This window comes from Neoarius graeffei, chromosome 10 (assembly GCF_027579695.1).
Source record: "Neoarius graeffei isolate fNeoGra1 chromosome 10, fNeoGra1.pri, whole genome shotgun sequence".
Taxonomy (NCBI): Eukaryota; Metazoa; Chordata; class Actinopteri; order Siluriformes; family Ariidae; genus Neoarius; species Neoarius graeffei.
In genome coordinates, this window is record NC_083578.1 from 8,172,355 (window position 1) to 8,316,533 (window position 144,179).

The 144,179-nt window shown below is 41.7% G+C and overlaps 3 protein-coding genes across 9 annotated transcripts; all 3 read left to right on the forward strand.

The window, feature by feature from the left end:
* The first annotated feature begins 2,654 nt into the window (after positions 1-2,654).
* LOC132892808 (uncharacterized) lies at positions 2,655-22,093 on the forward strand. 4 transcript variants are annotated; one of them, XR_009655482.1, is made up of 10 exons: positions 2,655-2,826; positions 4,665-4,803; positions 9,022-9,106; positions 10,159-10,262; positions 12,130-12,205; positions 12,285-12,554; positions 12,986-13,169; positions 14,865-15,022; positions 16,036-16,338; positions 21,566-22,093. XR_009655482.1 is itself a non-coding variant. In XM_060931200.1 (9 exons), exons 1-9 carry the CDS (start codon positions 2,670-2,672, stop codon positions 16,153-16,155), a joined length of 1,293 nt encoding a protein of 430 aa, XP_060787183.1. In that variant the 5' UTR covers positions 2,655-2,669; the 3' UTR covers positions 16,156-16,804. The 4 variants fall into 4 exon arrangements, 3 of the variants coding, with proteins under 3 accessions (XP_060787183.1, XP_060787184.1, XP_060787185.1); XM_060931200.1 differs by lacking the exon at positions 21,566-22,093 and having other exon boundaries at positions 16,036-16,804; XM_060931201.1 differs by lacking the exon at positions 21,566-22,093 and having other exon boundaries at positions 9,022-9,100; positions 16,036-16,804.
* Positions 22,094-26,907: 4,814 nt separating this feature from the next.
* On the forward strand, positions 26,908-65,719 carry ccn1l2 (cellular communication network factor 1, like 2). 4 transcript variants are annotated; one of them, XM_060931205.1, is made up of 6 exons: positions 26,908-27,138; positions 53,448-53,554; positions 54,661-54,874; positions 57,780-58,115; positions 58,368-58,567; positions 62,917-65,719. In XM_060931205.1, the coding sequence occupies exons 2-6, from the start codon at positions 53,471-53,473 to the stop codon at positions 63,220-63,222; spliced, it is 1,140 nt and encodes a 379-aa protein (XP_060787188.1). In that variant the 5' UTR covers positions 26,908-27,138; positions 53,448-53,470; the 3' UTR covers positions 63,223-65,719. The 4 variants fall into 4 exon arrangements, with proteins under 4 accessions (XP_060787188.1, XP_060787187.1, XP_060787186.1 ...); XM_060931204.1 differs by lacking the exon at positions 26,908-27,138 and adding an exon at positions 53,209-53,284; XM_060931203.1 differs by lacking the exon at positions 26,908-27,138 and having other exon boundaries at positions 53,214-53,554.
* Positions 65,720-90,768: 25,049 nt separating this feature from the next.
* On the forward strand, positions 90,769-100,489 carry si:dkey-90l8.3 (LIM domain transcription factor LMO4-B). The gene is made up of 5 exons (XM_060931208.1): positions 90,769-91,068; positions 93,700-93,919; positions 96,117-96,213; positions 98,545-98,694; positions 99,957-100,489. The coding sequence occupies exons 2-5, from the start codon at positions 93,702-93,704 to the stop codon at positions 99,963-99,965; spliced, it is 474 nt and encodes a 157-aa protein (XP_060787191.1). The 5' UTR covers positions 90,769-91,068; positions 93,700-93,701; the 3' UTR covers positions 99,966-100,489.
* The last annotated feature ends 43,690 nt before the right edge of the window (positions 100,490-144,179 follow it).

Genomic DNA, 144,179 nt, shown 5'->3' on the forward strand with positions numbered 1-144,179 from the left:
ACAACAGCGATGTGGTATAAAATATTTCAGTGCTTTGCCAAAATCCTGTTTTAACAATAAGCTCTTTTTGTGGGGAAAAATATAAACAAATTCACTATATTACAGGCATTTAGCAGATAATCTTATCCAAAGCAATGTATAACATACCCAGAGCAGTAATTCAGGGTTAGGTGCCTTGCTCAAGGGCACTTCAACCATTCCTGCTGGTCCAGGGAATTGAACCAGAAACCTTTTGAGCCCAAAGCTGCTTCTCTAACCATTAGGCAAAAAATACAGTCCTGTGGAAAAGTCTTAGGCACGTGTAAAGAAATGCTGTTGACCAAAAATGGCTTAAAAATTAATGAAATTAAATATTTCAATATTTAAAAAATATTACAAACAGCAGTAAAGAGTAATTTTTTTTGTTGTTTCCGTTTCCGGTTGAGAGTACGTCGTGCGCGTTCTGGCTGCCGCTTCTCACCAGAGCTTTTTTATTTTATTTCTTTTTCTATATTTTTCTGTGTGTTTGTGTAGTTTGATGTTTGTTTGAGTGTTTTGTCCGCCGGTTGTGGTGTAGCTCCGGACCTAGTTTTGGGCGTCGGTTCCCTCCAGGCCTTGGTTCGCTGTGGGTGATGCCTGCGCTCCCAGTTGTGGACTGCAGTGAGCTCGTTGCTCATTTTACATCGTGGTTGTCCAGCGCTCTGCGCTTTAACACTTGGCGTGATGTTCCGAGCGATGTTGCTCGGTGGCGTCGCGGCGGCTGTGCAGGTGGTTTGGGACACACCAGCGCTCTGCGTGGCGGAGCTTCTCTGCTCGCTTTGTGGATCCACGGCGTGGTGTTCGAGTGATGTTGTTGATGGCGTCACGACGGCGGTGCTGGAGATGTGGGACTTGTTTTCGTGCGCCTTTTGGTGGGACTGTGGCTGCTACACCATGGGAATTACATCCTGACCCCTACTTGGTGGACTTTTTACTTTTTATTTATTTATTTATTTATTTTCTCTTTCCTTGTCTATAATTGTAAAGCGTGAGTAAAGCGTGAGTAAAATAATAAGGTAAACTTATTATTATTATTATTATTATTATTATTATGAACGAAACAAAGTCAATATTTGGTGTGAGACAATTCTTTTTTTTTTTTTTAAATAATAGTAGTCTCAGGGGGCGGCATGGTGGTGTAGTGGTTAACACTGCAGCCTCACAGCAAGAAGGTTCCGGGTTCGAGCCCCGTGGCGGGCGAGGGCCTTTCTGTGTGGAGTTTGCATGTTCTCCCCGTGTCCGCGTGGGTTTCCTCCGGGTGCTCCGGTTTCCCCCACAGTCCAAAGACATGCAGGTTAGGGTAACTGGTGACTCTAAATTGACCGTAGGTGTGAGTGTGAATGGGTGTCTATGTGTCAGCCCTGTGATGACCTGGCGACTTGTCCAGGGTGTACCCCGCCTTTTGCCCGTAGTCAGCTGGGATAGGCTCCAGCTTGCCTGCAACCCTGTAGAACAGGATAAAGCGGCTACAGATAATGGATGGATGGATAGTCTCAGGTCCAGCGAGTGCAGTTTTATGCGGAAATGAGCTGTAGGTTTTACTGAGCATCTTACAGAACCAGCCACAGTTCTTCTGGACACTTTGTCACACTTGATTCTTAATTTTGCACCAAAACCCAGTAGCCTTCATTATGTTCCTTCCCCCTTTGTGTTCTGAAAAAGTGATCTCTCGTGTAATATACTGCTTGTTTATTAAAGTTGGTACTAATAAATAGGCTTCCTAAGACTTTTGTACAGTACTATAAACACAAAGGCAGACTAGTCTTCTGAGATTAGTATGATTACCGTAAAACCAGGACTATACAACACAAACATGCATACATTGAATATAAACTGAATTTACTAGCAAGTGTTCTGCGTGTGCGTAGGATGTTCACAAACCTCAACTGGTACTTTAAATTTAGTTTTCCTTTTCAGTCAGCTCTATATATCTCTTTCTGTTGCTATGTGATGATAATGTGTGTTATTTATCTAGCTTGTTAATTTGTATGTGTTGGTATTACAAACTGAGGTTGCTAAGCAACCAAACTTTCCCTGTAACTCAACAGCTAGTTATCCAAACCAGTATCTGCATGTTTTTTGCTGTGTATATCCAATATGTCATGTGTTAAGGTAAGAACAGTTGCGATGCATTCATTTCCATTTATGTAAATTGATCACCATGAAATAAAAGTTTATTTTATTGCACTTATTGTTAGTGCTTTTATAAAACTGAAAAGACTTATTTTTTCTTATAGGCGTTAATATAAAATTATAATCAAAGTATCAAAAGTATGATATATTTGGCGTATCAGCCACGAGAAATGCTGTGTGTTATAAGGAATAAAGCACTCAGTGTCATGCTGTTACAGGAAAATAATCAAGGATGTGGTGGTGCAATGAAGCTGAGTCACTGCTACCTGTCCAAGGTTGATTGTTTTCCAAATACAGCATGTTCTGGGATGTTTTATTTCTCTTATACCACAACAATGTGCTAAACAGTTATTTTTTTATCTCTTTATAGTTACGTTTAATGTTGTGAAACGTCCACAAAGCAGATAAATACTTCCCGTAATCCAACATCAGCACCTATGTTCTAGCAGTAAACCTATGTTGCTGTATTTCAGTGAAGGTCACGTTCACGCCTGTGGTTGTGCTGTAGTTGGGTCAGCATGGTGAGCCTTGTTGGTGCTGAGCAGCTGGATGAGGCTCACTGTTTATGGGCTCTGTGTTCACATCCGTGCTGCTGGGAGGCTGAGCGACGCATCGCTAAAGGCATCTACCGCCGTGCACTCAGAGTCCCAACTAAACACAGCGCTGAAGGTGAAGGTGAAGATGAAGTGCACTCATTCACAGCCTTTAAAATGTTTTTTTTTTTAGTTTTATAAACTCCAGAGTTAAAGTTACAGTTTTTTTAAATTATTTCTAAAATCATAATAATGATACAGTGTCAAAACTAACTTAGAAAACCCTGATTCACATTACTTACATGCAATATATCACATTATTTTATTCATTTCAAGCTTCTGTTATGAATGAATGAATGAATGAATGAATGAATTTATTTATTTCGGTCAACAACAACAGCAGCATATGTACAATACAAGCCAATTTAGTCACCACAAACACAGCAGTTCTGTGGCTGACCGAAAAGGGTTTAGGCTGAAGCAAAGCTTATAAGTGCCTAACCCACAAATCACTGGCCCTACAGGATGGTCCAAAGAGCCATACAAATAAAATACAATAATAAAAAAGAAATAACTGTCATTTAAATAAATATAAATTTATCTCATCTCATCATCTCTAGCCGCTTTATCCTGTTCTACAGGGTCGCAGGCAAGCTGGAGCCTATCCCAGCTGACTACGGGCGAAAGGCGGGGTACACCCTGGACAAGTCGCCAGGTCATCACAGGGCTGACACATAGACACAGACAACCATTCACACTCACATTCACACCTACGCTCAATTTAGAGTCACCAGTTAACCTAACCTGCATGTCTTTGGACTGTGGGGGAAACCGGAGCACCCGGAGGAAACCCACGCGGACACGGGGAGAACCTGCAAACTCCGCACAGAAAGGCCCTCGCTGGCCCCGGGGCTCGAACCCGGACCTTCTTGCTGTGAGGTGACAGTGCTAACCACTACACCACCGTGCCGCCCAGGCAGCAGGTGGCCTTTAAAAATTACAAACTGCTCCTTTAAATTTTGAATTGTAAACCTTTTTGTATGCATCTCTTGGTATTTCCTTTTTAAAGGTGTATACTGTATAGAAGAATGAATGCTATGTCAGTATAAGGTTATGAATCTAAACAAATATTGATGCACTTGGGGGCGTCTATTACATTTATGTCCAATTTAATGCTAAAATATATTCATTCCTTCTATGTAAAACATGTGGATCAGCTGGTTATGGATCTACAGTAGCATGTTTAATTCCCTGTCCTAGTCATTCCTTGTTTGCAGAAAAAAAATTATATATATATATATATACACACAAAATCAAATTACGATGCTTAGGGGTTTTTTTTATGAGCCCTTTCTTTAGCTGCTCAAGGAATAGTTCTGAACTGTTTTACTATGTTTTTTTTTTTGTGTGTGCTCCAGTTTGAGTTACCAATCACAATGAATCTCAATGAGACCTTTGAAATGCTTTGATTTTTACCTCCACCAAGGTTTGTTTATCTGTTTGTCCGCCTATAAGCAGGATTGCGCAAACCCTACCAATACGAATTCCATGAAACTCCATGGTTCTTGAGTTCCATGAAACAAGGAAGAATGTATTGAATTTTGGATTGGATTTGAGTCACGGGACGGATCTACAAATTGATTATCACTTTACTAATGGTGCAAGATACTACATTTGGCCTTAGTGGAAGTCTGCACCCAAAAATGCCATACATCTTAAAATCCAGTAGAGGGTAGGAAAGTTCAGTAGTGACAAAACATAACCAATGTAGAAATACGATGACTCTGTATCATCATCCGCATTCATGGGTACCAGTAATCCACTGGAATACACATAATTCTACTAGTTTTGGAAATATATCCAGACATACTGTATAAAGTGGTTGAGGTTGTAGATTTGATGATTGTCCTTGGCTTTCTGAGTGGCCTTCTAGTTTCTTTATATGAAGCTTTGACATCAGAAATGTTCTTTCATCTGCAGAACGTTTGCCGTCTTTGACAGTGGTGGATGTTTCCGAGTGGGCAGGAATGAGGACTGTGAGTTCAGACAGAACATATCTGAGCAGAATTCCCTTCCAGGCTGTACCTCCATGGAAAGACACCACACTGAGGTTTAAAACGTGAGCGATTCTGATCTTCACTGTTCGCACAATATGTGAGCATGGTGTACTAAAATTTGATTACTGTTTAATGACTGTCTGATTAATGTGATAATTACAACTAGGACTATTCAGGCAGCAATGAATTAACAATAAACCAGACTCTTATTAGATGTTTACTTCAATGCTCGCCATTTCCTCAGGAAAACATCATCATATAAATCCTTTTGTTTCATTTTTTATATTTCTTGTGTCTTGCTGTTACATTTGACAGCAAAGAAAAAAACGTGATTTGGTTCCTCAGTCCGCATTTTCTATCCCCTGGTTTTTGGAGGGCTTGACGTGCTTGTGTTTAAAATCAGTGGTCTATCGGATGTTTTTCTGAAAATGTAAAAAATTTCATCATGGATGATTTCACTCATGATGTGTGAACTACACTCAGGTTGTTTTAAAATTCTTAAAGCGAGACGGCCTTTGGATTTCATAAAATTGGTGAAATTTAGTTCCGTCTGAAACGTGGTCGTTGTGATATACAGGTAGTCGTCGACTTACGATTGCGTTTGGTTACGACTGACCGGTCGTAAACCGATCTGGTCGTAAGTCGGCCTGTGTTAAATGAACGTAAGTATATTGTGATGTGTAATGATATTGTAATCATCTTAAAGTCTTATTTTATCAACATTTTCTTATTTCATTACCTTGGCTCATTATTTGGTTTAAGTCAAACACTGCGTACTACACTGCGTACAGTACAATTCGTTTAATATGCGCAAAACAAAAATTACGAAATACAGGTGTGAAAAATAGAAAACATTTTAGTTTGAAACATACCAAAATACAAATGTAAAACATGGCAAAATACAAAATTTAGTGACCGCTGGCATCACTGGTGCTTGGCTGTGGGTCGTCTACGTCATCGTCAGCTGTTGCAGCGCTCGGGCTGGCGGGAGGATTTGCTCGTTTCATAAACCAGGAGCTGGGGCGGAAACTGTATGACGGAGTGCGTGAGGGAGCACGAGAGAGACTGCGAATGTACCTGGAGCTGGGGCGGAAACTGTCATACGCTCAGCTGGGAAACACTTGCCAGTCATAACCAGACGGTCGTAAAGTCAATCGGTCGCAAGTCGCATGGGTCATAAGTCGACAACTACCTGTATGTTTATTTCTGTAATATCTCACAAAATATCAGGCCATTCTGTGGCTGGGAAGTTATTTAATTTGAGGGGATTAAAGCAAATAATATGCATGAAATTGCTTACTTCACGCAGTCCAGCAGACAGAGGAAGTCCGTGTGCGCATGCGGAGGTACAGGCATGTGAGAAAATTAGGACACCCCATTAAATAATCAGCTTTTTATTTAGAAATGGTACACATACCAATATCCAGGCATGTTTTTATGTATTTTTCAAAAAGAAAGTGATTTGATTGCAATTTAACAACAAAAATGAACATTGTTTGACAAATCCAAAAAAAGAAAAAAAATAAAGTATGTATTTCAATGGAGGAAAAAGTTAGGACACCCTACCCCCTAGTAGCTAGTGTTGCCCCCTTTGGCTGATATAACTTCAACGAGACGCATTTTGTAGCCTTTTACCAGTCTCTGACATCGATCAGGAGAAAGTTTGGCCCACTCCTCAATGCAGAATTCTTTTAGCTGTGAGATGTTTGAGGGGTGTCTTGCATGTACAGCCCGTTTCAAGTCACCCCACAGCATTTCGATGGGATTAAGATCAGGGCTTTGACTTGGCCATTCCAGGACTCTCCACTTCTTCTTTTTTAGCCAGTCCTTGGTGGATTTGCTGGTATGCTTTGGGTCATTGTCTTGTTGCAGTATCCAGTTACGCTTCAGCTTTAATTTTTTGACAGATGGTTTCACATTTTCTTCAAGCACCCTCTGATACACAGTAGAATTCATGGTGGATTCTATGATGGTGAGTTGGCCAGGTCCTGCTGCAGCAAAGCATCCCCAAACCATGACACTGCCCCCTCCATGCTTTACAGTTGGTATGAGGTTCTTTTCTTGGAAGGCTGTATTTGGTTTACGCCAAACATGTCTTCTGTTCTGGTGTCCAAATAATTCAATTTTAGACTCATCTGTCCAAAGAACCTTATTCCAGAAGTCGTGGTCTTTGTCTATGTTCTCTCTGGCAAACTTCAGTCTGGCCTTGATGTTTTTTTTAGAGAGCAAAGGTTTCTTCCTTGCACACCTCCCATGCAAGTCACACTTGTGCAGTCTCTTTCTGATGGTAGAGTCGTGCACTTTCACATTGACAGTTGCCAGAACCTGCTGTAATTCCCTTGATGACACTTTAGGATTTTTCAGGACCTCTTTGACCATCTTGCGTTCTGCTCTTGGGGTAAACTTGCTCGGACGGCCAGATCTTGGCATGGTGGCAGTTGTTTTAAATGTCCTCCACTTGTAAATAATTTTGCGAATGGTGGAATGGCTAATGTTAAATGCTTTTGAAATCTTTTTGAATCCTTTACCAGAGTCGTAAGCGGCCACAATCTTCTTTCTGAGGGCATCAGGAAGCTCTTTAGACCTCACCATGGCGCTCACCTCAACATCCCAACTGTCAGGGCCACACCAAACTAAATTTGAGGTTTAAATAGGGCAAGGCTCCATTCAAATGCTGGGTAACGATGTACTAATCATGTGCACCTGACGTGATGCACCTGTTTGGGATTTTCAACATTTTAAGAGGGATAATATAGGGGGGTGTCCTAATTTATTCCTCACCAGAAATTGCATTATTTTTTAATTAAATTTTACAGAAAGTTTTAAAAAGGCTTTTCTTATTTTTTTATTGTTTAGTTATATTACTTGGATCCCTCATTTTAATTAAAATTTACATTAAATACCCATATGTCCAAATATATTTTAAAATACACAGGATTTCATGAGGTGTCCTAATTTTTTCACATGCCTGTATACTTTCTTCTTCTTTTGGGTTTTACGGCAGCTCTCACTCACTCACTCACTCACTCACTCACTCACTCACTCACTCACTCACTCACTCACTCACTCATCCCTTGACTGTGTCGTCGGGGAGACGTGGCAGCCGCTGAGGTCGATATCCTCTTCCAATTCTTCCAGTCACTTGTGGCTTGGATGTTCTCTAGGAGGCTCCTCTGGGTCCACTCAGTGATATTGTTCATCCAGGCTTTCCTCTGCCTTCCTTTTCGGCGTGTGCCTTCAACCAAACCCTGCAGGATCATTTTGCTGAGGGTGTTGTGGCGTGTTGTGTGGCCGAACCAAGCAAGCTTTCTCTTCTTTACTGTGATGAGGAGAGGTTCGTAGGGTCCTACTAGTCTCCTGACTTCGCTCTTGACAAATTTGTTGGCTTTCCACTCCCTGTAGCTTACCCGTAGGAGTTGGCGAAAGCATTTGGTCTCGAACGCTTGGATTCTTCTTTCACTGTGTTCGCACAGTAACGCATCACTGTTTCACAGTGTTGCATTACTGCCATTTACAGGTTTACCTTTGAGCGTGCACTGACAGTTCCATCATTCTGTCGCTAAACGAACAGCTGATCACACCGAGGTGCTCGCTGAGCGCCCATATTTATTAGTTTGGTCCTGCGTTTCCTTTCCTTCGTATAGAACATAACATATTTTCTTCCTGCTTTCTTTCCGTTACTGTAGTCGGCCTTTCACGTTTCATTCGCACACTCACGTCCTCCATTTTTCCCTCCTGTTTCAAATTTGTATCCCACAATGCCTTGCGTGAACGGGGAAAGCCCACCACGTGATGCATGACGTAGTATCTTGAATTGGGTCATGGTGAAGCAGGAAAAAATAGCAGAGAATTTAGGGTCATGTGGAGATAAATTCATTAATTGTTCTATTTTTAAAAAACTTAATAAAATTGGAAGTCTGTGATTCGAATTCAGTAGCTTTCGGTCACTAAACAAAAAGAATTGGGTGTCGGGGAAAATTCTTTTTATGATCTACACTTGAAAAATCTGAAAGGCAGTCTAGCTTTAATCAGAAGCACAGAAATTTTGACTTAAGCTTGACCCGAATATGAATGCACATACTTTTTGGACTTGGGTCACCAACTCTGTCAGTGTATTTTCATAACACTTTCGGACCAATTTGTATAATTAGCTCAAAAATAAACAGATTTTTTTGAGCTAGTAAGGTAACTTACAAGCCAGAAACATAGACCTTCAAATTATTTTTGATTAAACAGGAAGTCTGTTGCATACATATAAACATTGCTCTTTTTATATGCAGTACAGATCCATCTTTCCCAGCGATCACATCAGCAGCAGCTAAATCCCATACCAGAGAAAGCGGAACCAGAGACAAAGGTGTAAGTGTAGGTCAAAGGCTAAACTCTACAGTATTAAGCCATTGGAGCAGATTTCTTTTACATAAAAATAAGTGCCTTAGACACATATTGCCTTAACCTTCATCCTACCAAGTGGGGTCCATCTGGACCCCGCACCTATATGTTTGTTTGCCATTTTAAAAATATGTGACATACTGCCTCACTGTTTTATGAATTTGTCGGAATTTATGTCTTAATTAAAACACTAAAGCACTGGAAGATCAGCTTTTTGCATTGTGAAGGTATAATTAATGTGTTACTGGGGTCCACCCGGACCCCAGAGTAAAGTTTATCTGTCTTTCATTTTATAATTGAATAGCACACTGAAAGTTAACTTCTTTTATTTCTTTTATGTTCCATAATGAAACTACCAAGGCATTCCTTCTTGGGGTCCGTGTGGACCCCACTGCTGCAATAAGCACAGGCTGCAAAACAAAAGCCCTAAATTATTTTACAATTACTTTTTTGTTTTAAATTCTGTAAGAAAAGACCTAAGTTGTAATCCAGAATGTTTTACAGCTGCATGAGCTGCAAAAATCATGTATATAATGCCAATTTTTTTTGTGGCGCTATAATTTGCTACATGTATGCTAGTTATTGCAATATTATTGCATTTATAATACATCATTGATATTCAGCCATAGTGGATTTTGTTCTTCAATAAAGTTATGTCTGTTTGCTGCATTGAATTGGTTCTTACTGCATTGATTTCACGGTATTCCCTCCTGGGGTCCATACGGACCCCGCCTGGTAGTTTGTGTATGTAAAATTGGCTGGTAGGATGAAGGTTAAGTGTGTTCTTTATGCCTTGGGCCCTTTAGTGTATTGCTGTTATTAATACAAGATGTTCTGAACAAAACTTATCTGGTGATTTTGTCTTTATAAGCTTTAATTTTAAAGAAAAGTATTGGGGTCCAAACGGACCCCACATGGTAAGATTAAGGTGTAAAATAGCATGGTAGGATGAGGGTTAATATCTGCTCTGTGGATCGTTATTCATGAGCATTGAGTGATTAGGTGTGTTTGATTTGTCTTTACAGGATAACAGAGCTCACATCAGCCCTCTAATTGGATCACCATGGGGATCAGGATCTTTAGTGTTGTGGGTCCCGAATCCTCGTTACATCCCTCAGGGTGTTAAAAGGTATCCAAGTACACGTGCAGCACAATCCTGAAAACTATGGGGTGCCAAGTGTCACCGGGCCCATTTCATGGACGAAATGCATTTCGTCCATCACAGAATGCATTTCGTCATCACAAAATGCATTTCGTCCATCACCGGGCCCATTTCGTGGATGAAATGCATTTCTTCCATCACAGAATGCATTTTGTCATCACAGAATGCATTTCGTCATCACAAAATGGATTTCGTCGGACGAAATGCATTTCGTCCATCACGAAATGCATTTCATCCACGAAATGGGCCCGGTGACACTTGGCACCCCATAGAAAACAGTAGCAACCAGAAGGGCACTCGGAGAGCACAGAACTCCACAGACTCTCGATGATATGAAAATCTGCAACCACAATCACTTTATATCAGAGATGTCCACAAGCACTGGCGACCGGCGGTTTTCTCCGCCTACACAGACGGTCTGTACCGGCTACTCGATTCCAGGAAAAACAACCCCTTGCCTTTTAATGTTCAAGTGATTTACTGGTATATAGTCTCCGCTGCCCATAATTTGCTGCAAATTCAATTATTCCACCACAAAATTCTTCAATTCGGGTCTAGCAAGACCTGAAGCGATGCAATATTTGTTGATCGATTCTCGCGCTCTGATTGGCTGAGCTGGACCACATGACCAGGCCGTAGTGTATGTAGTTATGCTACAGAGCCAGACAGCGTACTACAGAGGGTAACTGAGAAAGCCAAGCACACAAGCATCTAGAGGGAAATTTCATACATATTTTGCAATTATTTTACAGGGAAATGGTTAGTAATTTATGCGCTCAGAATGCACTGGAAGACATGTGAACTTCAAAATTTTCTGGGGGGTATGCCCCCAGACCACCCTAGCATTAGCGTGTCTTCCAGTGCACCATGGTGGCTTTGTCACCGCAAATTCCAGAGTCGCCTGCTACTTTTTCTCGCCACATACTTTGGATATTCTGGAGAACCCTGTATATGTTGGGATATATTTCCAAAACTATTAGAATTACGTGCCTACATGTGTATTCCAGAGGATTACTGGTACCCATGAAGGTGGATTATAACATGGAGTAATCATGTTTCTACACTGGCTATGTTTCTGTCACTATTGAACTTTACTCCCATCGACTGGATTTTAAGATGTATTAGTTGTATTGTTGGGCATAGAAACTAAATTTGTGGGTCTGCCCCGTGACTTGGATACATGCCAAAATTTACTTGTTTCTTCTTTGGCCCATAGTACACCCTTCCACCAAGTTTCATGGAAATCAGGTCAATAGGTTTTGAACAATCCTGTTTGCAGACAAACAAACAACACCAAAAACATAACCTCCTTGGCGGAGGTAATAATAATTATAATAATAATAATGGCGGCACGGTGGTGTAGTGGTTAGCGTTGTCACCTCACAGCAAGAAGGTCCGGGTTCGAGCCCCGTGGCCGGCGATGGCCTTTCTGTGCGGAGTTTGCATGTTCTCCCCGTGTCTGCGTGGGTTTCCTCTGGGTGCTCCGGTTTCCCCCACAGTCCAAAGACATGCAGGTTAGGTTAACTGGTGACTCTAAATTGAGCGTAGGTGTGAATGTGAGTGTGAATGGTTGTCTGTGTCTATGTGTCAGCCCTGTGATGACCTGGCGACTTGTCCAGGGTGTACCCCGCCTTTCGCCCATAGTCAGCTGGGATAGGCTCCAGCTTGCCTGCGACCCTGTAGAACAGGATAAAGCGGCTACAGATAATGAGATGAGATGAGATTTTACGACAGTGCAAAATGAAGCCTAAATACATTAATTTGAAGCGTGTACACAATTAAATGTTACAGTAAATATTTAATTTATAAAGAGCTTGTGTTCTTTTACCGTCAGCTCAAAATCTCCACAGTGCGCTGTAAAGGAGTTAATCTACCTCCCAGCTGCTCAGACACAGAACACGCCTAAAGCGGTGAGTACGCGTCAACTCTTAAAGACGTCATCATGTCGTCACAGCATCCCACCTGACACGTGCGGTTCTTCTCAATCAGAACCGTAAAAGAACGACGAAGAAGGTGCGGTTCCAGCTCACCTGTTCACCCTTGACCTTTCACCCCAGCCAGCAGGAGTCAGTCCCTGCAGGTCAGCTGGAGGTGGGCACAGGAGACACATCAGCAGTTGTGGAAGAACCTGAACTCCCTAGAGACCTGAGTACAATCCTGGTGAAGAACAAACCCGTTGTTTTTCACAGCGTCCGAGAGAGGAGGGTGAGGAGAGCGAGACAGGACTCACCAACTTCACTTTACAAACTGGACAGCAAGGTGAGGGACATCACAGAGAGGACAGCAAGGAGGGTCCTGACGCTGTCTCAGGCTCAGAGACACTGATTTAGAGTGAAATATTGTGTTGAGTTACAACAAATTGTCAGATAAATACACTGGACTTAATACAGCGTTTTCCACAACGTTAAATGTAACTCTAAATGGATAAAAAGTATGATGTCATTCTTTAATAAATGAAAAATTGTAATCGTCTGCAAATTGCTGTGGTATTACAGCAAGAAAACGCTTCAGGATGTGCTGTAACTGGAAAATAATCAACGACAGGTTGCTAACTTCAGGTTGACTCGGCTTGATCACACCACCCTGTTGTTGATTATTTTCCTATAACAGCACGAGCTGGAGTGTTTTATTCTTTGAATGTAGCTCACAGTGGATCATTTCTGATTTGTGTTGATACTGGATTTGTGCAGACAGGTGAGGAGGACATTGACTGGGACAGTCTGAGGGGACAGTCGTACCTCTGGAAGAGACATAACGTCCCTCCTGAGCTCCTGAGTCCACCAGGGGGCACCAGAGGAACTCAGGAGATTGTCAACTCGTATCCTGTTTCTAAAGCGAGCTCAGAACGAACGCTTCACAGCCCACAGTGTGCAGGTGAGTGAAACTTACCACTGAGGACGGGAACAGAAACAGGAATTTATTAAGCAAAATTCTTCTGATTAATTCTCTGATTTTATTTCAATTAAATTGTTATCAACACAAATTACATACAATTTTATGACTGTGTTAATGTTTACGACATGACTGCGGTGATGAGTTATTTTATTAGTAGTGCTCATTATTAATTAAAGGAGGCGTGGCCTGTGTGTCTGCCTGTCCTAGTGAAGGAGGCGTGGCCCGCGCGTCTGCCTGTCCTAGTAAAGGAGGCGTGGCCTGTGTGTGTGTCTGTCCTAGTGAAGGAGGCGTGGCCTGTGTGTGTGTGTGTCTGTCCTAGTGAAGGAGGTGTGGTCTGTGTGTGTGTGTCTGTCCTAGTGAAGGAGGCGTGGCCCGTGTGTCTGCCTGTCCTAGTAAAGGAGGCGTGGTCTGTGTGTGTGTGTCTGTCCTAGTGAAGGAGGCGTGGCCCGTGTGTCTGCCTGTCCTAGTAAAGGAGGCGTGGCCTGTGTGTGTGTGTGTCTGTCCTAGTGAAGGAGGCATGGCCTGTGTGTGTGTCTGTCCTAGTGAAGGAGGCGTGGCCTGTGTGTGTGTCTGTCCTAGTGAAGGAGGCGTGGCCCGTGTGTCTGCCTGTCCTAGTAAAGGAGGCGTGGCCTGTGTGTCTGTCTGTCCTAGTGAAGGAGGCGTGGCCCGTGTGTCTGCCTGTCCTAGTAAAGGAGGCGTGGTCTGTGTGTGTGTCTGTCCTAGTGAAGGAGGCGTGGCCCGTGTGTCTGCCTGTCCTAGTAAAGGAGGCGTGGCCTGTGTGTGTGTGTGTGTGTCTGTCCTAGTGAAGGAGGCATGGCCTGTGTGTGTGTCTGTCCTAGTGAAGGAGGCGTGGCCTGTGTGTGTGTCTGTCCTAGTGAAGGAGGCGTGGCCCGTGTGTCTGCCTGTCCTAGTAAAGGAGGCGTGGCCTGTGTGTCTGTCTGTCCTAGTGAAGGAGGCATGGCCCGTGTGTCTGCCTGTCCTAGTAAAGGAGGCGTGGTCTGTGTGTGTGTCTGTCCTAGTGAAGGAGGTGTGGCCTGTGTGTGTGTCTGTCCTAGTGAAGGAGGTGTGGCCTGTGTGTCTGCCAGTCACAGTGAAGGAGGCATGGCCTGTGCGTGTATCTGTCCGAGTGAAGGAGGCGTGACCTCTGTGTCTGTCAGTCACAGTGAAGGAAGTGTGGTCTGTGTGTCTGTCTGTCCTAGTGAAACGTGTGGTCTGTGCGTCTGTCTGTATGAGTGAAGAAGGCGTGGCCTGTGTGTCTGCCTGTCTGAGTAAAGGAGGTGTGGCTTGTGTGTCTGCCTGTCCAAGTGAAGGAGGCGTGGCCTATGTGTCTGCCTGTCTGAGTGAAGGAAGTGTGGTCTGCATGTCTGTCTGTCCTAGTGAAAGAGGCGTGGCCTATGTATCTGTCTGTCTGAGTGAAGGAGGCATGGCCTGTGTGTCCGTCTGTCACAGTGAAGAAGGCGTGGCCTCTGTCTGGCTCAGTAAAGAAGGCGTGGCCAATACATCTGTCAGTCACAATGATGAAGGCGTCACCTGTCACACATCCAACTGTAATCAGGATACACACTGATAATATGTATGTAAAATAGTCTATATTTTGAGAGCCAGTGAAATCTCATGGCTGAAGGTTTCTGTGTGTGTGTGTGTGTGTGTGTGTGTGTGTGTGCGCGCGCCCAGCTCCTGCAGCATGGCCGTATGTGAAGAGGGCGTGGCATTACGGCCGGGACACTCATCCACTGCTCTCTCACAAGAAGCACCATCAAGGAACCAAATCAGAACTGGACATGACCATCCAGAGCACTTCTGCTGTAACTGAACACAATCAGCTACACACAGTAAGAACAGATACTCACACACACTTGCATATGAACATATATACATACACTACCGTTCAAAAGTTTGGGGTCACTTTGAAATGTCCTTATTTTTGAAAGAAAAGCACTGTTCTTTTCAATGAAGATCACTTTAAACTAATCAGAAATCCACTCTATACATTGCTAATGTGGTAAATGACTATTCTAGCTGCAAATGTCTGGTTTTTGGTGCAATATCTCCATAGGTGTATAGAGGCCCATTTCCAGCAACTCTCACTCCAGTGTTCTAATGGTACAATGTGTTTGCTCATTGCCTCAGAAGGCTAATGGATGATTAGAAAACCCTTGTACAATCATGTTAGCACAGCTGAAAACAGTTGAGCTCTTTAGAGAAGCTATAAAACTGACCTTCCTTTGAGCAGATCGAGTTTCTGGAGCATCACATTTGTGGGGTCGATTAAATGCTCAAAATGGCCAGAAAAAAGTCTTGACTATATTTTCTATTCATTTTACAACTTATGGTGGTAAATAAAAGTGTGACTTTTCATGGAAAACACAAAATTGTCTGGGTGACCCCAAACTTTTGAACGGTAGTGTACACACTGACACACATCTGTATTCATAATCCAAACACACACAAAAAAACATTTTCTGAACAGCTTTTAAACATCATGTTACAGGGAAAGCACTATCTCTCTTTTTAGGGTACACACACACATACACACACACTACAATTCCTACTGTAAATGCTCAAAGAGAATACACACGCCTACACACAAGTACAGCATGATCACTTACGCTTGTGCTGTGTAGATCACTGAAGGCCGTGTGTGTGTGAGACACCTGGAGTGTAATCTTCAAAAAAAATCTTTTTATAGTGCACACATGTGTATCGCTGCTTTTTCATGTGAGGAATGTTTCCCTGAGAGTATGCAGAGCAAAGCATCATTTTGTGTAAAGATGCTTCTTCAGCCTTTGTGTGTATGCGTGCGAATGTGTGCATTTCTGTATGATTGGTGTGTGTTTGTGTGCAGATGTTGGACACAGATGAGAGGCGTGAGAGAGTTGGGGGCAGTAAAGGCTCCGTCGCTCCACTGAACTCTGAGTTTTACAACCAGCGCTCCACCCACCAGCTCTACAGTGAGACACATTGAGGGGTCAAAGGGCACGAGGTGGATAAGGGAGAGCAGGGAAACTTGGGAAAGGGGAGACTTGGGACAGTTTGTATTCCCATAAATTAATTTCAACCAATCAGGTTTTAGATTCCATCAGAAGTTAGATGTTTCCCCTGAGAGTAACCGACTCCCTTTGGAGCCGAAGCTGGACGCTGCAGTAAGGTTTGTGCAGTTCGATATTTTACTGTAAAACTTGTATTTTCTACTTTGACTTCACCTCCATTCTATGGTGTAATGTATGCAGGTGAATTGGGGATTTCTTAGGAATTAAAGTCTCTAGCCTCGAGTTAGCAGATATAGAATTATTTATTAAACTTAAATTCTGGGAAAAACATTTAAGGATTTTTTTTTTTCAAAATTCCCAGATGGAGAGAGTTGGGACAGTTCATCATGTTACAGTTTTTTTCTTGTGGTTTACAAATATAACATTGTTTAAAGGTCCCATGGCATGGTGGTTTGTTGATGCTTTAAACGGGCTCGTGGAGGTTTCCGGATGTTATATCCGCAGCCTTTCTCGAAATGAACCCTCGGCACGTAGATATAGCCTCCTGGGAGAAAGCCCCGTTTCAGCGCTTTTCCCAGTGCGTCGTTTTGCTAATGAGAAGCAGGAGGCGGGGAAGGGTAGAGGGTGGGGGCGGGTCTTATAATTAATATTCATGACATGTAAACGTGTTACCTCTGATTGGCTAACAGCACTGTGACGCTACCTCCAGTGGGTCAGAACAAGCGGATGTGGGTGTCTTACTATGGCGAGAGAGAAGGAACAAACCGCGAAGGGAAAAATACCGCGCACTGACGTCATTAAGGTGCGACGCGAGGAAATAAAATAAATTCAACAAATGTTTGGGTTTTTACTGAACAAACAAACAAATAAAATGAACGAGTGACTTAAAAAAAAGAATGTGGGTGTCTTTGTAAAAACTGTTTTGATTGGCTATTATAACAGAGCATGCTGCATGCTTTTTGGTTTTGTAGCGCAGAGTACCTGGCTAACTGCAGGAAGCGGTTAGCTGCACAGCTAATGTAGCCATTGCAAGGCTAACGTGGCACCGATTTTAAAACACGGCAAAACGACTTAACAGTTATACACTTACTTGTTCGGTGTTTGTGGCTGATGCGGCAGGGATGCTTGGTACGGACCCAGGCTTCAGTGACAGTTGATGTGCAAAACCTGCCCTGTACTGTCCCAAGTTGTGGAAACATTCATCAGGAAAATGCTTCCGACAAACATACACCGTCTTAGGTAGACTCGACGGCGTATTATTGGAGTAAATAAAATTAAGCCACTGCGTCTTCAGGGGCTCTCCCGTCGGCAGTAAAAACAGACTCCTTTCTGTGTTGTCACATCCATGTACAGCGCAACTTCCATGTTTGGTGGCAACTTTTGAGCTGGGCGGGCAATCCATACAGTGGGTGGGAATCCGGGGGGTGGGGATCATCTCCCTTGCTGACGTAGGCAAGGGAAGAGTTTATCAACGCGCCATTTTGACGCGCCATTCTCAAATGTTGGGCATAGTTTGGTTTACACATTATGAAATTTCTAGCCACTGGGGTGACTTAAGAAGGTCAGAGGAACTCATTTTAACGTTAAAAAACCTCAGAAAGTGAAAATTTCATGCCATGGGACCTTTAAAATGTTTGTTAAAAATGTGGGCGTGTCCCTGCATGAGGATGAAGCTTATTTCATTACTTCTTGACAATGGAAGTGTTTTGGGTAAACTGACATTTTTCTATCGCTGTACCAGCATTGTGTGTTCATGCAGTTCATATGGGACAAGTTTTGATAATAAATAAACATTAAACATGTAGGATTAATTTTGGTATTTTATTTTATGTCCCATGTCTCCCAACATAATGTCCCATATCTCCCTGCAAAAAAAAATAAAATAAATAATAATAATAATAATTAAAAAATAATAATGACAGGAAAAGTAATGGGCGGCACGGTGGTGTAGTGGTTAGCACTGTCGCCTCACAGCAAGAAGGTCCGGGTTCGAGCCCTGTGGCCGGCGAGGGCCTTTCTGTGCGGAGTTTGCATGTTCTCCCCGTGTCCGCGTGGGTTTCCTCCGGGTGCTCCGGTTTCCCCCACAGTCCAAAGACATGCAGGTTAGGTTAACTGGTGACTCTAAATTGACCGTAGTTGTGAACGTGAGTGTGAATGGTTGTCTGTGTCTATGTGTCAGCCCTGTGATGACCTGGTGACTTGTCCAGGGTGTACCCCGCCTTTCGCCCGTAGTCAGCTGGGATAGGCTCCAGCTTGCCTGCGACCCTGTAGAACAGGATAAAGCGGCTACAGATAATGAGATGAGATGAGGAAAAGTTATCCTGAAGGCCATTATGTGACAAGCTGAGAAACTTGTTGTTGGCTCCTTCGATCTCAAAAGATCATGGTGAGCTGCGCCAGGGGTCATCCATCAGTTGTCGAGTTGCAGTGCCTAGTATGACTATAGGCCCATGCGTGAGCTGCACGGTCTGCTACAGTTGCTGCAGGTGAAGTTGTTTGGTCGGGTGTCTGTTGATGCCGTCTGCATGGACTGTCGTCGGAGCCTCCTCTTCCCCCACCAGATCTCTCTCCTTTCCTCGGCTTCCCCAACGATAGCCTTGGTGGTGGACCACCAGCCGGCGCGGTCTGAGGCCGCCGTCTCCAGGTCTGCGGGGTTGAAGCCTCCTGCCCTCAGGTTGCGCTTGCACACGTCCTTGTAGTGTAGTGCGGGTCGTCATGTGGGTCTGGAGCCTGTGGCCAGCTCACCATACAGCACGTCCTTTGGGATGCAGCCGTCGTCCATGTGGCTGACGTGGCCTAGCCAGTGCAGGAATCTCTGGGTCAGCATGGCAAACATGCTGGGCATCCCTGCCTTGGCCAGGACATCGGTGTTGATGACATGGTCCTGCTGGGTGATGCCCAGAAGTCTTCTGAGACAGCGCATGTGGAAGGCATTCAGTCTGTGTTCTTGGCGGGAGTAGAGGGTCCATGCTTCACTTCCATAGAGGAGAGTGCTCAGCACACAGGCCTGATACACTCTCATTTTGGTGTTGGTCGTGAGCATGGTGTTGTCCCAGACTCTCTTCGCAAGACGGGCCATTGCTGTTACTGCTTTGCCGATCCGCACGCTCAGCTCCGTGTCGAGAGAGAGGTTGCTGGAGATGGTGGAGCCCAGATAGGTGAACCTATCCACCACTTCGAGGGTGTGGTTGCCGATGGTGATGTGGGGAACTCTGCTGACATCCTGGCCCATGATGTTGGTCTTCTTCAGGCTTATAGTGAGCCCGAACTAGTTGCAGGCGTCTGCGAAATGGGTGATGAGTCGCTGTAGTGCTTCCTTGGTGTGGGCGGTGAGGGCAGCATCATCTGCGAAGAGCATCTCTCTGATGAGGACCTTCCGCACTTTCGTCTTTGCTCGGAGGCGTGCCAGGTTGAAGAGGCCCTCATCACTCCTGGTGTGGAGGAAGATGCCATCTTTGGACTGTCGGAAGGCGTGGCGCAACAGCAGGGAGAAGAACACGCTGAAGAGAGTCAGAGCGAGGATGCACCCCTACTTGACACCGCTCTTGATTGGGAAGGGGTCCGGGGATGATCCGTCGTACTGAACAGTGCCACTCATGTTGTCATGGAAGGACATGATCATCCTCAGGAGCTTGGGGGGACATCCAATCCGGTGTAGGAGGGTGAAGAGTCCTTCTCTGCTGACCAAGTCGAACGCCTTGGTCAGGTCGGTGAAGGCGATGAGCAAGGTTCGTCTCTGCTCACAGCACTCCTCCTGTAGCTGTCTCAGGGATAAAACCATGTCGATGGTCAATCTGGCCACACTATGCCTCTGGGTACACCCGCTCGGCGAGGAGCTGCAGTCTGTAACTGCAGAGTGATCCTGAAGGCCAGTATGTGACAAGCTGAGAAACTAATGTTATGCTAAGAGGGTACAGTACATAAATACTTTCTAATACAACATGAATATCACGCTAGCTGCAAAGAATTTCACGCAATCTACACAGCTGACAACTCGTCCCAAGTCTCCCCGCTCTGCCCTACCTGGTGATGTTTTCATTCTGGCCACAGCCTAGCTTCCAAAGTTGAAAAAAGCTAAACTTTTTCAGAAAAGCGGCAAGTGACGTCGAGCACATTTGAACCTCCTGACCAATCAGACAGGAAAGCGATTAAAAACTCACATGGAGGACAAACGGCTGGTGAAATAAATGACGTTTGTTAGTGAGTGAATATGAGGAGATTTAAACATGATGAATTTAATATTACAGTGATACAATTTAATTCAATAGATTTAGAGGAAAATAAGTGAAAATCATTTTTCTCTCCATCTGTCTGTCACTCTCTGTCTCTCTGCCTTTCTCTGTATCTCTGTTTTTCTGTCTGTCTGTCTCCTTATCTGTCTGTCTGTTTCATTCTTTGTGTCTGTCTGTCTCTATCCCCGTCTGTCTGTCTGACCGACCTTGCCTTTCTCGCTGTATCTGTATGTCTGCCTCTCTCTGGCTTTAATCTCTGTCTGTCTGTCTCTCTCTTTGTCTCTCATTATCTATCTGTTTCTTTCTTTGTGTCTGTCTGTCTTTATCCCTGTCTGTCTGTCTGACCTTGCCTTTCTCGCTGTATCTTTATGTCTGTCTGTCTCTCTGGCCTTGCCCTTCTCACTGTATCTGTATGTCTGTCTCTCTCTGACTTTATCTCTGTCTGTCTGTCTCTCTCTCTTTGTCTCTCATTATCTGTCTGTTTCTTTCTTTGTGTCTGTTTGTCTCTGTCCCATCTGTCTGTCTGTCTGTCTGTCTGTCTGTCTGACCTTTCCTTTCTCGCTGTATCTGTATGTCTGTCTCTCTCTCTTTGTCTCTCGTTATCTGTCTGTTTCTTTCTTTGTCTGTTTGTCTCTATCCCATCTGTCTGTATGTATGTATGTATGTATGTATGTATGTATGTATGTATGTCTGTCTCTCTGGCCTTGCCCTTCTTGCTGTATCTGTATGTCTGTCTCTCTCTGACTTTATCTCTGTTTGTCTGTCTCTCTCTCTCTCTTTGTCCCTTGTTATCTATCTGTTTCTTTCTTTGTGTCTGTTTGTCTCTATCCTGTCTGTTTCTCTCCTATCTGTCTGTATGTCTGTCTCCCTTCCCTTATCTGTCTTTCTGTTTCTCTCCCATCTGTCTGTCTATCTCTCTCCCTTCCCTTATCTGTCTGTTTGTTTGTTTGTTTCTTTCTTTCTTTGTATCTGTATGTCTCTCTGTCCACCTTGCGCTCTCTCTCTCTCCCTTTATCTGTCTGTTTCTTTTTTTGTGTCTGTCTGTCTCTATCCCTGTCTGTCTCTCTGTATCTGTATATCTGTCTCTCTCTGTCTGTCTTGCTCTCTCTGCCTTTATCTCTGTCTGTCTGTCTGTCTGTCTGTCTAATCCCAGCCCTGACACCAGCTCAGATCTGAGGATCATCATTGGAGAGATGGAACCATGGAGAGGGAGAAGCTCTATAGAACATCTCTGAACTTCCACACCCTAGCTATCTCACACACACATGCGCACACATTAATCTAGATAGTATATAATCTATATGCTTTTTTTAAAAACACACTTTGTCTGTATATTCTGTATTTGTGTGTTACGAGTCGATGGCAGTGAACTGAATCATTTACTGGGTCATGAACTACTGCACTGCAGAGATGTATCGGGTGTGTTACAACATCTGTAAGAGTAATGAGCAAATCGCAGAACACAGAATAAATGCAATATAATTGTAATGTATGATATTAAGTCATTTGCTAATTTCTCACTCTTTTCTGTACCAGATTAATCAGTGTACAGAGTTACAGTACACGTTGTATTGGCTCAAAAGGATAGCCCCACACCTGGGTCCTGCACTCTTCATGAACTTCAGTGCTTTGACAGCAGTTTTTTATTCTTAAAAATGCATTGCTAAACACGTTTCACAATTTTTCACTTACCTCAAATGTGTGAAGCTGCAAGGCTAATTTTGAAAAGAGATGAATCATGTGTAAAAAAAAAAAAATCAAAGGTGAAAATAAATGGTTCATGAAAAAAAATCTCGTGAAAAATGATTTATGTGGAAGGGGGAAAAAATCGCAGGGGAACTAAGTGAATCATGTGGGGAAAATTCACATGAAGAAATGAATCGTGTAGAAAAATAAATTAAGCTTGAGGAAAAATGAGAGGTAAAGAAAGGATCATGTGGAAAAAAACAGGTGAAAATAAATGAATTGTGAAAAATCACATTAAAATGAATCATGTGAAAAATCTCATCTCATTATCTGTAGCCACTTTATCCTGTTCTACAGGGTTGCAGGCAAGCTGGAGCCTATCCCAGCTGACTACGGGCGAAAGGCGGGGTACACCCTGGACAAGTCGCCAGGTCATCACAGGGCTGACACATAGACACAGACAACCATTCACATTCACACCTACGCTCAATTTAGAGTCACCAGTTAACCTAACCTGCATGTCTTTGGACTGTGGGGGAAACCGGAGCACCCAGAGGAAACCCACGCGGACATGGGGAGAACATGCAAACTCCACACAGAAAGGCACTCGCCGGCCACGGGGCTCGAACCCAGACCTTCTTGCTGTGAGGCGACAGTGCTAACCACTACACCACCGTGCCGCCCCATGTGAAAAATCATATATTAAATTGAATCATGAAGAATCATGTTAAAATGAATCATGTGAGAAATCACATGTTAATGAATCACATGAAGAATCATATGTTAATCATGTGAAGAATCACATGTGAAATGAATCTTGTGAAGAATCAAATGTTAAAATGAATCATGTGAAGAATCACATGTTAAACGAATCATGTGAAGAATCACATCTTCAAATGAATCGAGGGGGAAAGAATCATTGATGAAAAACAAATTGAGATCGATGCAGGGTGGCACGGTGGTGTAGTGGTTAGCGCTGTCGCCTCAGGGCCTCTGCATGCTCTTGCGACAAGGCTTTCGCAGGTAGCTTTTCGCAGACAGTTGTAATTTATCGTTGAGCGGGGAGTAATAGGCGTGCGCAATGTTATTCACTGCCACAACGCAAGGGGGCGCGAAGTCGCGAAACCGCTAGGAGTAGTTGGTGGGTGTGGTTAGTGGAGTGTTTATCCTCTGGTTACTTATAATGACTAGAACTGGAGTCGTATAGATGTACGTACTTCCTCACTTCCTCGATCAACCGCTCTTCGTGCTGCTCCATCTTCGCTCATGTTTTTAAAAATGGCGGTAGTGAAAACAAACCAAATCGGGAAAGTAGGGAAGCGGAAGTGCGTGTACAGCGGATGTAGAGTGGACCAATAAGAGCCCTCTTGTCTGCGATGCTGTCTGCAAGGCTTCTGCGGTGGTCACAATTTTTGGGAGGTGCGCACAGAGCATCTGCGAAGGGGGGGGCTACGCAGACGCCATCTGTGATGCCATCTGCGAGGACTGCGTTGTCAGCATAAATTGGCCTTCACAGCAAGAAGGTCCGGGTTCGAGCCCTGTGGCCGGCGAGGGCCTTTCTGTGCAGAGTTTGTATGTTCTCCATGTGGGTTTCCCCCACAGTCCAAAGACATACAGGTTAGGCTAATTGGTGGCTCTAAATTGACTGTAGGTGTGAATGGTTGTCTATGTGTCAGTCCCGTGATGACCTGGTGACTTGTCCAGGGTGTTACCCCGCCTTTCGCCCATAGTCAACTGGGATAGGCTCCAGCTTGCCTGTGACCCTGTAGAATATTATAAGTTAAACAGATGTTATATTAAACTTTGTCTTTTCAACATTTTGGAAATTGTTTGTGTTCACTGAGATATTGTTTAAAATGTTACTTTCCAAAGGGGGTGGACTCATTTATGCTGAGCACTGTATATTGTTTTGGGCTCTTGGGTAAAACGAGGATCAGAGCTAATCACCACTCTGTACTATAGTTAGCTGGAGTTGTCCCATGGGGCACCACCCAGATTTATCCAGTAAACCCAGGAGAACTTTCCGTGTTGCTTGGTAAATTCTGGAAGAAGCTTCAGTGAGAGATTTAACTCACACCACTGAAAGGACTTTATCATGTACTGAGTGCCTGTCATGGCGGTAACCTAAAGGAGCACTGGTGGACACCGGTTGTAAGAGAAGCCACCACATTGAAGAAGAAAAAGGCCTTCTGAATAATGCTTATGGTTTCTCCTGATTCACTTACCAGCCAGAAGGGCTGTGGCAAAAACAGTTGCAGAAGCAAAAGCTTGGGCATGGAAGAATTTTGGAGAGGTCATGGAAAAAGACTTTCGGCACTATCCCAAAGATGTTATGGCAAACTGTTTGAGGCCTCACAAGAGGGAGGTGAGACCATACACAAACTCTGCTGAGTAAGTTCTCTGGAGTGTTGATCTCTATGGAAGAAGCACGTTCAGGAAATCCTTAAGCTGGTGGACATGTCCTTATTTCAGAAGGCAGTGCTAGAAATCTCTGGTGTTTTGGAGTCCATCTCTTTAGCTTATGGTGGTTAGAAACTTTAATGGTGGCAAAGCTGCAGGGGTGGATGAGATTTGGCTGGAGATGCTGAGGACCCTCGACAAGGTTGGGGTTGTGTGGTTTAACACACCTCTTCAATTTATGGCAAACTGGGATGGTTGTCCATATTTTTAAAAAAGGGGACCAGAGGGTGTGTTCCACTTAAAAGGGAACCACACTCCTGAGCTACCCAGGAAAATTTTATGGCAGGGTCCTGTTTAAGAGACATCACCTGACAGTTAAACTTAGGATTCATGAGGAACAATGGGGGAAACAGTGGGGACATGGAACTTTGTTCTTGAACAGCTTTGTGAGGGGTCATGGTAGTGTGCTAATCCAGTCTACATGTGTTTTGTGGATGTGGAGAAGGCCTGTGATCATGTGTCTCGACACGTGGGAGGTGCTGCAGGAAGACATGGTATCTGGATTCTTTATGAGCACAGTGAGATTGCATCTGCATTATTGGTATTAAGTCAAACTTTTCTAAGGTGGGTGATGGACACCTTCAAGGGTATGTGTTATCTCCATTCCTGTTTGTGATTTTCATGGACAGGATAGCAGGACCCACCCAGGGTTGAAGAGGTGTCCAGTATGGGGGGGGGGGGGGGGGCTAGAGGAAGCATCTTTATTTTTTGCAGATGATGCTCTTGGCACCATCTAATAAGTGGACCTCAAACATGAACTCAACATTTTGCTGCTGAGTTTCAAACAACTCGGATGAAAATCAGCACCTCCAACTCTGAGGCCATGGTTCTCTCCCAGAAAAGAGTGGGATACTCCTTTTAGGTGATGGAAGAGACCTTAACCGTGGTGGAGGAGTTTAAATATCTTGGGATCTTATTCTAAAGTGATGGAAAAAGTAAGTATGAGATTGACAACAGATTAGTTCAGTGACAGCAGTGATACTGATCTATGGTGGTGAAGCAGTGCTCAATTTGTGACAAAGTTCTCTGTTTAGTTTCTCAGTCACTCTCCGTCCCTGTCCTCACCTGTGGTTGCGAGTGGTGGGTGTTGTGTTGTTCATCCTTTGGTTTTGAAGATGACCATGTCTGAGTTAGTCCAGGAACATGACTTGTGCTGGACTTGGATTATAGTGAGGGAGGGCTGCACAAGACACCAGTCTCACTGTCTCGTCCCTGACCTCCTGGTCCAGTGGCGAGGCATGGCCGAGACAACTGGAGGAAGTCTGGGATGCAGCAGGATGACCAAGATGATCTATGTGTCTGGCCATGCTTTGAGAAGTGCATCCTGCAGCTGCATTATTGGATGTCACCATCCTGTCCATTGAACCGTGACTGATGAGGGTTGGGTTTCTTCTGCACAGTCCACCGATGATCCATTCTTCACATGCTTGGGGTGACAAGCCCCAAGAATCACAGAGAGTCGATGACTCGACAGCTACCCTCACCTGATTTACCTGGCCTACCAAAGCCATTGCCCGGGAGGTGACACACTGCTGCATGCAAGCAGTTCTAGGAGCCACAGGTGAGAGCTGAGTGCCAGGCTCGAACCAGTAGTGAATGAGCTGTCCTGACAGGGACACAACAAGCCCCCCACTAAAGGTGCTATCCTGTCTACCTGGCACCCCATACCCCCCTAGTGGTGGGTAGTGACCACAGAAATAAGATTGCAAGTTCAGCCCGTGGTAATAAGGTTCCTCTGAAGGGTTACTGGGTTTGCTCTTTGTTGACTATCTGGGAGAGCCTTGGAGTAGAGCTGTTGTTTGGGCACATTACAAGAATGCCCCCTGGTCACATCCCAGTAGACCTGTATCATGCACATCCCACTGGACGGAAACCCTGTGGCAGACCCAAGACCTGCTGGAGAGATTATATCTCACGGTTAGTCTGGGAATGTCTGGGGATCCCCCAGGAGTAGCTGGAATATGTGGACAGAGATAGAAATGTCTGGGATGACCTTCTCAGTCTGCTACCATTGCAACCCCCAGCCAGGAATAGTGGATAAAAAAATGAATGAATATAGGAATAAATAAAAAATTGTAAAACAATTTGTATTGAATTATTTCTTTAACTCCTGAGTCCTATAGCAACAGTGATACTCATGAACATGAACAGCATGTGGATCTGTGTTTCAGTCAGCATGGCAACACACACACACACACACACATACATACACATGAAGACACAGCTGTGCCGTCGGTCAGTTCTCACACCCTGCTTTTGTCCCAGTGCCAGGGAACCTACAGTGCCACCACACATACACACACACACACACACACACACACACACACACATATTCCAGTCTTGTTTCCATGAGTGCTTAGCTTGAGAGAAATATGCATGTGTGTGAGAGACCGAGCAGTGCTTCCTCTGTGAGGAGAGATTTCCAAAGCCGATGCCCAAACCTACATGCGCCGCTCAAAGCTGCTTGGGGATTTTCACCTCCACCTGCAGAACCCCGTTCTGGCAACAACAACACTAAGGTCTGACGTCATCCGCAGGAAAGACCACAGCACTCTGAGCAACGATCACAACGACCCCGAGGTGAAATTACACACGGCACATTCTTAACAGTGCACGAACACGGACGAAAGCGTCTGCAGAACTGCAGAGAGGAAAAAAAGAAGGTTTCTTACAAGCCCTAATGCACCCACAGGCTATTCAACATAGTGAATAGCGAGCGGAGTCTAGCTCAGGCTTACGGATTATGTAAGTGTTTGGGTATGTAAAGAGCTTTTTGACAGATCCTTCCTTTACACTGCTTATGGTTCTGATCAAAAGAGATCACGCCCCCTTTAATGTTGAAGATAAAGAACAAGGATCTCCAAGCAAACGAGGTGCCCAGGCAACGGATGTCAACCGGATTGTGTGTCTAAAGGTCTTTATACAATTATGTGCAAAATAATAGCAGTCTAACATCACTAATGTGTTTAATTACTGATTTTGGCAGAAAGGATAATACAACATGGGAGAAAATAGGTGTAGCCAAGTAATGGGAAACCAACAGAATCAACAGTCATGACATGCACTCTGCTAATTGGGTGCAATTGACTCATTTAATGAAAGGGGCGTGTTCAAATTAATAGCAGTGTGGAGTTCAATTAGAGAGGTCATTCATTCTGTGAAGAAACAGGTGTCAATTATGGCCCTTATTTAAAGAAGGAGGGCAGCAAATGTTGTACCTGCTGGTTTTAGCCCTTGCTCAGTGAGTAAAATGGGTCGTTCCAGACATTGTACCAAAGGAGAAAGAACTTTGATCAAGAAGTTGATTGGAGAGGGGAAAACATATAAAGAAGTGCAGAAAATAATTGGCTGCTCAGCTAAAATGATCTCAAATGCTTTAAAATGGCAAACAAAACCCAAAACACGTGGTAGGAAAAGAAATATTACCATCCGCGTAGATCACAGAATAACAAGAATGGCAAAGAAGCATCCAATGATCAGCTCCAGGGAAATCAAAGAAGATCGTCAGTTACCTGGGAGCACGGCAACAATCAGAAGATGCCTATGTGAAGCCAAAGTATTTGCAAGAAACCCTCGTAAAGTACCATTGTTGAAAAAAAGACGTGTTGAAAAGGTTACAGTTTGCCAAAGAACACATTGACTGGCCTAAAGAGAAGTGGCACAACATTCTATGGACAGATGAGAGCAAGATTGTCCTTATTGGGTCTAAAGGCCACAGACAGTTTGTGAGACGACCCATAAACAGTGAATTCAAGCCACCGTACACTGTGAAGACTGTAAAACATGGAGGTGCAAGCAGAATGGTTTGGGGATGTTTCTCATACTTTGGAGTCGGGCCCATTTATCGCATACCAGGCACCATGGACCAGTTTGAATATATCAAAATACTGGAAGAGGTCATGTTGCCTTATGCTAAAGAAGAAATGCCCTTGAAATGGGTGTTTCAGCAGGACAACGACCCCAAACACACCAGCAAGCGGGCAACATCCTGGTTCCAGACCAACAAGATTGATATTATGAAGTGGCCAGCCCAATCTCCAGACCTCAATCCGATTGAGAATTTGTAGAGTGGCATCAAAAATGCTGTTTTTAATGCAAAACCCAAGAATGCAGAAGAACTGTGGAATGTAGTCCAGTCAGCTCGGGTTGGAATATCTCTTCACAGGTGTCAGATATTAGTTGACTCCATGCCACACAGATGTAAAGCAGTTATCAGAAATAAAGGTTATACAACTAAATATTAGTTTCGTGATTAACAGAAAAGCTAAATCTGTAAACAAATTTCAGTTTATACTGTAAATATTCGAGTTTGTAAATGAAAATGCAGACACTGCTATTTTTTGAACAACCTATTATTCTTTCTTCATTTTCAGTTTAAAATTGATATTTTGTTCATGTTATCATTTGTAATTGAATATGCAGTGCTCCCAGTGCCTTTGTGTATATGGAAATAAATGCTATTATGAGGATTGAGCTTTTTCTCAATTGTTTTAAACACACTGCTATTATTTTGCACATAAGTGTACATCCAGCTGTTAGGGTTTTGCTGGGATTCAAACCTGGTTCGCTGGTGTGATAATCCAGCAAACCCCCACTAGGCCACCAGGGGGATGACTCAAATGCAGAGGCGTGAGGCGGAGTAGAAAAAGTATCAAAAGGTTTATTTACAATATTTACAAAAAATCCAAAAAGTATAATCCAAAACGCTCAGAAGATCTTAAGGGAAAAAATAAAAAAATTCAAAAGTTCAAAGTCAATACAAAAGCAAAAAAAAAAAACTAGAAAAGAAAAGGCAAAAATACCAAACGCCCAGAAGATTCACAAAGTCAAAAAACAAAGTCCAAAAGAAAGCAAAAAATACAAAGAACACAAGGACATGGACGAGGAAATCGGAACAGAGGTAACTGGAGCTTAAACATAACAGCACAAAGACTGCGTGACAAGAGGACTGAACTCAGGGGGTATAAATACACAAAATAAATTCAAAACAGGTGACACTAATGAAAACAGGCAATCAACACCAACCCAAAACACAGGACACAGTGGCGACCTCTAGAGGCCAAAACAAACATAGACAAAAAACAGGAAATAACAGCGGCCTCTAGAGGCCAAAACAGTCCCAGTCCTAACACCAGCACGATGCAAATAAACAAAATGAAAGTGCAAATTTTTTTTTTTACAAATTTAACACAATGTTAAACAGGGTGTGGTTATGCGAGTAAAATAATTGTGTGACAATGGAGTCGACAAGTGATGATAACCTGGTGCTTATTTGTTTACAAAAAATGGGGGGAAAATTTTGGGTACATCGTTTCCTGAGAAGGAAGTGAGAACGTGAGTGTTTCATGGCTTGATTTAGGAGTTGATGAGAGGCAAACTTGGCTTTGGACACCATTGCTGAGCTCCTGTTTTATTTTTCTCTCTCAGACACTGTCTTTAAAGTTGTTACCTTTATCATTTTTCTTGCCCTTGTGCAACAGTGCAAGGTTTTGAGACACAAACTCATTGAGAATGAGAGACTCCGTCAAACCTGAAGTACTGTGATGACGTTTCTACCAGTGTTGTAGTCGAGTCATTAAACCTCGAGTCCAAGTCCAGTCTTGAGTCCCCAGTGTTCAAGTCCAAGTCATTAAAGAAAATTTTGAGTCAAGTCCGAGAACAAGACTCCATCCGCACCATTTGATGGTGGCTGTCGCTGCCTTTATGTGAAAGCGTCTCTGCTACTGTGTCGGACTAACGTTACTGCTTAACTGCCCCATTTTAGTTAACAGGTTACAGATAAAAAGCTTGTTCATCGCTCAGCAAGCCCTGCCCACTATCAACAGGGCAAATAATGAGAGAGGGTTAACACTAGCTAGTTCATCGCTCAGCAAGCAAGAACAGAGCAATGAACATAGCGTGTCACTTCCTTCTCTGGGTGGTGTCTTACCAAATGGCGATTGAAGTTCAAGGTTGTCCCCGTCATCTCCTCGATAGTTATTCTACATATGGAACACATAGCAGTGCATTTTTCCCACTGCACGAGAAGTCTGTATAAGTAAAGTGGACAATCCTAGGGGCGTCTCTCCAGGCATTTTATGTTAGTTTGTTCCTGAACATGATGTATGAACAGGTGAATGTGCATTCTCTTGCACAAAATTAGTATAAACATGAATGTAGATATAAAAATTTTGTACCAAATTATTATGGTATGTTACAAAAAACAAAGAAAAAATCCGAGTCCTCGTCTCCAATTTACAAGTCCGAATGCAGTTAATGCACGAGTCCAAGTCCGAGTCATCAGTGCTCAAGTCTAAGTCAAGTCACGTGTCCTTAGGGCACGAGTCAGATTCATTAGAGTCCGAATCCTGGACTCAAGTATTACAAGCCTTGTTTCTACAACCTGCATCCTGATTGGTTGAATGCGGAATATTAGAAAAAAAAATTGAACCTGTTATGAAAAAATAAACATTCATTTTTGATGTCAAAGTGTTCATTTACAGCAGGGGTGTCAAACCTGATCCATAAAGGGCCTTGTGGCTGCAGGTTTTCATTCCAGCCATGCAGCAGCACACCTGACTTGGCTCATTCAATCAACTGAACTGTCTTCACACAGTCAAATACTTGCAGCCACACCCACCCTTGATTAAAGGGTGGGTGTGTCAGTTGATTGAATAAGCCAAATCAGGGTGCTGCTGCATGGCTGGAATGAAAACCTGCAGCCACACGGCCCTTTATGGATCAGGTTTGACACCCCTGAACAGGATAGTCGTTCGAAAAATATATTGTTGGATGAAAAAATCTTAACGACAAATCACGCTGTATGTGTAAAGACCTTAAGAATGAACTTCATTCATTCATGCAGACTTAGTAAAAAAAAGAAAAAGAAACTTTTTACCAGTGTCAATATAGTATTATTCTATCCACATTCACTGGATACGAGCAATCGCATGCTCTAATTGGCTACTCTACTACTAGGATATCAGCTCATATACCGTGAGTAGAGAAAAAGAAAATGGCGGAGCGTGTTGCTGAACTAATTGAGGATGAAATAAAAAGTCTTTTCGAAAATAAACTGCAAAAAATACAAAAAACACAACAAGATCTCATCTCATTATCTCTAGCCGCTTTATCCTGTTCTACAGGGTCGCAGGCAAGCTGGAGCCTATCCCAGCTGACTACGGGCGAAAGACCCTGGACAAGTCGCCAGGTCATCACAGGGCTGACACATAGACACAGACAACCATTCACACCTATGGTCAATTTAGAGTCACCAGTTAACCTAACCTGCATGTCTTTGGACTGTGGGGGAAACCGGAGCACCCGGAGGAAACCCACGCGGACACGGGGAGAACATGCAAACTCCGCACAGAAAGGCCCTTGCCGGCCACGGGGCTCGAACCCGGACCTTCTTGCTGTGAGGCGACAGCGCTAACCACTACACCACCGTGCCACCATGGTAAGAATGTATCTTTTTTAATTTTTCAAAAATTATTATTATTGCATTTTTCAAAAATTGCTCCTGTCATTTCACCGGTTTGTTCACATTCGAAGCGGAAATGAGTTTGTCAGACGTTTTGTATAAAGTTTTAATTTATCAAATTTGCAAAAAAAAATGCTCTGTTTCTCAAAATCCAGTGAATGTGGATCAAATAAAAGTTATTCCATTCAATCTTGTTGCACTTGGATTATAGACGACTCAGTGCTACGCGCCTCGTCGGCTATCAGCTTACCGTATGTACGACTCGATTTTGTGGAATAACTGTTAAATAGTAGGCTACTACATGCCTTATATAAGGAATAAAACCCCCTGTGTCATGTTGTTATGGGAAACTAATCAACAGCAGGTTGGTGTGATGAAATCGAGTTGCTGTTACTACCCTGAAGTTGATGATCCTCTGATATCAATACATATCAATACATTAACCATGTTATTATTGAATTATGATTGGTGTGAGGAGTTTAATCTAATCGATGACCCCTGGTTCATCTAATTCCTTCGCATATTATAGATAATAAGGTCAATTCTATACAATTAAAGATTTTTAAATGTTAAAATTGTCCTGTCAGAAATGGTGCACTGTATCCTCGGAGCCCACACTAGTGTGCTTGCTGGAATGTGAGCAAGAATCCCATATGTTTCATTTGGTCTGATGGCGTCAGTGTTTGGTGTTTGGTGTTTGTTCGGACAGGGTTTAAGTTTGACTGCCTCAGCTGTGTGTTCACACACACAGTAAAACGAGACGGCGTTGCTAGCCGAGTGTGCGCGGTTGCTGGGCAGGAATGACATCTTTCCAGCGTCTCAGTGCTCCGACACGGCAGCTGCTGTATGTCATACACAGGGGTGTGTGTGTGTCTGATCTAGAAGCATCCGCCACAATAAAAGTTGTTCTGAGCACCAGGCTTGGGATAAAGCCATCTTTCGATGACCGTTAAAGACTCGGGGAGAAAAAGTGAGCGTCTGTGTGAACAAGTAAATCATTGTGATGAGTGTGTGATTTGAGTAAACAAATGACCTGATGGTTAAATGACTGTTCCTGTGTTTGTGAGACAGTAAAAGAGAGTTAATTATCCCTGATCTCAGAACGGCTGCTGCTTGCCATCCTGCTTGGCATGGTCTATTCTGCGTAACACCATGTTCATTAGCACTACGTGCGTTTGCTGAGCTGTATTTGTTTACCCCATCCTGGAACTTTCTGATTTCATATTTTCCCAACAGTAGGTGTTGTGTTCTGTGCCCAAGACCCTACACACCCTCTGCCACACACAGCAAAGCCACTGTAAAGGAACTCACTTTCACACCACCGCTGCTTGGGTGTTTGCTTTGCACTCCAGGCGCCAGGATCTAAAGAACGGGGCACGTCAGGTTCATCTTCTCAAAGACGTGTGGTTATCGCTCCAAATTTGACACAGTGACTGAGGGACAGCAGATGGTTTTTTCACTATAGTTGGACTCTTTCTTATCTAGGAATACCACTTGGTATATAACGTAGCTTGTATGTTCGTATTTTTCTTACAAAATCGTTCCTTTGAAGCAAGCGTGTGAAAACTCAGGCCTTGAATTTCCAGGAAAGGGGATTGATGTTGGGGGTTAGCTACATTAGCCTGAGCAAAAATAAAGAACGTCAAACATGAAACAGGTTTTTTTCTGATCGTTTCAGTAGAAAGTTTTATTAATTTGCACTAGCAGTGCAAATTGTTACTCTAACTCAGGATCTTTTGACTTTCTTCTTCTTATTCTCCTAACGTTTTTAGAATGCTATTTCTCCCTTGGTTTTCAACCAACCATCACTAAATTTCACATGAAGAATACCTCTGGGCTGAATTACGTTGCTATGACTTTTGGTGCTGATCTGGATCACTGAACCGGAATGATCCATGAAAAATGGGCTTTTTTCCTCACTAAGCATCATTCTCTATCTCTTACAGTTCCGGATCTATAGGGTACGGTGACCAGACGTGCCGATTTTTAAGACCTAGCGCAAATCACCGTGACTTTAGTCACAGTATCAATCTAGTTCTTCTTTGCAACAGCACAGCTGGCACAGTGTTAATCATGTTATAGCTCAATATGGAGAGCAATAAAGAGTTGAACAAGATCCTGCGGAGGATTTCTCTTCACTTTAATCCTGGATGATATTCTTGACGATGAAATGCTGTGCGTTTTTGGACTTATGTCGTACGCGTTCAAGGATCGGTGGTGTATGAAGACGGGATCTTGCTGTCCGTCAGTCTGAGGTAGCGATAGTCCAGCAATGGTGGTAAAACCCTTCTCTGAAAACTCACAAAATCAACAAATCACATATCCTCCACCCTCCACTAAAAAAGCATGCCAACGACTCCAATGAATGTTTTTTGCTAATGAGATGCTACTTGGGGCGGCACAGTGGTGTAGTGGTTAGCGCTGTCGCCTCACAGCAAGAAGGTCCGGGTTCGAGCCCTGTGGCCGGCGAGGGCCTTTCTGTGCGGAGTTTGCATGTTCTCCCCGTGTCCGTGTGGGTTTCCTCCGGGTGCTCCGGTTTCCCCCACAGTCCAAAGACATGCAGGTTAGGTTAACTGGTGACTCTAAATTGAGCGTAGGTGTGAATGTGAGTGTGAATGGTTGTCTGTGTCTATGTGTCAGCCCTGTGATGACCTGGCGACTTGTCCAGGGTGTACCCCGCCTTTCGCCTGTAGTCAGCTGGGATAGGCTCCAGCTTGCCTGCGACCCTGTAGAACAGGATAAAGCGGCTAGAGATAATGAGATGAGATGAGATGCTACTCAAGACATGCCCCTGGGGGCGGAGCACATACATTCTAAACAGGATGGTCTGAAGATTAGTACAGCGTACATGTAATCAGATAATCTTCCTTTCGCTCTTCACATAACATTTCAGAGAAGGTAACGTCTCGCAACTGGTCCTCGTTTCACCCCAGCACATGTGGCATGACCTCTGGACGCTGTAACATTAACACAGTCCTCCATCTGTTCATCACAGGTGTGTGTTGAAGCTGATAAACATCTAGCACTTATCTTACACATGGACATATCCCTTAACGCTTGAACATAAACAACTGAACACTCACTCACAAAGCAAGGAACAACGATGTGATCTTGGAGCACTTCAGAGCAACATCGTGAGGAATTTTGCATGACCTTCGACCTCTGGAGTGGGTGTCAGTGGTGAGGAGGGTCAGGGTTCAGTGAGACACAGCTGATTCCACACACACACACACACACACACACACACACACACACACACACACACGTTGTCCTGTCATACTGGCGTGCATGAGACGCTCGATTGTTTACTGCTGACCTGACATGAGTGTGGACGGCTAATGAAGACACGATTTAGCTGTTTGTAATGGAAAGGCAGAAAAGTGGCTGTATTTCTGGCTGTATTTTTCCTTGAAAATGGCCGTCCATCACACACATCCGCTGTTGTTCACCCGCCATGCTGATGCAAATCCTGGTGAGTCAGTGGAACACCGATTCCGTTACAGCTCAGAGGGAAAAAACAAACTACCCTTCTCTCTCTTTCACACACACACACGCACATCCGAAGTTCTTGTTTGCTCACTTTGTCCATATGTCCATCATCACAGGTGTGCTTGGTTGGATTTAAGCACCCAGGTGTGAACTGGAGTTGATGTGTATCGGCAGGCCATGCTAAAAACACACCATGAACAAGAAACGAATAAAAGCTTTTTGGCACAATAAATCTCACCTGCCATCTCTGATTTACATTGGATCTTTAAGTGCTTGCACACACACACACACACACACACACACACACACACACACACACACACACACACAAGGATGTACACAATGACACTATCTGTATCTACTCAGTGCTCCAAATATCCATAAACAAATGAAGTAGTGTGGCTCTTGCATTTTGTTAACATTGCATTTTGTTAACAACTTGTTAACATTCATACACAACTACTTTTTTTTTAACAATTATCCTTCTATTTATATAAGTGACTTTCTCCAGCTTGCCAGAAGGTGCCTTGCAACATTCAGTATTCATATACACCGATCAGCCATTAAAATGGCCCCTGCCAAGGGGTGGGATATATTAGGCAGCAAGAGAACAATCAGGGGCGGCACGGTGGTGTAGTGGTTAGCGCTGTCGCCTCACAGCAAGAAGGTCCGGGTGCGAGCCCCGTGGCTGGCGAGGGCCTTTCTGTGTGGAGTTTGCATGTTCTCCCCGTGTCCGCGTGGGTTTCCTCCGGGTGCTCCGGTTTCCCCCACAGTCCAAAGACATGCAGGTTAGGTTAACTGGTGACTCTAAATTGAGCGTAGGTGTGAATGTGAGTGTGAATGGTTGTCTGTGTCTATGTGTCGGCCCTGTGATGACCTGGCGACTTGTCCAGGGTGTACCCCGCCTTTCGCCCATAGTCAGCTGGGATAGGCTCCAGCTTGCCTGCGACCCTGTTGGACAGGATAAGCGGCTACAGATAATGGATGGATGGAGAACAATCAGTTCTTGAAGTTGATGTGTTGGAAGCAGGAAAAATGGGCAAGCGTAAGGATCTTAGCAACTTGACAAGGGCCTAATGGTTAGAGAAGCAGTTTTGGGACCAAACGGTCGCTTGTTCAATTCCCTGGACCAGCAGGACTGGCTGAAGTGCCCTTGAGCAAGGCACCTAACCCCCAACTGCTCCAGCAAGAGTGGTGGCATACCTTGTATCTGACTACCCAAAGAAAGCTGATGATGTGATTATCAGTTCAGGTGGTGCCCAACTGAAATGAAATGAAAAAACGCAAATGACAAGGGCCAAATTGTGATGGTGAGATGACTGGGTCTGAGCATCTCCAAAATGGCACATCTTGTAGGGTGTTCCCGGTATGCAGTGGTTAGTACCTACCAAAAGTCGTTCAAGGATCCAAAGGACAACCGGTGAATCGGCAACAGGGTCATAGGTGTCAAAGGGTCACGGGGGATGAAAGATAGTCCATATGGTCTAATCCAGAAGAACAAAAGAGCTGCTGGAGCACAAACTACTGAAAAAGTCAATGCTGGCTAAAACAGAAAGGCGTCAGAATTAACTTCTTCAGCAGTTTGTGCTACAGTAGCTCTTCTGTAGGATTGGATTTAGCCAATATGGGCTAGCCTTCATGCTCCATTTGAATCGATGAGCCTTTGACACCCATAACCCTGTCACCGGTTCACTAGTTGTCCCTCGGATCCTTGGACAACTTTTGGTACGGACTAACCACTGCATACCAGGAACACCCCCGATGTACCAGTTTGGAGATGCTCAGACCCAGTCATCTCTCCATCACAATTTGGCCCTCGTCAAAATCACTCAGATCCTTACACTTGCCCATTTTTCCTGCTTCCAACACATCAACTTCTTCAAGAACTGACTGTTCTTTTGCTGCCTAATATATCCCACCCCTCGATAGGTGCCATGGTAATGAGATAATCAATGTTATTCACTTCTTCACCTGTCAGTGGGTTTAATGTTATGGCTGATTGGTGTAAATATCTGATGCACCCTGTAGTGAATGCACCGGAAACACAGCAGCAGCATTAAAGGAGAACTGAAGTCATTTTTAAACTTGCTTTATTTCTTAATTAACGTGTTATTCAATTACGTTTTCGGTTTTAGTAACCTTATATCGTGACTCGTACTGGCAACTAATTGCAATTAAATATTATACTTATCAGCCTGGCGGCACGGTGGTGTAGTGGTTAGCGCTGTCGCCTCACAGCAAGAAGGTCCTGGGTTCGAGCCCCGGGGCCGGCGAGGGCCTTTCTGTGTGGAGTTTGCATGTTCTCCCCGTGTCCGCGTGGGTTTCCTCCGGGTGCTCCGGTTTCCCCCACAGTCCAAAGACATGCAGGTTAGGTTAACTGGTGACTCTAAATTGACCGTAGGTGTGAATGTGAGTGTGAATGGTTGTCTGTGTCTATGTGTCAGCCCTGTGATGACCTGGCGACTTGTCCAGGGTGTACCCCGCCTTTCGCCCGTAGTCAGCTGGGATAGGCTCCAGCTTGCCTGCGACCCTGTAGAAGGATAAAGCGGCTAGAGATAATGAGATGAGATGAGATTCAATTACGTTTTCGGTTTTAGTAACCTTATATCGTGACTCGTACTGGCAACTAATTGCAATTAAATATTATACTTATCAGCCTGGTGGCACGGTGGTGTAGTGGTTAGCGCTGTCGCCTCACAGCAAGAAGGTCCTGGGTTCGAGCCCCGTGGCCGGCGAGGGCCTTTCTGTGTGGAGTTTGCATGTTCTCCCCGTGTCTGCGTGGGTTTCCTCCGGGTGCTCCGGTTTCCCCCACAGTCCAAAGACATGCAGGTTAGGTTAACTGGTGACTCTAAATTGAGCGTAAGTGTGAATGTGAGTGTGAATGGTTGTCTGTGTCTATGTGTCAGCCCTGTGATGACCTGGCGACTTGTCCAGGGTGTACCCCGCCTTTCACCCATAGTCAACTGGGATAGGCTCCAGCTTGCCTGCGACCCTGTAGAAGGATAAAGCGGCTCGAGATAATGAGATGAGATGAGACTTATCAGCCTATTCGGTTTTTAGCCGTGTTGAATTTAGTTCGTTTGGTCCACGGCAGGCGTCGCTTATCCGTGCGATCTTCACGAGACTCGTGCGAGACTTCGAAACGTGAAGTGTCAGCCAGGTGTCAGTGCCGCCATTTTGAAAACTGTTTTCCAAACGAAGTATTGCACAAAAACGAGTTTAAATGACGATTACTGCCTACTTTTTTCAAACTTTCCTGATCGCTATCAAAACAAACAAAACTTCCGGCTTGATTACATCAGCATTCGAAAGAGGGCGCGCGCGTCTTTTGACGACGTTGGCAGATGTCGGTCACTTTGATTTCCGCTGTACATTTTACTTCCGTCCTACGATGTCTCGCACAGGTCTCAACGAATCTCGTTTACGGCCGTTGCTTTGACATATGGACTGATATATTACAGAGCATATTTCAAACACGCGTAACTTGCTATAGCAGCGACAAAATAGCAATCAAACATGCATTCCGATATTTAATAAAATGAGATAAATAGAATTTTGATAATAAAAAATTTGCCTTCAGTTCTTCTTTAAGAAGAACAAGGAGGAGTTTCTGCACTGAGCCCACTGGATTTGAAGTGTGAAGTCGATGTGGCATAAACCGGAATTTTTTTTGCTGTATTATATACTGTATCGTAAAGAACGTTAAAAAAAATGGATAGAAAGTTCCTCAACTGTAGCTACATCACTAAAGTTCATACATCACACGTTATTATTTTTGTTTGTACCAGCTTGTGATATTTTCTAACAAATTCAGTTGTCTCTATTTTCCAGAATATAAACCATCCACCATCTGGATCAGGCAGCTACTAAGGATGAATGAAGTAAAAACCGCTTTCTTGCATGACCTTTTTTTTTTTCCTTGTGTGTCCTTCAGAATCCTGTTCCTGATGCCTTTCTTATCAGTTCATTTGGAAAGAAAGGAATTTTCTCTTCATTTTGTTGATCATATGTTCATTCCAAGTCACGTATTCGTATTCTGCTACATCCGTAATGTGCAGTTAATTTTTTTCCGTCTTCATAAATCCTCAGCTTCATGATGTATGATGGTTTCCAACCTTGGCACGCTCATGTAGTCGGGACTGAAGTATTAAAATGACCCTGAACATTCCGAGCACTTAAACACACCGCGGAATGGGTGTGTAGCGTTGGATTAGCTCCGCTCGAAATGCCACTTTAATTTGAAAATATGCTAAATGAAACCAGTTTGTGTTGCACAGTCTCAAGAATGATGGATGTGGAATTTACAGAAGAGAACTTTGTATGATTGCAATATAGTGAAAATGAACATACGCTGATCCTAGGGCAGCTTGCACATGAAATGTGTTCGAAAGCATCGTTCTGAACACTGAATCATTCTGAAATAAACTTGTTTCAGACACCAGTTGCAGTTAAAACACAATCCTTGGATTAAAACAGCTGCTTGTGGGTCCTTAAAGGTAAAGAACTGTACAGTTAAAGAGAGTATGCAGCATTTTTTTTTGTCTTAACTGAACATTTTAGAGCCCTGAAAATGGTGAACTATAATTTTTGAATTCAAGTAGCCCTTTAAAAAAAAAATATTATTATTGTTTAAGGTTAAAGCCAGAGGAAAGGAAAACTCCGGTATTGTACCAACCCAAACACGGAAAGAGTGAGACGAATTCCATCAGTTTATTCAAACACGTAGACCCTGAAACGACCGGTTGCAATTTCCAACAATGCTGAAAATGTCCATGAAAGACTTTTCCATAAAGTTAGACTTAAAACATAAACAAAGATCGAACTGGAGACTCCTTCCAAAAAATGTTACATAAAAGTCACGTTTTTCCTTTAATAAATAACGTTTTTTATTATTAGGCTTAGATTATCTAGATGACCTGTAAATGAGCTGTTACTATGGAAACGACACATATCAGGTGTCGAATGAATGCATTCATATCCACCTGTTGTTATGGGAAATTAATCAACACCTTCTGACCAATCAGAATGTTAACATGTGATGGCAGCACAAGCCAGGCTCTATTAGACCTAGCAGCAGCTACGTGTGTGTGTGTGTTTATGTGTTTGTGTGTGTTGGAGAGTGTACAGGAGTGTGTATCACTTGCCCGTTCTGACTTTCCTCTACTGGTGGAAATGTTTGTCTGGAGTGTTAACAATGGCTGGGATCGAGCCAGACCGTCCGAAATGCCAAACTGCCCCATTCCTCTTTCTCACTCCCAGTCTCTCTGTTTCGTTCTCTTACTCTAAAACCTTACTCCATTATACACACTGATATACACACACTTATACACACACTGCCTCTCCTTTCGGTCTTACACACACATCCTGCTTTTGTGGGTCCGGAATCTGTGGAATTTCGACTGCGGGCGCCGCCCATCACAGATCCTGATACAAGGTGCACCTGAAGAAACTGGTGATCTTGTCTGAAAGGGTCGCATGAAGGAATCTTAGCACACACACACACACACACACACACACACACACACACACACACACACACACACCTGTTCGTAGGCACACTGTTCCTCACTCATCACCTCTTTAGATCTGAGTCTTGTATATATGACACGACAGCCGTCACTCATGCACCATAAAACACACACACCTATTAAAAAAAGCACACGTTCTCAGACCACTGTGTTAAACTGGATAAGCATCGAGCACCTGCTGCCTACCTACACCACACACACACCTGTTCACTTTACTGTGGCCTTCACTCTTCACCTTCCTCTCAGACTTACTTAGGTATCCGAGAGTCTGGTGTCGTTCCCTTCACACTGAGCGCAGCACGACAGGCCAGGGCGTGCACTCACAGCACAAATCACTATCAGATTTTTTTCTGGCTACGATCATCGTAAACAAGCAGCCAGATCTGAACTTCCATCAGCATTCCTGCTTTGAGATCTTTATGAAGCACAGACCTGCGTCTAAATCCTCGTCTATGTTACGTATATACAGTACGGGCGTTATTTTAACATTACAGGGTTCTAAACGATTAGGACAGACTTTAGCGTATTGAGCACGCTCAGAGATTTCCGTGAACTGAAATCAAAGTCACATTTCCATCTGCCCAGGCTAGACTGCCTCAGAGCAAGTTTTAGGAACTAAACAAGAGTCTGATGCATCTAATCACAAGACATCAGAGGTATCTGATTACCAGTACGATGCTATATAAATGCGAGAGTAAAACAGCAAGCGTTAGGAATTAAACAAGAGTCTGATGTATCGACAGGCGGATCGGTGCGGCCTCTGCAGTGATGCGGTCGCTTTACCGGTCCGTCGTGGTGAAGAAGGAGCTGAGCCAAAAGGTGAAGCTCTTGATTTATTGGTCGATCTACATTCCGACTCTCACCTATGGTCATGAGCTTTGAGTAATGACCGAAAGAACAAGATCACGGATACAAGCGGCTGAAATGAGTTTCCTTCGCAGGGTGGCTGGGCGCTCCCTTAGAGATAGGGTGAGAAGCATAGTCACTCGGGAGGAGCTCGGAGTAGAGCCGCTGCTCCTCCACATCGAGAGGAATCAGCTGAGGTGGCTCGGGCATCTTTTTCGGATGCCTCCTGGAGGTGTTCCAGGCATGTCCCCCCGGGAGGAGGCCCCGGGGAAGACCCAGGACACACTGGAGGGACTATATCTCTCGGCTGGCCTGGGAACGCCTCGGTGTTCTTCCCGAGGAGCTGGCCGAGGTGTCTGGGGAGAGGGAAGTTTGGGCTTCCATGCTCAGACTGCTGCCTCCGCGACCCGGTCCCGGATAAGCGGAAGAAGACGAGATGAGACTGATGTATCTAATCACAAGACTTTCATATGCATCTGATCACAAATGAGATGAGTCTGATGCTATATATGGTAAATGTGAAAGTACAACACCAAGCTTTCTGATCTAATCAAGAGTCTGATGTATCTAATCACAAGACGTTAGCTGTATCTGATTACAAATGAGATGAGTCTGATGCTATATAAATGCGAGAGTAATTTGGATTTAAACAAGAGTCTGATGTATCTAATCACAAGACTTTCAGAGGTATCTGATTATAAATAAGATGAACGTCTGACGCTATATAAATGCAAGACTGAAACAGCAAACTTTCTGAATTAGACAAGATTCTGGTGTATCTAATCACATCAGAGGTATCTGATTACAAATAAGATGAACATCTGATGCTATACAAATGCAAGGTCAGAAAAGCAAGCTTTCTGATCTAAACAAGAGTCTGATGCATCTAATCACGAGACATTAGATGTATCTGATTCCAAATGAGATGAGTCTGATGCTATATAAATGCAAGAGTAAAACAACAAGCTTTCAGAATGAAATGACAGTCTGATATGTCTAATCACAAACATTCATACAGTATGTCTGATTACAAAAGAGATGAGAGTACCATGCTATGTAAATGCTAGAGCATAACAGCTTCTTTGTTATCAGACACATCAGACTCTTGCTTTGTGAACAGACAAAGACTGCCATCAGACTCTCATCTCTTTCTTTAGGACAAAGCACATCTCTCATCTGTTTGTGATCAGATACATCAGACTCTCATGTTTCTTTGTGGTGAATTGGACTTTCCCCTCTTCATTTGTGATCAGATGCATCAGACTCTCGTGTTTCTTTGTGGTGCATTGGACTCTCCCCTCTTCATTTGTGATCAGATTCATCAGACTCTCATGTTTTTTTGTCATACACTGGACTCTCCCCTTTTCATTTGTGATCAGATACATCAGACTCTCGTGTTTCTTTGTGGTGCATTGGACTTTCTCCTCTTCATTTGTGATCAGATACATCAGACTCTCATGTTTCTTTGTGGTGCATTGGACTTTCCCCTCTTCATTTGTGATCAGATGCATCAGACTCTCGTGTTTCTTTGTGGTGCATTGGACTTTCTCCTCTTCATTTGTGATCAGATACATCAGACTCTCGTGTTTCTTTGTGGTGCATTGGACTTTCTCCTCTTCATTTGTGATCAGATGCATCAGCCTCTCGTGTTTCTTTGTGGTGCATTGGACTTTCCCCTCTTCATTTGTGATCAGATACATCAGACTCTCATGTTTCTTTGTGGTGCACTGGACTTTCCCCTCTTCATTTGTGATCAGATGCATCAGCCTCTCGTGTTTCTTTGTGGTGCATTGGACTTTCTCCTCTTCATTTGTGATCAGATACATCAGACTCTCGTGTTTCTTTGTGGTGCATTGGGCTCTCCCCTCTTCATTTGTGATCAGATGCATCAGACTCTCGTGTTTCTTTGTGGTGCACTGGACTCTCCTCTCATCATCTGTAATCAGATACATCAGACTTTCTTGCTTTGTGACCAGACTCTCAGACTCAGCATCAGACTCTCATCTGTTTCTTTAGGATGAATCACATTGGACTCTCATGTGTTTGTGATCAGATATTGTAAATCAGACTCATGTCATCTTAGAATACATAGGATACATTCTCTCCCCCTCTTTTGTGATCAGATTGATCAGACTGTCATTTATTTTTCTGTGTTTAGACACAACAGACCCATCAGTCTTTCCTTTCCTCATTTGCATTTAGATGCAACAGAATCTCATGTCAGTTGTGATCAGATACAGAATTCTTTGCTTTGTGATCAGACACATCAGACTTATCTTTCTTTGGGATGGGACCTATCAGAATCTTGTCCTTTTTAATTAGACACATTAGACTCTAATTTCTTTCTCTATACTAGATATAGGACTTTCACCTCTTCACTTGAGATCAGATTTATCAGACTCATTTCCTTTTCTGTTATTAGACATCACAAGCTCATTTCATTTGTGATTAGATACATAAGACTTTCTTGCTTTGTGGTCAGATACTTCAGACTCATTTCTTTCTCCAAATCCTTGTTTTTTGTCATTAGATACACCAGACTATTTCTTTGTGAAACGTTAATGTCAGATTCTCTTTAATGTCTTTGTGATTAGACATATCAGACTCTCATTTTTGGTCAGACACATTATACTTTCCTGCTTTATGATCGGATGCATAGGATTTATGATATTTGATTCATTTTATTCGGAGACCAATCAGACATTTGTCTGTGGTTTTTTGTGATCAGACACAACCATCTGACATCGTGTAGAGTTTGGATTCATCAGAACCGAATCCCTTTGTGTGGAGATCAGAGTCTCTTGTCTTTCTTGAAGAGGAGAAACATCCGACTCTCACTTCCTTCTTTGTAATCAGTTAGCCCAGGCTGTTCTGAAATCAGACACATCAGACTCTCACCATTATCTTGCTCATAAAGGTGCTATGTTTCTGATCTTGGCGTTGGACACACGAAGCCTGAGGTCCACGAGGTCCAGCCTGAGCCCCTTGTGCGTAACGCAACAGAAAACACCTTTGAACTCCTTAAGAAATGACAATGGGAATTTTTACACGGGAAGCAGGGTTTCCTGGAATGTTGCCCGCCTCTAGGAACAGTTTAGATGGAGTTCTGCAGCTTGACAGGAAGACCTCCCAGCAGAAGGTGTGTGAGGATAGTGCAGTGTGTGCGTTGAGAATTTGTCAAGAGCCTGTCGAGTTGTTTATGGGGATTTCCTTCTCCATCTGTATCACCGCTTCCTATTACAGAGGAAAGCCATACGGCAGAGCGGGAGTTCCCTCCTCACTTGTTCCACTATAACACAGTAATGTCTGAAGGGCAGGAGTTCCCAGGGCTGCTCATGGAGATCCATGCATTTGGTTTGACCTGCTCTCATAAACAGCGCTTGATTTGAGACGGGGTAGCTACTCATTTTAAATCTATCCTTAAGTCTTCTCTATCTTTTTTGGATTAATGTTAATATTTAATATATAGATATTTAGGCACTTCCTAAAAACGGCGTTCCTGATGAGTTTATGAGCAAAATATTTACAAGGTCACAAAATCAACCTCTCATCCCATCCCTCTCATTATCTCTAGCCGCTTTATCCTGTTCTACAGGGTTGCAGGCAAGCTGGAGCCTATCCCAGCTGACTACGGGCGAAAGGCGGGGTACACCCTGGACAAGTCGCCAGGTCATCACAGGGCTGACACATAGACACAGACAACCATTCACACCTACGGTCAATTTAGAGTCACCGGTTAACCTAACCTGCATGTCTTTGGACTGTGGGGGAAACCGGAGCAGCCGGAGGAAACCACACAGAAAGGCCCTCGCCGGCCACGGGGCTCGAACCCGGACCTTCTTGCTGTGAGGTGACAGCACTAACCACTACACCACCGTGCCGCCCACAAAATCAACCTGAATAGAATAATAATATTAGAGCACCATGAATGAACCACCACATTTATTATGGTGTGACTCTGCTGGGCGCCTGGTGGACAGCAGTGAACCAGCACTTTCCCTTTAGAGCATTACTGTAGAGTTACGATGGAACATTATCGCACATAAGAAGTAATTGATATCGATATGCATCTGCAGTAGTTTTAGATTTTCTAACACTAAGGAAAGATGCTCATGATTGCTATTGAACTGTACAATACCTAATTATGTTTAGACGAGTGTGCAGAGTAAGAAATCATTCAGGTAAAAAAGCAGACAACGGAAAGATACGCTGCCTGCTGTGAAACACCTCCTCCCCCCCAAATTTTCATCAATATTTTCTGTAAAATATGTTCGTAAATCAAGTCAAGCCAAAGTCCCTCTCACACCAGAATCTGGTTTTCTCAGGCAGTCTCCTGTCCCAGTACTAACCAACTCTTTAAGGCGTACGGGTGCAGCACTGATCTCCTTTTTGATAGCCCTTGGCCTCTCGCCTATATAGCTAGGGTTACAGCAGGGGGGTCCTCTGGTAACTGCAAGAGTTTGACTTCCCCACTCGTATCTATATTGCAGCATTCCTTGCCAGACAGTAGTAGGTACCATTTTTATAATGGCCTTTGGTATGACCCAACCATGAGTAGAACTCGCAGTATACCGGTCAAGAGGCGGACACACTAACCACTAGACCAACTCGCGGTGTGTTAGGAAATAATCCCATGTTATTTTTAAAAAAATCTAAATAAAAACAAGCACTGGATAAAAACCCATTTATCTTATGCAAATAAAGATACAAATGTCATTGTCCGGTGGTCAAGTGTTTATGAAATACATTGCCTTGCACTTACGATCAATTCCTTGTGGTGGTACACGGATGTCATTCATACAGTCGCAAAAGCCATTAACAAAAATAGTCTCAATGAGGCTGGAGCTCATACTGGCCACTGTGAGTTTGAAATCTGATCAATCTTATTGGAGGAGTAGCGATTTTTGTGAAATTGCATGTGACCCCTGTGTAGCCTCATCCATAGCAGGTGGCGCCACCTGGTGAACAATTTTTGTTGGAATATGTCTTTAGAGTCTTCTGGGTGAATTTCAGTGAAAACATCCCAGCAGTTTATGAAGAGTAGCATTTAATGTGATGAGTCACACAAAATTTCAGACGCCCCTAAAATCGTAAATATGACAGATGGCGCCACTGTTTTGACAACTTTTATGCACACCCACCTGGGGAACATTGTATGTGAGTTTGATCGAAATCCGATCAATCCTGTAGGAGGAGTAGTGATTTTTGAAAATTGTGGCTGGACAATGGACGGATGACACGTGATTGCATAAGCTCATCTGGCCTGACCTACAGCTGGATAGCTAAAAATCAGTTCGACACTAAAGTAAAACACACCAGCAACTGGTCTTGTAGAAATTTCGCATTTCGCATTTTTATCAGCGAAATGTTCAATAATGCAACATGCTACAGTTTCAACCTTGTGAAATAAAAATGGTATAATTTCCAGTAAAGATTCTGTAATCCCACTTAAACCATTTGAACAAAAAGATATCGGGAGTCTGAATCTCAACTGATACCCAAATACCGTTACGATAAGTAACCTTGTGCAAGAGATTTGTGTCAGTAAACATCATACTATTGTGGCGTAAAATATCACAAATCCAATCTGATATGGATCCAGAGTTTCAGAACAGTATCAGGCTCAGTACCAATACTTCTGGTGTTTCGTCTGATTGAACACGATGAAAAAGGTCCGAAGTCAAAAATCGTGTTTGTTTTAAAACTGTGTTAAGCTACGTTACTAGCTACGTACATCCTGCATTACATTAGTATGATGGCTAGCTAATAATGTAGTTTCATAGAAATAATTTTTTTTCTGTCCAGCTGTATTTTGACCCTTCACCTTGAGATATATAATATTTGCTAATACAGTCTCATCAGATTAGGAAGGGTGTGCTAACCTGTTGGTACTAGCGCCCTCTAGTGGGCTTACCGGTAATCCCATGCTGATGACATCTCAGTTCCTTTCATCTAACAACAAAAATAAATAACACATAACCACAAAAAGTGTACCAGAGTTTCAAAGGAGTATCAGGTACCAATCAAGTACCAATACACATGGTGTTTTGTCCGACTGAACTGGTGTGTTTTCCATCTCGGTGTGGTTCTTTAGTTATGTGTAATCACACTGGGGTCCTAAACTCTAGCACCGCTTTGACTCTGAATCAACTCAACTGCATAAATGAATCAAACATGGTGTGTGTTTTGGGGTTTTTGGTCGATCTGAATTAAACCGAGCCAAAGGACTGAGCCATAGCACTATAGAAGTTTGAGGTGTTCTGCAGATATGTACCAATAAACAAGAAGAAAAAAAATAAATGCTGGATGTGATCAACGCACGATTGTTATTTATTGTTATTGGGTGATTTTTGTGATTTGTACACACACCTCTTGAAGGCTTATTAACCTTTATTAACAGATTTATAAGAACATTTTCAGCTCTACATGCTCCACATATAATTTATATATATATATTTTTTGCTTTTTGGGTCATTTTAGTGCCCTTATTATCATTTTTGTTGAGTGAAATAGGTCCAAAGTCAAAATCTTGTTTGATTGATTTAAAGTTGATTTAAGCTATGCTACTAGCTACAACCCCGATTCCAAAAAAGTTGGGACAAAGTACAAATTTGTAAATAAAAACAAAATGTAATAATTTACGAATCTCAAAAACTGATATTGTATTCACAATAGAACATAGACAACATATCAAATCTCGAAAGTGAGACATTTTGAAATTTCATGCCAAATATTGGCTCATTTGAAATTTCATGACAGCAACACATCTCAAAAAAGTTGGGACAGGGGCAATAAGAGGCTGGAAAAGTTAAAGGTACAAAAAAGGAACAGCTGGAGGACCAAATTGCAACTCATTAGGTCAATTGGCAATAGGTCATTAACATGACTGGGTATAAAAAGAGCATCTTGGAGTGGCAGCGGCTCTCAGAAGTAAAGATGGGAAGAGGATCACCAATCCCCCTAATTCTGCGCCGACAAACAGTGGAGCAATATCAGAAAGGAGTTCGACAGTGTAAAATTGCAAAGAGTTTGAACATATCATCATCTACAGTGCATAATATCATCAAAAGATTCAGAGAATCTGGAAGAATCTCTGTGCGTAAGGGTCAAGGCCGGAAAACCATACTGGGTGCCCGTGATCTTCGGGCCCTTAGACGGCACTGCATCACAAACAGGCATGCTTCTGTATTGGAAATCACAAAATGGGCTCAGGAATATTTCCAGAGAACATTATCTGTGAACACAATTCACCGTGCCATCCGCCGTTGCCAGCTAAAACTCTATAGTTCAAAGAAGAAGCCGTATCTAAACATGATCCAGAAGTGCAGACGTCTTCTCTGGGCCAAGGCTCATTTAAAATGGACTGTGGCAAAGTGGAAAACTGTTCTGTGGTCAGACGAATCAAAATTTGAAGTTCTTTATGGAAATCAGGGACGCCGTGTCATTCGGACTAAAGAGGAGAAGGACGACCCAAGTTGTTATCGGCGCTCAGTTCAGAAGCCTGCATCTCTGATTGTATGGGGTTGCATTAGTGCGTGTGGCATGGGCAGCTTACACATCTGGAAAGACACCATCAATGCTGAAAGGTATATCCAGGTTCTAGAGCAACATATGCTCCCATCCAGACGACGTCTCTTTCAGGGAAGACCTTGCATTTTCCAACATGACAATGCCAAGCCACATACTGCATCAATTACAGCATCATGGCTGTGTAGAAGAAGGGTCCGGGTACTGAACTGGCCAGCCTGCAGTCCAGATCTTTCACCCATAGAAAACATTTGGTGCATCATAAAACGGAAGATACGACAAAAATAGACCTAAGACAGTTGAGCAACTAGAATCCTACATTAGACAAGAATGGGTTAACATTCCTATCCCTAAACTTGAGCAACTTGTCTCCTCAGTCCCCAGACGTTTACAGACTGTTGTAAAGAGAAAAGGGGATGTCTCACAGTCAGTGATGGGAATAACGGCGTTAGAATAAACGGCGTTACTAACGGCGTTACTTTTTTTAGTAACGAGTAATCTAACTAATTACTTTTTACATCGTTATAACGCCGTTCCCGTTACTTACAATAAAATACTATGCGTTACTTTATTAAAGCTGTTCTCATCTGGCACGCTGCTCGTTCAGCCTTTCTTTACTCTGCTTTAGTGTGGGGCGGGGAGACACGAGACAACGGCACAGTAAGCCAATCAGAGTAGATTTGGACAACATATGTAGGTAGGCCACGCCTACTGCACTACTGCGCACGCTTTCAATCGGAAGACCCAGCGATGGCGAGCGGTCAGCCCAGCACTGCGCTTTCACACTGGAAATACAGCCAGTACTTTTCATTACTTGAAATAAAAGGCAAGAGTGTTTACGTGCAATGCACATTATGTCGAGGAACAAAGCGTTTGTCCTCGTCAGTGGCCAGTAATTAGTAACATAATTTTAATAACTGCAAAAATATATTACATTTGATAGATGTCTTATCTCACATTGTCCCACAAAAATATTAATATAGTGTAGATAATGTTACTAACTGGTTCTGTTAAGTGTCCATTTCAGTCAAACACATTTAACATTCACTTTTATTATGATTACACTAATTGAATTTGATTTTTTTTTTTGGGGGGGGGGGGAACAAAATGTAACGGAATAATTACTTTCTCTGGTAATTAGTTACTTTTATGACAAAGTAACTCCGTTACTAACTCAGTTACTTTTTGGGAAAAGTAACTAGTAACTATAACTAATTACTTTTTGAAAGTAACGTGCCCAACACTGCTCACAGTGGGAAACATGGCCTTGTCCCAACTTTTTTGAGATGTGTTGTTGTCATGAAATTTAAAATCACCTAATTTTTCTCTTTAAATGATACATTTTCTCAGTTTAAACATTTGATATGTCATCTATGTTCTATTCTGAATAAAATATGGAATTTTGAAACTTCCACATCATTGCATTCCGTTTTTATTTACAATTTGTACTTTGTCCCAACTTTTTTGGAATTGGGGTTGTACATACAGTACATCCTGTACAATGGCTAGCCAATACTGGACTGCGAGCTGGCCTAGTGGTTAATGTGTCCGCCTCTCTATCGGGAGATTGTGAGTTCTACTTGCGGTTGGGTCATACCAAAGACCATCTGGTGAGGCACCACATTACAGATGTGAGTATGGAGTCATAATCTCATGGTTACCAGAGAACTGGCCCCCCACTGTAACCTCATGACTTGCACTGGACTTGGATTATAGTGAGGGAGGGCTGCTCAGGACACCAGCCTCATTCTCTTGTCCCTGACCTCCTGGTCCAATAGCAAGGCATGGCTCAGATGACTGGGGAAGTCCAGGATGCAGCATGATGACCAGGAGGACCTACTATCTTGCTGTGCTCTGAGAAGCATGTCCCACTGCTGCTTTGCTGGATGTTGCCTTCCTGTCCGTTGAACCGTGACTGATGAGGGTTGGGTTTCTTCTGCACAGTCCACCAAGGATCTAGTCTTCACACACTTGGGATGACAAGCCCCAGGAATCACTGAGAGTCTATGACTTGACGGCTATCCTCACCTGGTTTAGCTGGCCTGCTGAAACTCCATCCATCCATCCATTATATGTAACCGCTTATCCTGCGTAGGGTCACAGGCAAGCTGGAGCCTATCCCAGTTGTCTATGGATGAGAGGCAGGGGATAAGTTTCCAGGTCTGACACACAGAGACAAGTAACCATTCACACTCACATTCACACCTACGGTCACCAATTAACCTAACCTGCATGTCTTTGGACAGGGGAAACCGGAGCACCCGGAGGAAACCCACGCAGATAACATGCAAACTCCACACAGAAAGGCCCTTGTCAGCCACTGGGCTCGAACCCAGGACCTTCTTGCTATGAGGCGACAGTGCTAACCACTACACTACTGAAACTCCACCTATGTAATAGTTGCCTATTACATAGGTGGAGTTTCAGTAGTGTAGGCTGAGGGCTATAGACAGAACCTCCCAGGAGACTGCCTGGGAAGACCAGGTCCTGGCATGGGATGAGACTTTGACTTGACTTTGACTAGCCAGGACTGTAGTTTCATAGAAATGTTTTTTTTTTCCCTGTACAGCCGTATTTTGACCCTTCACCTTGACATTTTAATTTTTCTTTTCCAATTCGACCACTGCTAACACACTCTGGTCATCTTAGGAAGGGTGTGTTAAATAGCTGATTGTTTGGACCAGGTAGGTTAGAGCTGGAAAAATGCCAAAAATACTTCAGAAAGGTTGTCATAGGCACCAGGAACAGCTGTTTTCCCAAATGCGGTTCCTAAAAGAAATAGGAATTCACTCGGTGCTTTCGACGACTCCACTCAGTCTTGAATTCCAAATATATCCACATCATATTCAACATGTAAAGATTTGAATTTTTTTTTTTGGTATATTAATGCAACGAGATCCAGTTGCCAGAGTCTGGCCATCTGTGCAGGACCGTTCCAGATGCTTACGAATATTACAGACGTCCATCATCCATTAGGTCCATTAAATCAGCATTATACCACATGTTACCTCAAGGGCACCAGGACAGACTACCATTTATAGGCCTTATAGGTGAATTATGCTATATTATGAGTCATTATCAACATCTCATCTCATCTCATCTCATCTCTAGCCGCTTTATCCTGTTCTACAGGGTCGCAGGCAAGCTGGAGCCTATCCCAGCTGACTACGGGCGAAAGGCAGGGTACACCCTGGACAAGTCGCCAGGTCATCACAGGGCTGACACATAGACACAGACAACCATTCACACTCACATTCACACCTACGGTCAATTTAGAGTCACCAGTTAACCTAACCTGCATGTCTTTGGACTGTGGGGGAAACCGGAGCACCCGGAGGAAACCCACGTGGACACGGGGAGAACATGCAAACTCCACACAGAAAGGCCCTCGCCGGCCACGGGGCTCGAACCCGGACCTTCTTGCTGTGAGGCGACAGCGCTAACCACTACACCACCGTGCTGCCTCATTATCAACATATTTAATACAATTACTAACCATCAGGAACCAGTGTGAAAGAAGAAACTACTTCTTTCATGGTTATTTTGATCAGTTTGGTAAAAAAGAAAGATGTTTATAATTAGCTGGAAGTTTTGGGTTGATTTGTGTATGAAACCAGTGCTGTGTATTAAGCGAAAGCTTTCTGCACTGTTACCTAACTGAACAATCAGTGTGTGTGTGTGTGAGAGAGAGAGAGACCCTTAGTCACTTAGCTCACTTTTCTGTGTTCTTATGTCAGAGGCCCCCCCCCTCTCTCAAAGGTGACCTGCTCCAGCTGTGATCCTCCATAAAGCTCCACGAGCCACACACTCGCACCGGCTCTCTACAGATTTAACTCCAGATTTCTAACCGGTGACTCAATTCCCTGAGCGAGAGGTGGAACACAGTAAAAAAAAAAAAAAAACACACACACACACACACACAGAGGAGTTTGTGGATATCTGACTGTTGTGGACTGACTCTTTGGAAGCTGTTCCTGGATTAATCCTTTTTAATCACCGGGAATATTAGAGCTTCTTCTTCTTCTTTCCCCTTCCAGGATCTGTCCAGGACGGTGAGAAAATGTTTTCTCCAAGGAGTGTAAGGATGCAAGCAGTTGTGTGCTGCACGCTGCTGTTTATTCTCGGAGCTGTTGGAGAAGTGAGTGTGAGTACACAGAATCCATTGAGACCTTTCTGTAACAGTTGATCTGTATTCATATATACGTATAAAAATAAAACACCCTGTTCTTTTTTTCAGTTGGGCGCCTGATTACTGTAATTGACCGGCGCTTGAGGTTTTTGATTGAAAATTGGAGGCAATTTAGACAATTACTTTGCCAGTAAGGCTTTTCACCAAGGACACAATTATTATAATGACATCTAGGAACATATTATTCGGATTGAACAGATGGCACGCTCTAAACTGATACAAACACAGATACGGATAGAAAGCATGCCAGAACACAAGTAACACAAGTCTGAGGTGCAGGAAGGTCCAACGTTGTCATATAGTGAGTGTATTTAGTGTATGTATTCAGCGGACACTAAGACCATGCATACATAGTAAGTACCTGGTCTGGGGGTGGGTGGGTGGTGGTGGTGGTGGGGGGTGCTTTTAATTAGGCAACTGGTTTGTTTATGCTTTGGTTAACAGAACCAAGTGGAGTTGTGAGAACGTCTCGGAGGTTCTAGAGTCTGGACATGATTACACCTGGGCAGAATGGAAGTGTTCATATTTAATAGGCCCCTCCCACTTTGGGTTCAAATCTGAATATGAGCACTAAACAAATACAGATATTGATCATACTACATCGCTAATATCCTATATCACAATAGGTAATGTCACTGCAGTACGCTGATCATGGGATTCCTTGCATAAGTGTGTGTGTGTGTGTGTGTGTGTGTGAGAGAGAGAGATGTAGTATATTTATCAGTTATACAGTACATTCTAGGACATGCCTTGCTACTTCCATCTTTAGCAATCTATCGCCTGTATGACAGCGCAAGTCCGTCTTGACCTTCATCATAAAAGCACCCTTTCGATATGTCGATTCGAGCACAGGCTTCTCCGTCTCGCACCACTCTCAGACATTACTACAAGTGAAAGCATGTTTAGAGCACGGCTTTGTCACTTCACTTTGTCGCACTGAGAAACAGGAAGGAAGGTGGTCTTCGTTTTTTCATACATCTTCACTCAGAATCAGTCGATGATGATGTCATTGCGAGCCGTTCCCTCACCTGTTCTTCCCTCCCCCTGCTATGCTTCACCAGGTGGTCCGAGGCTGTTCGGGGCCGTGCTCGTGCCCCCCGACGTCCCCTTCCTGCCCGGTGGGAGTGAGCTCGGTGCTGGATGAGTGTGGCTGCTGTAAGGTGTGTGCACAGCAGTTTAACCAGGACTGCGGCCCAGACAAACCCTGCGATCACATTAAAGGCCTGCGCTGCCACCTAGGGGCCGGAGGAGACCCGCAACGTGGCCTGTGCAGGGGTGAGAAGACACAGCCACGCAAACATGTTTCCTTTTTCTTATTCCTTACATTCATTTAGTGCAAAGCACCAAAGTCCTTTAGAGTTATTTATTTATATATTTGTTTTACTTTTAGCACTAGGATTTTTTTTTTTTCCAAACTAAAAATATTTCATTCTCAGAAAAAGAGGTTCCTTGAGAGTTCTTCAGATACTTAAGGATTCTTCTCTTTCTAAATGTTCTACTCAGAAACCTTTCTCATAGCGAAATACTCTGTTGTAAGGTTCTGCATGGAACTTATAATGGTTTTTCCAGAGAAACAAACTGAAGAACGCTTGATGGTGTTATGTGAGACGCTCTAAGTAACATCTGTTCATTGGTCCTATTGGCTCAAGCACGACAAGTTCCAGTTGGTGCTGATGTTACACAGGAACATTTGGTACACTCTTAGAGCAAAATGGTTTCATCATCCTAAAGGGTTCTTCAACAGAACTTTTCTTTCCAAATAGAACCTCTGCGGAGACCTGTAACTATTCACAACTATTCACGTACCAAAGAAAAGTTGAAGTGTTATTATTAAGTGCACCAATGGTGAACTGAAGACGGGCACCAAGTGGAACTACTAGGGCTTGTGGGTGAGGGTTAAATATGCTCATTAAATTGGTATGTGTAATCGAAAAAAAATATTTAAACACCACTTATGCAATATGAAACCAATCAGACATTAATCTGAAATATGGGACCGTCCCAGGAAATGTGAACCATCTCATCACCAAATCAAACGTAAGTTTAAAGCGAGACGGCCTTTCAATTTCATAAAATCGGTGAAATTTAGTTCCGTCTGAAATGTGGTGATTGTGATGTATGTTTATTTCTGTAATATCTCACAAAATATCAGGCCATTCTGTGGCTGGGAAGTTATTTAATTTGAGGGGATTAAAGCAAATAATGTGCATGAAATCGCTCGCTTGGCGCAGTCAAGCAGACAGAGGAAGTCCGTGTGTGTGCGCATGCGCAGGTTTACCTTCTTCTTCTTCTTTTGGGTTTTACGGCAGCTGGCATCCACAGTGTTGCATTACTGCCATCTACAGGTTTACCTTTAAGCGTGCACTGACAGTTCCATCATTCTGTCGCTAAACGAACAGCTGATCACACCGAGGTGCTCACTGAGCGCCGATATTTATTAGTTTGGTCCTGCGTTTCCTTTCCTTCGTATATAACATAACGTCTTTTCTTCTCGCTTTCTTTCCGTTACTGTAGTCGGTCTTTCACGTTTCATTCGCACACTCACGTCCTTCATTTTTCTCTCCTGTTTCAAATTTGTATCCCACAATGCCTTGCGTGAACGGGGAAAGCCCAGCACATGATGCATGACATACACTACGTTCAGACTGCAACCTGAAACAACCCATATCCGATTTGTTGTGAAATCCGATTTTTTTTGTTAGGCCGTTCACATTACCAATTATATGAGACTTGTATGCGATCTCCAATATGAACAGAAAACGACCCAAAAGTGTCCCACATGCGCAAATTGACACATAATAAGCACATCTACGTAATACGTAAACAAACAAAAAAAAAAACAAACGCACTCTTCATGTTTAATGATTTCTTTTTTTTTGTTTGTTTAATTATCTGGTTAGTGTTAAAGTGTGAGGTCTCGTGTGTGTTTTTGTTTCTGAACTGAGATGAAAACGTGTAGCCTGGTAACGAGGGTTGACTCCTAAATGTCTCTCTAATTTCTATATAAGTGCACTACATGTTACTAGGAAGTAATGGATTTTTAAACTCTATATAGTGCACTCGAGCTTCAGTAGGCAGTCATTTGGGATACGGCCGCTGTATTACCAAAGTCTTAATTCAGGCTTAATAATTTGCACATATTTATTTCGTCATATTAATAAACTTTTTCTACATTTTTATAAATATTTATTTAGATTGTTTATAGCCAGCTGAATTCTGCAGCTTCTCTCAGCGCTGGCTCAAGGTGCAGAAACACCAGTGCAGTTTGCGATGGAGATGAGGCGAGACCTGGCGATGTGGTTTTTGTGGCGGCGGCGGAACTCACACAATAATCTGATTAATGTGGGCAGCAGACTAATGAGACCGAAGGTGTCAAATTACTGGAAATTTCCAGAACAATCTTATCTTGTAATACAGGATGGTTTAAGTTATAAATCAGTTATAGAAACTGTTTTATTTAATCAGGCTAACAGATCAACATCCAGGTCCCTACCAAATCCACCATTAGCTTGATCAATTCTATAAAAGTCTATTTAAATTCTGAAAACTGTACAAATGTTGTTGTTTTCCACCAAAGAGGTGGGATTAGCCAACGCAGAATAGTGACGTTTGTCTCTTGTTGATGACGTGTAGGTCGCATGAATGCGACCTGTCCGGTCAGACTGCAGTCGCATGTGAAAATAACGGATATGCATCGGAATTAGGACCACATATCCAAGCGGCCTGGGTCGCATGTGAAAAAAAAATCGGATCTATGTCGTTCAGATTGTCAATAACAAATCGGATACAGGTCGCATATGGGCAAAAAAATCGGATATGGGTCGTTTCAGGGTGCAGTCTGAACGTAGTCATAGTATCTTGTATTGGATCCTGGTGAAGCAGGAAAAAATAGCGGAGAATTTAGGGCCAAGTGGCTTTACATTCATTAATTGTTCTATTTTAAAAAACTAATAAAATTGGAAGTCTGTGATTCGAATTCAGTAGCTTCGGTGACGGTCACTAAACAAAAATAATTGGGTGTCGGAAAAATTCGTTTTATGACCTACACTTGAAAAATCTGAAAGGCAGTCTAGCTTTAAAGAGTGTCTGAATAATGCTTTTGTTTTTCACATTCAGATTGATCAGCCTTGAAGAGCTTATTAACGTCAGATAACTTTCCTCTTCCTGTGTGTTCCCTCAGCTGAAGTTCAGGGTCGGCCGTGTGAGTTTGGCGGTCACGTGTACCAGCACAGTGAGGATTTCCAGCCCAGCTGTGAGCACCAGTGCAGCTGCATGGACGGTGTAGTGGGCTGTATGCCGCTCTGCCCTCACCGCGTACCCCTGCCCACCTGGCACTGCGCTAACCCCCGTTTAGAGATCCCACCGGGCCGCTGCTGCGAGGAGTGGGTGTGTGACGACGACAATCACATCAATGAAGAACCCCGTGACTCGCTGCCTGCACAACCACACATGAACCACATCAACAAACTTCTGTACACCTTCAGCTACAAGTCCAGAGCAGGAGACGCCTTCCAAGGTGAAGGTCCATATATCAATCCATGCTCTGAAGTGTGGCTTAAAACAGGATCTATTTGGAACTGATAAAACACAATAATCCTAACCTTGCATTTGCATCCTGAAACCTGATCGGCTCTTAGACTTTATGATGCAACAACAACAATGATTTCCAGCTCATGTTTTCAAATGAGATGTTCGGCTAATGTTCAGATGTTCTCCAGATCTCAGGCTGTGTAACTCATCATGCTTCCATGCTCTTCTGTTTGTGCAGAGTGGACATCACTGCCCGTGTCCCAGATTCCTTTCCCGTCCTCCGAGTGTGATCCTCAGAGCACAGACTGGTCCGAGTGCTCCGCATCCTGTGGCTTCGGCGTCTCCAGTCGTGTCACCAACATGAACCCGCAGTGTAAACTCATCCGAGAGACGCGTCTCTGTCAGAACCATGAGTGTGACACTGTGCCAGCTGTCAGGGTAAGAAACATGAGGATGTGTCAGGTAGGGCGCATCAGTTGCCGTCACTTTCATAAAATCTGATGCGTTTTTGTTTGGGTGTTCCTTTTCACCAATAAAGACATCCTGTAAAATTTTTTGACCGTATTCAAAAGTCTAATGGTGGCACCATGAGGTTCATTTTTTTTTTTTTTTGCCAAAAAACACTTATTTTATGTTTTCGCGTAAGGTTTGAATCACAATGTTGGACTCCATTTATTGATTTCTTGTGAGCCAGAGATCATGTTAAGAACCTTTGCAAGGGATTGAGAAGCATTAATGTGATTCATAACACATTTGTATTTTTAAAAGTAGTTGAACAATGATTCAATGAACAGCTAAAACTCAAACTGTGCTTGATGATATATTTAGAATATGGACTAAAAATGTGTATCTAAGATATTTGGTATACTCTATAAGGTGCCATAATGTTTCATGAAAAGTGGTCGAAATTTTGTCATAAAAGTCATAAAATAGCAGCTTTTTCCATAACTTTGAGCTCCTGGTGCCACCATTAAACTTTTGAATTTTGTCAAAATATTTCACCCAGTGTGTTTTCTTACCAAAAGGAACATAAAAACAAAAATGCATCATGATCGGAGGAACTTTTCATTTTTAGGGGGCAACTGATGCACCCTAGTGTCAGGGTAAGAAGATGTCAAAGATTAAGGTTAAAGGGTGACTTCGTAGATTGTGTGTGGAAGTTATTTTTACGTTAAGATTACAATAGTCAAAATACACTCACTGGCCACTTTAATAGGAACGTGTTGTTGATTCTTCACGGGACTGGAACCCGATGTGTTCTTCTCTCTCTGTTGCATGCTGAGATGCTTTTCTGCTCACCACAGTTGTAAAGAGTGATTATATGAGCTACTATATCCTTCCTGGCCAAAAAGCTCGAACCACCTTGAATCTGTCTATTTTCCTCTGACCTCTCTTATCAACAAAGCGTTTGTTTTTTTCCGCCCACAGAACTGTCACTCGCTCACTTGATGTTTTTTTGTTTTTTGCACCATTCTGTCTGTGTAAACTCTAGAGACTGTTGTGTGTGAAAACCCCAGGAGGAGATCAGCAGTTTCTGAAATACTCAAACCAAATACTCATCTCATCTCATTATCTCTAGCCGCTTTATCCTGTTCTACAGGGTCGCAGGCGAGCTGGAGCCTATCCCAGCTGACTACGGGCGAAAGGCGGGGTACACCCTGGACAAGTCGCCAGGTCATCACAGGGCTGACACATAGACACAGACAACCATTCACACTCTCGTTCACACCTACGCTCAATTTAGAGTCACCAGTTAACCTAACCTGCATGTCTTTGGACTGTGGGGGAAACCGGAGCACCCGGAGGAAACCCACGCGGACACGGGGAGAACATGCAAACTCCGCACAGAAAGGCCCTCGCTGGCCACGGGGCTCGAACCTGGACCTTCTTGCTGTGAGGCGACAGTGCTAACCACTACACCACCGTGCCGCCTCAAACCAAATACTGATCTGGCTCAAACCAACACCCATACTGCCACAGTGAAAGAAAGTCACACTTCACTGTGAGATCACAATTTTTCCCATCCTGATGTTTGAACATCGTGAACATTAATTTAACTGAAGCTCTTGATTTGTATCTGCATGATTTGATGCATCGTGCTGCTGTCAAGCGCTCGGCTGATTAGAGAACCGCATCAAACAGCAGGTGTTGGTCATGGGTGTTCCTAATAAAGTGGCTGGTGAGTGTATATTATTATTAACCTCCTAGGGCTTAGCGGTCACATACGTGGACAGCACTTTTTAGAAATTCGGAACAAGAATCCACATATGTGGACATACTTTTTCTCTAAAAGTACATCTTATCAAAGATGATGCTTAGTTTTTATTCTAATCAGGTTCTAATAAGCCCAAATAGCAAAGAGAAATAAAAAATGCATGTAAAAAAACAGCTTGGGCCTTAGGAGGTTAAAGCTACTAATTTCAAGCTTAAAACAAGTGTTTCCAGGCAAAATGAACCTCGCCCCGCAGCACTTATTTTATACTTATATGTTGATAATGGTAATATTTCTCAATCATCAGCTGTCAGGATATAGTCCTATGAAAATCCATGACCTTGAGTTTGGCATTTCGAAGTCATTCAAGGTCAAAGGTCATGGTGCCAAATGAAAGCCCATATGGGACTTCTTATATGTCGATAATGGTAAACATCCGGCTATCATGAACCATTTTAAAGTTATAGCCCTTTGAAAACCCATGACCTTCAGTTTGACCTTTCAAGGTCACTCAAGGTCAAAGATCATGGTGCCAAATGAAAGCCTATATGGCACTTCCTATAATATAAACAGCTGAGACCACTACCTGATGTCATCGCATACATCACTACCACAGGAAGGCCATCCAGAATTCTAAAAAAAAAAGGCATTTTTCTCAGCAACTATTTGGTCTCGGAAAATGAAAGTTTGATTTTTGAAATCTACGACTAATTTTACCAAAAATAAGTTTGAAAATCAATCTGCTAGTGCAGGGCTTTTCAAAGTGTGGGGCGCACCTCCCCTGGGGGGCGCCAGAGTTCTTCGGGGGGGCGCAACGTGAGGAAAAATAAACCAGAATAAGTTACTATTGCGGACATTTAGCGAAGTTCAGCTAGCCTTTACCAGAGACAAAATGGATCGATTTTTAGTACCTAAAGCTACAGTGAGTGAGGAGACAGAGTCTGGGCCAAGCCAAAAAAACAGAGCCTCCAGGATGTTGCGTTTTGCAACTTCAACGCAAATTCAACCAATCCCCGCGAATTCAGGGCGGTGTTGCAATTATATCCAATCACCACAACTTTCCCGCAAATTTGACTAATCGTTGGCGTCGTCTTGAGGTGACGTCGACAAACAACCTTCCGCCTTACTTCCGTGTATACGTTCAAGAGAAGCAGCATGCGCCGCGCATGCTGCTTCTCTTGAACGTATACACATGATGTGCGAGTCAGTGTTTATGTCGGCTTAAATTCTGTTACTGAAAGTGTGTTATGTTTACAGTGAAGGACTGTGCGCACTTTATTTTTTTACTTAATACAAGAAATTAATGGATGCCAATATTTTTGCCAAAATGGTATTTTATTTTCCATTGTTTAGGCAGCTTCAGCATCATACTGTGAGATTCTGTTCAAATTGTTTTTTTTCTTCTATGAAGCCTGAGCCGTTTATTTTATTAGTTTATAATTATTGTTTAATTTAGTCTTCAGGAGAGACTGCCTGCACACAGTACTAGTATTAATAGTTTTTTTTTCTTACATGGAAGCTGAGGCATTTATATTATATTTTAAGGTAACTTCATGTTGTGCTGTGAGGTTCTCTGCACTTTAACTTTTGAACCAACAGGTGCATTTGGATAAGTAAAGCCTATTTTTCTGCATTTTTGTAGTCCTGGTAATCTTTTATATTGGTAAAGTTGTTTATAGGACCATTTCTCAGTGTCTTTGTTTTTTTAATCAATAGTTTTTCAGGAATAACTTAATATTTAACATATCACTCAATTTTAATCACAAAAAGAGAAAATCGCAACAATTTCTTGCAACTTTCACTTCCTCCCGCAATGTAATCGCAACAAAAACCTAAAAAACACCGCAACTTTCATCACAATTTTTTGGAAAACCCCTGCAACATCAGACATTTTAGCCTGCAACAATCACAAAAAAGGCCCGCGGAATCCTGGGGGACTGAAAAAAGAAGGAAGTATGACCACGATTATTTAAAGTTTGGATTTTCATGGACTGGATCTGAAGATGCTCCACTGCCACAGTGTGCTGTCTGCCAAGAGGTGCTAGCTAACGATGCTATGAGATGTTTAAAATGTGTAAAACAAGATGTTTTAAAAAGCACAGATGTTTAAAATGTGAAAAATAAAAAAATAAAAATGTGCACAACAACCATTTTTTAAAAATACGAATGGAACATTAAGTATAGCAACAACAAAAATTGTAAGGGGGGCGCTGTTGTTTATTTGCTCTCTGAGGGGGGGCTGACTCTCCCACACTTTGAAACCCCCTGAACTAGAGGATCCCTTTAATCATTTTATTTCTACTAAGAAGCCAATAGAAAAATTTAAAGCTTGTCACTAGTAAAAATGATTAGAAATAGGTGCCTCATCTCATCTCATTATCTGTAGCCGCTTTATCCTGTTCTTGATATTTGGTTTATTATGAAAAGACCTGTCATTTATGACCTCAAACCAGATGAGAAATCTGCAGTGTCTGTGTGGATTTGCTTTGCTTATTTTGAACTCACAGTGGAAGAAAAACTCTGTGCTAAGCAGCTGTCACTAACAAACAGCTGTTTGTTGTTGTCTGGTTTACAGAAAGGGAAGAAATGCAGACGGGTGCTGAGGTCCCGAGAGCCGGAGCACATCTCGTTCGGTGGCTGCACTACGCTGAGGCGGTATCGTCCCAAAACATGTGGCTCGTGCGCTGATGGCAGATGCTGTCGTCCGTCCGAGACTCGCACCGTACGCCTGCACTTCCGCTGTCCCGATGGAGAAAGCATCACACGCAACGTCATGTGGATCCAACGCTGTGGCTGCAGCAAGAGCTACTGCAGCGCCAACGGAGACAACTCGCCTCCTTCTGTTAGCCTGCACAACGACATCCACACTTTCTCACACTGATCATACGCACACACGCGTCACGGTCACAGAACCATCATTAAAAGAGGAGTTTGATGATTAAAAAAAAAAAAACATTTACACAATTTTGACTTAAGACATATCTGGTGTCTGAATTTTGCTAATTTTTTTTGCGCTGGAACTACGACGCTAATTCAGCCAACAAATAACAAAAATTCCTCCTGTAGTTATTTCTGATGTCCTTTAAAGCTAAATAAAATTGAAACAAAACACTGTGGCAGAGTGCGTCCCATCACTCTGAGGCACATCACTATCCGATCCGACAATCCCACTCGGTAATTTTAGAGTCAGATCCGCAGCACAGGCAGGCTTACAGATTTAAATCCAGACGTCAGTATTGTAGTCGAGTCGCTAAACCTCGAGTCCGAGTCCAGTCTCAAGTCCCCAGTGTTCAAGTCCGAGTAATTAAAGAAAATTTCGAGTCGAGTCCGAGAACAAGACTCCATCCACAACATTTGACGGTAGCTGTTGCTGCCTTTATGCAAAAGCATCTCTGCGACTGTGTCGGACTAACGTTCCTGCTCGACTGCACCATTTTAGTTAACAGACTACAGATAAAAAGCTTGTTCATCGCTCAGCAAGCCCCGCCCACTATCAACAGAGCAATGAACATGAGAGAGGGTTAACACTAGCTAGTTCATCGCTCAGCAAGCCCCGCCCACTATCAACAGACCAATGAACATAGCGTGTCACTTCCTTCTCTGGGTGGAGTCTTACCAAATGATGATTTTTAAAGATATTTTTGGGGGGCTTTTTTTCACCTTTATTGGATAGGACAGTGTAGAGACAGGACAGGAAATGAGTGGGAGAGAGAGACGGGGAGGGATCGGGAAATGACCTCGGGTCGGGATTGAACCCGGGTCCCCGGATTTATGGTATGGCGCCTTAGCCACCTGAGCCACGACGCCCCCCCCCCCCAAATGATGATTTTAGTTCGAGGTTGTCCCCGTCGTCTCCTCGATAGTTCTTCTACATATGGAACACATAGCAGTGCATTTTTTTTCCCCACTGCATGAGAAGTCTGTATAAGCAAAGCGGACGATCCTAGAAACGTCACTCCAGGCATTTTAGCGCCGTTAACGTTAGTTTGTTCCTGAACATGACGTATGAACAGGTGAATGTGCATTCTCTTGTATGAAATTAGTATAAAAATTAATGTAGATATAAATATAAATATCTCATGCCAAATTATTATGGCATGTTACAAAAAAATAAATAAAAAATCAGAGTCATCGTCTCCAGTTTACGAGTCCGAATACAGTTAATGCACGAGTCCGAGTCATCAGTGCTCAAGTCCAAGTTGAGTCACAAGTCCTTAAAATTAGGGCACGAGTCGGACTCGAGTACTACAAGCCTGCCAGATGTGCTTTTGCCGTAGATGAACACGGCGTTCAAACTTCTCAGACGCTGCTACAGACATCAGCTTCTTCTTCCATGGAAAGCTGCTCACTGAGCGATAAGCACAGCTCTGTTGATGGGCATGAGCTTATACATCTTTAAATAAATACAAGCACAGCATAACCTCAAAAAGCATAAAGCTGGAAATATACAGTAATTTGTAGCCTGTGTTTGGCAACGTGGTTAACTGAAGCGTAAGTTGATGCGTTCTTTGCTACAAACTAAAAAGAATTGTGGAATTATGGAAAAGATGACTAATCGACTCGCTTTTTTAAACGACGTTCACTAGTAAAAAATTAATGCTACCAGGCACCAAACATGCCTTCAGTAATTGACTACATTTAAAAAAAAAATGTGTAAATGTGTTTTTTTTTTCAACATAATGCTCTCCATATGTTAAGACAAGCACATGATGACATGTCCACCAGGAGAGGACACTCACAAAACTCCACCTTCTCCATAACTCCATCCACACATCAGTGTAGAACTTGCACTTGTTCTTTATGCGGATCTACAAAGCAGTCGTTTGTCCTCCTGCTTCACCTCCGCCAACCAGAGAACGTGTTCGAGATCACTGTCTATCTTTCTGCCGAGTGTGTGAGAGTGTTCGAGTGTGATTTCTACTGAGACACGAACCTGCACAACTCAGCTACTGGACTTCTGGACACCAGGTCCTGCTGGGACCTGAAATGTCGGTTGCTTACCGTATTTTCCGGACTATAAGGAAGGTGTAGCCAGAAATTAATCTGAGTAAGAAATGAGGAAACCAATTCAACCAACGTCAATCAATACCAGGTTAACAATGTAAATTTTTTTGTTCATTCCTTTTTGTGTCAGTAACTGAGATTTTAAAAATAAAACACGACTCGTTCTTGGATTATCGTTTCACAGTCCAGGCAGGAGAAATGACAAACAAATCTTTTTCCTCCTTCGCACTTCTCATCTCATCTCATCTCATTATCTGTAGCCACTTTATCCTGTTCTACAGGATCGCAGGCAAGCTGGAGCCTATCCCAGCTGACTACGGGCGAAAGGCGGGGTACACCCTGGACAAGTCGCCAGGTCATCACAGGGCTGACACATAGACACAGACAACCATTCACACTCACATTCACACCTACGCTCAATTTAGAGTCACCAGTTAACCTAACCTGCATGTCTTTGGACTGTGGGGGAAACCGGAGCACCCGGAGGAAACCCACGCGGACACGGGGAGAACATGCAAACTCCACACAGAAAGGCCCTCGCCAGCCACGGGGCTCGAACCCGGACCTTCTTGCTGTGAGGCGACAGCGCTAACCACTACACCACCGTGCCGCCCCCTTCGCACTTCATTTTTTTTTAAAAATTAGAAATCGACCAAAAAAAAAAAAAATTCAAAGCAACTTGCGTTTCATTGCTTTTTTTTTTTTTGTAAATCAAAAAAACCCCAAAAACTCGTGAACAACCTGCGCTTGTTGCTGATTGGACGAGATTTTGAAACACTAAGCAAACAACCAATTGTGATTTATTTTAAAAAACTTCTCTTCCTGACGCAAATATAGAATGACCAAAAAGAACTCAGACCTCTTAACGATCTACAGAGGAAACTTCTGATTGATTAATCCCGTTTCGCACCATGTGAATAAACCATGTAAAGGAATCGTTTGTTTACCGTTTAATTTTTATTAACATCGCTATAGCGCAATTACTCCGCAGAAATATTACTTGACTTGTATATTATATTATATCATGTTAGCTAGCGACGAATAAACATTTGAAAATGTCATAAGCTATTTCAACGGAGTCCAAATCCAAAATTGTCCCATAGCTACTGCGTAACTACACTCACCGGCCACTTTATTAGGAACACCCCTACATCCACCCACTGTTTTGTTTGATGCGGTTCTCTAATCAGCCGAGCGCTTGACAGCAGCACGGTGCGTAAAATCATGCAGATACAAATCAAGAGCTTCGGTTTACTTAATGTTCACGATGTTCAAACATCAGGATGGGAAAAATTGTGATCTCGCAGTGAAGTGTGACTTTCTTTCTTTCACTGTGGCAGTATGGGTGTTGGTTTGAGCCAGATGAGTATTTTTGGTTTGAATATTTCAGAAACTGCTGATCTCCTCCTGGGGTTTTGACACACAACAGTCTCTAGAGTTTACACAGAAAGAATGGTGCAAAAAACAAAAAACATCGAGTGAGCGAGCGACAGTTCTGTGGGTGGAAAAAAACAAACGCCTTGTTGATAAGAGAGGTCAGAGGAAAATGGACAGATTCAAGTTGTAGTGGTTCGAGCTTTTTGGCCAGGAAGGATATACCATAGTAACTCATATAATCACTCTTTACAAATGTGGTGAGCAGAAAAGCATCTCAGCATGCAACAGAAAGAGAAGAACACATCGGGTTCCAGTCCTGTAGCCAAGAACAGGGATCTTAGAATCAAGAATGAGTTCCTATTAAAGTGGCCAGTGAGTGTATGCTAACAACATTAGCACACTGATTTTTGCATTAGCATAAAGCAGCAGTTACACCAGTCCTTTTGCTCAAAAATCAGCCGATTTGGGCGATTTCAAACTGATGTCATGTGATTTCGCAGGAATGTACAGTGGTAACTGTGGCTAGCTAGCTAAGTTAGTTTTCCACAAATGTGCCACTTTAGAAAAAAAACAAAAGACTTTTTTTTCTCCTGGAAATTCATGATTTGAGTGCTTCTAGTGAATCTGACCGACAGTTCGAGCAGAATTCATAAATTAATCGTAAGTTGGAACACACTGTACATACGTCGCTGTTAACTCAGTTAGCTTTACTTTATTTATTCCTCCTTGCAGACCTCAAGCTTTCAGATACACGTCTATAATTCCTTCGGTAGGAAAGAACGACATGCACTAGGTTCCGAGATTTTCAGAAGTCGGATGTGGACAAGGACATGATTTAGTCTTCCACAAAGCGTTCTATCGAGACAAGGTGGATTCACTTCCTTTATTATTTACAAAGTATCGTCTGTTGTGTTGTGCGTTATTAATAGTCTACAGAAGTTCTGATGCTTCCTTGTGTGTTTTTTAAGTGGTTGTTTGTGGAAAAGACAACAGTGAGACTGTAATAGAGATGATTAGTGTGTAAGAGACTGTATTATTAGGTAATATAAATATATAAATATATATGTATGTAACATCAAGGCTTGCTTCTCCTTCTTGTACAGTATACAGGCTTCACGGTCAGTGGAGTGACCACGATTTTAGAGATTGCTCCATTTTTCGGGGCGTACTTACTTTCAATTCTCTGAGCTGCTCTCTTGTGTAAGTGTGTGTATTGTAAGTTTGTGTGTGTGTGTGTGTCGTTACCATGCTGGCTGATGTTGACCTTCGGTGTTAAAGTCAAATACAGTAAATAAAGTGTTTAAAAGAAGATTTCTTTGAATGTTTCTTTGTTTTATTAGATAGATAGATAGATAGATAGATAGATAGATAGATAGATAGATAGATAGATAGATAGATAGAACCCAGATTCCAAAAAAGTTGGGACAAAGTACAAATTGTAAATAAAAACGGAATGCAATGATGTGGAAGTTTCAAAATTCCATATTTTATTCAGAATAGAACATAGATGACATATCAAATGTTTAAACTGAGAAAATGTATCATTTAAAGAGAAAAATGAGGTGATTTTAAATTTCATGACAACAACACATCTCAAAAAAGTTGGGACAAGGCCATGTTTCCCACTGTGAGACATCCCCTTTTCTCTTTACAACAGTCTGTAAACGTCTGGGGACTGAGGAGACAAATAGCTCAAGTTTAGGGATAGGAATGTTAACCCATTCTTGTCTAATGTAGGATTCTAGTTGCTCAACTGTCTTAGGTCTTTTTTGTCGTATCTTCCGTTTTATGATGCGCCAAATGTTTTCTATGGGTGAAAGATCTGGACTGCAGGCTGGCCAGTTCAGTACCCGGACCCTTCTTCTACGCAGCCATGATGCTGTAATTGATGCAGTATGTGGTTTGGCATTGTCATGTTGGAAAATGCAAGGTCTTCCCTGAAAGAGACGTCGTCTGGATGGGAGCATATGTTGCTCTAGAACCTGGATATACCTTTCAGCATTGATGGTGTCTTTCCAGATGTGTAAGCTGCCCATGCCACACGCACTAATGCAACCCCATACCATCAGAGATGCAGGCTTCTGAACTGAGCGCCGATAACAACTCGGGTCGTCCTTCTCCTCTTTAGTCCGAATGACACGGCGTCCCTGATTTCCATCAAGAACTTAAAATTTTGATTCGTCTGACCACAGAACAGTTTTCCACTTAGCCACAGTCCATTTTAAATGAGCCTTGGCCCAGAGAAGACGTCTGCGCTTCTGGATCATGTTTAGATACGGCTTCTTCTTTGAACTATAGAGCTTTAGCTGGCAACGGCGGATGGCACGGTGAATTGTGTTCAGAGATAATGTTCTCTGGAAATATTCCTGAGCCCATTTTGTGATTTCCAATACAGAAGCATGCCTGTATGTGATGCAGTGCCATCTAAGGGCCCGAAGATCACAGGCACCCAGTATGGTTTTCCGGCCTTGACCCTTACGCGCAGAGATTCTTCCAGATTCTCTGAATCTTTTGATGATATTATGCACTGTAGATGATGATATGTTCAAACTCTTTGCAATTTTACACTGTCGAACTCCTTTCTGATATTGCTCCACTATTTGTCGGCGCAGAATTAGGGGGATTGGTGATCCTCTTCCCATCTTTACTTCTGAGAGCCGCTGCCACTCCAAGATGCTCTTTTTATACCCAGTCATGTTAATGACCTATTGCCAATTGACCTAATGAGTTGCAGTTTGGTCCTCCAGCTGTTCCTTTTTTGTACCTTTAACTTTTCCAGCCTCTTATTGCCCCTGTCCCAACTTTTTTGAGATGTGTTGCTGTCATGAAATTTCAAATGAGCCAATATTTGGCATGAAATTTCAAAATGTCTCACTTTCGACATATGATATGTTGTCTATGTTCTATTGTGAATACAATATCAGTTTTTGAGATTTGTAAATTATTGCATTCTGTTTTTATTTACAATTTGTACTTTGTCCCAACTTTTTTGGAATCGGGGTTGTAGATAGATAGATAGATAGATAGATAGATAGATAGATAGATAGATAGATAGAGTTTACCTACAAAAAATAAATTATCATGTGTAATTCTTGGTGCAAATAATCCTGGAGTTGACTGTACACAGGTAAAGTGAGTTGATGGCAAAAATATTGGCACTATCCAGTACCAGTCAAAAGTTTGGACACATCTTCTAATTCAATGTTTTTTTCTTTATTTTTTATGAATTAAAATTTTACTTCATGTCTTAAAGTAATGCTGGATGTCGTTTCTCTTTATTTAGTCCTGCGGCTCTTGACATAATATAGATTACCACAGTTGCGGTGTGGAATAGCGCTGTTTACTCTATTTTTATTGTTTTCTGTTGGATCTCAAACGCATTAAGAAGGCAAGAAACTAATTATTCCACTAATTAACTATTGACGAGGAACACCTGTTAACTGAAAAGCATTCCAGGTGACTACCTCATGAAGCTGTTAAAATTATACCCTGTATGTATGTCCATATACGGTATGTTCACTTAGATTAAAATAATCTGTAATATTTCTGCTTGCACTTCTGAAACAACTCTGTAACACCTTATGCCTCGCAATTTGTTCCTCCAACGTCTGTATTTTTTCCAACCATATTTTTGTTGATAGAGAGGCAGACAGGTAGGAAGAGAGAGAGAGAGACTCTCATTTGCAGACTCTTCTGTTCTTTTCGCCTCTCTGCACACAATACGACTCTGCAGTGCAAACATCATACCCTCCTCCTAAATTCCAGACAGAGCTTTACCATCTCCCTTCCTTTCCTTCCCTGCCATACCATCCAGCCAAAATTCCCACAATACCCCCCTAATTACCCCCCCACAAACATACAAACTTATATAGTAAATACAATTCTGACCTCTCACAGTACCACAGGAAGTCACAAAGCATTACAGAGGCGCAGTGCACACACTGTTAACTTTACCCTGAATGAATGTAGTTGATCAGTCCATAATGTCTGGAGCATTTGCCTGGACGACGCTATTTTAGCTCACAAAGCTCCATACTCATTTATGCTCCAATCAAGGACATTTTTGAACATATGATAATATACGATCTCAGTCTTACCATGTTCAAGCAACAACATGGGGGAAAAACATGGCTACACCGAGGAACATTCATCTATTGTTAGCAACAAGCTTACTAGCTAACTTTAGTGATATGAGTAATCTTTAACATTCATGGTGATGTAGGGTGACCAGACGTCCCGGTTTTACCGGGACAGTCCCGATTTGGGGTTGTGTGTCCCGAGTCCCAACAAAAGTCTGTCGGGACACGGATATGTCCCGGTTTTCGCCACTCGCGACGTTTGCGACTGAGCAGCGTGGGAATCATTAGCGGAGAAATGTCTGCATTTACTATTTTGATGAATTGACAGGAATCGCAAACTTTCCTGGTTACTGGAGTCTCGTGGGATCATTGAGCAGGATGGTCGCATAGAAGGAGCTCTCCCATAGACCCACCGATTTTACCCTGAAATTCGATATATTATGCGTTTCATCGTTGAGTAGTGACTTATAATGTACTGCTGATCAGTCAAAAGTTGTTATAAGACGGGATTTAATGTACAATGTCGACGAGAACAGCGGCTAAACAAAACCCGGCCATACCAGCGGCTAGTAAGCTAACATCAATGGCTGGAGCTAGCAAGGGGGACGGAGAAAGTGTGCTAGCATCCATGCAGCAGTCACTGGAGAAAGCTATGAAGGAAATGGGAAGAGTTGGGAAACTTTTGACGACACTCCAGACTGAAATATCCGACATAAAAGAAAACAATGTTGTGCTTCGGACGGACATGGACAGTGTTATGCAGCGACTTGAGGAAGCGGAGAGCCGCATTTCCCAACTTGAGGACGAAAACGTTCAGTTACGCCAAGAGGCAAGTACGAGTTCTAAAACCTGCGAGGAGTTACGCTATGCAGTGGAAGATGCAGCAAATCGTGACAGGCGCCAAAATTTAAGGCTCATCGGGCTGAAGGAAAAACTGGAAGGTAACAAGCCGTCAGACTGCGTGAGAACTATCATCTCCGAGGCCCTTGGGATTGAACTGGACAGAGGTCAGCTGCAGCGAGTGCACCGAGTCCCGACTACTATGTCAGAGAACACCGACAATCTCTCACCAAGACCTATCATCATTCGCTTTCTGAGCTACTTGGAGAGGGAGAGAGTGTTGATGGCTGCGAAGAAGAAATATAAAGACAAGGAAGATGTAATATGGAAAGGCTGCAAGTTGTCATTTTTCCCTGACATGACAAAAGAAACGGCAGCAAAGAGGAGAAAGTTTAAGGATGTTAAAAGTCGGCTACACAGACTGGACGTGCGGTTTACACTGGGCTTCCCCGCAGAGATGCGCTTCACCTGGCGAGGAAAAAAAGTGAAGTTCACGGACGACAGAAAGGCGATGGACTTTCTGGACAGTCAGACGGGACAGCAAGATGTGGACGAGGAGGTGTCCAATGGTCGTGAGTCAACAGATGAATAACTAAATTCCGAAAAGAAGAAAGGATTCGTTACGTTTTGCGCTGTGGCCGTTTGCCATTTTGTTCCTTAAGACTTTTAGACGTGAGTATATGAGTGGACAATTGATTTGAAGTGCCTACTACAACATGGCTTGCTGAATATCAGGATAGTATTGTCCGAAAATGTGATATCAGAATAAAAGTTCTACTGACTAGGTCAGCAACAAGGGAATATTTAATATTTCAATGATATTATTATGGGTTTGGAGGGTAATGGGAGGGGAGGGGATTATTGTTGATCATCTTAGCGTACCTCATGGGCCTGTTTTGTGGGGGGTATCACAGGGGTGGTATTGGGTTTACATTTTATGTTTTTTGTTCTGAAAGGTTTTTGACAGAATGTGTGTTTTGTTTTGATCGGCAGCTTGGCAGCACTCCCCTTATTGTTTATATATTTTACGTTCTATGGCACACAGCTTTCATACATCTCAAGTCAATGGTATTAAGCTTAATTGTTAAAAAGAACACTAATGAATAACTGTGTTAGGATAGTATCCTGGAACGTGAATGGTTTACACAACCCCATTAAAAGAAAAAAATGTTTATCATATCTTAAATCACAACAAGTCCAAATAGCCCTTATTCAGGAGACACATATGGTTGAATCAGAGGCTGCAAAACTGAAAAGAGATTGGGTGGGCCAAATATTCCATAGCTCATATAGTAGTAAAAAACATGGAGTTGCCATTTTGGTACATAAAAATCTTAATTGTGTTATTATTAAGCAGCAAAAGGATGATGAGGGGAGGGTCATATACATACAAGCTAAAATCAATGGAGCACAAGTTACTATATGTAATATTTATGCACCAAATGAAGAAAATCCATCTTTCTTTCATAAAATTAATGATTTAGTGGGTAATGATAGTGGGGGTCCTATAATAATAGGTGGGGATTTCAACCAAGTTTTGGATGGAGCTCTGGATAAAACCACCTTTTCTAATATTATTCCAAAAGATAGAATGGCTATTGGTCTTATGATGGAGGATATGGGTCTGACAGATATATGGAGGCTTGTTAATCCGAAGGATAAAGAATATACATTTTACTCCCATAAACATAAATCACAATCCAGGATAGATTATTTTTTAATTAGCAAAGAATTGGTTAATAATGTCACAGACTGCTCCATAGGGCCGATAGCCTTGACTGATCATGCAGCAGTACATTTAGGAGTATTGATTGGATCAGAGGGTAAGAGAGGGAGTAGGTGGAGATTGAATGTTTCTATGTTTCAGGATCCTGTGTTCTGTAGCCAGCTTGAAGAGGATCTTAGCACTTTTTTCTCTGAAAATATAGGCTCAGTAGGTAGAATAGGAACGGTGTGGGAGAGTTCTAAAGCATATATTAGAGGGAGGATCATAGCTCAGTGCAGTGCGAAGAAAAGAGAACAAAGAAACAAACTTAAGGATTTAGAAAATCAACTTAAAGATTTAGAGAAGAAACTGGCGGGGAAACATGATGATGTATTGCTGAAGGAAATCTGTGACTTCAAATTTCAAATAAATGATATATATAATAGAAAGGCAGAATATGCTCTATTCAAACTTAAAACAACATATTATGAGAGTGGGGAAAAAGCCGGCAAGTTGCTGGCTAGACAGTTGCGTCAGAAAGAAGCAAGCTATGCTATACCAGCAATTAAAAACAAGAAAGGGGAATTAATGACTAAAGCAATGGATATTAATAACATTTTTGCAAGTTTCTATAACCAGTTATATACATCAGAGATTAATCCTGAATCGAAGGAATATGATGCCTTTTTCTCTAAGATCAGCCTCCCAAAAATATTAAACAATGACAAGGAGTTACTAGATAGCCCTATTTCAGTGGAGGAAGTTAAAAAGGCAATTAAATCAATGAGTGCTGGAAAGTCACCTGGTTTGGATGGTTTTCCCGCAGAGTACTATAAGAGATTTAGTGACCTTCTTGCACCTATTTTGACAGAGGTTTATGAGGAGTCTTTTTCAGTTGGCAAATTACCAAATACATTCAACGAAGCTTTAATATCCTTAATTGCCAAAAAAGATAAAGATCCTGTTGATCCAGCTAGCTATAGACCGGTTAGTCTCATTAATGTGGACTGTAAAATCTTAACAAAGGTCCTGGCAACCAGATTAGAAAACCTCTTGCCACAGTTAATACATTCTGACCAGGTAGGTTTTGTTAAAGGGAGATCATCCTCTGATAATGTAAGACGTGTATTGCATCTGATGCAGCTTAATCATAAAAACAACAATGCAATAGCGGCCATATCATTAGATGCCCAGAAGGCGTTTGATAGGGTAGAATGGGGCTTTCTACACTACACCCTAAGAAAATTTGGATGTGGGGAAGATTTTATCAAATGGATAAATATTATTTATTCTGATCCAAGAGCTGCAGTAATAACAAATGGAATAATATCATCCTTTTTCCATTTATCAAGGGGTACAAAACAAGGAGATCCCCTCAGTCCGTTGCTCTTTACACTATTTTTGGAACCATTGGCAACAGCAATTAGGGGTGAGAGTGCTATCAAAGGGATCTTGCATGGCGGAGAAGAACATAAAATATTTCTTTATGCAGACGATATTTTGTTACTTTTAGAGGACCCTTTACAGTCGATTCCTAATGTTTTATCTACAATAGAGTCTTTCTCAGCATTATCAGGCTATACAATAAATTGGGAAAAATCTGAGTGCATGCCAATATCTAAAGGATGCAGTCAGAGCATAATGACAACGTTCCAGTTTAAGTGGATCCAAACTGGAATGAAATATTTAGGTATTAAACTGTGCCCTGATCTGGCTAATATAATTGACATGAATATGTCCCCTTTACTTAAGATGATAAAGTTGAATTTGGAAAAGTGGAGGGTAATTAACCTCACGTTATGGGGGAAGATTAATGTAATTAAAATGATAGTCTCCTCACAATTTAACTACATTTCCATGATGATACCAGTACATATTCCAAATGCCACTTTTAAACAGTATAATAAGTTAATTACAGAATTTCTATGGAATGGGAAAAGGCCCAGAATCAAGCTTCAAAAACTATTTGCCTCACGTGATGTTGGTGGGATGGCCCTTCCAAACATGGAATTATATAATATTGCTTTTGAAATGAATAAGCTGGCAAGATATTGGGGTATGGGTGACTCCAAGCCAGGGTGGGCTAAGATTGAAGAGGGGCTTGTGGGCCCATCTAGTGTAATAGAATATTTGTCACAGAAAACTCAGGCAGGAGGGGGTAATTTAATTTTAGATCATTCACGATGGGCGTGGGCAAGAGTGCATAAAATTTTGGGGATTTCACAATATAAACAAAGCTACTCTTCTATATGGAATAATCCATCTATCTGCATAGGTAAAAAGGTATTCTTATGGCCAACTTGGTTGGGGAAGGGTGTACGTATTGTTCAGGATCTATATAGAGATCAGACATTTCTGTCTTTTGAGGATCTCAAACAACAATTCAACTTAAATGATAAAGGGGATTTTTGGAGGTACCTACAACTGAGAAGTTCTGTTGGATCTGTTTTTGGTTTGGAAAGAGAAAAGAAAGAGGATAATGTAGTGCAACAGTTTTTTAATGCTCCACCTATTTTACATGTGCACTCTGCATCTGTTTTCTATAGTAAAATGTCAACAATTCAAATGGGAATGTGTGAAAACTTAAGGATTATGTGGCAGAAAGATCTTGATACAGACATTAATGAGGAGGTGTGGAAAAACATTATTTTAAATGTTGGAAGAGCTACAAGGGATGCTAGAAACAAATTTATTCATTATAAAATTGTGCATAGGTATTATTTTACACCAAGTAAGCTATTTCGAATGGGTTTAATAAAGGACAGTAAGTGTTGGAAGTGCAAGAAAGAGGTGGGTACACTTCTACATGCACTGTGGGATTGCCCCCTAATAATGCCCTTCTGGAAGGCAATATTGAAAAAATTTGAGGACTGGCTTGGTCAACCTTTGCCAGAGTCCGCACAATTCTGCCTGCTAGGAGATAAATCCTTGATGCCAGTGGGTCTACCAAAAGCTGAAGGCAGACTTGTGATGACAGGCTTTCTGGTAGCGGCTAGGATTATTCTACGAAAATGGAAGAGTCCTTATAGACCAGAAATAAAAGAATGGCTTCAACTTATGTCAGAGACAGCTGCTTTTGAAGCCATGATTTCAAGGGTACAGAAGGAACCAAGTAAAGCTAGCCATGTATGGGTGCATTTTGATTATAGTGTTGGAGTGAACTCTTAAAGAACTTGAGGTGTGTTGTATACTTATTGTGAGTATGTAGTATGTATGTGCTTTAATGTGCCTATGAATGGATTATTGGGGAGATATGTCATGTTCTGTGTTGCTGCCGCCGATATGTGTTTTTGTATGTTATGTCTTCTTTCTGTAATTGCTATGTAAAAACAAAATAAAAATTTCAATGACAAAAAAAACTTTCCTGGTTACTGCCCCCTGGCCCTTGTGGCATGGGTGTTTATTTAGCCACATTATTCCAGACCACAGAACGTGTTGCCATGCAACAATAAAATAAACATTAACTGGCGCGAATGTTCTTTGTCTAGCAGCTAGCAGCAGTAATGCCGCAGCAATTATGCCGAAAAGAAAATGTACCTTTTCCAAAGATTTACAGGGCACCTACCCCTTCCTCCGAGAGGTGCAGAACAATGCGCACGAAGCCGACTGCACACACTGTACCGTAAGTGTTCCTTCTCCGTAGCCCACGGTGGTAATGCCGATATACAGGATCACATTAAAACTGGAAAAGATTCACTCTTCTTGCAAATATACGGTACGTAGGCTAATGCATTTTGTTTAGGGTGGGTGGATTGACAGTCGCCTTAGCTTTGTTCCTGTGCTTTGTTCTTGTACTGAGTTGGGTAGCCTATGTTGCAAATGCTGTGCGCTCCTGTGGGGGCTTTCCTCAGGCTGTCGCCCCTCTCCTCCTTTATTACTGTTTTGTTTGAGTATATATTCTCAAATCACTTGTCTCTTTTTTGTTTCTGTTTAACATACCATTCTGACAGTTTGGCCATATTGCTGTGTTGAACAGCTTGTTGCACCTTCCATTAAAGTGTTCACTTTTGTCCACATCTTCTTGCTTTATTCATTCAGTTGTGGGGAATGGTTAGTAAGGTTGATTCTGACCTAGGCTATGTTGAGGTCACATATCTACTTTTTAAGTTCATGCTATAGTGCATACAATTTTAGAGATATAGCCTACATGTGCATATGCATTCTTCTTGGTGTTCTCACAAACAGGTGGAATAAATCAGTTTAAATTTGGCCTATGGACATAGCCTGGCCTATTCTCAGCCATTACAAAATCTGTTGTCTGACCATAATTTAACTGATCTGTATACCACTATGCTACGAGATAACAAAATGCTGGTTTGTTTTATTTCATGTGAGATGTTGATAAATGTGAGCTTCAACAAAATGATAAGAGCACCTCTCCGAGTGTCACGTTTACGTAAAAAAAGGTGTGCGTGCACGAGCATGGTCGCGCGCAAAAGTGTCCTGGTTTCAGACTAGGGAAATCTGGTCACCCTATGGTGATGGTGTGTTTACTTTCTCAAAACTTTATGTTCAATAACTAATGTGTTTGTTGATTAATCTTAAGCAAATACTGTAATTGCAATTATAAGTAAAGAAGTTTATGTTGAACCTGTGAGCGGCCATGTTGTTAACTTGGTGTCGAGGACAGCTTCCTGTCTTATTGATTCGGAATTCCAAGTTCAGGGCATTTTCTTGGGTTTTTTTTAGCCAGAATTCCAAAATACAGTTACAACACAGCACATACATGTCAGCCTATATGGAATGTCCGTATTTTATACGGATTTGATTCAATAAACGTAGTATACGGGCGTATAAATAAAGTTATACGGATTCTTTAAAAAAACTTCAATATTTATTTAGAGCTATAATCAATTCCCACGATGATAAAAGAGCGCATAACATTTACAAACGTACTGTACACCACAGACAGCCAGTAAAGAGTCTTATGAAATCGCGTGTTATCTTGTGGTAGTGAGACTTCGTTCCACTTTTGATCATGCACACACCGCATTGCGAGAATCCCGCCAACCGGGAAGTCATAGACATATAAACATAGACGCCGCCTTCTGCGTAGAATCATACGTCATCCTCGCCGCCATATTGGATGTGGCAAAGTGGAGATTCTTCAACTGTCTCTGGTATAGCGTCTAGACAGTAGCCGAGAATAAAGATGCCTCATTCATGTGCTGCGTTTAACTGTACCAACAGGTTTACCATCCAAACGAGATCACATGGGATTACCTTTCACAGGTGAGACTGGAAAAATACTTTTCATTGTATTTGGTCATTATAACGTAATTTTACGAACAGATTTTCCTGACTTTGTGGCTAATATGAAGTCTCGCGCATAATAGCCGCTCGGTGAAACCTGTCTCCAAATAACGAAGTATTGCCTTCGTAACTACGCTGATAACACTTTGTGTTTTTGTCAAACATTGGAGCTTTGTATTCATTCTGAAGGTTTATTGTTATTAATATTGAATAAAAAGTAACTGGGATATATCATTGTTAATTATCATTCAAATTTTAGGTAAATTATTTTAATTTGCATCTTATACGGATTTTATAAGGGAAATATGGATTTTGGAGGTTGGTTATACAGGTTTGATTGACCAAAGGTTGACATGTATGGCAGCATTACACATCAATTTCATCCACATCATTTGAAACTTTGGGAGGTGGAGCTTAGGAGCACTGCTTTAACTGACGCTTTCTTGTTTCCTTGATGAATCAATTCTTTCAGTGCATTCAGAAAAATCAATCAGTGTTGACTGAAGTAGTTTTCAGGACGTTCGACAGCATTAAATGGATAAAAATGTCACATTTTGGTCATGGTCACATTAATTAATAAACAATTTAATGTAAAAATGTAACGGTTGGCAGATTGGCAAATCACACCATCATGTGGTTGAATATTTTCCCAAAACAACACGACATGGAGTGGAGTCTTTAATTCTTATGAAATTCCTACTTTGGAGCATTAGGTTTTATGTTGAAAGCTGGAAATTGCTTATTACAACATACAGACTGTACATACACTACCGTTCAAAAGTTTGGGGTCACCCAGACAATTTTGTGTTTTCCATGAAAAGTCACACTTTTATTTACCACCATAAGTTGTAAAATGAATAGAAAATATAGTCAAGACATTTTTCTGGCCATTTTGAGCATTTAAATCGACCCCACAAATGTGATGCTCCAGAAACTCAATCTGCTCAAAGGAAGGTCAGTTTTATAGCTTCTCTAAAGAGCTCAACTGTTTTCAGCTGTGCTAACATGATTGTACAAGGGTTTTCTAATCATCCATTAGCCTTCTGAGGCAATGAGCAAACACATTGTACCATTAGAACACTGGAGTGAGAGTTGCTGGAAATGGGCCTCTATACACCTATGGAGATATTGCACCAAAAACCAGACATTTGCAGCTAGAATAGTCATTTACCACATTAGCAATGTATAGAGTGGATTTCTGATTAGTTTAAAGTGATCTTCATTGAAAAGAACAGTGCTTTTCTTTCAAAAATAAGGACATTTCAAAGTGACCCCAAACTTTTGAACGGTAGTGTAAATGTTAATTAAAGATATACTGCCTTTCAGATTTTTCAAGTGTAGGTCATAAAATAATTTTCCCCGACACCCAGTTATTTTTGTTTAGTGGACTGAAAGCTTCTGAATTTGAATCACAGACTTCCAATTTTATTAGATTTTTAAAAATAGAACAGTTAATGAATTTATCTCCACGTGGCCCTAAATTCTCCGCTATTTTTTCCTGCTTCACCATGACCCAATTCAAGATACTACATCATGCATCACGTGGTGGGCTTTCCCCGTTCACGCAAAGCATTGTGGGATACAAATTTGAAACAGGAGAGAAAAATGGAGGACGTGAGTGTGCGAATGAAACGTGAAAGACCGACTACAGTAACGGAAAGAAAGCAAGAAGAAAAGACGTTATGTTGTATACGAAGGAAAGGAAACGCAGGACCAAACAAATAAATATGGGCGCTCAGCGAGCACCTCGGTGTGATCAGCTGTTCGTTTAGCGACAGAATGATGGAACTGTCAATGCACGCTCAAAGGGAAACCTGTAGATGGCAGTAATGCAACACTGTGGATGACAGCTGCCCTAAAACCCAAAAGAAGAAGAAGGTAAACCTGCGCATGTGCATGCGCACATGGACTTCCTCTGTCTGCTTGACTGCATGAAGCGAGCGATTTCATGCACATTATTTGCTTTAATCCCCTCAAATTAAATAACTTCCCAGCCACAGAATGGCCTGATATTTTGTGAGATATTACAGAAATAAACATATATCACAATCACCACATTTCAGAGGGAACTAAATTTCACCGATTTTATGAAATCGAAAGGCCGTCTAGCTTTAATTTTTGAGGTGCTTTCTGTGTAGTTGAATAGGTTTTCTTTTCATCATGAAAATTCAAAATGAATTTTCTTGGTTCTTCGGACTCTCAGAGATGTTGAATAAGAAGTCTGTACACCTGTAAAGCACTCTTCTAGCAGTGATACTCGGTTAAAGCAGGAGCAAATGAATAGCAACCATCTCCTGGGATACCAGGAATAAATAACATCTTCAACTTTCCTCTCTCTGGCGTCATGCGTGATGTAAAACCTAGCTATAGTTCCTGTATTTGCTCCAAGCGAAATGTCAAACGCAGAATCTAAAGGTCCTATATGTTTGCTCAGGCGTAATAACTGGTGCTGGTGAAGTGGACGTAGAACCAACGTCAAAGTTATTGTTAACTTTACATGGTGTCCCTTGACAGCAAGAAGAATTTCACAGACAGAAGGGAAACAGTCGTGTGCAGATGTGTGATGACAAAGAGAGGAGGGTGTGTCTACACTTATGGTCATTCGTTTGGTAGAAAGTGTCATCTGATGTGATGAGTGAGACAAAATCCAGTCCAAACACCAAGCTGAACAGTTGAAGTTAACAGGTTTGTTCGAGGGTCCTTGGTGCCAAAATGCAAGTTCAGATTTGGCCTTGAATTTGAACATGCAGCTTGCAAACAAGAAATGCATTTCCCCCGTGTCTGCTTTTTCCTTTTCGTTGCTCTTGCTTGGGTTGTATGGGGTGTCATGGGAGGGGGAGCACCTCTGGTGGGAAGGCTAGCTGAGCCCCTTTCAGGGCTGCTCATCCACCTTTGGACCCCACTTGACACCCAACACCCAACTCTCACTAATGGCTCCAAGAAGTTGCAGCATGTGTAGCGGCCACGCCCCGGTAAACTGTCTTGGCAGACGAGCTAAACCTGGTTGAGGATAGCTGATAGATCTCAAACCCTTGGTGTCTGTCCTAGTGTGTGAAGACTGGCTCCAGTGGATTGAGTGGCGCAGACCAACAGGAAAGGCCAATGGCCAAGAAGGCAGTCCTTGCAGGCGTCATGGAGCGCTTAGAGCAAGATGAGACATGAAGAAAGTCCACAAGGAAGGTCTCCAGTTGTAACAGTTCTCCATACCACTGGATCAAGATTTCTTCTGCCGAAAGAGTGGGATTGCTCCCATGCAATGGCTCTACCACTTAAAATAACCTCATGTACAGGTGTATGTGCGTCTCAGCATCTCATTTCAGCTCTTGCTTGAGTATGATATGCACTCACCAGGCATTTTAATAGGAGGAGAAGAAGACCACATCAAGCTCCACTTCTGTCAAGCCAAGAACAGGAAAATGGACAGTCAAAAATTTGATAAAGACCAGGTCATGTCTTCTGACATCTCGTCCATGCTGACATGCTTTTCTGTTTACCACAGATGGAAAGACTGGTTATTTAAGTTGCCACAGTCTTTCTATCAGATCAAAACATCTTGCCATCGTCTAAACTCTCTCAACAACAAGGTGTCTCCGACGCTTTTTGTTTTGGTCACAAATACAGTAACAAGCACAAACATAAGGTACACAGTGTTTTGTAAGGTATTTAACATGTAAGTGATTAACTAGCTTTTATATATGAAATCAAACAGAAAGATGAGATGAGAGATGATATTTCTTAAAAAAATAGTATTTTAAAATATTAACAACAACATCCATCCATCCATTATCTGTAGCCGCTTATCCTGTTCTACAGGGTCGCAGGCAAGCTGGAGCCTATCCCAGCTGACTATGGGCGAGAAGCGGGGCACACCCTGGACAAGTCGCCAGGCCATCACAGGGCCATATTAACAACATCCATCCATCCATCCATCCATCCATCCATCCATCCATCCATCCATCCATCATCCTGTTCTACAGGGTCGCAAGCAAGCTGGAGCCTATCCCAGCTGACTATGGGCGAGAGGTGGGGTACACCCTGGACAAGTTGCCAGGTCATCACAGGGCCATGTTAACAACATCCATCCATCCATCCATCCATTATCCTGTTCTACAGGGTCGCAGGCAAGCTGGAGCCTATCCCAACTGACTATGGGTGAGAGGCGGGGTACACCCTGGACACGTCGCCAGGCCATCACAGGACCATATTAACAACATCCATCCATCCATCCATCCATCCATCCATCCATCCATCCATCCATTATCCTGTTCTACAGGGTCGCAGGCAAGCTGGAGCCTATCCCAGCTGACTATGGGCGAGAGGTGGGGTACACCCTGGACAAGTTGCCAGGTCATCACAGGGCCATGTTAACAACATCCATCCATCCATCCATCCATCCATCCATCCATCCATTATCCTGTTCTACAGGGTCGCAGGCAAGCTGGAGCCTATCCCAGTTGACTATGGGTGAGAGGCGGGGTACACCCTGGACACGTCGCCAGGCCATCACAGGACCATATTAACAACATCCATCCATCCATCCATCCATCCATCCATCCATTATCCTGTTCTACAGGGTCGCAGGCAAGCTGGAGCCTATCCCAGTTGACTATGGGTGAGAGGTGGGGTACACCCTGGACACGTCGCCAGGTCATCACAGGGCCATATTAACAACATATACAAGACAATATTAATATTAATACTTTGTTACTAACAGTATAACAATATAACTAGGAGGACTATATTTACAGTATTACATTAACATTAAAGTAACATTCTAAATACCATTCATATCGTAATATTGTAGCTTTAAAGGGACCATATTAAGAGGATAAAACTATTTTAAAAAATTAGCATGACCATTTCAAAAATAAAAATGAGGCTCCAGCTTCCCTGTGACCCTGCAGAACAGGATAAGCAGCTACAGATAATGGATGGATGGATGGATGGATGGATAACTTCAACAACGTGTAAGGAGTTTAGACTCATAAAGCTCTGCTGCTCTCTACTGGTACGCTCTAAAAGTAACACAAGTCCTACAGAAGTGTTTGCGTCTGAATGTGTAACTTTATTTACACACTGGGCAGCGTGTTGAGACAGGCCTTGGCATAAACATGTTTTTTTTCTGAATTAATTTGCACAATCAGTGACCTGACAGAATGTCACATTTAGCCTGACGTTAGAGAGCGAGAGAGTCAGAGATGAGCAGAAAAGGACGTCAAATGTCAGCAAATGATCATAGATTCAATATTCACAATTATTATACACTACCGTTCAAAAGTTTGGGGTCACTTTGAAATGTCCTTATTTTTGAAAGAAAAGCACTGTTCTTTTCAATGAAGATCACTTTAAACTAATCAGAAATCCACTCTATACATTGCTAATGTGGTAAATGACTATTCTAGCTGCAAATGTCTGGTTTTTGGTGCAATATCTCCATAGGTGTATAGAGGCCCATTTCCAGCAACTCTCACTCCAGTGTTCTAATGGTACAATGTGTTTGCTCATTGCCTCAGAAGGCTAATGGATGATTAGAAAACCCTTGTACAATCATGTTAGCACAGCTGAAAACAGTTGAGCTCTTTAGAGAAGCTATAAAACTGACCTTCCTTTGAGCAGATTGAGTTTCTGGAGCATCACATTTGTGGGGTCGATTAAATGCTCAAAATGGCCAGAAAAATGTCTTGACTATATTTTCTATTCATTTTACAACTTATGGTGGTAAATAAAAGTGTGACTTTTCATGGAAAACACAAAATTGTCTGGGTGACCCCAAACTTTTGAACGGTAGTGTATATACAGGACACTTTTTCGATGGAATAAAAACGTGTGTTCTATTCCCTTCTAGCGGGTCTCATTCATTTGGTTTGATAGCATGCAATATTGTTAGCATATCTCTTATCCTACTTGTATTACGTCATTCTACCCAATGGAGAATGAGCGTTGAAGATGGTTTACGACATCGCATGGTTGTCAAGACAAGAATATGGTTTACGATATTGCATGGTTGTCAAGACAACATGTCACATGTCAGAGATGCAAAACTTTCACGCTAGCGAGTGACTGTGACAATTTGTAAACAAACATGGCCGCCAGGTTTGCTTCATTAAATACGGAAGATTTTGAGAGAATTTTGAAAGAGAAAGACGCGTTGAACACCGAATGGAATATGTATGTATAATAATAATAATATTGGCTGGATTTTTTTCATGGTCTATCAGGTATATTCCATTCAGCTACTCGTCTTCGACTTGTTCAATATCATGCTAGCTGAATGGAATATATCTGATATACCACTCAATGCCAGCCAATATTATTTAAATATTAAAGAAACACAGTGTTAAAAACCACTTTGTTTTCTTTCAAAATGAAACCTGAGGATAGCTAGGTATTTTATTTTTGTTCCATGTCTCCCTACTAGGTCCCAAGTCTCCCAACATAATGTCTCATGTCTCCCTGCAAAAAATAATGACAGAAAAAGTGAAGTCTGAAGGCCAGTATATATGACAAGCAGTGTTAGGGTTCACCCAGTCGGAAACGGTCAACTTACTTCTCGAGACCCCCGCCCTCGTGCCACCCAGACGTCTGGGGGGGTTAGTCACAAAGAAAGACAGGAACCCCAATGTAGTTCACATCTTTATTCGCAAGTTCCCCCAATTGGACAAGAATACAGAGGGTTATTATATACAAGTGTTATCTGTGTGTAAATGACATCACTGTTTGATATCTATGTGTGTGTGTGCATGAATGTGTGTATGTGTGTGTCTATGGGGGGGTGTGAGTGAGTGACATCATTTTGATATCTGTGTCTATGTGTGTGTGTGTGAGCAAGTCACATTTTAATTACATCACTGTTCTGATGGAATGTTCAGATGTATGTGTGTGTGTTTGACTTGCGTGCAAGTGAGCAGCTTGATCTTGGGGCAGGTCAAATAATCTCCATCAGTGTGTGTGTAAATCATAACATAATGACATATTTCTGATGATATGACATGATAGCGGGGTGGCACGGTGGTGTAGTGGTTAGCGCTGTCGCCTCACAGCAAGAAGGTCCTGGGTTCGAGCCCCGGGTGCAGCGAGGGCCTTTCTGTGTGGAGTATGCAGGTTCTCCCCATGTCCGCGTGGGTTTCCTCCGGGTGCTCCGGTTTCCCCCACAGTCCAAAGACATGCAGGTTAGGTTAACTGGTGACTCTAAATTGACTGTAGGTGTGAGTGTGAATGGTTGTCTGTGTCTATGTGTCAGCCCTGTGATGACCTGGCGACTTGTCCAGGGTGTACCCCGCCTTTCGCCCGTAGTCAGCTGGGATAGGCTCCAGCTTGCCTGCAACCCTGTAGAAGGATAAAGCGGCTAGAGATAATGAGATGAGATGAGATGACATGATAGCAAGGTACAGACAGATTTTAAAGGTCATTGCTTACGTACACCCCTTCAGGTCAGATATAACATAGGGCAATGGATGGTGATGGAATTTTTAAACAAAGATGTTATAAGAAAGTAAACAAAAAATAAGAACAAACCTAAACAAAGACAGTCATACGAAACATAAACAAAGAAGTGCTACATCAGGACGGTCAAACAGGATTCAGGATTAAACTCATAAAGTCTTAACATTAGAATCATAAAGTCTTAACAATCCTAAATGATATTCTGTAATTATAAAACTAACTTAAAACTATAAAACTAACTTAAATCATTGAATGCATCTTAGATCTAACAATTAAATCTAAATCACTGCCATAGTATATGCAATAGTCCAAAATAATAAAGGATCTTAAAAAGCTCTCCCATATACAGTCTTAACACTTTGTGCAGCAATAAGGCTAATACAAAACTATAAACTATAAAGCTAACATGAATCATGGCTTTAAATTTAACTTTTAATCCCAAATACACGTTGGATATGCAGCTGTGGGTGTGTGTGGCATCATTGCAGACCTTGGCGCCGTTCAGACACATCTCTGATCAAAAAATCATTTCATATCAAAACAAGCAAAATGTTCCCAAACAATGTCCAGCTGAGACATAAGGTCATTTTAACTGAACAGAAATTAATCCTTAATTTTGTCACAAATAAATTACTGCTTTCTTGGTCAAGAATTACAATTATTTATAAACCTACATATAAACCTACATAATAATAAAACCTAACAAGCAGAGACACTAATGTTGTGGCCCGAGGGTGGGTTAAATACTCTCGAATGTGATATGAACAATACTCTCAAGTGCCATGCATTGGGCGTGAGACACACGCATTTCAAGCAGTTCACACGCCACACCTTGTATTTCTCATGCACAGAAATTACTAGGACAATGCCCACCAAGGTGCACCGCTATTTTTTAACTGTGGACGAAGAGCAGGCATCAAGTGGTTTCCCGCAGAGTTCAGAAATAGCTTGCCACACACCAGTCAATAAATTGAGAAATGCAGCTACCCAACAGCCAATCTAAAAATAGCATTGTTGTATCCAGATAAAATTTACGTGATCCCGCCAATAACTTTCCAAAGAAGCCGATGCGGTGAAGTGCAGACCGACACACATTGGATGACGCGGGAGCGCCATATTCGATGAGTAGCCTACAGTACAGTAAGTCATCTCATCAAATGATTTTGTATTTCCTGAACGAAATTAGTACTTGCATCACAAAAATAATGAGAGCTGATGTTGGGAAATATTGTCTCCAGCTAATAATGTTAACTATCAGTTTGCCCAGAGTCTGTGAGCTTGTCTCGCCACTTCAATCTTGAATCCTTGCGAATTTCAGCAACTATTTTTGACACCTGTTTTTAGTCCTAGTGTTGCACATTTGAATGAAAACTCAGTGTGATTTTTTTACCTCTTCCTTTACTGGGTACTTGCCAAACTGCAACATACACAGATATAGTAGTAGATCGTTACGTGCTTCTGTTTACACGGTCTCTCGCTGTCCTCAACCAAGAACAAGGTAAGAAATATTTAGCACCACATGACATACACATTTAATTAATTGACATGATGAAAGCAAAACATTTGAGTAATAGAGGACCTCTGTTCCTTTTTTTTCAAAGGTCACTGGTTTGAGCCAGTTTGGGAGGCTATCCAAGATAGCAGAATTAGTTTTATTGCTCCCTCACTCCAATGCCAATGCAGAGAGGGTTTTCTCCATGGTTGGCTTAAATAACACCAAGACCAGAAACAGCTTGGCCCTTGACGGAACTCTCTCCTCAATCATGGCTGTTAAAATGGCAGGCCTGGAACCACTGTGTTTCAAGTGGGAGCCCCCTACCCCTGTACTGAAGGCCTCAAAATCTGCCACGAACACTTACGACACACAACACCAATCATACCCCCCCCTCCTCCTCCTCCTCCTCCACCCCCCTGTGTGCCGCCACCGACACCCCTCACCAACACCACCCCTGCCCTTCCCGACAAAACCTCACTCTGAACTGACGTCAAAACTTGAGAGCCCTGTTTGAATGTCATGCAACCTGCTAAGAATTTTACACAATCTACAGTACAAAAGCTGAAAACTTGTCCCATTTCTCCCTGATCTCCCCTATGCTTGATCATTTTTCCTGCTTCCAACACATCAACTTCGAGAATCGACTGTTCACTGTAGATGCCATTGTAATGAGATAATCCTGTCAGTGCTTGTATGGTTGATTGGTGTATATGTGTAAATAAATGGATTATTTTTGTCATTAATAACAACAACAATCACAACATTAGTTACTTTTGCACCATCAGAGTTTTTTTGTTTTTATTTATCATCCATTCAATACTGCCACTCTTGCACAGATTTTAGTGAAATTTATCACACTCTTGTTTTTAGCACTATTAATGCACATTCACATCTCATCTCATCTCATTATCTGTAGCCGCTTTATTCTGTTCTACAGGGTCGCAGGCAAGCTGGAGCCTATCCCAGCTGACTACGGGCGAAAGGCGGGGTACACCCTGGACAAGTCGCCAGGTCATCACAGGGCTGACACATAGACACAGACAACCATTCACACTCACATTCACACCTACGGTCAATTTAGAGTCACCAGTTAACCTAACCTGCATGTCTTTGGACTGTGGGGGAAACCGGAGCACCAGGAGGAAACCCACGCGGACACGGGGAGAACATGCAAACTTCACACAGAAAGGCCCTCGCCGGCCACGGGGCTCGAACCCGGACCTTCTTGCTGTGAGGCGACAGCGCTAACCACTACACCATCGTGCCGCCCCGCACATTCACATATACAAAGCATATATATATAATTTACCAGCTGGGAGGTCTGTATGGTGAAATACCATGACCGAGGTCTTGAAAGTACTGAGCGAGGCCCTCTGGGCCGAGGTCAGTATTCAAGGCTGAGGTCACGGTATTTCACCATACGGACCGACCTTAAGCTGGTAAATAATATATTTATTTTTTTCTTTACCAAATTCTAACAGAAAACGAGAGCACCCGAAAGGGAAAACCGAGCCGAGCCGCCATTTTGAATCCTCATTCACGGCTGTAATGCAAATGGCTTCCTCCTCGGTATACAAGTGCACTTCCATGGCAGGAAAAAAAACTACATTTTGCCGCCTATGTAGTCCCCTATTTATACAAATAGGTGTCATTCAGGATTCAGCCATGTTTTGCTCGGCGTTAGCAAGTTAGAGGTTTTTAGCTTTCTCCTGAAATGTTTTTTTATTTCTTCTTCCTCAGGGTAGTAAAACTCGCTTTCGCTGTGAACACTGTTGTTATCGCTATCCATGCTGTAAAATTAATGCTATTCTCCTGAGAAATGCGAAAATAATTGTTGACAAAAATTGCTACAATGTTTGTTGTTGTTGTGAATGAGCGAGTCGCCAGAGGTCCATAACCGGGGTCCGTAACTGGGGTCTGTAACCGGGGTCCGTATCATAGGATATGGACCCGCTCGCCAGCCAATCACATACATGTCAACCTTTGGTCAATCAAACCTGTATAACCAACCTCCAAAATCCGTATTTCCCTTATAAAATCCTTATAAGATGCAAATTAAAATAATTTACCTAAAATTTGAATGATAATTAACAATGATATATCCCAGTTACTTTTTATTCAATATTAATAACAATAAACCTTCAGAATGAATACAAAGCTCCAATGTTTGACAAAAACACAAAGTGTCACTCTAATGTTCTGAATTGTACTCCATGACAGCTTTTTTAGCAGTCTGCACCAATACCTCACGAGGCTGCATGTCACAGCAAGTGTCTGTGTTGATCTTGCCGGAGTGCCCATTCAGAATCTTTTCAGTCGCTAGTGAAAGTCGCTCAGGTGGAAATACACTTTTCAAACAAAATGTTACTTCCCGGTTGGCGGGATTCTCGCAATGCGGTGTGCGCATGATCAAAAGTGGAACGAAGTCTCGCTACCACAAGATAACGCGTGATTTCATAAGACTCTTTACTGGCTGTTTGTGCTTTCTGTGGTGTACAGTAGCTATGTTTGTGAATGTTATGCACTCTTTTATCATCGTGGGAATTGATTACAGCTCTAAATAAATATTGAAGTTTTTTTAAAGAATCCGTATAACTTTATTTGTACGCCCGTATACTATGTTTATTGAATCAAATCCGTATAAAATACGGACATTCCGTATAGGTTGACATGTATGAAATCAGAGTGCAGGATTTGGACCGCGAAAAAAATAGATATATTTTTTATCAGTATATTGGGTAGTCGGCTTGTTCCTGGGATCTTTTTTTTTAAATGCTATTTTTTGTTGTAGGCCTATTGTGTGTCTTTTTCTTTTCTCATGTCTGATTTTGAACTTGCTGCTGCAACAAAACAATTTCCCAGCTTTGGATCAATAAAGTAAATCTATCTATCTATCTATCTATCTATCTATCTATCTATCTATCTATCTATCTATCTATCTAACAACAATAATATGATTTCAGTATAATATTGACAGTAGCCTATTAAGAATATGATTTTTTATTAAAACATTGATTGATAGATAAACAAACAACTATCGGCAGTAAGCAGAACGGACTGAAAACAGAGGAACTGGCAACTTGGGCGCCATTTTGAACACAAACCGTCTTTTTCTTTAGCCACGCCCCCCGGGTCGTTCCGATTGGCCGTTGGGGCTACTACGACGCCAATACGTCACCTGGAAGACTAATAAAAAAGCGCGCGCGCAGGGTTTCACAGTCACAGTGGAACGGAAAGGGATGTGAGTGGGCTGCTTCCGGTCACACAGAAACTCCCCCCGGTAACACCGGAGCTGTTTGTGTCTCGGTATTCATCATGTTTATCAGTCTGGCAGCCGGAGCCGTTATCGGTGTGCGCATGCGCAGTGCAGTTCTGTCTTCAGACGCGCTGTAAATTAAATATTAAATTATAAAGAAACATATTTTATAGTTTTATAGTTGTAGTTTGAAAAGTTGCAGATTTGGACGCAGAAACAGCTGTGGGACCTGAAAACATCTGTCCTGTGTCTCTGGGTGTGTTAACAAATTGAAGGTGAGTGGAATTTGTATTATTATTATTATTATTATTATTATTATTATTTATTTTTTTAAATTATCTTATTTTTTCACTCATGCTTTCAACTGAACCTGACTTTTTTTAAGCTATTTTTAAAAATATTTTTTGTTAGATTTTGTTTTTCTATTTATCTTTACAACTGAGCTAACTAGTAATTACTAGTTTACTAATTAGCTTATTTTAATAACCAACCCACTTTTTCTTGGCTATTTCATATATTTTTATCATCAGAAATGTCATGTATATGAATTCTGTTTGTTGGAGATGCTTCTAAAAACGTCATTAGAGTGTGTGTTAGTTAAAAGAGGGAGAAGAACCTGAACATCATCAAATTTTCTTTCTTTCTTTCTTTCTTTCTTTCTTTCTTTCTTTCTTTCTTTCTTTCTTTCTTTCTTTCTTTCTTTCTTTCTTTCTTTCTTTCTTTCTTTCTTTCTTTCTTTCTTTCTTTCTTTCTTTCTTTCTTTCTTTCTTTCTTTCTTTCTTTCTTTCTTTCTTTCTTTCTTTCTTTCTTTCTTTCTTACCATTCCACAACTGATTCTTGTCGCAGGTTTTTGCATTTAATAATTTTTTTTCTTTTTATCTGTCAGTTTTTAAGTGTCTCACAGTGTGAGTATAATAATGACCTAATGAGCTCCAGTATCTCCAAACTTAACTCCTCTGTATCTCTGTCCCGATGGCTTTTCTCTGATATGACCAGTCTGCACTTGTTTCTTTTCCCTGCTCTGTTCCACGAATCGTGATGACTCCGTGTCTGGATCTTGTCACATCTACAAGTTCTCCTCATCGTCTACCTGCTTGTTAGGAAGCTCAAGAGCTTGGATTAGGAGTAAATCCTATTGCTGAATAGAAACACGCACTCCTTCTGCAGTGTGTTCACTGTTGGAAGTGTTTTGAGGTTTGAGTTGTATTTACACTGAGACCAGGTTACAGAGAAAATCAGCTTCATGTACAGGATCAGCACTGTAATATGTACTTAATAAAAATGAGAAGATATCTGATTTGCAGATCGTCATAATCATGGAAGCTTCAGTGCTGTCATGGGATTGACAGGATTCTCTCTGGTAGTCGCCTGTTCTTGGATGATTATTAGATCCAAGCATTATAAACTTTTTTTTTTTTTTTTTTTAATCATGCAGTTTTTGTAACAAAAAAAATAAAAATGACATGACTTTATTTATTTTTTTTTTGGTCAGTCATTCCCAATCCTCCCATCAAGCCATGTGAGTTATTGTTGGGTGATGAAAAGCATTAGATTTTTGAATTATACTGTGTTTATCACCTTTAATGTAAATATCATGAAGAAAAATCAAGCAAATGACAAGTGATAAATTTAATTATTTGGCTGTTATTTAAATTCCTCGTCCACCTTCTCTAGTCTTAACTTTTATTCATGACATTTACTTAAAACTCATTTCTTTCAAAATGTGTTTTTTTTATTATTCATGATAGTGTGGTGAAGTATAGACAGCTATATTAATTTATACTATATAAATCTTTGTGTATAATGTGTACATCCTTCAGTTAATGAAGGTTGTCTCTGGAACATTGTTTCTATTTAAGTTATTGAGATGTTTTATGGATTAATATATTAATTTATCGTACACTGATGATGGCTGCAGTTTTGGCCACATGAGCTATTTTGTGGTTGGTATACTGCTAAAACTTTTACATGAAGCACAATTCATTTCATTTTCTGGACAATTTATGATTAATGAGCTTCCTGTATCAGGTTACAAGTTGTAAGGGACTCCAGTATATCGAGCACCCATCTATTTCTGCTTTAAATGAACAAAGTCCCTTTTAACTTGTATTGGTGTGTGTGTGTCTTAAGGTTTGTGGTGGTTGCCAGCACAATTTCCATGTCGGTGAAAAGAAATTCTGATTTTATTCCATGTTTCGTGGCACTAATTCAGAGTTCTGAAGTAGTTGAACAGTCAGTCTCAATAAAACCTCCTGTGTGCGTTCGTGTTGAACATTTCTCTCTCGCGCGCACGCACACGGAGTTCTGGACACACGGATGGTTCGTTACAGCATTTTGAGTTGCTTTAGTTTTAAATTCCATGACTTAATCCACACAGGCCTGGTGTTCCAGTGGTGAGAAAAAGTGTTTCATTTTGTACTGTACATCATGTGATGGCACGAGGCTCATACTTGCATGCTCAGTAAATTAAATAAATGTGATTTGTACACAGACACCGCTACAAATTTCACTATACTTCTCTAAGCACTAGGAGTATAAATCTGTCATCAGAGACGTTGTACTTTTCTAAGGTAGAGGAAATATCAGTTGGGGGGGGAGCGACATTTTGTTATAAGGGGGTACAAACTTTTGCACAGGAATATAATTTATATTTAAATACACATACGTGTGTGTATAGTATGAGGGTGAAGATTAAAAAAAAATAATTGAATGATCTTTAATCATTCGGTATACAGGTAAGTGTAAACGAGTGCGGTGTTCAGACTGACCCAAGCGTTCTCGTTTTTGTTAAATTTGGTGTTGATCTTGCTTTTTTTTTTTAAATTTTATTTATTTTTGGCAGTATGCATTTTTGATATGATGGATGAGTCGGACATGCTTGACTCTTCTGCGTTGTTGTTGTGTAGGCATGGTGAACAGCCAGGCGGTGGGCGGAGCTGGGTGTGCGTCACGTGCGTGCGCGGGCTGCGGAGGCCGAATCGCCGACCGCTTCCTGCTCTTCTCCATGGAGCGCTACTGGCACACGCGCTGCCTGAAGTGCTCATGCTGCCAGGCTCAGCTGGGCGACATCGGCACCACGTGCTACAGCAAAGGAGGAATGATTCTGTGCAGGAGCGACTACATCAGGTCAGGATCGCCATGCCAACACAAACAAAAACTAAAGCAAAGCAGCTGAAATGAATACGTTGCTACAGTATTTGGTAAAGAAAAGCAGATCATCATGAAGGGTTTCTGTTCGGAGGCGTAACGTTTTACGGAAGGAGTCTCCAGTCTCTGCTGCTTTCCTCCAGTGGAAAGTCTTCAGGAGTGACGAGTTTGCACTTTGTGGTTTCTTGACAACACAAGCTGGCTTTTGGCCAAAAATACATGGGCAGTGACACAGACAGCCGTGTGTGTATATATAAAATGGGAATTAACTTGTTTCATGGACAGTCCATAACTATAAATGGATAAGTACAATGTGTCGTTCTTTAAATCTAATTGGCCATTTTGCTGTCATATAAGAGGAATAAAACCCTTCCCTATAATTGACTTCAAGTTGAGAACAGTAATGCTGCTTTGCTATACCGCTGCATCATTGATTATTTACAAGGTATATGGGGGTGTGGGCTTTATTTATTTTTAAATGGTGAATATTAAGGATGAAACTGATGTTGCCATGGTGATCATCCCATTTTTATCTAACAAACTACCATGGTTCATTGAGGGGACGGCGTTTCAGATTTACTTGGTTGCCGTAAGCTTGAATGTTAATCGAATGATCAGATCTCTCAAAACGAACCGCGCCGTTTGACTGGTGCAGGTCAAATCCTCCACTAATCCATTTCTGGGTGATGGACTTCCAGTAGCCTCGTGGTTCTACAATAGTGGGGCTGTTATGATTCCTGAAGGTATTCCTACGATACACTCTGTGTCAAGAGATTTTTAGATTTTTTTTTTTTTTAAATTAGCTTTTATATTAAACATTTTGCAGTATTTTTATAAAAAAAACACTTCAGAGTAATGTAACATTTTTACAAAAGTTGCTGTAAATTTGAACATCACAGCTGCTTTTAGTCAGATTTGTAATCCTGTTATTTAAAAAAAAATGCATATCAATATTACAATTAGTATAAATACGGAGGTGATTATACAAAATCGCGCAGGTTGATTTGGTTGAGAAATTCGGACTGTAACACTTATTCTCCGAAGATGAAGTGACCTGAAGTTGAGGTTATTTACGGAGCTTGAATTTAAGAGCACAGCACAGACTTGCCGCTTATCTATGCCAAGCCACATAAAATCCTTTTGTTTTGAAATTCCTTAATAGTTTTAGATCAAACTTTGTAGCATCTTTAGTGCTTTTATTTTAGGGGCAGCATTTTCTTTCATCTGTAATCTTCCGGCGACGACGCGATCGGCCACCATTTTGTCGAGTCGCTCGAGGTGATTGAGAAATGGTATAAATACGCAGGCGGTTATAGGAAATCGTGTGTGCTGATTGGCTGAGAAATTCAAACTATTTCTTAATCACCTCGAGCAACTTGGCAAAAAAAAAAAACGGTTGTCTGCCTCAGGTTCAGTGAATATCTGAAAATAATAACATTGATTATTCACTTCACCGTAGCGAAGTAATTGTTAAATGCTGTCATGTCCCCCAGCTGTAGAAGCAAACATCAGATACTGTCTGTCTTTGATCAGGATTATAAATGTGAAATTGTGGGTTTTTTTTTTTGGCCAAACTGTACCTCCTGGAACTTTTTTTTTCTTTGTAATATTTTGTGATTATCGTGTACCTCAGCAGTATTGTGAAGGAGCTTGTGGTGGACTCCAGTGTGTTTGAATTGAAAGACGACTGGCTGCTGTAATATTTCCTGACTCATGACTCGTGCTCCGGTCATGGTTTGAGTCTGGGAATAAATTCCAGCGTCCCTTTTCTCTTCACCTCCTCAGACAGCACGTTACAAACTCCTCCTGAGTTAACGCGAGGGCCGTGTTGGTGAAGGCTCCTGATTTGCGATGCAAATGAGTCGTGTGAAGCTGTGCAGGTCTGCTGATGGATGTGCAGCAACTCTTACTTCCATTTGCGTCAGACTCATTTCCATCACTCGTGCACTTTTTTTTTTTTTTCCCCCCAGTGCTTCAAAGTGTCGTAGGTGACTCGCATCATATCAAATAACGTGGGCTTCTCCCCCCCCTTCCTGGTTAAGATACGCCTAATGATGTGCTCATTATATGTGAGCTGTCTCAGTGGTGCCATTTAAAAACAGAGATGGTGAATGTTGTAGTCCCTGAGGGTGATGATGGAGCCTTCCGTCTCACTCATCGTGTGTGTGTGTTTCAGGTTGTTCGGGCACACAGGTGCGTGCAGTGCCTGTGGCCAGTCGATCCCTCCCAGTGAGATGGTGATGAGGGCGCAGGGCAACGTCTACCACCTCAAGGTGAGAACCACCGAGGCATCGTCTGCTGGCATCGCGTCAGAAAATAAACCTTTCCCACACTTAACCTCCTGTCTGTTCTGTGAGCGTGTGTACGATGCTGCTGGAGCAAAGGTGTGCGGATGTAACCAAGCTTGCACATAAACACTGATGGAAACGGATACCAAGTCTAGTATTAGAGCAGTATGGCAAAAAAGGTCAAAATGTCTCAAATGTTTACTTCCATAAAGATAAAGAATAAAACGCTCATTGAGGCGCAGTTCAAGGAAACGAAATCAACAATGGATCGTGTGTTGAAGCGGAGTTATGGTTTCCTGGTTCTGCTCTAAACAGAATTGCCTGAGTTTTAATCCCACTTAGGGTTTTTATTTATTATCTAATCACAAAATCATAATAATCTAATCATAAAAAAAATGTATGTATGTACTCTATCCTGGATTCCACTGGACACCTTAGGTTTAAAGAAATGTAAAAAAAAATTTGTTTTTAAACTAGTGGGGTGCCCCCCCCCTTCTTTTTTTGGGGTGGGTGGGAGATATAGCTTTGCTTATATTGGGGTGGGAGGGGTTTATATCTGGGCAATTCCATGTAAATGTCAACCTCACCATGCAAAAATAAAGCAACATGTAATACATCAAAACCACTCCCAGAGATATCACCTAGGCCTGTATTTTACAGATGTGAATAAGTTGAACCAATTTGTAACCAACCTAATCTGTCACTGTCAGTCTTTCTTTCTTATAATGTAAACCCCAAGCTAAAATCAACTTTGATCATGTACAATTCTATATTATTGCCACAAGCCACAGAAATGTATGCTAAAATCCACAAAACAGCAAAACAATAGCCATCCTAAATATTTAAGAACTTTGATAGTTTTAGCTGATATTTAGAGTTTTTCAAAGGGTTATGGTGGTTAAATTGCTGATTTTCTAAACATATGCCATGTCTATTTCAGACTCGTCACATCCATAACAGAATTATGTCACATCCATAACGCTGATTTTTTTTTTTCTTCCTAGATTCTGCTTGAAATAGAAAATATTTTAAACAAAGGCTTTTTTTATTTTCAGCTAAGACTCCTTTATTAAATGCATGCCTGCATTTGGATATTATGTTTGCAATTTCACAGAGTTTGATGAATGTGTAGTCACCCTGGAAATGGGGTATTTTTTCCGTCACATCCATAACGCATGTCTTTTTTGGCATTTTCTAGAGTTCTAAATGTACTATGGGAATTCTTTTTTTTCCCATGACTTCTCCAATATGAGAGGTCTTAAAAATATACAACAAATTTTAAAATACTGGAAAGGAATAAAAATTAACTAGGTCAGTTGTTGCCATTTTGAGTCCAAATGTCACATCCATAACGCTGGAATTGCTCATCTTTTTTTTTTTTTTTTATTTATTTTTTTTATATATATTTTATTTTTATCTCTGCTTGTACTGGGTCGTCTCCCCCTGACAACATAATCAATTCTTATGCCCTTGACAGATTAAAAAAAAAAAAAAAGAATCTAGCAAATCTGGATATGCGTGTAAAGTACGAAAGCTTTCAAGAAGGATGCTACTTTACAAAAAACCCCCAAACTTTTATAGTTAGTGCAATGTTAGCTCTTGTTCTCACCACTTTTTTTTTTATAGCAGCTATAAACGGTCTTTCCCTCACCAGCCTCTTTTTACCCCCTCCCACCTCTCTCGAAATTAACAAGACAAAAAAAGCCAAACAAAAGTTTGCTCTGTTACGCAGACACCACAAACTCCGCCTCTGTTCCTGACACCAGAGATTCCTTCCCTAAATGTTCAAAAACATTATTTTACAGAGTTTCACCAGATCAATGATTTTTATAATTGTTATTTAATAGTTTTAAATCCATCTGTTAGTCTTGGATCCTGTCTATTGCCTGCTGTATGAGTCCCTGTGAATGAGCTGATTAATAAATGAAAAGCTGTGATTTGCAGCTGTGCTGCTGTCAAAAGAACAAAATTCAGCTTCCCAGGAAGTACATGACAAACTTTTGCACAGTCAGAAATGTCAGACTTTTTTAGGCATCAGAGATGTTCTGTAGTGAACATGTCTGCTTGATTATTGTAGTGTTTGCCTTATTAATGCTGATTTCCGACACCTTCGATATGCAAAGCACTTTTTTTTTTTTTTTTTTTTTTTTGCCTTTTGAGTGCTCCGACCTTTCTGAGGTGTTTCAAATCTATACAGCACTCAAATATTAACCCAGTGTCAGGCAAGGTAATGCTTTTCCTGTCGTAGCCATACAGTCAACGTTTTGTCTTCAGGGCTCATCTGAAATTATTCTTTTTGGTCACTTCCTTCGTCAGTGTTTCTCCTGTGCGACGTGCAGAAACCGTCTGGTCCCCGGCGACCGTTTCCACTACGTCAACGGCACCATCTTCTGCGAGCACGACCGACCCAGTGCCACCCTGCTCAGCACACATCTCCAGGGCAACCCGGTGCTGCCTGACCAAAAAGTGAGTGAGGACCTGCAGTACCAAGCTCTGGTTTATTCACATGTTTAAAAATAAAAGCTTGTGTGTGTGAGAGATGGTGTAAAGTATTTACTCTGCTCTGTCACAAGTCGCATCTCTAAAATGACACGTTTTTGCTTTTCACGGCTGAAGGGAACCTGACATGATGCTCAAGAGCGCAGTCGCTGTTTGCTTGGATTAAACTCTTCTGAGCTCTAAATGCCAGTGTTTCGGTCATTAAACTGTTCAGCTGTTCGAAAGCCAAGTTAGAACACCATACACGCCCTAAATCAGCTCGTAATGATTTGAGGAGTGCAGTCACGGTCCTGGGTTTGATCCATGATGTAGCGACGCCCATTCAGACCAACATCCACAATAACCATGAGCCTAACAACTTCCAGGTTTTTACTGAAAGGTAAAACATGATGATTTTGCGTTCTTGGTTTCATTACGTGCTTCACTCAGACTTGAGGTTAAAACTCGGTTTGATTTTTCCGATCAGGAAAAGAGTATAGGTGATGGATGGATGGATAGATGATTACTACTCTGTTCACATTCACTGGATATGAGCAATCGCATGCTCTGATTGGCTACTCTAATCAGATACTAGGATATCAGCTCATATACTGTGAGTAGAGAAAAACAAAGGTGGCGCAAGTTACTGAACCAACCAAGGACGAAATAAAAACTCTAAAACAAAACCCCAAAAAATGCAAAAAAAAAAGCAGCAAAATATGGAATAGAAGTATTTGATGGTAAGAACATTTTATTTTTTCTTCCAAGAATTATCGCATTTTTCGCAAATTGCGTCTGTCATGTTTGCCAGTTTGTTTACATTCTAAGCGGAAATGATTGTCAGATGTTTTGTATAAAGGTGTGGGTTTCTTTATTTATTGAATTTGCAAAAAATAAATGTCTCAAAATCCAGTGACTGTGGATAGAATAAGTTATTCCACTCAATCTGGTCATGCATGGCTTATAGACAACTTGGTGCTACGCGCCTTGTCAGCTACCAGCTCATGTACGACTTGATTTCGTGGAATAATTTATTTATTTTATTTAAGTAAAGGGACACTGCAAAGATTTGGCTCAATTTAGCAACCTAAAGCATGAAAGCTCACAAATCCTGTGGAACGCTACAACAGACGAGTTCCTTCTTAAAAGTTCAGAAACCCTTTTTTAAATACATTTCCCTGAAGTTGTTTTGTTATTGTTTTTGCTGTCAGATGATCTGTGAAGCTCTGATCGTTGTCTTGTCTTGGCAGGTTTGCTGAAAGCCTGTCTTTGTCTTGGTCCTCATGTCACCGTCACCTCCCCCCCCCCCCCATCCTGCTGTGTCTCGTGGATGTCTGGCCTCGTGATCTTCTCCGGCTCTCCTGTGCATGCACGTCTCCTGCGCTCACATCCTGAAAGGCCAGAATGCACTTCCGTCCTTCACTCCACTCCAGAGGAACTCCTCCTTCCTTCCTTAAATAGAGCTGCAGGGTTTCTCCATACCTTAGACTCTCTTCAGGCCCAGGTTTATCTCTAACGGACTCTCCAGGATTTCATACAGACTCTGAAGACTTTAAACGTGGATCCTGAAGAGTGGTCTTCTGCAGTACTATACTGCTTGTGCTCTTCTTTTTATCTGAGTGTTTTTGCTTTTGGGTGGTTTTGTTTTGGACATGGTTCAGGGTCGAGGTGTAAATACTCCTTTTTATAACAGTGCCACGTGTTGCGGTTCAATCATATGATCAATATGTGACACTTATTTAAAGCACAATATACAATAAATGCTTTAAAAAACCAAAAGAAACGACCTGAATATTTTTTTTTTTTTTGAGCAACATGGCTGATGCTTATTGTTTATTGCTGTTTGTTCGTGTAGTGATTAGCTTCACTCCCGTTGGTGCAAAATGCATTACCCAAAGGAACGAGTAAGCTCCGAACATTACAGAAGCAATTAATTGTAAGCGGCGTGTGCGTGCTCTTGCATTTGCACAGGGGAGGCTGAACTTTTGCTCTGATCCTGTGTTCAAATTTAATAAAGCCTAATCTGCCTCCTGGCTAATTAAGAGGAACTCGCTGCTTTCGATTCACTGCCTGAAAACAATCGCACGTATTAACTGTTTACCGTGTTGCAATCAAAGTACACGACACCTCTCCAAACCCCTCTTCCTCGATTAAGCCGGCTTTGTCATGATCACTGAATGGCATTTAAAGAATAACTCCGGTGATCCCAACAGGGGTGTAAATGTGTTTAGCTCCACCCACTCCTACAATGCTACAGATTTTGGGATTGTTGCTCATCATACTGTATGAGAATTCAGATTAAAATCTTGGCCAAACGCTATAAAAGATGGCACATGTCCTCCAGGTCAGATTATACAAGGAAGATCTGCTTACGATAGATCTGTGATTGTAGAAATATGTTCTCGCATTATGAACCAGCAGGGGTTTCTTGTTTCATCATAGCTATGGTATTTGTAGCTGTCTTGCGAGTTTGGTGTCGTCCTATCCTGGAAATGATCTCTGGTTCGTCTGAAAATCATGTGGGTGGGGAAAAGAGCGTCACGTTCTTTAGATAAGTTCTATGTGAAATACTTTTGAAGAAGAGGGTCCCCCCCCCCCCCCCCCCCCCCCTGTTAGTGTGGATTTGTAGAGCAAATTAAGAAATGTGACCTTCCTCTTCATTTGAATGAATCTTTGTTGAAACGAGCAGCTTCAACCTTTTGGACCGGTGTTGAGGAGAAAGTAATGAAACGCTAATAAAACCCAGGGCTTTGAACCAGAATTTTTTTCCTATTGGTTCGTTCCGAACAGAAACGGAATTTTAACGTTTCCGGTTCGGGGTTCCACCATTAGACGTTCCCGAACCGGTTAGAACAAAAATTTCGTTCCCGGAACGGTTAATTACGTTCCCTGCCAGCTGTTTAACAAATGGCTATAAAATTATGTCTCTGTCTCATCCAGCTTAAGCCAAATGTAGGCTAATTCTATTACAACCTTCATTAAATAAGACAAGAAATAATTCAAAACAATATTTCAAATGTTGGCGATTTGGATTCTCAGTATGTCTTCCCATCTACACAAACAGAAAAAGTGCCGAATGAAAGAATTTGTTTAGTGTGTTACCAAAGGCTAGTCAGGCCCTATGCATTGATAGGCTAACAGAGGTTAACGTCATTTAATGTTCGCGAGCCTCTCATTAACGTGGACAAATATATTGATATCGTGTTTGAAATTGACGTTTTTGAATAACGATAGACTGCAATATCCACCTCTTATTTAAGATGTGGAGACGTGATAGTAGTCCACCCTCCCGCTCTCTCCATTCAGTCAGCGAACGTCACACAGGAAATGAACCCCAGCGGGTCATAGAAACTTGCGAAGGAGAAGAATGACTTTATTTGTAGGCTACAGAAACTTTGAGGAACGAAATAAAAACCAGTATTAACCAGTTACCATTATTTTTAATAAGCGTTTCTGTTCTGGAACATAAAGTTTCTGGTTTCGTTTCTGTTCCATGTGAAATAGAAAAAGTTTTCGTTCCTGGAACCGGTTCAAAGCCCTGATAAAACCAGAGTAATTAATTTTTGCGGACGGACGCCGCGTGAAGCTAATGAATTTAAAACTAACACATCAATCCACCACAGCCTTCTGCAAACTGTTCCAGAATCAATTCTGCGTCAGACCCTTAATTACTTAGCGACGTTAGCACGAGTTTCTCTGTATGATGTATAAAAACGGTTATTAAGACATAACTCTGGATGTGAACTAAATTAACGCAGGACGACCAAGTTTCTGGTTTGCGTTTCCTATAAACCCAAAAGTTTGTCACGCATGGTTGTATTGCGTTAATATGCATTAGCTGTCTGAATATATAGAAGTTAATCTAGTACAGTATCTGTAGCATGTACATTTCGATGTTTACAGAACTGATAATCGGAGTACTTGATCAAAAATCCAACAAATTTGGTTCATTTAGGAGGAAATGGTCAAATCAACCTGAGTCCTATCCTAAAATTGGTTGTGTGCTTCATGTTAAGGGTTGCATAATTAACAATGATTGCATCTTGTGTACATACACACGCTGCGGCCATTTTAAACCCAATTCGGTCATTAGGATCAATTCCCCGCTTCCTCAGCTGTCATTTAGATTAGCGACAGCCTATTAACGACTGGACGATGCGCTGGATTTCTACAGAAACACCATCCACACCTTCTGGTCCGTAACCGTTGTCTTGTCTTCATTTTCTTGCTTGGTTCTCACAGTGTAGCCTGACAGTTTTGGACGGAATGCTGAAAAATTTTCAATGCAAATCCGTTAATTACAATTGTCTTCATATCTCGAGGTATAAAACCACAGGCGCAGTTCGTACACCCACCGCGCCACGGCTCACACACTGTGTTCAGAAGAAGTGAGCCTCATCTGCATATTACTAATTAGCCAGGCATATTCAGATGCCAATTAGCAGGTCTGGAAGAAAAAGCCTCTTAGCCTGATGAGCTTTATCGTCGATCAAGATTTAAAAAAGAAAAGTTTGCAGGTGTACAGATTGCTGTGCAGCTTCTGTCATGGAAAAAAGTGTTTATGCTCACTAATTAATCATATTAACACATGCAAATGAGTCTAATTGCTTGAGCTTCTGCGCTTCATGCTGAGAAAGAGTGTGATGGAGATGGAAAAGAGGCAGGAAGGTTTTAAATAACGCCCTAACGAGGCATGTGATGCTCGATGCATGTCTCGCTTTTCAGGTTGGTATACAGTCGAGGTTACAGGCAGGTTTGGAAATTTTATGCAAATTTCTTACTGTAGGTGCGTCCTTCAGGCCTGATGACTCAGCACACATGCGACCTTTCTTTTTTTAAGCTAAGCAAATGAGTTATTTATTTCATACAAACACAGAGCTAAACACTGCAGGCTAAACCGCCATCCTCGCACGCACAAGTGTCTTTGGCACTTTTATTTTTGTGGGATTCAAACTCGCATCCTTCCAGTTCTGTCTGAAAATCTTAACCACTGTAAGATCTATTTTAATCCTTTAATATAAAAATGAAATTTAAAGGAGAAAAGAACAGAAAATGTGTTTACTTCAGTCAAACTGGAAGTCCTGGGGCAGGTGTTGGCGCAGTTACGCTTCTGGAGAGCGCCTTCATCAATTCTTTATAAATTCAAATCTTTTTTCTTTAAGATTTAGAGTTGTAATCGAGAACACCAAAAACGAGACCAAAATGTATCAAGACCAAGACTTTGAGAGGTTGAGATCAAGTCAAGACCGAGACTGAGTCAAGACCAGAACCAGACCAGTGTGGGGGAGGGGTGGCAGCCAACAGTTAAAAGAGAACTGAAGTCATTTTTAAACTTGCTTTATTTCTTAATTAACGTGTTATTCAATTACGTTTTCGGTTTTAGTAACCTTATATCATGACTCGTATTGGCAACTAATTACAATTAAATATTATACTTATCGGCCTGTTCGGTTTTTAGCCGTGTTGAATTTAGTTCGTTTGGTCCACGGCAGGCGTCGCTAATCCGCGCGATCTTCACGAGACTTGTGTGAGACTTCGAAACGTGAAGTGTCAGCCAGGTGTCAGTGCCGCCATTTTGTAAGCTGTTTTCCAAACGAAGTATTGCACAAAAACGAGTTTAAATGACTATTGCTGCCTACTTTTTTCAAACTTTCCTGATCGCTATCAAAACAAACAAAACTTCCGGCTTGATTACATCAGCATTCGAAAGAGGGCGCGCGCGTCTTTTGACAATGTTGGCAGATGTCGGTCGCTTTGATTTTCGCTGTACGTTTTACTTCCGTCCTACGATGTCTCGCACAGGTCTCAACGAATCTCGTTTACGCCCATTGCTTTGCCATATGGACTGATATATTACAGAGCATATTTCAAACACGCATAACTTGCTATAGCAGCGACAAAATAGCGATCAAAATACATTCCGATATTTAATAAAATGAGACCAATAGAATTTTGATTAAAAATTTGCCTTCAGGGGCGGCACGGTGGTGTAGTGGTTAGCGCTGTTGCCTCACAGCAAGAAGGTCCGGGTTCGAGCCCCGTGGCCGGCGAGGGCCTTTCTGTGTGGAGTTTGCATGTTCTCCCCGTGTCCGCGTGGGTTTCCTCCGGGTGCTCCGGTTTCCCCCACAGTCCAAAGACATGCAGGTTAGGTTAACTGGTGACTCTAAATTGAGCGTAGGTGTGAATGTGAGTGTGAATGGTTGTCTGTGTCTATGTGTCAGCCCTGTGATGACCTGGCGACTTGTCCAGGGTGTACCCCGCCTTTCGCCCGTAGTCAGCTGGGATAGGCTCCAGCTTGCCTGCGACCCTGTAGAAGGATAAAGCGGCTAGAGATAATGAGATGAGATGAATTTGCCTTCAGTTTTCCTTTAACAGGAAGAAAAATTTCAAATTAGCAATGAGTCATGTTACTGGTCACATTTGAAGCAGGAAGTTTTGCATCCAATCACAGTAACGATGTTAACAAATAAATCAGACAGACCTACAGTTGTCTCATCTCATTATCTCAAGCCGCTTTATCCTTCTACAGGGTCGCAGGCAAGCTGGAGCCTATCCCAGCTGACTACGGGTGAAAGGCGGGGTACACCCTGGACAAGTCGCCAGGTCATCACAGGGCTGACACATAGACACAGACAACCATTCACACTCACATTCACACCTACGCTCAATTTTAGAGTACCTACAGTTGTGATCTTGAAATAAAATCACGAGTCCTCTACATCCGAGACCGAGTAAAAATGTTCTTGAATCCAAGACCTGGTCTCAAGTCCTACATCACTATTAAGCTTTACATCTAAATAATTCATGCTTCCAGAACTTTTTCAGAAGAATATTTCAGAAGCTCTTCTTCGTTCAGATCTGATCATCCATGGACACCACTGACTGCAGGTAACAGGAACTACTTTTTCATGTATTGCACCAGTGTTGGAAATTCAATAAGAGCATCTTTGGTAAGACACTTTTTTTTTTTCCTTAAATATAACAGTTGTGGGCAGCACGGTGGTGTAGTGGTTAGCGCTGTCGCCTCACAGCAAGAAGGTCCTGGGTTCGAGCCCCGTGGCTGGCGAGGGCCTTTCTGCATGGAGTTTGCATGTTCTCCCCGTGGGTTTCCTCCGGGTGCTCCGGTTTCCCCCACAGTCCAAAGACATGCAGGTTAGGTTAACTGGTGACTCTAAATTGACCGTAGGTGTGAATGTGAGTGTGAATGGTTGTCTGTGTCTATGTGTCAGCCCTGTGATGACCTGGCGACTTGTCCAGGGTGTACCCCGCCTTTCGCCCGTAGTCAGCTGGGATAGGCTCCAGCTCGCCTGCGACCCTGTAGAACAGGATAAAGCGGCTAGAGAGATGAGATAACAGTTGTAGTTGTGGAATATCAGCAGAACCCGAGAGGGCATGTGTTTTTCAGGACATCATCATGGATGTGATTTGGCTGCGTTACATTGAACTTCACATCCATGATGTTATTCCTGGTATGACCTCAATCGAATGTTCCACTGCAACAAAAAAGACATAAAGAAAGAAATGACAAACGTTCCTTTAAGTGGATTCTTCAGTCATTTAAAAAAAAAAAAAGGATTCGTTCCATGACAAGTGTCTTCTTGTTGCTATGCAACAAAATACGAAAACGGGTGAAACAGTTCAAGTGTCATGAGCATCAGATTGTGAGATTATTAGGAAAAGGTTGACTGAGATTATATATTTTTTATACATTGCGTTACTTTACACACAAATTAAACATATAACCTTTGTAAAATATGTTGCATGTTGTCTTTCTGAACCGATCTATTTTCCATTTATGGATTTGTGAACGTATATGTCACGATTCAAAACAGCTCGGAGTAACATTTGCTGTTACTTAGCGACCAGTGATCATTTGAATGATTTCATAAAAAGGAACAACTTCGAACAGCCGATTGCCTGAACTAACTTGCCTTATGTGTCATAAATGTTTGACAGAATTCAACGGCTGCTCTTGGTTTCTAATCGAAAGGATTTCTACTGATGTCTCAGCGCGGGGAATATTGCGGTGTGGTGATGATTTATTCTCATCTCATCTCATCATCTCTAGCCGCTTTATCCTGTTCTACAGGGTCGCGGGCAAGCTGGAGCCTATCCCAGCTGACTACGGGCGAAAGGCGGGGTACACCCTGGACAAGTCGCCAGGTCATCACAGGGCTGACACATAGACACAGACAACCATTCACACTCACATTCACACCTACGCTCAATTTAGAGTCACCAGTTAACCTAACCTGCATGTCTTTGGACTGTGGGGGAAACCGGAGCACCCGGAGGAAACCCACGCGGACACGGGAAGAACATGCAAACTCCGCACAGAAAGGCCCTCGCCGGCCACGGGGCTCGAACCCAGGACCTTCTTGCTGTGAGGCGACAGCGCTAACCACTACACCACAGTGCCGCCCCCGTGATGATCTATTCCGGTACATAAAGTACAGATGTGATGGATAGACTTTAGATTGAGAAACATTGGTGTGCACGTTTAATCATGAAGAGAGAAAAAAACCAAAACATTTTCGGATAAATTTGTTATTATAGTTCTTCCAGTCGTGAATCCTGTCTTTAGGTGCTAAGTACAGGGTCTAATGTCACAGGTTGCGTCCCTTGAGGTTCTCTACAGGGCATGAGGACGAGGATATTGCCCACAACATTTCTGTCATGAGAACATTCTCGAAGACGTCTTTTCGGGCGGGGGCTGCAGCGACAGGCTTTGGATGAGGGGGCCTCGATGTGCACACACACACACTTGTACACACTTGACAACTGTGAACTTAGCAGAGCTGAGAATGTCAGCGAAGGAGAGACGAAGAGACTAGGAGACAGGGTATGGGGAGGGGAGGGAGGGGGAAGAGCCCGTCAGCCAATAGGAAGGCTTTGAATAATTAAGGCGATCGGCTTAATTAGCTCAATTACGTTAATTTGACCACGGAACATGGCCATATGGTGAAAGGAAACAAAAGAAGGGGAGAACTAATTAAAAGTAAAATAATGAGGATTTTAATTAAGCTTCTCCCCAGACGTGGGTGAATGGGGATCTGGAGCAGGAGAGAGTAATTAAACTAGTGTAGCGCTGGCAACATTTCTCCCCTGTTATCTCTCTCTCACTCTCTCAGAACTGTGAGGGCTCAATCGGTCTAATTAAATCTGTAAATAAATTAGCTACATGGAAGTCTGTTCGAGTTGACACCCAGAACCCCCCCCAACACACACACACACACACACATACACTCTCTCTCCTTCCTGTATCTGTCCTCCATTTGCAAAGGAAAATGACAAAAGGGTGGGGTCGAGGGCTGATTTGTTTTTATTTTTATTTTTTACCTGTTGTTATCTCCGATTGATCTGATTGTGACGAACATGCCACAGGAGAACCTGAATCCTGCTTCAAAGTTCAACACACGTTAAATAATGCACTAATCAGTGTGAAAGTTGGTTGTTTGCTTTATGCTACGTGCTCAGCTTCATGAGAAGATGAGCAAATCCACCTACAACAACTGTACTAGCAGCGTGAACTCATTCATACATGTCAACCTATACGGAATGTCCGTATTTTATACGGATTTGATTCAATAAACGTAGTATATGGGCGTACAAATAAAGTTATACGGATTCTTTAAAAAAAACTTCAATATTTATTTAGAGCTATAATCAATTCCCACGATGATAAAACAGCGGGCGGCACGGTGGTGTAGTGGTTAGCGCTGTCGCCTCACAGCAAGAAGGTCCTGGGTTCGAGCCCCGTGGCCGGCGAGGGCCTTTCTGTGTGGAGTTTGCATGTTCTCTCCGTGTCCGCGTGGGTTTCCTCCGGGTGCTCCGGTTTCCCCCACAGTCCAAAGACATGCAGGTTAGGTTAACTGGTGACTCTAAATTGAGCGTAGGTGTGAATGTGAGTGTGAATGGTTGTCTGTGTCTATGTGTCAGCCCTGTGATGACCTGGCGACTTGTCCAGGGTGTACCCCGCCTTTCACCCGTAGTCAGCTGGGATAGGCTCCAGCTTGCCTGCGACCCTGTAGAAGGATAAAATGGCTAGAGATAATGAGATGAGATAAAAGAGCGCATAACATTTACAAACGTACTGTACACCACAGACAGCCAGTAAAGAGTCTTATGAAATCGCGCGTTATCTTGTGGTAGCGAGACTTCGTTCCACTTTTGATCATGCGCACACCGCATTGCGAGAATCCCGCCAACCGGGAAGTAACATTTTGTTTGAAATGCGTATTTCCACCTGAGCGACTTTCAATAGCGACTGAAAAGATTCTGAATGGGCACTCCGGCAAGATCAACACAGACACTTGCTGTGACGTGCAGCCTCGTGAGGTATTGGTGCAGAGCGCTAAAAAAGCTGTCATGGAGTACAATTCAGAACATTAGAGTGACACTTTGTGTTTTTGTCGAACATTGGAGCTTTGTATTCATTCTGAAGGTTTATTGTTATTAATATTGAATAAAAAGTAACTTGTATATATCATTGTTAATTATCATTCAAATTTTAGGTAAATTATTTTAATTTGCATCTTATACAGATTTTATAAGGGAAATACGGATTTTGGAGGTTGGTTATACAGGTTTGATTGACCAAAGGTTGACATGTATGCTCATTAGACCTCTACTACTTCCTCTCAAGCTTTAGTTTTCTTTACAGCTTCTTTCATTCCTTCCACAGGAACCGAAATCCAATCAGATTATTTGGAATTTCAGGTGAAACATTGAAACAGATCCATAAAAGAAAAAAACAAAAAACAAAACTAGCTGGATCGTTAGCCTGTTAGTGGGAAAGTGGGATGAAACTGAATTGATGGGATTGTCAGTGTTAGGATTCTGGTGGAGCTTCACCTGACAGGACTGCGGCCGGTATTAAAGCTCGACTCCCTTTCAGATTATTCAAGTGTAGGTCATAAAAATAATTTCCCCCGACACCTAATTATTTTTGTTTAGTGGACTGAAAGCTACTGAATTCAAATCACAGACTTCCAATTTTATCACTTTTTTTAAATAGAAAAATTAATTAATTTAAAGCCACGTGGCCCTAAATTCTCCGCTATTTTTTCCTGCTTCACCATGACCCAATACAAGATACTACGTTATGCATCACGTGGTGGGCTTTCCCCGTTCGCGCAAGGCATTGTGGGATACAAATTTGAAACAGGAGAGAAAAATGGAGGACGTGAGTGTGCGAATGAAACGTGAAAGACCGACTACAGTAACGGAAAGAAAGCGAGAAGAAAAGACGTTATGTTATATACGAAGGAAAGGAAACGCAGGACCAAACTAATAAATATCGGCGCTCAGCGATATTTATCAGACAGATATTCCTCAGTCTGCTTGACTGCGCAAAGCGAGTGATTTCATGCACATTATCTGCTTTAATCCCCTCAAATTAAATAACTTCCCAGCCACAGAATGGCCTGATATTTTGTGAGATATTACAGAAATAAACGTATATCACAATGACCACATTTCAGCCGGAACTAAATTTCACCAATTTTATGAAATTGAAAGGCCGTCTAGCTTTAAGGCGAGCGTGGACATAAATAAGAGTAAGAACAGAAATGATACGTGAGTACGTTTTTTAAATCCAGGAAGCTTAGTTAACATTCTTAAAAATAACACTAAACAGGAGAAAAAACCCACACATTCCAGTGTTTAGTTGCAGTTTTCATTTTAGCAGCTCGTTTGAATTTAGTTTTAGTTTTAATAGCTTTAGTCATATTCAGGTTTGTCAGGTGTCAATAAAATTTCCAGTCCCGCTACGTCTCCACACAAACCACAAAAAAACCTGAAACATCAGGTATTGGAAACTCGGAGACATTTATCATCTTGTTTTCTCAGTCTTTGCACAGGAAATAAGTTCACCGTGGTGCGCACGTGTTTCTGATTTGCAGTAAGGCTTTTTTCCCCCCCATTGCTCATATTTGTGGAAATCTGTCTAAAATTTATTTTTGATTATTTGCTTTAAAGCACAATTTTGGTAACTGGAGAATATTAAAACAAACAAACAAACAAACAAACAAACAAAACCCTTCAACCTTGTTCCAAAACTTGGCCAATTTGATGTAAAAAGCATAACTCTGGCAACCCTGGTCATATAGTTTTTTTTTTTCAGTCTAGGTTTAGTTGATGAAAAACTACAACAGTTTTAATCAAATGTAAGTCTTTTGATTTAGGATTATTTTCCCTTCCGATTTTCACAATAGGTTCTATTTCTTTCCAAAATACAAATAGCAGTTTTTCGTCAAAGGTAATTTTTTTAATCACAAAAGAACATCAATGTCGTCAAAAAGGTTCACGTCATCAAATAAGTACGCTGTATGACATCATTACTATTCAGGTAGCATTCGATTTGAGTTCTAGTTTTCATCAACATAGTTAACCGTGAAATCTCAAATGATGTTATTAGGCAAAAACAACAAAATATGCATCATGTTTTTTTTAAATTATTTTTTAACAAATGTATTTTGTTGTACCCTGCGTAGTGAGCATACACTACTGTTCAAAAGTTTGGGGTCACCCAGACAATTTTGTGTTTTCCATGAAAAGTCACACTTTTATTTACCACCATAAGTTGTAAAATGAATAGAAAATATAGTCAAGACATTTTTCTGGCCATTTTGAGCATTTAATCGACCCCACAAATGTGATGCTCCAGAAACTCAATCTGCTCAAAGGAAGGTCAGTTTTATAGCTTCTCTAAAGAGCTCAACTGTTTTCAGCTGTGCTAACATGATTGTACAAGGGTTTTCTAATCATCCATTAGCCTTCTGAGGCAATGAGCAAACACATTGTACCATTAGAACACTGGAGTGAGAGTTGCTGGAAATGGGCCTCTATACACCTATGGAGATATTGCACCAAAAACCAGACATTTGCAGCTAGAATAGTCATTTACCACATTAGCAATGTATAGAGTGGATTTCTGATTAGTTTAAAGTGATCTTCATTGAAAAGAACAGTGCTTTTCTTTCAAAAATAAGGACATTTCAAAGTCACCCCAAACTTTTGAACGGTAGTGTATGTATCTCGAGGTTCAGCCTGACTGTGTTAGGGAAAGTTATTCCTGACCAGAACGTGGGTGAAAATGATAGATTTTTATATGAATTGGTAAAATTGGTCTAAATATTACCAAGAAAGAAAATGTTAGTGGATTAAAAAAATAAAAATGAATCAGAAGCATTGCATTTTATGATAAAATGATTTGGTGGTTGATGTGATGTGAAAACATGGTGTAGTTACTGTTAATAGTCTAATTAATAATCATTTGAATATTTAAGTTCAATTTATCTGCCATTTCTAAATAAATAAACTAACAGCCTTAGTTAATCCTTTTATTCATTAATATTCAACCATAATTGAACCCATGAACATGTCAGGATCACAAACTCCAACTTAAGATCATTGTAACCACACACACACACCCCTCAATTTCCCCCTCTGGGCTTCAATGCTGGTCCTTTATCTACATTAACCAGCCCTTTGTAGTGTCTCAATGTCCCAGTGGGTGCCAATATTTACCCCTGTTAAACGCTAAGCGCTGTCCACCCTGAGGTCCGGTTCCCATGTTGGCACGAGCCTTGGCTTTAATAGGCCTGTTGTCAGTAATATCTCATTACGACAGACCTTGATTATGTCCTCGCTCTTCTGCCCACCCCACCCCACCCCACCCCCGCCTGTTCCTCACCTTGACGGCACGTTTTTAATGAGAACACGCATTCAGATTGACAACAAAGTCATTTGCATTTTAAATGAACAGCTATGTATGCTCAACAACGTGAGTTGTTTCAAAGAGGCCAAATCAGGAAGGTCGGACACACACTTCATGTTTTAGTAATAAAGACTGGTAAGATGCTCTTAACCATAAAGTATAATTAAGTGTAAGTGCAAAACTGCTTCAAGGATTAACCATGAAAACACCACTTAAAGGGACACTCCAGGGTTTGTAAATGTAATTTCATATGCTAAACTTGAAGGAACCTTTATACTCACTTTCCACCAACAGGAACCAGGTGCTAGTTCGGAGTTGGTTCAGCTTGTGAAACTTGTAAGAACCAGTTTGCTTTTCCACAGGCTACAAAGGCACTATCCAGACCACGAGCTGGCCTAGTGGTTAGCGTGTCTGTCCCTTGAGGAGGAGGTCATGAGTTCTACTTGCAGTCGGGTCAGATCAAAGACCATCATAAAAATGGTACCTACTGCCATCTGGCAAAGCACACTGCAATACAGATGTAAGTAGGGACTCAAACTCTCATGGTTACCAGAGGACCAGCTGTACGCTGTAACCGAGAGGCCAAGGGCTATAGGAACGGAGATCGGCGCCACCCAATGCGCCTCAAAAGACTGGTTAGTACTGGGATGGGAGACTGCCTGGGAAGACCAGGTCCTGGTGCGGGAGGGACTTTTGACAAAGGCACCATCGAGCCACTTTGTGATGTCAATAGTCCCTTTTATATACAGCCTGTTTAAGACGGGAATCTTACACCTTTATTCAACCTCATGTTCTGCATAAAACGTCCGAACGCAGAACAGGGGTGTCTGTATTGTTCTGTCTCTGAACCGGAACGATTGATAATAACAGAGACAACTGCATATTTTGGTATAATGCTTTCGTTCTTCATGTGGACAACTGTGTAAAGTTTAGCTCCAGACCATAAGTCCTTCCTTTACAGATGGGACTACTTTCTGAAATGGAACAAGTTACTGTATTACTTTTGGCCTGATACAAAAAAATGCACTGATACAAAATCAAAACTGTACTGCTCCAACATCTGGCCGCAAGTTATTTTGAATTCACGTTACATAGTAAAGTTGTATGTGTGCACCAAACTTTTATCGATTTTGTCCTTAAGCTTCTATAGGAAGTGAATTTCGTGAAAAAAAAAATCCTATGTGATATTTTACAATGTCAATTTTACAATTATCATTATAAGGTCACCGTTGTTATCAATAAGACTCATGTTATCAATCTCATGTTAACCCTCAGTACCACTGCGGATTTGGTAGAATTATCATCGAACTTCAACTTACAGGTAAGTCTAGTTTAATTTTCAATTCTACCAAATCGCAGTGACGTACTTCCGGTTAACATGAGATTTTAAAGCACAATTATGGACACAACCATCCTTGCAAGAAAACAATGTTTTATTCCAGGACAGCATTTTGGAAAGCACCATTCGTTACAACAGGTTTGTCATAGAATTTGCGGAACGTTGACTCTGCAGACCAGCCTACATGTTTCAAAATAGTATCTACTGGAACCGTTTGACTAGCTTTACTTACGCTAGCGGAACGAGTGCTGTGCGCCTTAAAGTTAGCAGTGTTTATGCCACTTAAGTCAAGAAGTGTTTTAATCCATCGACCTACTGTACTGGTTCCAACTGGTGAAAAGGGCTTAACATACGAAAGCAACAGTTTTGTGTGTCCAGGCTGACGATGTAACAAAGTTCGCTGAAGATAATTTTCTAGTGTCGTATAAACACACAATTCCTGTTCCTGGTATTTTATTACGTAGAAGGAATCAAACGTATTTCCTGGTCTACTCTGCTTCATGTGCTCCATTAGTTGGAATAAATAATAATTCTGTTTTCTTCATGCATTCAATATCCAGATGAACTAAAGTTTGACATCTCTGTCCTGAGGTAAGGGCAAGAAGGCCCACTAACTTTAACGTAAGTTCTTTTAATGAAAGCTTGTCCAAAGGGTATAATAACTTCATATAATCTAACACAACGTCAACATCCCATGTTTCAGAGTACCTGGGTAAAGGTTTTCGACAATTGAAAACACCCCTGAAATAACGAACAATAAATGGATGATTGGCCACAGTATAACGAGTTCCAGATAAGGGTGTGCCCATTAAATAATTAGATAAAGCTGAACGTGCTGTGTTCATAGTGGAATAGGCTAAGCCCTTCTTGTACAAATCGTGGAGAAACTCGGGCACATCATTCACAGTGGGCTGCATGGAATCCACTTTCCTTTGTAAACAAAACTGGGTCCATTTGTGCAGGTAGACGTTATATTGCTTCTGTCATGTTAACCCTCAGTACCACTGCGGATTTGGTAGAATTATCATCGAACTTCAACTTACAGGTAAGTCTCGTTTAATTTTCAATTATAAGGTCACTGTTGTTATCAATAAGACTCCTCGAGCACCAGTGAAATATACTAACGTTGCGAGTGACATTCACGAATAATAAATAACAAATAATATGAGACCATTATTACGAACTACTCAGCTGTAGACTTGAAATCAGGGCCGTGTACTATTTTTGGATGACGTATTAAATTTACCCCTAAACTGCTGCCCTATAAATTCCGAGCACACAGGTGGCATCCTTGTGTAAATAAACAGGGTGTGTCAGTCGAGGGGCAGGTCGAGGGGCACGTTGGGCCCCACAGGAAGACCAGATGCTGCCACTCACCTGGGAGCCGAGCAAATACAGAATAAGAGGCGACATCACAGGGAAACTAATAGAAACGCCCATGGGAGACATGTCTATTATTCAGTTTGGCTAAAATTAAATCAGAACAATGCCAGTCCCACACACACACTCCCACCCACAGGCTCAGAGGACCAGGGAAGCCCTCTGGCATCAAGTGCAGCAACAGTCTAGAGGCAAAGACGACGTAAACAAGGCGCTGGTTCATTAACAGAGACACAGAGGGGGTATGGATGGATATTATCACCCCCTTTACAGAAACAAGAGTTACTCTACTTCCATTAAAGTCAATTACACACGTGAATACTACAGTACCAGTAAAAACTATTATTCAGTCTGAAACTTTTTAGTCAAAGATTTCTTACAAAAATTATAAATAAAATTTACTATGCTGCAATGAAATGGATTAACAAACAAAGTGCACAAAAATAGCAATATTTATGAATAAGCTATAATTCTATGACAGACCTTGATACTGGGCTAGTATATAGGAATGGATGCTTGTAAAGATGGAACTGCACTAGTCATAATTCTAATATAAATGTTAAAACTAGATGCAAGATAAAAACAGGAACTTTCTCATTAGAGTAAATGCTGTTACAGTATGTTGAATGATCAATTCTGACTCTAATTATATTACAAATTCTGAAACTAGAACTCTACTTACACTAGAAATACTGAACCTAGAGCTCTATATAAGAAATACTAAAATTGGAGCTCTGTATTAGAAATTATTAAACTAGAACTCTATCAGAAATACTAAGATTGGAACAATATTTCTATTACGCATGCAAAAACTAGAATTCAAATGATATTCTAATCTACTCTATTAATGCTAAAACTAGAACTCTGTATATTAGAAATACTAAAACCAGAACGGCAATTATATTGCAATTACTTAAAACTAGAATACAAATATTTAAAAAAAATCTAATTCCAATTATATTAGAAAGACACAAATTACAACTCTAATTACATTAAAGTTACTAAAGCTACAACTGTAATTATATTACAAATACTAAAATTGGATCTTTAATTATATAACAAACTGGAACTCTCATTAGATTAGAAATAGTAAAACCAAAACTCTAATGTTATTAGATATACTAAAACTAGAACCCTATTAATATTACAAAGACTAAAATTAGAACTCTATTTATTAGAAGTACTAAAACTAGAGTAAAAAAAAATATTGTGCAGATTGTGTAAAAAGGCTTTGGTTTATTGAGAATCCTGTAAAACATATAATGATGGAAAGGCAATAAACGTGAGGCGGGTCTCAGACTCCAGTCTGTATACTGTGATTTCTCGAGTGAGAAAAAGAGGATATGAAATAGAATGTGCATGTTGTGTCAGTGTTTTCGTTTTCTCTCTCTCTCTCTCTCTCTCTCTCTTTCTCTTTAACATCTCCAGCCAAGGTGACTAAGCCTGTTCATTAGCACCCTGTAGAGAGGAACAGATGCAATAAGAAACACCTTTATAAACACATGTACAAACTGAAACCGAGCTCGGTACCACAGCGCACAATTAACATTTTTTTTGCAGCGAAGGTGACAGTTTTCAGTTCGAAGCCTTTGGCACATGTGAAGAGGCCCCACGGCATTGCTTTACACAGCTGCTCAACACACTCTCGTACAGAAGCTACTCTGACGAGGCCTGATTGACAGCACTTCTATAATTATTAAATCAAAAGTCAGGGTAATGAACCACCGGCTTCACACTCGTGTACACGCTGAATATTTCTGCTGAATATATCGGTGAGTTTGTTGGTCTGCTCCATCACCAGTCATTAAGAACTGGTCTGTCAAGATTAACCCGGGGATATGAACAATATTGGCAAATCTTTTCAGGGGAAAGTAGTTCATGCATGCTCAAAAAGTTGCAAGAAGTCTTCGGATGACATCATAGACTCATTTGCATATTTAGTGAAACATCAGGATCATTTGGTTATCAAAATGTGTTACACAGAGGAGGAGGATTTTCCGATGACAGAATAGAATATAATATAAAAGAGAACAGTAGATTGATAATAATCATATTTATTATAGAAAGAAAAAGTCTTTCTTCATGGCAACACAAATTAACTATTTATGTATTTTATAAAATTCTACAATTTCTATTAAGAATGCAGAAATAATGAAGCAAAGGTAGTGAAGGGTTAGGAAATGAGATGCGAGACATGAAGAAAATGGTCAGTGGACACTGGGAATAATGGTGGCCAGTGATTGGTTGTTAGAAAAAATGATGATCAGTGATTGGTTGTTGGGAATAATGATGATCAGTGATTGGTGGTTGGAAAAACTGATCAGTGATTGGTTGGGAATACTGATGATTAGTGATTGGTTGTTGGGAAAATGGTGATAAGTGATTGGTTGTTGGGAAAATTGTGATCAGTGATTGGTTGTTGGGAATAATGATGATTGGTGATTGGCTATTGAGGAAAATGTTGATCAGTGATTAGTTGTTGAGAATAATGGTGATAAGTGATTGGTTGTTGGGAATACTGGTGATCAGTGATTTGTTGTTGGAAAATGATGATCAGTGATTGGTTGTTGGGAATAATGGTGATAAGTGATTTGGTTGTTGGGAGTAATGGTGAGAAGTGATTGGTTGTTGGGAATAATGGGGATAAGTGACTGGTTATTGGGAATAATGGTGATGTGTTTCGTTGTTGGAAAAATGATGATCAGTGATTGGTTGTTGGGAATAATGGTGGTAAATGATTGGTTGTTGGGAATCATGGTGATCAGTGATTGGTTGTTGGGAATAATGATGATCAGTGATTGGTTGTTGATGAAAATTATGATCAGTGATTAGTTGCTGGAAATAATTATGATAAGTGATTGGTTGTTGGAGATAATTGTGATCAGTGATTGGTCATTGTGAATAATGGTGATAAGTGATTGGTTGTAGAAAATAATGGTGATAAGTGATTGTTGGAAATACTGATGATCAGTGGTTGTTGTGAAAATGGTGATGAGATTGTTTGTTGTGAAAATGGTGATAAGTGATTGGTTGTTGGGAATAATTGTGATCAGTGATTGGTTGTTGGGAATAATTGTGATCAGTGATTGGTTGTTGAGAATAATGGTGATCAGTGATTGGTTGTTGAGAATAATGGTGATCAGTGATTGGTTGTTGAGAATAATGGTGATCAGTGATTGGTCATTCAACAGGAAATAGTGTATATCAACATACAGATTGTAATCATGGCTCACAAGTCAATTCATTCTGCAAATTTGTGATCTCATCTTTCTGAGAAATAAATATAGAAAATGCTTATTTTTACAACTTAAAATGTGTCATCAGCTAATTTTATGCCATGAACTTTGTGTGTAATATTTGGTGAGGTTCTCCTCACATTATGGTAGCCTCAGTAACATATCAGCTCAGAGGAGATAGTGGCATCTATGGGCTCTCAGGTTTTGTTAAAAGATGGAAGAATTATTATTTTGTACCACCAACATCTAATCAGGACAAGGAGGCGTGCGTCTTTAACAGCCTGTCGCTTCAGAATTGAGAAGTGCACTAGTATGAAGTTGCACTACTTGTGGCTTTGGAATGAATGGTGTGACGAGGAGCCGTGTTTTGTTTGAAATTATTAGTTTTGAAACAGCAAGCTTCAGCTAAGTTTCCCCCAAATCACTGACTGCACCTTTAATCAAAGATTGCTGTCTGAGTCGGTGTATTTTATGTTTCTGTTTTCTTTCTTATGAAGTGAGAGATCTTCTGTAGTTATTTGTACAAATTGAATTTAGACCATGCTAACAGATTTCTCTCTCTCTCTTACACACACACACACACACACACACACACACACACACACACACACACACACAGGTGAATCAGGCCATGTTGCTGAAATGTCAGTTGGTGGTTTGGCATTTGTGAGAGAGATAGTGGCAGAGGGCCTCACACCTTCGTGGCTGGACCCTCAGTGATAGAGGCAGGCTGGAGCTCACACAGGCAGTGAAGAGGGCAGTTATGAAAGCGGGGGTTCTAACCACATACCCTGAGGTGCATTGTGGGAAACAGGGCCCAGGTTCTTAGCTGCAGAGATAAGACTTAAGACTGGGGCTTAGCCTTGGATTTAACCTGCCTGGAAATACCAGGGCTCAACTCGTGTGTGTGTGTGTGTGTGTGTGTGTGTGTGTGTGTGTGTTTAAATGCCACTACAGATTCTCAGAGGGAGGTCCACCTTGCTGAACCACAGAGCACTTCTCTCGGTTATCATCTGTCACACACCTGCGCACAGACAATGGGGGGCCAGCGCAGGGTGTGTTTGTGTGTGTGTGTGTGTGTGTGTGTCATACTTGGCCAGTATCCTCCTCCACTTAGCATTCAATATTGCTTGCACTTCAGTCAGTTAAGCTACTATTTACATGATCACGTACTCTGTGTGTGTGTGTGTGTGTGTGTGTGTGTGTGACAGAGAGAGAGAACCATCATACTTTAATCCCTATTCTTAGTATCCCCAATAGATTTGAGCTCTTAGCATCACCATGCTTGTTAAGGTTAAATATAATACTGAACCATCTGTTAAATGACATTTAAAACACGCTCTCTATCCGAGTCTGACCCTGCGTTCACACTTGCAAGTCACTCGCATCACTTGTAGTTTGTCTCTTGTGGATATGTACTGACTGCTATTGTTATCACTTGTGGGTGTGGCTTGTCCAGCATGTTATTTCAGTTCTGATGAAAAATGTATAACTACAGTATAAACAAATAGACAGTAGCTATAATCGAATTTATCCTGTGACATAATGTTAAATGTTTTCAAAATGGATTCAATGGCATAGATTCTTAGTCCCTGACTGATGTCTCTTTGGGTTTGTGTCTTGAAGTCGTGTGAAATGTATATGTATATACAGCCAAAATATCCCAAAAGCAATGCTCGTGTAAATGTAATACTGTTATTAATTCACAACAGGTGTTAGTAAGTAAATAAATGGATGAAGAGGGAATGAGAAGAGATGTGCTAGATCACGCCGTTAAAAATAGTGTGATATTTTTAAGTCGAAAGTGCACGTAGAATTAAAAACTAAACTCAAATGTAATGACTAATATGTTTTGGAACATTTCTAAATGCTAAATAAGCAAAAAGTTGATTATTTAAGCCAGTATCTCACTGGGCTGCCTGCGACAGCCTGCAACTAGTTGGAGACAGAACAATTGCGATAAAATATGCGAATTAGTGACAATTTTCACTTGAAATCATACTGAATTGATATTTGCATATTTTACCGCAATTGTTGTATCTCCAACTAGTCACAGGCCGTCGCAGCCCAGTGAGATGGCTCGCACTTCCTGTCTGAACTTGCACTTCCTGTCTCACGGAAACTGACTTGAGAAGGGTTCGTGACGGCTTTGCGACACCAGCGATGCATTTGCGGCTATTTTGAGAGAAATTTTGTTGCACAAATTTTTTGAACATGTTCAAAATTTCAGCGATGAAGTAGCGACACTTTGCGACTCGTGCGAGGAAATTGAGAAGCCCCGCGAATGTTTCAAGACACTTTTGAAACTCTCTCACGAATGACGTTCGCAATATGTCGCAAGCTGTCGCAGCCCAGTGAAATACTACCCTTACTTGTACCTGTCATTCAGGTGTCTGGTTGTTGGTGGGTGGCATGTATGTGTGTGTGTGTGTGTTATTGTAAAAGTCTGATAAGCCAGATGGAGCCAGACAGCAGCCTCGGTGCAGCAGACCAGCCGATGACTGCACTGATACTGAGAGCGACTGTGAACAGCAATCTCTCTTTCCACTTTCTCTCGGTCTCTCTTTTTCAGTGATTTCCTGTTCTTCCTTAATTCATGTAGCTTTTTGTCCTCTGTCAAAATTTTATGATCACGCCAAGCTTACGAGTTGTAACACAGTGCTAACGTTTCTCAATATAGCAGCGCCCATGGTCGGCCGTTAGCGGTCAATGCTAAGTGTAATTACATTATAGTTTTAGTCATATGAAGTAATTTCTTAGAAATTTACCAACATTTCTGAGGTAAATATTGACATTCCTGATATTTTTGTCTCGTTTTCATAGTTATGTTGTCTCAGATTGCTTATAAAATTTGCAGTGGCTAAGTGTTAGCTTGGTTCATTGTTAGTAAGCTAGTTCTAGAGTTTGAGTTCTGAGGGGAAAAAGAAAAAAAAATCTCAGAAACTTTACAAACTTAACATTCAAGAAAGTGCCCAGAAGAAGAAAAAAAAACATTCAGTAAATGCTCACTAGAAACTATCAGGTATTATTATTATTATTATTATTATTATTATTATTATTATTATTATTATTATTATTATAACTCTGGTGAGCTATAACCCTGATCTTTCATTTGTTATAACTTTACTGTCAATTCTGAGGTAAATGTTGACATTCCTGAGATTTTGGTCTCTTTTTCACTTTCACTGTGTCTCAAGACTGTCTACAAAATAAGCAATAGCTATGTGCATGCTAGCTTCATTGTTAGCAAGCTAGGTTATGCTAGCAGTCTGTGTCTCCTGGTTGCCTAGCAGCAGTTTTCTCACAGCTTTAACCACTCAAACAGTGAATGTTCTAGAAACTAGCCAGAACTATAATGTTTAAAAATTGTTTACATATTATTAACTTTTGATATTTAAAAAAAATCTTAAACTCTTTGGTAAATTTGTAAATTATTAGCCAAAGGGGCTAGTGAGCTATAAAGTTAGTTTCAAGCCCTGAACTTTCATTTATTATAAGTTTACTAACATTTCTGTGGTAAATGTTGACAGTCCTCATGGTTTCGTCTTGTTTTCACTGCTGTTTTGTTTCAAAATTGTTTATAAAATATGTAACAGGTACAGTATATGTGTGGGTTAACTAGCCTAGTAAGCTAGTTCTTAACGCTTGCTGTCTGTTTGCCAGCAGCAACTTTAGCATATAGTGTGTTTTAATTCTGTTAAAATATGTTACGTAAATACTTTACAGGCTTGACTGAATTATATTGTAGGAAGTACCCAGAAGTGTAGCATTTTAAAAAGAAATTGACTGAGGTTGATTTATTTGGGCTAGAAAAAAATGGCAACTAATTTTGTAAAATACACGACCGTTCAAAAGTTTGGGGTCACTTTGAAATGTCCTTATTTTTGAAAGAAAAGCACTGTTCTTTTCAATGAAGATCACTTTAAACTAATCAGAAATCCACTCTATACATTGCTAATGTGGTAAATGACTATTCTAGCTGCAAATGTCTGGTTTTTGGTGCAATATCTCCATAGGTGTATAGAGGCCCATTTCCAGCAACTCTCACTCCAGTGTTCTAATGGTACAATGTGTTTGCTCATTGCCTCAGAAGGCTAATGGATGATTAGAAAACCCTTGTACAATCATGTTAGCACAGCTGAAAACAGTTGAGCTCTTTAGAGAAGCTATAAAACTGACCTTCCTTTGAGCAGATTGAGTTTCTGGAGCATCACATTTGTGGGGTCGATTAAATGCTCAAAATGGCCAGAAAAATGTCTCGACTATATTTTCTATTCATTTTACAACTTATGGTGGTAAATAAAAGTGTGACTTTTCATGGAAAACACAAAATTGTCTGGGTGACCCCAAACTTTTGAATGGTAGTGTAACTAGCCAAAGTGGCTAGCTAGCGATTATGTTCACTTCAAGCCCTGACAGCCCAGAGCTGTGGTAAAACAGTAAAAGGTTTACCATGTAAAGTAATTATCTACATGCTAAAATGTGATTATTACTGGGAGAAACATCAGGTGGAAAACAGAATGAAAAAGAGAAGGATGTGTGCTTGAGGTAGAACTGGAGGCTGTTTATGGCGCAGGTGAAGTGGACCATCACAAAAGGAGTTAGGCAGCGGACACTGGCGTGATACAGCGATTACAGGAGGGAGAAAGAGCAAGCTGATACATGTTCATGTGTTTCATTCTCAATCAGAATAAAAAGAAATATCATTTATCAGTAGAAAGGAACATGATCACACTTTAACAACCACCATATTGTTACACTACCATGTCCATGTCCATTAACAGGACATGTTCATGTACGTGTTATGGTTACGTTAGATGGAATCTTAGAAAAGTGTCCAAGCAATCGTTCCCATCATCTAAATAGCAGGTGCTACACCAAGCATTAAGTGCAGTGCATCATGGGTTGGCATGCAAAACAATCAGCAAACAAAACGAACAGGCTGCTGCCAGCATGAAGAAAAGTCAGAAATATGAGCATGAAGAACGTTTGTACACTAAGCCCTGATTGCGCTAATTAGGTAATTGTGTGCAGGTGTGTGTATGGTGTGTGTGTGTAGAGATGACAGACTACCTGCACACACACACATGCTGTTCTGTGCAAACTCAAATTAAATCATAATCACACTATGTCATAATAATAATAATAATAATAATACAACCCCGATTCCAAAAAAGTTGGGACAAAGTACAAATTGTAAATAAAAACGGAGTGCAATGATGTGGAAGTTTCAAAATTCCATATTTTATTCAGAATAGAACATAGATGGCATATCAAATGTTTAAACTGAGAAAATGTATCATTTAAAGAGAAAAATTAGGTGATTTTAAATTTCATGACAACAACACATCTCAAAAAAGTTGGGACAAGGCCATGTTTCCCACTGTGAGACATCCCCTTTTCTCTTTACAACAGTCTGTAAACGTCTGGGGACTGAGGAGACAAGTTGCTCAAGTTTAGGGATAGGAATGTTAACCCATTCTTGTCTAATGTAGGATTCTAGTTGCTCAACTGTCTTAGGTCTTTTTTGTCGTATCTTCCGTTTTATGATGCGCCAAATGTTTTCTATGGGTGAAAGATCTGGACTGCAGGCTGGCCAGTTCAGTACCCGGACCCTTCTTCTACGCAGCCATGATGCTGTAATTGATGCAGTATGTGGTTTGGCATTGTCATGTTGGAAAATGCAAGGTCTTCCCTGAAAGAGACGTCGTCTGGATGGGAGCATATGTTGCTCTAGAACCTGGATATACCTTTCAGCATTGATGGTGTCTTTCCAGATGTGTAAGCTGCCCATGCCACATGCACTAATGCAACCCCATACCATCAGAGATGCAGGCTTCTGAACTGAGCGCTGATAACAACTTGGGTCGTCCTTCTCTTTAGTCCGAATGACACGGCGTCCCTGATTTCCATAAAGAACTTCACATTTTGATTCGTCTGACCACAGAACAGTTTTCCACTTTGCCACAGTCCATTTTAAATGAGCCTTGGTCCAGAGAAGACATCTGCGCTTCTGGATCATGTTTAGATACGGCTTCTTCTTTGAACTATAGAGTTTTAGCTGGCAATGGCGGATGGCACGGTGAATTGTGTTCACAGATAATGTTCTCTGGAAATATTCCTGAGCCCATTTTGTGATTTCCAATACAGAAGCATGCCTGTATGTGATGCAGTGCCGTCTAAGGGCCCAAAGATCACGGGCACCCAGTATGGTTTTCCGGCCTTGACCCTTACGCACAGAGATTCTTCCAGATTCTCTGAATCTTTTGATGATATTATGCACTGTAGATGATGATATGTTCAAACTATCCTTTCTGATATTGCTCCACTATTTGTCGGTGCAGAATTAGGGGGATTGGTGATCCTCTTCCCATCTTTACTTCTGAGAGCCGCTGCCACTCCAAGATGCTCTTTTTATACCCAGTCATGTTAATGACCTATTGCCAATTGACCTAATGAGTTGCAATTTGGTCCTCCAGCTGTTCCTTTTTTGTACCTTTAACTTTTCCAGCCTCTTATTGACCCTGTTCCAACTTTTTTGAGATGTGTTGCTGTCATGAAATTTCAAATGAGCCAATATTTGGCATGAAATTTCAAAATGTCTCACTTTCGACATTTGATATGTTGTCTATGTTCTACTGTGAATACAATATCAGTTTTTGAGTTTTGTAAATTATTGCATTCCGTTTTTATTTACAATTTGTACTTTGTCCCAACTTTTTTGGAATCGGGGTTGTAATTTAAAGACCTAAAGCATATAAACATGTACATTACACGCAGTAAGCATGTACTGTGTGTATATATTTATTATATAGACACAAGTGTTTTTCATACCAAATAGTGTTTGAGTAACATATTTTCACTTGTGAGGAAATCGATGAATTGTTTTGATAAATTTGGGTCCTTTTAGTTTGTGAATGTGTTGATATAATAAAATAGTGTAATCTGGGACTTGACATATTTCTGAGTGACATATTTAAATAATATTGGCTGGCACTGAGTGGTATATCAGATATATTCCATTCAGCTAGCATGATATTAAATGAGTCGAAGGCGAGTAGCTGAATGGAATATATCTGATATATCATGAAAAACAAACCAGCCAATATTATTATTATCATTATACAGACACATCCTCTTTTCCAGTTTTTCAATGTCCGTTGGTATGTTTTTCTCTTGTAAACAGATGCAAACCATCAGGGCCTTCGAGGTGTTCAGGGAAGGCCCAAACATATCAGCATTTCAAATGTTATATTTAATTTCTTTCATTCTTTCATAATTTCATTATAATTGTTCTCTTCTAATTCTAATTTGGCCTCATTTTCTATCAAATTTGCTTCAGAAATGAAAGGGTTACTGTCGTGAAAACATTAAAATTAAGTTATCCAATGAGATTGTTTTGTTTGTTGTCTCTAGGCTGAGAGGAGTTTAGAGCTGCTCACTCATTGGTTAGGACTTCATTGCAGGGACAGAAGGCCGTGGCAGTGTATGTTTATGTAGGAAGTGACAGATGAATTAACCAGTCAGATTTTGATTTAAAGTGGGAGGGACGGGGCGGCACGGTGGTGTAGTGGTTAGCACTGTCGCCTCACAGCAAGAAGGTCCGGGTTCGAGCCCCGTGGCCGGCGAGGGCCTTTCTGTGTGGAGTCTGCATGTTCTCCCCGTGTCCGCGTGGGTTTCCTCCGGGTGCTCCGGTTTCCCCCACAGTCCAAAGACATGCAGGTTAGGTTAACCGGTGACTCTAAATTGACCGTAGGTGTGAATGTGAGTGTGAATGGTTGTCTGTGTCTATGTGTCAGCCCTGTGATGACCTGGCGACTTGTCCAGGGTGTACCCCGCCTTTCGCCCGTAGTCAGCTGGGATAGGCTCCAGCTTGCCTGCGACCCTGTAGAACAGGATAAAGCGGCTAGAGATAATGAGATGAGATGAGTGGGAGGGACCAAAACTTTATCGCCCTCAGCATTCTCGAAGGCCAACATGAGCTTAACCATGAGTTGGCGCCGTCAGCAGAGCAGTGAAGTCGCCTTCCAGCCGGTGTAGCGTTCATCACTGGTCTTAGCGAATGCTAACAAAGTGGTCAAGACAGTGCTATAGAGAGCAAGTAGCACAGGCTAACAACCGAGAAACTAAGATTTCTGTCTCCAGACTCTTCTTCCACGCTGCACGCTCGCGACAGTATTTTTCACTCAGACTTAAGTATTCATTTCCGTGTGTAATTTACTGAGTTACTTTTAAAATCAACATCGACAGCTACACACAATGGAGTGACCTGGCAGCCTGCCGCTAATCCCTTACAAAACCCTTTACCCTGTTGCTTTTTTGGTGTGTCTGGCTAAGTTTTGGCTGAGCTCAAGTCCCAGCTCTAATAGTAACAGTTCGCAACTGCTTGTAAATATGCATGAAGAATATCTAATGAAGTTTTGTTAGCCTTTCAGGTGTTCAGTGCATCTTTCTCTTATTATTCTGTGCATGCGCAGCAGAAAACTCTCATTAGATATTCACATCAGTTACGACATGTGATGTCATGTTGTCTTGACAATCATGCAATGTCGTAAACCATATTCAACGCTCATTCTCCATTGAGTAGAGTGATGTAATACACGTAGGTTAAGCAATATACTAACAATATTGCATGCTATCAAACCAAATGAATGAAACCTGCTAGAAGGGAATAGAACACAGGTTTTTATTCCATCAAAAAAGTGTCCTGTATGTGTAATAATGCCCAATATTTCACTCCGATGATGTCACTCCCAGTGTTTTCCCATGTGTTGTCAAAACGGCGAACCAGTTCAAAATTAAACTTCTTTTGATTAACTTGTGTATTATTATTTTTTTAATGGATGTGTCCGTATAATATAAAGAACATTACGTAACAATACAGAACTGGTACAGGAATTAAATAAGTATGGTTGATATTTAATTTATGTAATTTTATACCGGACACTTTTTTTTTTTTTTCAAATTTCATTCATCCGCTCTGGCGACCCCTAATCGGGAGCAGCCAGAAGAAGAAGAAGTTGATATTTAAATTTATGTACTTTATATTTAAAACACCTTGAATAAAATATAACTATAACAGCATACAGACAAACAGGGTTTACCTCATCTGTCTGCCCGTTTCTCAAAATAATTCCACGCGCTGTTATTTTATGACGACCAAAATGTAATTTGTGTCTTTGTGATTTGTGTGTTGTTCTTACAAACTAGTTTCCTAAAAGCATTATATAAATTAAGATCTTCTTATCGGTCATGGTGCTGTGTGATGTATTTACTGCATTCATTAAGCTTCATTAAATGTATGATTCTGGTCAGGGTCAATGGGGTTTAATTTACTCATTTTTTTTTTTTTTTTTGGAAAATAGAACTGAGTGAGTTCATTAGAAAATATTGTGGGCAGGTACAAACAAAAATAGGTCTAATAATTGTAGGAAGAGTTCTGTAACTGCTCTCTCTCTCTCTCTCTCTCATTGTTTCTTGCCCCCGTGTGACTTTTTTTGCTCTCATCCCATCTGGACCAGGAGGTGGTTGGGGGTCTGGGAGGGTTTTCTATTAAGGCTTTAATCTTTAATTGCGTAGGTGAATCTGAGCTTTAAGTGTGCTGCCTAATTGGCTGCAAATGAGTCCATCTGCTTTGATTCGAAGTTCAGTGAGACAGCATGGGGGGGAAGTAATGGCGCCCTGTCTTTGTATGCCCACTAACAATACAATCGCAGTAACAAGCGAGCAGCGTAACATCTTTTCCATTATATACAAGATTTTAAAACAACACATGCACCTTTACACCTTTTGTAGCAGTCTTCCAACAGTACAGGTTTGTGGTAATCTGTGTGTGTTTTTATGTTTGATCAAGCTGTACTTAATGAGGTGTATAAGTGTTTATGCTGTGTGTTGTAAGACCTCAGCATGGGCTCTGAAGTTTATTTGCGTTCAAGGTGGAGTCAGTGATTTTTCATTGAAATCCAAAGACTTTCTGTAATATTTGGTTTTGTTTTTCCTCCATAAAATCTCAGCTCAGAGGAGAAACTCCGGTCTCTGTGGTGCCCCAGGGTCTGTAAAAACATGTGACGTGGACCACATACATCCAACCAATCAGAACAGATTTACATTGTGCTGTACTGCTTAGTTTAAAATACTGTTATTAATTACAAATGGGGTGCGTCAACACAAAATGAGTCCAGTGTAGAAAATGTCATTGGAGACTATGTCAAAAAATGACCCACATATAGCTTTTCTAATTTTGCATTAAAGCTAGACTGCCTTTCAGATTTTCCAAATGTAGATCATAAAAAGAATTTTCCCCGACACCCAGTTATTTTTGTTTAGTGGACTTAAAGGTACTGAATTCGAATCACAGACTTCCAATTTTTTTAATAGAATAATTAATGAATTTATCTCCACATGGCCCTAAATTCTCCGCTATTTTTCCCTGCTTCACCATGACCCAATTCAAGATACTACGTCATACATCATATCACGTGGTGGGCTTTCCCCGTTCACACAAGGCATTCTGGGATACAAATTTGAAACAGGAGAGAAAAATGGAGGACGTGAGTGTGTGAATGAAACGTGAAAGACCGACTACAGTAATGGAAAGAAAGCGAGAAGAAAAGACGTTATGTTATATACGAAGGAAAGGAAACGCAGGACCAAACTAATAAATATCGGCGCTCAGCGAGCACCTCGGTGTGATCAGCTGTTCGTTTAGCGACAGAATGATGGAACTGTCAGTGCACGCTCAAAGGTAAACCTGCGCATGCGCACACACACACACGGACTTCCTCTGTCTGCTTGACTGCACGAAGCGAGCGATTTCATGCACATTATTTGCTTTAATCCCCTCAAATTAAATAACTTCCCAGCCACAGAATGGCCCGATATTTTGTGAGATTTTACAGAAATAAACATATATCACAATCACCACATTTCAGAGCGAACTAAATTTCACCGATTTTATGAAATCGAAAGGCCGTCTAGCTTTAAATTTAAAGTGTACATTTCAGGCTGATTGACTGTACTTGGTGTAAGAGGACAACTGTATAAATAAAATACTACTGTGCGAAATGTTTGCTGCACTGTTTCTTTAGGTCTGCTGAGTAAAAATAGCAATAAAATAGAAAATCGAGAACACACTGCTTTATTGCTGATATCAAGACACTAATGAAACTAAGAGATGACCTAGATTCATTATACACTTAATCAGTGTTTGGTTGAAAGAGAGAGAGAGAGAGAGAAAGGAATAACTGAGTGGGAGGTGATGAGTACTTGAGAAAAAGAAGTCTGAAACCACATATTCGCCTCTCTGCAGTAATTCGTTTGTTAATTAGCGTGTGTCTACAGCACTCCAGGCCTCTCGCTGATACCCATTTGGTACGTGACTTTACTTACACAAAAGATGCTGAGAGTGTTGGTGTCAGTTTCTGCATGTAGGACGATTCAAGTGCCACTTGAACTTTAGTGGAGGAATTTCTTGAAATCACGCACTGTAATTTAATTTCTTCATCCGTGCCAAATGTGTGTGTAACGACCCGAGTAAAAAACGCAAGTTCTTATGTGACGTTACCAATCAACACAGCCTTTGCATGAAAAATAACAATATCTGATCAGCTAAAAGAAAGGTCAGGGGTTAAGTTCAGGTGTGTTTTTGCTTCGTTCGTTACAGTAGGTTTGTTTGAAAACACCCATAAAGATAGAAACGTGTGGGCTGAGAGTGTGAGGGAATTGTGACGGTGGGAAGCGCAGGCTCTCAAACATGATGTCCTCACAGTTGCACTCATTAAAGCTAATAGGGTTCGCTAGCTATTAATAGCAATCCAGTTCGCAGACTCAGAAGAACTTTTGTATCAAGAAACTTTACCACTGGGTTATTGGTTCTCTGATGCATTGTGGTCTGATTTCCATTGTTCTTGTGTTATCCATGTATTTTAATGTACAATTTGTATTATTTCTGTTTGTTATTATACTAAGAAAATCAAATCAAAATCAAATCAACATATGTTTCAATGCACGAGTATACTTACTCTATTAGTGCACCAAATTGTACTTGTATCTACACTACCGTTCAAAAGTTTGGGGTCACCCAGACAATTTTGTGTTTTCCATGAAAAGTCACACTTTTATTTCCCACCATAAGTTGTAAAATGAATAGAAAATATAGTCGAGACTTTTTTCTGGCCATTTTGAGCATTTAATCGACCCCACAAATGTGATGCTTCAGAAACTCAATCTGCTCAAAGGAAGGTCAGTTTTATAGCTTCTCTAAAGAGCTCAACTGTTTTCAGCTGTGCTAACATGATTGTACAAGGGTTTTCTAATCATCCATTAGCCTTCTGAGGCAATGAGCAAACACATTGTACCATTAGAACACTGGAGTGAGAGTTGCTGGAAATGGGCCTCTATACACCTATGGAGATATTGCACCAAAAACCAGACATTTGCAGCTAGAATAGTCATTTACCACATTAGCAATGTATAGAGTGGATTTCTGATTAGTTTAAAGTCATCTTCATTGAAAAGAACAGTGCTTTTCTTTCAAAAATAAGGACATTTCAAAGTGACCCCAAACTTTTGAACGGTAGTGTACGTACATATAGGATAGTTATGCGAAATCCAACAGCGTGGATATCCTCTGGTATGTACAATATCTAATATTTATTATTATCCATACAGGACACTTTTTCGATGGAATAAAAATGTGTTCTATTCCCTTCTAGAGGGTTTCATTCGTTTGGTTTGATAGCATTCAATATTGTTAGCATATCGCTTATCCTACGTGTATTGCATCACTCTACCCAATGGAGAATGAGCGTTGAATATGGTTTACGATATTGCATGGCTGTCAAGACAACATGACATCACACGTCAGAGACATAAAATGTCCGTGCTAGCAAGCGACTGTGACAATTTATAAACAAACATGGCCACCAGTTTTGCTTCATTAAATACAGAAGATTTTGAGAGAATTTTGAAAGAGAAAGACGCGTTGAACACCCAAAAAGGAATGTGTATTAATAATAATAATAATAATAATAATAATGATGATGGCTTTTTTTCGTGGAATATCAGATATATTCCATTCAGCTACTTGTCTTCGACTTGTTCAATATCATGCTATCTGAATGGAATATATCTTAAATACCACTCAACGCCAGCCAATATTATTTAAATATCTCATCACACTGGCACCTGTCAAGGGGTCAAGAGAACAGTCAGTTCTTGAAGTTGATGTGTTGGAAGCAGGAAAATGGGCAAGCGTAAGGATCTGAGTGACTTTGACATGAGCCAAATTGTGATGGCGAGATGACTGGGTCTGAGCGTCTCTAATAAAAAATGGCATATCTTGTGGGGTGTTTCTGGTATGGAATGGTTAGTACCTACCAAAAGTGTTCTATGGATCTGAAGGACAACCAGTAAACCAACAACAGGGTCATGGGTGTCAAAGAATCATTGATTTGCATGGGGCACGAAGGCTAGCCCGTATGGTCCAATCCCATAGAAGAGCTACTGTAGCACAAATTGCTGAAAAAGTTAATGCTGGGGGCGGCACGGTGGTGTAGTGGTTAGCGCTGTCGCCTCACAGCAAGAAGGTCCGGGTTCGAGCCCCGTGGCCGGCGAGGGCCTTTCTGTGTGGAGTTTGCATGTTCTCCCCGTGTCCGCGTGGGTTTCCTCCGGGTGCTCCGGTTTCCCCCACAGTCCAAAGACATGCAGGTTAGGTTAACTGGTGACTCTAAATTGACCGTAGGTGTGAATGTGAGTGTGAATGGTTGTCTGTGTCTATGTGTCAGCCCTGTGATGACCTGGCGACTTGTCCAGGGTGTACCCCGCCTTTCGCCCGTAGTCAGCTGGGATAGGCTCCAGCTTGCCTGCGAACCTGTAGAACAGGATAAAGCGGCTAGAGATAATGAGATGAGATGAGTTAATGCTGGCTAAAACAGAAATGTGTTGGGTATATAAAGGTGTCACCGGTTCACTGGTTGTCCTTTCTTGGACCACTTTCGGTAGGTACTAACCACTGCATACTGGGAACTAGAGGTCTGCGCGGGTCGGATTTTTCAGTCCCGCTCCCGCCCGCGCCCGCATTGTGCAGTCCCGCTCCCGCCCGCTCCCGCAAAGAATTATGATTTTCAGTCCTGCTCCCGCCCGCGCCTGCCATATTTTGTCCCGCTCCCGCTCGCAAATCCCGCATGATACAGACGTTCGCGTTATTTCTCAGGAAAGTTCTTGTCTTGACACAGCCTGATGGTGCCCCGCCCCCTACTTTGAGTGGATTTGAGCATAAATATCTACAGCTCAAGTTCACGTTTGTTATTATTTACCTTGTTTCTGAATTCGGAATGTTGAAATGGCAACATGTAGACCTAATAATAATAATTATTTAAGTAGGCTAATCATTTAAGTATGCGCTCTCCCGTGGTGCATCTCCTATGAATAATTAGTGTGAAAGGAGAGATGGATCGCACTCTTGAACTTATTCTTTTAGTTACATTTCTTTTCAGTTGTTTTTAGCAGCAGAAGGAGACAAACATTTCGGCTGTTGCCTTCGTCAGTGTCTCTAATAATAATAATAATAATAATAATAAACAATAAAAAAAGACAGGCGAGCACGTAATTCCAAGTGGAAATTTGGTATATTTATTGTTCAGCCATACAAAACATTAGGCTAACCCAGTTTACATTTGTAAAGCATTTCTAACTAGAATATCCTAGTATGTCAGAACCTTTTGGCACTTATCACAGCAAGCAAAGGGCAGCTGATTTCCCTCCGCGTCGTACACGAGTGAGAATGATTTCCAAATGTCCGATTTCAGGACTCTTGACTTTTTAACGGTAAATGTACCTCTTTTTAAAGCAGCACTTACTTTTGAAGCACTGTGAGCTTCAGTAGAGGAGCTCTGCTCTTCTGCCATGATCGGAGATCTCAAACACGGAAGAGGAAAGGAATCGGAAATGTACGAGAGATATTTATCCTCTCCTGGATCAGAATCAGAATTCTGATGACCAGCTCATCTAAGGTGTCATTGAGGCATCATGTTAGTGTGGGTCACTGGAGGCTGGGTGTGAACGGTGAGTCATTAGGGTGATCAAAGGATTGCCCGTTAGGGTGATCAATGGAAATCTGACTCTCTCTGCAAATTTAGGCATCTTAAAATGTTTTTATTAATGCCAAATAAAATATCCAGCACAAATTATATATAATAGACATAAATGAATAATTTATAAATTTTATTTTAAACACGTTTTTAGTTAGCGGGACTGCAGCTTATCACTGCTCCCGCCCGCGCCCGCATTGTGCACTCCCGCTCCCGCCCGCAATGAGCTTTCAAAATTTGTCCCGCGCCACACTGCTTTGCGGCGGGTCCCATGGGACTCCCGCGGGAGTGCAGGGCTCTACTGGGAACACCCCACAACATGTGCCATTTTGGAAATGCTCAGACCCAGTCATCTTGCCATCATACTTTGGCCCTTGTCAAAGTCTCCCAGATCCTTACGCTTGCCCATTTTTCCTGCTTCCAACATGTTAACTTCAAGAACTGACTGTTCTCTTGCTCCCTAATATATCCCACCCCTTGACAAGGGCTATTATCTCATCTCATCTCATTATCTGTAGCCACTTTATCCTGTTCTACAGGGTCGCAGGCAAGCTGGAGCCTATCCCAGCTGACTATGGGCGAAAGGCGGGGTACACCCTGGACAAGTCGCCAGGTCATCACAGGGCCGACACATAGACACAGACAACCATTCACACTCACATTCACACCTACGGTCAATTTAGAGTCACCAGTTAACCTAACCTGCATGTCTTTGGACTGTGGGGGAAACCGGAGCACCCGGAGGAAACCCACGCGGACACGGGGAGAACATGCAAACTCCGCACAGAAAGGCCCTCGCCGGCCACGGGGCTCGAACCCGGACCTTCTTGCTGTGAGGCGACAGCGCTAACCACTACACCACCGTGCCGCCTGCTATTATCTCACTACAATGTTATTCACTTCACCTGCTAAGGGTTTTAATTTTATGTCTGATCAGTGTATTTATATATAGTGTATGTCTATGTTGTCTATATTGTACATTTCATCTACATATATACATTTTTCTTCTTTTTTTCTGTATCACTAGAAAGATACCACCTTCCAGAACCAAATCAGTCTGATTCTGATATACTGTATACTTGTGTATTGACTTGTACCAGTGTTGTAGTGGAGTCACTAAATCTTGAGTCTGAGTCCAGTCTCGAGTCCCCAGTGTTCAAGTCTGAGTCAAGTCCAAGTCATTAAAAAAAAATTAAGTTGAGTTCAAGTCGAGTCCACTATTGAACTGAGTCGAGTCCAAGAAAAAGACTCCAACCACACCATTTGATGGTGGCTGTTTGTTTTAGCGGCATTAACATTAGCTTGTTCCTGAACATGCCGAATGAACAGGTGCTTCTCTTTATCAGGGAGTGTGAAGTATTCTGTCAGAGATGGCTGGGAGACGGATGTACGTGCAGAAGGTGTGTTTATTAATACAAGTGAAGACGGTAAACAATCCAGAAAGGCAGGCAAAATCGTTAAACAGCAGAGGAAAGCCTGGACGAACAATATCACTGAGTGGACCCAGAGGAGCCTCCTAGAGAACATCCGAGCCACAAGTGACTGGAAGAATTGGAAGAGGATATCGACCTCAGCCATGGCGGCACGGTGGTGTAGTGGTTAGCGCTGTCGCCTCACAGCAAGAAGGTCCGGGTTCGAGCCCCGTGGCCGGCGAGGGCCTTTCTGTGCGGAGTTTGCATGTTCTCCCCGTGTCCGCGTGGGTTTCCTCCGGGTGCTCCGGTTTCCCCCACAGTCCAAAGACATGCAGGTTAGGTTAACTGGTGACTCTAAATTGAGCGTAGGTGTGAATGTGAGTGTGAATGGTTGTCTGTGTCTATGTGTCAGCCCTGTGATGACCTGGCGACTTGTCCAGGGTGTACCCCGCCTCTCGCCCGTAGTCAGCTGGGATAGACTCCAGCTTGCCTGCGACCCTGTAGAACAGGATAAAGCAGCTACAGATAATGAGATGATATGAGACATCCAAGTCCTTGTCTCCAATTTATGAGTCCAAATGCAGTTAATGCACGAGTCCAAGTCCAAGTCATCAGCGTTCAAGTCCAAGTCAAGTCAGAAGTCCTTAAAATTAGGGCACGAGTCAGACTCGAGTACTACGAACCTGACTTGTACTATATACAGTAGTATATAGAGTATTTTTACTCCATCAGGCACTGGATGCATACTACAGTATATTGTGCATTGGTTAGTACAATTAGCAGAATACAGTATACTTACAATGAAATGCACGGCAAGCATAGTATTCTTACACAAAGGACATTGAATTGCATTAAGCATGATATACTTACTCTCAGTGTATGAAATATTATGTACAGAGTATATTTCTGTCATAATGTATTGGATAAAGCGTACTTAACTGTACTATTATCATAGCATACTTCCTGGATTGTACTAAACGGATAGCATGCTAAGTGTAACTGCTTATATCGCATACTATATACATGGTATATGTAGTCTAAGTTCACCTGATTGTATTTTTGCGTAGTTTTCTTACTCTGCAGTGCACTAGATGGTAAAATATACGGATAGAAAACTCCAGCATGCATACGTCATACATTCTTACCCCTCAGCTAGGCCTGTGCTGCTCTTTTTAAAATAAAAGGCCAACCCTATTGTAGTTTACATCTTCAACCCAATTATGTACACAATTAAATCTGTCCCCAGGTGTCTCGTATGTGGAAATAGGACTTTTGAAAATGTCTCTGTGGTCTGCAAAGCTTAGAGTTACAAGCAAATAGAGGGGAGAAGATCAATAAAAAGCATTCTCCTCCCGAGGAGTCCCGATTACGCCCAGACTATCCAAACTATTTATCCCGCTGTGCTATGAGACACAATGGTACAGCATCAATACCTGCAATCTTTGGCAGCAGGGTGTGTGTGCGTATTAGGCTGGGAGACACACCAGTGTGTGTGTTATCCTGCCAGCAGACGATAATTGGGACGCTGGTGGTTTGCATCAATTCAGTTCAGTGGGGGAGTTGAGGACAAAATGGGGTAGGGGCCATTTAAAGTGCTGCAAAAAAAAGAGCTTTTGTTGGGGCTTGATGACTTTGTATGAGAAAGAGACACACAGATAGACAAAGACGGAGGCAGGGGGATTTATGTCGCTGGATGCTGGGAGGGGGAATGGACCATAAGGTGGGATCGGTATTTTCAATTATTGGAGAATTCGGTGTAATTTCATCCATTCAGCATGGCAGCCTCTGACTGAGAGAGAAATGGGGGTCTGAGAGCGATGACCGCTACCATCCTGCTGTTCCTCAACAACGCTGAATCACACACCCCCAACGGCTGTCTCTCTGTCACCTTCAGCTCACTATTGACAACAAAATACTCAGAGTTTGATTTTTTCATGTTCATGTTGAGGCTTTTTGAAGAGTAAAGTTTAGGGTATGGAAATGTAGAAAAGTCAGATGAGGCTACAAAAGGACAAAAAAGGACAAGCATCATCACTACAACATCTCTCATTCTCATTATCTCTAGCCGCTTTGTCCTTCTACAAGTTCGCAGGCAAGCTGGAGCCTATCCCAGCTGACTACGGGCGAAAGGCGGGGTACACCCTGGACAAGTCGCCAGGTCATCACAGGGCTGACACATAGACACAGACAACCATTCACACTCACACCTACGCTCAATTTAGAGTCACCAGTTAACCTAACCTGCATGTCTTTGGACTGTGGGGGAAACCGGAGCACCCGGAGGAAACCCACGCGGACACGGGGAGAACATGCAAACACCGCACAGAAAGGCCCTCGCCGGCCACGGGGCTCGAACCCAGGACCTTCTTGCTGTGAGGCAACAGCGCTAACCACTACACCACCGTGCCGCCGTCACTAAAACATAACATTGCTAATGAGTTTTTTTAATAGATCACAGAAAATTAGCTAATGTCACTTGTTTCAAGTACCTTGGTCGCTTTGTTACCAGTGACTGTTCTGTGAAAGAGGAACTTGCATCTCATATACAAGTGACAACACGCGCTTTTGGACACTTGCAGAAAAGAGTAGTTGATCCACATGACCTCACTATATCGACCAAAGTCTACAATCAGTGTTTGATGCTGCTGTTGCTGTATGGAAGTGAAACATGGACCTTCAAGACCAACATGAAGTCAGACCACTACGTACCATCCAGCATCCTCACCTTTGCCTTATTATGAATATCAAATGGGACCAGTAGGTTAGCAATGAGGAAGTCCTAACACATGCAGGTATTGAAGACATAGAACTTATGTTGATTAGAAATTGCCTTTGCTGATTTCAGCCATGTTTTCAAGATGGATGATGACAGACCTGGCGAACTATCTCAGGGAACTCGACCCCTCAGCCAACTGAAATTGAGGTTTAAAGACACTTGCAAAAATGCCTTGAAGGGTGCCCGTGTATTAAATCAATGGAAAGCTGCTGTAGAGAACAGACAAAGATGGACAGAGCTAGTGTGGGTTGAGTGTGACAAGAGAATAGAACTTTACGAGAAAAGGAGAAAGAAAAGAGAGGAGAAGAGAATAACTAACTGTACTATAACCGTTTGCGGCTCATAAGGTGCTTATATAATGAGTTCAAGTTAAATTCAGTGTTTATTGCCTGCTGTGTTCTTCTGACAGAGTAGAATTACTTATGAGTCCATGTCACTTTGGGGAGATGTTCGTGCTAATCCACTACTAAGGCTATGTTACGTTCAGACTGTCAGTCCAAGTCCGATTTATGTGCGTATCCGATTGGAATCTGATCACTTTTATCAAGTCTGAAGAGCTGAAAATCACACGAGGTCTGATTTTTACAAACCTGTTTCAAACCACATTCGTACTGCATTTCTGCAACTCCATTTAAGTTTCAAGTCTGTGACTTCTGATGCCACGTAAAGTTCCTGTTCACATCACACATACAGGAAACATGCTAGTTTGATTTTCTGCTAAATAAAGCAGAACAGGAAAGACTCCTCCGTCTCTGACGTTGGTTTGTTTATGTGAACTACTTACTTTCAGGCACAATGTTATTACTATAGCAACCAATGTCAGTAAGTGCCTTATGGACCCACAGATCGGATCTGATCATTTGCAATATATAATGTGGAAAGTCAAGCAGGGAGATCGGATTCAGATCAGATCTGAGAAAACAGATTTGGACTGACAGTCTGAACCTCGCCTTAGTAGCCTTAGACTTCAAAAGCAAACAACTGCTGGTTCTCATGTTTGTGTAATACAGAATTTCAAGAAATCTCAATTAGGTAATACAGGTCTGGCTAATAAGTTGAACATGTGATGGAGCATAATGCTGACTAGGAGTGTTGTAAGACTTCAGATCGGTCTCAAGACCACTTTATGAAGGTCTTGGTCTTGTCTTGGAATCAACTGCATTTTTACTTGGTCTTGTCTCAGTCTCAGTCATAGAGGACTCTGGATTTTATTTCAAGACCGGTCAAGACCACAACTGCGGGAATTTCACTAAATTGCCTGTGCATTGTCTGATTTATTTGTTATCGGTACTGTGATTGGATATAAAACTTCCTGTTTCAAACATGACCAATAACGTGACTCCTTCATACACACTCGTCTGGTCCTACTCTTGACTCGGTCTCACCCTGCCTTGGTCTTGGTCTTGACTTGGTCTCAACCCCACAAAGTCTTGGGCTTGTCTTGGTCTCGATACACTCTAGTCTTGGTCATGACTACATTATATTATTATTATTATGTTTTATTCACAACTAGCCATGTTAACACTGCTTGTTTTAGATAATGGATGATTGGACTGAAGCAGTGGCATTTGTCCATCCATCCATCCATCCATCCATCCATCCATCCATCCATCCATCCATCCATTATCCGTTATCCATAACCGCTCATCCTGTGCAGGGTTGCGGAGAAGCTGGAGCCTATCCCAGTTGACTATGGGCGAGAGGCGGGGTACACCCTGGACAAGTCACCAGATCATTGTAGGGCTGACATAGAGACAAACAACCATTCACACTCACATTCACACCTAGAGCCGCCAATTAGCCTAACCTGCATGTCTTTGGACTGTGGGGGAAACCGGAGCACCTGGAGGAAACCCACACAGACACAGGGAGAACATGCAAACTCCACACAGAAAGGCCCTTGCCGGCTGCTGGGCTCGAACCTGGACCTTCTTGCTGTGAGGCGACAGCGCTAACCACTACACCACCGTGCCACCAGTGACATTTGTTCAACATTTATTTTCACAACAGCAGGAATATGCATTGATCTCTCTTTTCTCCTTTTTTACTAAGACAAAAAGCTCAGTTCAGTTCTTTTCATCTGCCCTGTTCCTTCCATTCTGGTCTTTCTGTCCCATTCTCTTTGTTTCATTCTTTTCATTCCATTTTGTGCTTTCTATTTGGTTCCTTTTTCAGTCGTTTTTCAGTTCTATTCCTTTGGCCCACTCTGTTTTGCCCCCCACCATTTTGTTCTTTGCATTCTGTTCTGTCATTTCCGTTATCCCATTGGACTCTTTCCTCTTCTGCTAGCTGTTTTACGTTCATTGTGTTCCATTCTTTTAAGTTCATTTGCATCTTTTATTAATTTTCTTTGTTGCTTTTTGTTTCTATTCTGTTCATTATGTTCTGTTATTTCTATACCAGTTTCTGAGTTGGTTACTCTGTCCTTTTCATTACGTTCCATTCACTATGTCCCATCCTTTTCGAAATCTTCTTTTGGTTTCATTACGTTCTATTTTCACATTTCCATTTTCATTCTTTCGCTTCCATTCTCTCTTTTGGTTCCATCTATCTATCCCCCATTCCATTCTTTTGGTTCTGTTCTGCTCCGTTCTCTTCTTTCCATTCTGTACGCTGTCATTTAGTGAAGACAAGAGCAGTGCAGTTTTATAACTTTTTTAATGACTAGTTTGTGCTAGTTTACAGTTCTAAAGGGTAGAAATACATTATTCTCTCTATCTCTTCTTTATTTTGTTCATCTCTCTCTCTCTCTCTCTCTCTCTCTCTCTCAGTATTACATTGTTCACTGAGGACACTGAGAGATCATTAGCTAAGCAGCAAGTAGCTAAACAGTGAAGGCTGGCAGATTATTGTGACAGAATACCAACAAGATAAGCTTCACAACTAATATGCATGGACTAAAAATGTTCAACCTTCTGTATTCATCTCAAAGGTACCTCAGGACTGTAGGAGAAACCTGGCAGCACTGGAAATGGCCAAATTATAGTCTCTCGAACTTTGTCCCTATTTAAAGTAATAACACCAGGATAATTTTTGCTCTGTTTTTCCATTTAATGCCACTTTCTGCAGAAGGGGTTGGTGAGAAGGAATGTACGAAAAGAGTACTGGAGGGGGGTTGGATAAGTGCTAGATGGATGAAGAAGGGGAAATTGACAAGTGCCCTTGGTTCAATACAATAAAAACATCTTGTCATTTGCGGTGCATCCCCTCTGCTCTTTATGAAATCAGACATGTTCCTGCACTCTCTCTCTCTCTCTCTCTCTCTCATGCTTTTTCTTCTCTCTTGATCCTTTTCTCACTTGTCCTTCCAGCACAAAAACACAATTAATACCTGCAGCTCCGTCCTACTGATAACAACAATCACTGAAGACTCTTTCCTATAATAACTCCAAAAAAGATTGACAAAACCCCAAAAGCACCACTGCTTATAAATCAGAAGCACTTCAATTCACAAATACAGCACTTTATATACAATTATGGAGAAAGTGAATGTGGTGAGATGAGCCTTTTTTGTTGCTTTTTTTCCATTGCTTACACAATAATACCAAGGATGTTGGGATGTTCAAATGAAAAGGACTGAAAAGACTTTGTTGGGCCTGAATATTACAGCGAGAAAGATATGAAGGCTGCTTAGAAGATATAAGAGACACTGGAGGTTGTTATAAATGCTAACGCTGGACATATGACCAGTACTGCGACTTTGTAACTAGATTGGGCAACATTTTAGACCCAGTTAGCAACTTTTTTTTTAAGTACAAAGAGCCTAGCATATGTTTTTGAAGGGCATTAGCAACTGTACTGCACTTGATACAGCTCTCCAGCTCACATCACAGCTGCTGGTTATGAGAGCTGAGACAGCAGGTTCACTTGACTCACTGACAGTGTATAAAGCCAATGACCAATCACTGATCACCGTTAATCCCAACAACCAATCACTGAGCACTGCTCCTGATGGTCACTTGCTGATCACCATTGCTCCCAAAGACCATTCACTTGACACCATTGTTCCCAACAGCCAATCACTGATCACCATTGTTCCCAACAACCAATCACTGATCACCATTGTTCCTGATGATCACCATTGTTCCCAACAACCAATCACCATTGTTGTCCACCTCACGTCACAGCTGCTGGCTATAAAAGTTGAGAGAGCAGGTTCATTGACTCACTGACAATGTGTAAAGCCAATGACCAATCACTGATCATCATTATTCCCAACAACCAATCACTGAGCATTGCTCCTGATGATCACTTGCTTATCACCATTGCTCCCAAAGACTATTCACTTGACACCATTGTTCCCAACAGCCAATCACTGATCACCATTGTTCCCAACAACCAATCACCATTGTTTGTCCACCTCACATCACAGCTGCTGGTTTGCCAATTTGAGACAACAGGCTCATTTGACTCACCAACAGTGTGTAAAGCCAATGACCAATCACTGATCACCATTATTCCCAACAACCAATCACTCTTCACCATTGTTTCCAACAACCAATCACTTATAACCATGATTCCCAACAAACAAATGTTATCACCATTGTTTGTCCACTTGCCTACTTCTTTGCTCTTCATTTTAAACTTTCTTTTTGACAATATTTACAGTAATAAAACCATGTGATTCTATCCATTAGTTTCCTTATTCTTATTTGTTTCCTGACTCCTCACTAAGATGATTTCATTTGTCTACATTCCTGTCAGGGTGCAGGCACTTACAGACGGGAACGCAGGGGATAGTGGGTGCATCACAAACTGTAAACAAAGCCAAAATTGGGAAACTGGAGACATAGCCAAGGACAGGCAAGGGTCAGTTGATCGGCGAACAGAATATCAGAGATCAGGCGAGAAGACGAAACGTGAACAGAGTTCAATAATGGGAAGTCAGGCAGATAATCAAACAGCTCGGTAAAGTCAGGCATGGGGACACAGGACAATACTTCGCAAAGTCAGAGCGTGAGAGCTGAGCTTATATAGGGAAGGTGATTGCTGGTAAATTAGAGACAGGTGTTGAGGTTAGAATTCTGGTGATGAGGGGCACTGTCGCGCTTGAGAAGTGTAGTCTGGACCGGCCATGTTTGGAGGCTGCTCCGAACTCAGGTTTTCAGCACTGTTACTGACACCTGATAGAAATGATAGAATTCTGTAACTATAGTATGTTTGTAGACACCTTCTTTCTATAAGACATGAGTTTTATTTTAACTATTGCTTTCTTTTTTTATAAAACTGTACGTGTCTTCAAAAAACTTTCCTTCATGTAGCATGATACGACAAGAAAATGATCCTGATGGATCAATAAATATGCAAATTAGTTTATTTATCATCATCATCATATGGCAACTTCTAGTGACTTTCTGAACATGCTTTTGCTACTTTCACCTGAAAAGTGTAAATACTGCCTACAACACTCTCAGAAAGTTAGATGTAAAGATCTGAACTGATTTTTTTTTACCACTGTTTAACATTTTAACCAACACCATTGCTGATGCAGCATCACTGTCATCGGAAGATATAAGTCACCCAAACCAGGTCACATGTCCCCAATTATAATCACCGCAGACATGTTTGATGTATTACCATGGAGAAAGACGAGTGGAGAAGGGCTCGGTGATCCAGTTTCTGCCTGAGGAAATTTAATAAAGTGGGACATGCCAGTATGGTTATATCACAGAAACAGAATTAGTGTTCAGTAAGGAATAAAGTCATGAAGGGGATGTGATCCAGATGACATGTGCACACACTTCGTGTCTGTGTGTGTCCGCACCTCGGATGTACAAGAAGCTTTGATCTCTATCTTAGCTGGTCCAGGAAATGAGCAGCGCATTAAACTCCTGCATGACACCCGACCTCGAGCTGAGAACTGCATGCTGTAAAAACAAAAACACAAATCTCCCTGACTCACACTCATATAAGCAATCCACTTCTGACAGGAAATTAAATGGCTTTACAAACCACCCATAAACCACAAAGAGACCGAAATGGGAAAATAATGACTGATTATTCAAAGCTTTGTGGAAAATTCAGCCTCTTGCTTTCACACTCCCAGAAATAAAGGTACCAAACTGCACTTTTCCTTGTTCTGGCAGTGGGCAGCTACAGTATGCTACAGCGCCCGGGGAGCAGTTGAGGGTTCGGTGCCTTGCTCAAGGGCACTTCAGCCATCATACAGAGGGAGGGGAACGTGCTGTTCATTCACTCAACTCCCCTCACATTTTTCCTGCCAATCCCAGGAATCAAACCGACGACCCTTTGGGCCCAAGGCTGCTTCTCTAACTTTCAGCCAAGGATCCTGACCCAGCATGAAAACTTGGTTGGTTTTTTAACTTAAGTTATGGGTAAAAATGACTAAATTGCTGAGCTGTAGACACACAAACATTAGCACAAGAGAAGATCCATGCTGCTTTTTTCTTAGCAAAAAACATCCAGCATGAGACAACTTTACAGAACTAAACCATAAAAACCAGATATCATTTCCATGGACATTTCGAAATCATGGCGGCACGGTGGTGTAGTGGTTAGCG

Bases quoted from the DNA above. Each gene is read 5' to 3' on its own strand.
- ccn1l2 (XM_060931205.1), top strand. From the start codon at position 53,471: ATGTTTTCTCCAAGGAGTGTAAGGATGCAAGCAGTTGTGTGCTGCACG. The intron at 53,555-54,660 runs GTGAGTACACAG...ATGCTTCACCAG, and splicing joins GAGCTGTTGGAGAAGTGAGT to GTGGTCCGAGGCTGTTCGGG. The intron at 54,875-57,779 runs GTGAGAAGACAC...GTGTTCCCTCAG, and splicing joins GCAACGTGGCCTGTGCAGGG to CTGAAGTTCAGGGTCGGCCG.
- LOC132892808 (XM_060931200.1), top strand. From the start codon at position 2,670: ATGGTGAGCCTTGTTGGTGCTGAGCAGCTGGATGAGGCTCACTGTTTA. The intron at 4,804-9,021 runs GTGAGCGATTCT...TTTTATATGCAG, and splicing joins ACCACACTGAGGTTTAAAAC to TACAGATCCATCTTTCCCAG. The intron at 15,023-16,035 runs GTAAGAACAGAT...GTTTGTGTGCAG, and splicing joins AACACAATCAGCTACACACA to ATGTTGGACACAGATGAGAG.
- si:dkey-90l8.3 (XM_060931208.1), top strand. From the start codon at position 93,702: ATGGTGAACAGCCAGGCGGTGGGCGGAGCTGGGTGTGCGTCACGTGCG. The intron at 93,920-96,116 runs GTCAGGATCGCC...TGTGTGTTTCAG, and splicing joins TGCAGGAGCGACTACATCAG to GTTGTTCGGGCACACAGGTG. The intron at 96,214-98,544 runs GTGAGAACCACC...TTCCTTCGTCAG, and splicing joins GCAACGTCTACCACCTCAAG to TGTTTCTCCTGTGCGACGTG.